The sequence below is a fragment of the Triturus cristatus genome, chromosome 1_1 (assembly GCF_964204655.1).
Source record: "Triturus cristatus chromosome 1_1, aTriCri1.1, whole genome shotgun sequence".
In the NCBI taxonomy this organism is placed as follows: domain Eukaryota; kingdom Metazoa; phylum Chordata; class Amphibia; order Caudata; family Salamandridae; genus Triturus; species Triturus cristatus.
Window position 1 is genome coordinate 104371921 of NC_140579.1, and position 144179 is coordinate 104516099.

Below are 144179 nucleotides of genomic sequence, written 5' to 3' on the forward strand. Positions count from 1 at the left end.
TTTGCATGTAATCTGTTTCTGTAAATTTTATTCGATGGAAAGATCTAGATGGATTAAGCCATTTTTAAAAAAACATGGTTCATGGAGACACTGCCGGCCCGCCTTATTGTTCTTAGTATCTTTACAGGATGAATACTGTGTGTCAATAATGCTGGGCTTTTTAAAAAGTATTTTAAGAAAAAGGAAAAGTTTAATCAATTTTTAGATAATTTATCTAGGTACTGCTTAATAATATTTTTATTGTGGTTTACTTTTGTCTATGTATGAACATGTTACTTTTATGACTTCATGAATCTTGAACTCGAATAAAGTATTATTATTATTATTATATGCCCCGGGTTTGATACAGGGGAGGTACTATTTCAAGCATACTTGCAAACAACCCAGAAACAGCAGCTGCTGATATTTCGGTCGAATTACCGCTAGAACTTTGAAGGTATTAATGTAAATATTGAACTGTGTTCTGTTTGGTCACAGCAGCGTTTGCATTGTTTGCTGTCGGTGTGATGTGTGAAGATGTCTTTGGCTGGACACATTGCTCTGGGTGCTTGGTCTGCAGTGTCAGTATCTCTCTTCAATGCTCAGGTGCAGCCAATCGTCCAGTCCCTATAATTCTCGTTCCATGAGATGAAGCAGAAGCAGCTGGGAGGTCTTTCTCAGCAGCGCTAGGTGATAACTGATGACAGTCCTTCCTCTATTCTTTTCTTTTTGTCTCGGCACCATTTCTGAGGCGTTAGCACTGGCAGGTGCCAGCAGACTCTAGCTCGGGCACCAAAGGGTAGGCTGACGTTTAACCGGGAACTGGGATGGAATATTCCTTGCAGCTGAACAGCGCGACCCCTGGGCTGCAGCACGGAAATCAAACAAGGGGCCTGGTAGAAGGACCGGTCAGTTTTAAGAACAGGAATCCATAGAACAACCTGGATCTCTGCAAGGAAAGGTAGAAGAAACACTTCCTTTGAATACACAGTTAGCTCTCTATAAATTGGGACACATGTTTCTTGAGTAACATTTACACAACTAAAGTGCACACACAGTAAGTAAAGGTCGTCTCTTTGCTCGTCACTTCATGACCTACCAAGGTGTTCATAGGAGAGACGCCCTGTTAATCGTTAATATTGCTGGAGCAGAGTTTTCAGTTTGAAAATTCTATGGCTTTTGAAGCTCTAGCATGTCTATGCGTTTTATTAATTATTAATAAATAACAATTAATTATTTGTCTTGTGCAAGTATGTTTATATTAATCAATCCGTTTGTCCTAACATAAGAGAAGAGTTACACGAGGGCCAGCATAATTGTGCTGTTTCTGTTTAAAAATAATGTGCGTGTTTTCATGTTTAAACGTTGCTGTGTGCTGTTTATTTCCTGAGCACAAAACGCTTTTCGAATTAATGCTTTTCTATGCTGCAAGAGCTAGATAAATACATACACATAAGGGTATTAGTGGGGTTAACACTGTTTAATCGCTATGCTGTGGTAACGATTGTTTTTGTTTCTTTAATTAAGATGGTCAATTATGGCCTATGGTGGCCTAAGCCGAGTTGGCTAAATTGAGCCTGCCTGTGATTTGTAATATGAAAGATGTGACGAGGGAGACCCCTGCTGGAAATGGTCCTGAAGTCAACTGACCATAGTCCTCGCCTGAGAAAACTTTCCATGAGGACAGCAGCAGTTTTGGAGGATCTCCAAAAGAAATGGAACGTCCTTGGCAGCCTTGGGAAACAAAGGAGTCTTAGAGAAAGACTATGAACTATGGCTCGGTTGCTGAGGGAAGTTGAACAAATTAGATACTTTATTGGTTTCTTGGTTCCTGTTCCGTAGTCTTCGTTTTGTGACTTTTCCTGAGCGGAGATTTTCAAATGTAGCGATGTACATCCCTTCCTTCTCGCTCTGCTCAGTGATTCAGCGGATATTGCAAACTTTAATGTGTCTTTCCATTGTACGTTTTTACTATAAAAAATGTTAGCCTAGGGAGGGCTTTTGCCACTTGCCATTTTCCTTTGCCGCGTACAGAATCTGCGTTGCTGAGGATCGATGCTGAAAAGGACTTCGTCTTGAGAGACTTTTACCGAGAGACTTGTCCTGACCCGTTCTGACATTTAGCTAGAATAGGTAACTATGAGAAAAATGATTTACTCTGATTGATTTTCTTTGACTAATTATAGATAAAGCAATATAATTTTAAACATGGTGTTGGATATTCTTTCTTGTCAATTATTGGGTTTATATTTTTGATCATTATTGTATATGTTGTATAGATTATGTTTATTGATCAAGGACAGTCACAAAACCAGATCTTATCGACCTGATATAGATGCAGGGTGTTTAGGTGTTTCTTTCCACAGGTTTATTGCCGGTAGAGTATTTGAGCGTGTTAGTGAAATGGGCCCTAGCGTATGATGAATGTATGTGCGTGTAACTGTGTGATTACTCTATCCGTGGTAGTGGGCATATTTTAGATACCCTGATCTCTATCAATTTCCTGGTAGCAGAGTAGGATGGTTTTGATGGTTGTCTTGATCTGATAAGATTGCTTGTACATTAGCTTATTGATTATTGATTTTATTTTGTCGATATTGGTATATGTACTAATACTATATTTTGGAGTCGTCATGTTGAGTTATGTGTAGTGCTTCTGGAATTTGGAAGCTGGTAGCAGTTCCGTAGTAGGGCAGAGGAAGGTATATGCTGCTCTCGGGAAAGACGGAATTGTAAGGAATAACGTGTGACAATTGAATGTTGCGCGTCACATTGTCTGGGTTCGGAATGGGTGACATTATTGTATGTTACTATTAGAATATATTTCTGGTATATAAGGAGTGTGTATCGTAGTAAAGGTTATCTGTGAAACTCTGGTCTTAAGTCCCAGGGATCCGTAAGGATTTCCGTTAAAGCTTATTGCGGGAGGAGTAATAGGTATTCTCTGAGCTTGTTTGAGGAACTGGGCAAAGTTGCTTAGTTAATGTATGTTATAATTCTGTAGTAGGACAGATTGTGTGCTGTTCTCGGGAAGCAGGATTCTGTGTGCATGTACTATATTTTTCTTGTATGATAGTGCGTGAATGTATATACATTTATTGATTGTAAGACTCTTTGGATAAGTCCTAGAGGAAACAGTTATGTGAGGTATGAAAGTTTGTTGACTCTTGAGAAATAGACTATCTTTTACTATTCTGTGGTTAGCGAAGCAGACAATGGAGATGTTTTTATGTTGTAACTAATAGATTTTGTAGAAATTTCGACGCAAAGTCTACTGAGAGATTTTGTAAAGGAGGGGTAGACGAGTGACAGAAGACAGGAGACAAGCGACTGCAGCGACTGTTGACGTCAGAAAGTCCGCGCTCTGATTGGATAGTGAATAAGAATAGGGTTCGCGCTAGGATTGGTGCGTTAGTGTGAGTCGCGCAGGGATTGGAAGAGCTGTTTAGTGACGTAGACGCTCCAGGATTGGTGCGTTAGTGTGAGTCGCGCTGCTATTGGTTGAAAAGCTCGTATTGTATATTTATAATACGGAAAGAGTAGAGAGTTTTTGGTAAGCGCTAAAATGTATTACCAAGAAGAGAAAAAGAAGAAAACATTCTTTGAGAAAATGAAACAGTGGTTTAGCAAGGATAAAGAGGTTAAGACGAGAGAGGGTGAGTTGCTACCTCCAGCGAAAACACCTGCATCCTTCATGGCTGCGAAATATGGGTATCATACCTGTATATGGTTGGAGAACTGGGTTAGGTATACTAAAGAAGATGGTGTTCTAGCATTTCCAGAACATGGTTCATTTAATCTGGCCGTGTTGAGAAATTTACGGGAAAAGATGTTATGCTTAGACCCGAAGCCAAGACCTACACAGTTTGAGGCTTTAGTGGAATGGGAAGAGGAAGTTCATGAGCGAGAAAAACAGAGATCTGGAGGTTATTACAGATACATGTTTGGGAGGAGACATGATCGTGAGACTCATCATGATCGAATGAAAAGATGGCGAGATGCTAGTATGTCAGAGGGATTATATCCAATGAGAACAGTTGAAGGGGGAGCAGAAAGGGTTCCTGAGTCAGATATGAGAAGATATGGAGAGTATGAGGATGAGGTCTTGAATGACATGATTTACAAGAGACCACCTCCATATAGACCAGAACCAGATGAGAGTACACCAGTTGTTTCTCCGATTAGAGATACAGTTTGTAGTATTGAAACAGAAAAAGTGACTCCTGAATCAAGAGGTAGTAGGGAGAGAGAGAATCGAGGTGGTGACGAAAATGCCAGACAATTAGCCAGAACCACAACAGAACTGACTGAGAAAATTAGGGAGTTAACGAAGAATCTGGAAGCTGTTACGGTGCCTGTAACTATAGGTCCGGTTATTCCTATGTTTGACAGACAGAGGACAGGTGAAAATGGACTGGTAGTTCCATATGTTGCGAATGATTTGACAAATTCAGTTGGTCCTTCAGGAGATTCAGGGAAAAGAACAGGGAGAAGTGACCTGAGACAAACCAGACATGACACATGTAGTGAAATACTGGATGCTAGTGAACCTAGTTGTTGAGGGATGCCAATTTTAGAACCGCAGAAAAGAGTGGTTCCAGTGAGAAAAACTGCTGAAATAACAGTTGATGATTTAAATGACTGGATGAAAGTTCTTCAGAAAAAAGATAAGGATTCACAAGTAATTGATGTGGCTAGGTTACGGATAGAATTAGAAGAGCTTGTTACAGGAACAGTTCCAACAGAAATTTTGAAAAGTCATCATGATGGTGAGCTGATTTTTATGTGTAAAAGTATCACCTGGAGAGCAAGAAATACACATGATAGACTAAGAGCGATAGCAAATGAGCAGGGAATTGACATTGATAAAGTGAAGGCTTTACAAAAAACCTACAGGATGGATTTCACAGAGAAGGATATAGAAAATTTGAATGCTACTGGTAGAACAGGACAGATCAAAGAAATGGTAGCATTATTGCGAAGATGGGGTGATGTAGAAAAGTGGAAGGATAGGTGGTATAAGAAAAGAGATGAATCTGAAGATAGAACAACTTATTCAGCATTTCCAGTGAGAGAAAAGGAGAAACCAGAGGATAATTATCCCATGAGAGAAATACCTGGAGGAGGATATGTACATGTTCCATGGACCAGACAGGATATTTTATCATTTACGAATGATTTCCCTCGATTGAGAGAAAAGCCCGTCGAGTGGTATAGGCAGGTAGACAGGTTTGTGAAATTGTCAAAAGTGCTGTGGGTTGACCTGAATAGTTTGTTTGACATAATTGTTCCAGCAGACTTGTGGACTGAGTGTAAAATAGTTGTGAGTTGGCCTACTGAGGAGTATCCAAGAGATCCAAGAACAGGGGCACCAGATCCGGAAGTAATGAGAAAGTATGATCAGGTGATGGTATATCTGAAGAGTAAAGTCCCACCAAAAGAGACAGACTGGGTTAAAATAGATCGAACACAACAGGAAGCAAAAGAATCAGTTCATGCTTTTTATGAGAGGCTGATACTGGCATTCAAACAATTCAGTGGAGATAAACACCTGGGTGACAAAGATTTGAGTCATTTTGTATACAGATTTGTATATGGCCTTAGACCTGAAATTGGTGAGAGAATTCGTGAGCATACAGTGGATTGGCAGAGTAAAAAGGTAGATGAGATTATGAGACATGCAAAATACTTCAGTGATGAAATCAAAGCAAAACAAAGAAAGCTGAAAGAGAAAGCAATGTGGGCACAAGTGAAAGTTGCAGAAAGACAGGAAGCACAGTTGGTAGAACAGGCAAATAATCCAGGAAATAATGCGGGGAATAGACCTAGGTATGCAGGAAAAGGAAAGGGAAGTCTTGAGGAAGCAAAGTTAAAGTTCCCGTGTCACAACTGTGGCCAACTGGGACATTGGAGATCTGAATGTCCTAATCCACCATTAGTGAATAATGAGGGTAAATCCTTAAATCAACAGGTGCAGAACGAAGGAAATAACCAACAGCAACAACAACAGAAAGTTGTGAGACAGCAGAGTCAAGAGCCAAAACCGCCCTTGCCGCAGAATAGAGGGTTACAAAAGTATAATCAGGATTCAGGATTCTACAATGATGAACAGGTAAACAAACCAAGACGTTCTAACAAGGTACAACAGTACTTGTTAAAGAGTGAAGGGAGTGAGTCTGAGGGTGATTATTGACGGTGCTGAAGAGAGGAGGAAGAGTGCATACTTGGTGCAACTCTAGAAATAGACCAGGCAGGACCATTTGTGGATGGGAAAATAAATGAGGAGAGTGTTACTTTTTTGGTAGACACAGGTGCGACAAGATCAACTGTCAGGTCAACAGATGTTAGAAATCTTCCTCTCTCGGATGAAGCAATCCAAGTAGTTGGTGTAGCCAATACACAAATCAGAACACGTCTTACTGAACCAGTAAGAGTACAGATAGGGAAATTTTCAGATATGCACAGATTTATTGTCTGTGACACGAGTCCAGTGAACCTGTTAGGTAGGGACCTATTGTGCAAGATGAATTGTACAATTTTTTGTACACCGGATGGAATAGCTTTTGAAACACCAGATGACGATGTTTTGTACCAAATGACTCTAGAGAATAGAGAAAGTGAGTTAATTGGTGCATTTGCTGTGTTTAATCCGGAGGATTTGCCTCGAGAGCTGAGAGACACAGTGAAAAGGGCAGTTTGGGATTTTACTGGAGAGGATGTGGGATTGATGAATAATGTAGATCCAGTGAAAATTGCAGTAAAAGAGGGAATTACATATCCTAACATTCCTCAGTACAAAATGACACCAGAAATAATTGAAGGGATAACTCCTATAATTGAGAAAATGATTCAGCAAGGAGTCCTGAGAGAACTATTGAGTAGTCCGTGTAATTCACCGATAATGGGACTGAAAAAGCCTAATGGGAAATTTAGGATCGTGCAGGATCTGAGAAAAGTTTGTGGTGGCATGTTGTCCTATTGTGCCAAATCCATCAGTGATCCTGTATCAAATTCCACATGATGCTGAGTGGTATACAGTGATTGATTTGTGTCATGCGTTCTTTTCAATTCCATTGCATCATGACAGCCAGCCGATTTTTACATTTAGGTTTGGCCAGCGTATTTTAGCATGGTGTCGTATCCCACAGGGGTATACGGAGAGTCCTTCGATATTCAATCAGTTATTGAAAAGATCATTGGAAAGTCTGATCATGCCCGAGAGTTCAGTGCTAGTGCAGTATATTGATGACCTACTTGTGGCATCAAAGACATGTGAAGCTTGCGAAGTAGATACTATAGCTTTACTGAATCATCTGGCAGATGGAGGGTTAAAGGTATCTCCAGCCAAATTGCAATTTTGCAAGAAAGAGGTGCATTATCTTGGACACAATATTGAAAAAGGTCTGAGAAAAGTGACTAATGACAGGATCAGAATAATCAGAGAAATGAAAGCTCCAAAAACCCAGAGAGAAGTGAGAATGTTCCTGGGTATGGTGGGATATTGTCGTCAGTGGATAATTAATTTTTCGCTGATAGCAAAGCCACTGATTAAATTGACAAAAAGTGAAATGACAGGTCCATTGGAACTGGATGCAGAACAATTGGCAGCATTTGAAGAGCTCAAAAGTAAAATGTGTGAAGCTCCAGCTTTGGGTATGCCCGACTATGAGAAAGAATTTGAGCTGTACTGCAGTGAGAGAAATGGATGTGCACTTTCAGTGTTAATCCAGAAACATGGACAATTGAGAAGGCCTATTGCGTACTTCTCATCGACACTTGACCCTGTAGCTGTGGGTTTACCAGGTTGTCTAAAATCTGTGGCTGCAACATGCAGAAGTCTGGAACAGAGTGAGGGAATCATAATGGGGTATCCTGTAAGGGTATTCGTACCTCACAATGTGGCAATTCTTTTGACAAGAAGCAGAACTCAGTACATGTCACATAGTCGGTTGACTAAGTATGAAAAGGTGATTCTGGGAGCATCAAATGTGACTCTTGAGAGATGTGTGAATGTGAATCCAGCGACACTCTTGCCGGATATTGAAAATGTGGGTGTGAAGATGGAAAATGATCATGATTGTTTGGACGTGCTTGAGTACTGTACAAAACCGAGACCAGACATAAGGGATCTTCCCTTACCTGAGAATGACCATGTGTTGTTTGTGGATGGATCATGCCTGAGAAATGATGATGGTGTGCTATGTGCAGCATATGCGGTGTGCAAAGTTTCAGAGGTCATGGAAGCATCACTATTGAAAGGAGTAAAATCTGCGCAAGTTGCTGAATTGGTGGCATTGACAAAAGCTTGTGAAATTGGGAAAGATTTGAGGACATCTGTGATGACTGATAGTCAGTATGGATTTGGAGTTGTGCATGATTTTGGCCAACTTTGGCTACAAAGAGGTTTCTTGACGTCGGTTGGAACTCCAATAAAGAATGCTGAAATGATTGGTAAATTGCTTGAGGCGATACAGCTGCCTAAGGAGTTAGCAGTTGTAAAATGTGCTGCCCATGGACAGGGGGAGGATTTCATAACGGTCGGAAACCGTTACGCGAATGATGTTGCGCAATACTGCGCCAAAACAAATCAGTCCATTAATCGGGACCGAGAGGGGGAAATGTCTTTTCTCTCTGTGATGTTTACTAATGTCTTAGAAACATGGGATGAAGTGAAGCAGTTACAGGATGAGGCAGGAGAAGAAGAGAAAAAAGATTGGATTAAGGCAGGATGTGCTCCAAGAGAAACAGACCATGTTTGGGTCTACAGAGATGGCAGACCAGTAATGCCCAACTCAATCTTGTCGTCAATGGCAAGGATGTATCATGGCCAGGGACATTTGGGGAGGGACGCAATGGTCCGGTCGTTCAAACAAACCTGGTACAATGCAAAGTTCAGGACAATTGCAGAAAGCATCTGTCAAAGGTGTTTAGTTTGTCAGCAATTTAACATTGGGAAAAAGACAGTGGTGAGTTTGGGAACAATTGGCAGAGAAGGAGGTCCTTTTACAAGAATGCAGATCGATTTCATTGAAATGCCCCAAGTGAACAGACTGAGGTATGTTCTAGTGGTAGTCTGTTTGTTTTCAAGGTGGGTGGAAGCTTACCCGACTAGAAGAAATGATGGATTAACAGTGGCAAAGTTACTGTTGAGGGAGTTGATTCCTAGGTACGGGTTTCCAGTTACAGTTGAGTCTGATAGAGGTAGACACTTTCAAAATGAACTCATAAATTTGATTTGTGAAGCATTGAAAATACAGCAGAAGCTACATTGTGCATACCGACCAGAGGCTTCTGGTGTGGTTGAACAGATTAATGGCACAATCAAAAATAGGATTGGGAAAATGTGCTTAGCCACTGGCATGAAATGGCCAGATGTGTTACCTCTAGTTCTGATGACTATGAGATCTACTCCAGATAGAACTACAGGTTTGAGCCCGCATGAGATAATTATGGGACGTGCAATGCGCCATGCATTCGTGCCTGTAAATAAGTTGGTGACAATAACTGATGACATGATTTTGGATTACTGTAAAGGCCTGGCTGACGCAGTTCATTCTGTGTTTCACCAGGTTGGAGAAGAAGCTACCACACTTGAGAAGAAGCAAGCCCATGATCCGAGTCCAGGGGACTGGGTGAGGATTAAGGTGCACAGAAGAAGAAATTGCTTGATTCCAAGGTGGGGAAGGCCGAGACAAGTTATTCTGACTACAACGACTGCAGTGAAGTGTGCTGGAGTGAAACACTGGGTACATGCAAGTCATACTCTGAGAGTTCCAAACCCAAAAGAGGGGACTGGTAAAGAGTATTTTGAAGAGTCAGATTCCAGTGATGATGAAGATACAGAATCAGTGAGAAAAGAGGCAGAAAAAGCTTCAAGTGAACCACTGCGAGTATCAGAGAAGAGATCAGATTCTGTGAGAGAGCCTGAAGTTTCAAAAAGTAGTGAAGGAAAAAGAAAAGAAAAGAGAAATAACACAGAGACTACTCCTGAATCAGAAGAGGAGGAGATTGAAGAACCACTTGAGATTATACTTGAAGAAGCAGGGTCAGAAGAAGATAGAGAGGGACAGATTGCGGAAGACCCCCGAGGAGGTGTAGGGAACATTCATGACGAGCTAGGTGAAGGGACAAGTAGACAGCAAGAAGATTGCGTGTCGGAGACCCGAGGAGGGACAGAAGTAGGGAAGTCTCAAATAGTGGTGAAAGAATCTGTGGAAGAGAAGAAAACTGCTAGAAAACTAAAACAGAAGGTACTTGAAACAGAATCGGATGATGAAAATGAACAAACAGAGGGTCGAGTTCTGAGAAAGAGAACTTGGATTGGAGAAAGGAGTGATAAAGAATTAAGGCCGAAAAAGGTTGTGAAAGGAGATCGTTGGCCTAACAACAGAGTTAAAAGGGTGAGATACAGAGTAATAAGAGCAAATTCATCAAAAGCTGAACAAGTAAATGAAATATCGAGTCAAAGTTCAAAGGCTGAAAGAAAAGAATCAAAAGAATCGAAAGAACCAGAAGAAGTCAAAAGAGTGAGAAAACCTAACCAAAAGTATAGGTCGCCGGAATGGATGTATGTGACACTGCCTGAAGGTGAAGAGGTGGAAAGTCAAGGAAATCCAGAGGAGACCGTACGAGGAGTGGTTGAGGAAGATACTGGTGAAATCCTGAAAGTACTCTTGACTGACATTGGAGAAGAGTCAGATACTGAGGATTTGGATTTGGATGTTGGAGATCTAATACAATTTGATGTTGAAGAAAGTGGAGTGAAAAATGACGAGTATCCAAACTGAATAAAAGGAGGATTCACTTGGATTAAGTGAACGAAAAGATCATTTGAAGAAACTGGAAAGAAAAGAATTTGAAAAGAATTGCTGAAGATTTTTAGGTTTCAAATTTCAGTAGTGGAGTAGTAGTGGTTAAGTCAAGGTAGTAAAATGGCTAACATAGAGGATAATCAAAATAGATGTGCCTTCTTTAAAAGGTGGTGTAGGATGTGCTGCTGCTGTACTGGATTATTAATGCTTCTATGGGGTATTTTAGTGTTATTAGTGACTTTTAAGGTTGAATTTGGGATGCATACAGAAAATGTGACAAATGTAGGGAAACATTCACAAAAAGTAGTTCCAATTAAAAGTAGTTACTTACACAAAGATAGGTCAATTAATAATTTTTCTAGTAATGTTTTTTCTAAACTGTTATATGAATATGTGAAAACAATGGAAGTGAGGGATTGCTACGTTTGTATGCAATTACCTGCATCCGTTTCAGAGGGTGTTACTTATCACCATTTACCAGCTACATATGGTATTTCTTGTAGTATTTTAAGTAGTGTTTTTTATTTGTTAGGAAAAATAGATTATGAGATGTCTAACAGAGATAGTATTTTTGGGCACTTGCCAATGAACAAAGAGCTGAATCCAGCTAAAAAAGCTAACACTTTTGGTGAGATTTTTATTGAAGAAAAAGGATTAACATTAGATTATATTTTTAAGAATAATTTAACTTGCAGTCTGAAAGAAGAGGAGAAAGCTTTCCTGGATATGGTAGAGGAAAGGAGAGTGAACATGCATGAGAAAGCGGGAAAATATGAAGTGAGTGAGACAATTTGGGACATTGAGATGGGAAAAGAGTTGAAGAATGGGGCTAGTCCAACTTTAGCTCTAGATGCACCACAGAAGGGTAAACTATGCATTACCAGAAGGAAATCCCAATACGATACATATTTTGTGGGGACTAGTGAGTGCCATGATACATACTTCATTGCAACAGGTTGGGGTTTCAGAGGTGGAGAAGATACAATTTTTCCAGGAGTGTACTATGTTTGTGGGAACAAGGCTTATTACAAGTTGCCTGACCATTGGTATGGCACATGTTATGTGGGCCTGGTTTTCCCTAAGATTTTTCATACAGATAAGTTAATATCTTCTACATCTCTTATTTTATTAACACGTTTTAAGAGAGAAACTTGGTCTGAAATTGTGGGTGATATTTTTGGGGTTTTGATTCCAGCAGTGGGAATTTCTTTGAATGCTTATGGAATTCGGAAACTGTCCACAGTGGTTGATCGTTTATCGACAAATACCGCAGGAGGGTTTCTTTTGGTGAATACGGAATTAAGTGCCGTACGTGCCATGTCTATGCAAAATCGACTTGCCCTTGATATTCTATTGGCCAAGGAGGGTGGAGTCTGTGGAATATTGAAAGTTCAACATTGTTGCACTTACATTCCTGACGAAAGTAAAGACCTGAAGGTCTATATCAGAAATATTACTGATTTGCATGAAGAATTAGTACCACTTGAAGCTGAAGGGTTGTGGACTAAAATAGCTAATAAGATGATAGCTGTTAAGGATTTTATTGCAAAAATAGGTAGTACTATTATAGGTAGAATATTGTTTCCCTTAACTTGTATAATTGTTGCTCTATTGATACTGAGATTAGTGTGTGTGTGTTGTAAAAACAGGAGAGGGAAAAAGAAATTGAATAAGGAAAAGAAAAACAAGAGGTCGAAAAGAGAACCACAAGAGATTGAATTAGAAGAATTGAGGGAGAGTGTTTATTTAGAGACAAAAAAGGATGATGAAAGAGTGACTGGTGTGTAATGTTGTGTAAGGGGAAAAGACATTTCTGATTTCTACTAAAATGGGATTAAATTTTCACTAATTTTTTTTTGGGTTTATTTGGTGATAAAATCACCAAAGGGGGGATTGCTGGAGCAGAGTTTTCAGTTTGAAAATTCTATGGCTTTTGAAGCTCTAGCATGTCTATGCGTTTTATTAATTATTAATAAATAACAATTAATTATTTGTCTTGTGCAAGTATGTTTATATTAATCAATCCGTTTGTCCTAACATAAGAGAAGAGTTACACGAGGGCCAGCATAATTGTGCTGTTTCTGTTTAAAAATAATGTGCGTGTTTTCATGTTTAAACGTTGCTGTGTGCTGTTTATTTCCTGAGCACAAAACGCTTTTCGAATTAATGCTTTTCTATGCTGCAAGAGCTAGATAAATACATACACATAAGGGTATTAGTTGGGTTAACACTGTTTAATCACTATGCTGTGGTAACGATTGTTTTTGTTTCTTTAATTAAGATGGTCAATTATGGCCTATGGTGGCCTAAGCCGAGTTGGCTAAATTGAGCCTGCCTGTGATTTGTAATATGAAAGATGTGACGAGGGAGACCCCTGCTGGAAATGGTCCTGAAGTCAACTGACCATAGTCCTCGCCTGAGAAAACTTTCCATGAGGACAGCAGCAGTTTTGGAGGATCTCCAAAAGAAATGGAACGTCCTTGGCAGCCTTGGGAAACAAAGGAGTCTTAGAGAAAGACTATGAACTATGGCTCGGTTGCTGAGGGAAGTTGAACAAATTAGATACTTTATTGGTTTCTTGGTTCCTGTTCCGTAGTCTTCGTTTTGTGACTTTTCCTGAGCGGAGATTTTCAAATGTAGCGATGTACATCCCTTCCTTCTCGCTCTGCTCAGTGATTCAGCGGATATTGCAAACTTTAATGTGTCTTTCCATTGTACGTTTTTACTATAAAAAATGTTAGCCTAGGGAGGGCTTTTGCTACTTGCCATTTTCCTTTGCCGCGTACAGAATCTGCGTTGCTGAGGATCGATGCTGAAAAGGACTTCGTCTTGAGAGACTTTTACCGAGAGACTTGTCCTGACCCGTTCTGACATTTAGCTAGAATAGGTAACTATGAGAAAAATGATTTACTCTGATTGATTTTCTTTGACTAATTATAGATAAAGCAATATAATTTTAAACATGGTGTTGGATATTCTTTCTTGTCAATTATTGGGTTTATATTTTTGATCATTATTGTATATGTTGTATAGATTATGTTTATTGATCAAGGACAGTCACAAAACCAGATCTTATCGACCTGATATAGATGCAGGGTGTTTAGGTGTTTCTTTCCACAGGTTTATTGCCGGTAGAGTATTTGAGCGTGTTAGTGAATTGGGCCCTAGCGTATGATGAATGTATGTGCGTGTAACTGTGTGATTACTCTATCCGTGGTAGTGGGCATATTTTAGATACCCTGATCTCTATCAATATCAACCCTGGCAAAGGCGCTCTTTGTATAAAACATTAATCGGATGAACGGGAAAAAGCCAAAATAATAATACAATTGTTTTCGATCAGTACAAACGTGTGCCTGCATTTACATGCAGCCGGTTTTTTAAATCTTTGGCATAACAGAAGTGACACCACATGCCCTTTAACCCACAGCGGCATCACGACGTTTGACTCGCCTGAAGGTGAGAAGCAGTATAAGTTTTATTAAACCGCTTTTTTCGCACACTAGAGACACTGCATGTTGAATGAAAGCAGCTGATAACACACCTGCACGTGAGCCAAAGAGGCGCTATGAATGCTGCATTGAAGATTCAACCAGGAACACACAGCACATGGTGACAAACACGCAGATTCAGATTCAACAACCGGCCGTGTGGCCGCGAAAGTGAAAGTTATCGCGGTAAAGAGCGGCGCACGTGCCCGCGCACATGCACTGTACCTCTAGGCTGGCCTGGTAGCTCTTTTTGGAGCCCTCTCAATAAGTCTTGCCAGACCAGCGCATGCGCTGGGTCAGGCGAGATCTAAAAAAGTAGCGATTCTCATTATCAAACAGGTAAAAATCGGGACTGTTACATGACTGCAGCAGCTGGAAGAAAAGGAACAAAATCGAGATGCACTGCACCCTCATCTGTCTCGTGCAAAATGTGCACTTTTCTGGAGGACCGTCTGCTACTACTGCTTAGGTAACTCGGTTTGAAGGTTACTATACTTAGAGCTCCAGTTGAACAAAGTACAGAAGATCTAGAGCTGCAGTGCAGATCTGCTCATGTCTCAGATTTTACAATACCTGCGTTAGCTATTATTTGCAGTAGGGCAGGCACATTGGACCAACTGACTTAACTGGAACATGTCCGCTAGAGAGCTGTGGATCTGTATAATACATGGGAGGTACTGTTGGCACCTTATGTGTCCAGAAACATAAGATTTCTAGCTCTGTAAAGTTTAAACTCCATCCCTTTTCTGATGCGTACTTCTATCCGCAGATGACTCGTTTTTTAAAATCCAAAGTGCTAGAAAGGATTTGGAAACTTCTGACATAGTTGATCAGTGCCAGGTGGGGTAGTTGAGGTGTAACCCCTGTTGCAGGTGCAATGGACCAATTTTCTTGATGATTGTGGTGCCTTGTTTAAAGACACGACTCTTCATGGCCCGTACCACGTATAACTGAGAACAAGGTCTAGGCTCTAGAACCAAATCGAGGTTCAGAACCCAATCTCGTTCCTCCCTGTCCCGAGTTCTTAAGAGAATAGATGTGTTAAAAGAAGGAAAAGCATTCCTCCAAGAAGGTTCAAAACGAGGGGCGAGTCTCTGCCTTGTCCTTCGCCTACGGTTGTTTCCTCGCCAGAGCTGGACTTTGTGGCATTGTCCCCATGGACGATGATGGGGGGGCACCGAGCTAGCCTCTCCCAACGCCTACTGTGATGCCAGCATGTCTGTAACTCCCCATTGCCAGTCATAGATCCAGCCTATTTCCTTTAGCGGGGGGGGGGTGCTCTAGTGGTTGAAATGAGTGAGAGTGGTCTCTAGACTTACATTAAATCGCTGTTGTGGTTTTTTTGCACAGATAGTTTTTTATGCAAAGCGGAGTTTTTAATCTCATTTATGGGATTTTACTTTCAATTTGGAGCAATAATTCAGGTTCTTCCTGGATTTTTCTTTTTATTTCGTATGAGTGGTGTTTACATGGGGAGAGCAAAGCGGGGAACTAGAATTTGTGAGGGCTCTTGACTTCATCTGGCGCTCCTTTCTGCTTCTCATCGAGCGCTCTAGCGGACGGTGGTGGGCGAGGCTAGCAGAGTATTTGTTCTTGTAATATATACCTTATCCAAAGTGAACATTTGCCTGTGGGTGCTGCTATTAGTCATCCATACGCCCGCCAGATAACGAAAATGTGAAACAAAAAAAATGGACTGCTTTCTTTTAAACATGAGTCTTTCTAAATAATATTTGCACAGCTGTGCGCATTTAAAGTATGCTGTGGTTTAAACAACAATTTCTGCTATCTCATTTTATACTAGCAGCACACACTGTAAAAGTTTTTGAGAGCTATTGCATTTCTTTATTTTGGGGGTGCACTAACTCGTTGCTACAATTCTAACAGGGAAATATATTGGCTACTGATACATTACACAGATCCTCTTATGCCCAACAGTAAAATCGCCACACAGAAACACATTGCAAATAGTATATTTTAGGATTAAAACACTGCTCCAATTTTTTTTAGCTTGCTGAATATTTCTTTTACAAGCCTATACTTCATACTAATCTTCTCCTTCTTTCTAAAACACAATATCATTAAACTTTTCCTGCCGGCATACAATATGTGAGCATTTTTTGGAGAACACATTTCACAAAATGTATTTGGGGTCCATAAATCACTAGAAATCTATATAACACATTCCCTTTCTTTATTTCATATATTTATCTAACTTTGTCACATTAATTACATTAAATCGCACATGTGCTATGCAGAGATAGCAGACATCCTTCTTTAAACACATATGTAGTGAGTAAGACGTTGGGCGAAGTTATTCTTTATTGTAGATTAAGGTGCTGCACAGCAGCCGGCAGAAGGAAACATCAGGCAGCAACTGTACCAACATATTCAAACCAAGGTTCTTAATTCTCTAGTGGAATACTCACGGCCAGAACATTATGGCGCGAGCATTCCAACAAGTAAAGTATGAGGAGCAAACCACATTATCCTGCTCCTTTTGAACAAACGGAAAGGAAGAAAGAAGAAACAAGGAAAAGGGAAGGGAAAAGGAAGGGAGAACTTAAAGAAAACAGGGAGAGACAGAGAAAAAGCAGAAAGAAAAGACTAACGGAATTTAGCAGGAACTGCTCCTGCGTAAGAAAACAGGAGTGACATTGGAAGGCAAAGCTTTATCTTCATCGGTCCGTCCGCAATGCAAATTTACACTATCACAATTCCCACGATTTTTAACAATTCTAGACACATTCCACCAATGTGTGTTATTCACCCTGACAGCATTACCACAAACTTTATCCACAACCATTGGATCTGAGAACTTTAAGTTCCCCTTCTTGCTGTGTACAGGGATCTTCACAGGTACTACATCACCAACAACGAATGAGTGGGGATGTCCTGGCATCAAAATAAGACTTTTGACGAGTTTGGGCTTGAGAAACCTTGTCCCTTACAAAGCCATCCAAATGAATCACAGAGTCTGTTTTCACCCACTTTGATATCCATCCAGGACACACCTTGGAACACGGTTTCCTGCCTCGCAAAAGTTGATAGGGAGACACTTTGGTAGACGAGTGGGGTATGGTGCGATAGAACCATAACATGGACCTGACAGCATTCTGGATATTGCACTTCCCCGCCAAAGCCCACTGCACACAGTTGTTAAGGACCCTATTCATGCGCTCCACCAGACTGTTCATTTGTGGATGATAGAGCGAACTCCTGGAATGGGGAATTCCCCCTTGCCGCAAAAAACATTGAAATTCTTGGCTGACAAATTGTACACCATTATCACTTACAATGGTGGAGGGGAAACCCTCACCCAAAAAAAGATCTTTCAGAAAATCAATCACACTTTTAGAGTTGGGTTCACCAATGAAACGTACTTCCAGCCATTTCGAATAGTAATCAATGGCAAACCTTGAAGAAGCTGGGAGCACATTGAAAGGACCAACTAGGTCTATGCCAACCTTCTCCCAAGGCCCAGCAGGTATTTCAATGGGTTGAAGAGGGGGAGTTCTAAGATTATATCTTTTCTCAGCACTAGAACACACCACACACTCACCCATGAACATGCCAACGTCCTTGTCCATCTGAGGCCACCAAAAATATTCACGCAACCTCCTTTTGGTGAGTGTTTTTCCCAAATGCCCCTCATGAGCACCCTTGACCAATGTTGCTCTCAGCACACCTGGGGGAACCAACCTATCACCACGCACCAACACACCATCCTCCACTGAAAGCTCATTTGAGACTTTTACAAAAGTCTGTAAAGAGTAAGGTGCATTTTTCTCTCTTGGCCATCCACTCTTGACACAGTCAAATACTTGACAGAGCAAAGCATCACTGGAGAGTCCATCTCTTCATTCCTTTTCACTCATGGCACACGTCATTCAAAACCAAAATCATCGTCAATATTTCCATCTTCCTCAACGGGAAACCTGGAAAAGTAATCGGCCCTTCCATTTTTGTTTCCAGGAATATACGAGACTTCTAAATCGTACTGCAACAACTTGGTGGACAGATGAGCAATTCTTGGGGTGTGTTCTTTGATCTTATCCCCTGAGAGGATAGAAACAAGGGGACTGTGATCTGTACGCAATTGAAATTGAAAAGTGCAATGAGACCAAATCCCAAAATGGTAACAAACATTAGTTTGCTTGAAAGATTTGTTATCAGAACGTGGCGTTGCAGTGTTCTTAACTTCCCTTGATTTAACAACATTCACTGTTTCATTCGTCGTGACCTTATCATCCAATCCTTGACAGAAGCTTTTGAGAGTTCAATACTTTTCGCAGTACGAATGGTTTCCTCAAGGGAAGGATTGCCCATGGACAGCAACTTTTGCTGAATGTTCTTATCAGAACATTTACAAATGAACTGGACTCTTATTAATTGCTCTGGAAATGCCTCAAATTGACAGTCTGCGCTCAACTTTCGCAAAGCAGAAATAAAGGCATCAACATCCACTCCATGTCTATGTTCACGTTTGAAAAACTTGTGTCTGGTCACAACAAGACTGGGTTGAACGTCAAAACGTAATTCTAACTTTTTGACCGCTTCCACAAATTCGTCTATGTCCTCCTCATCTTGTGCACGCACTAAAGCAGGCAAATGTTTACACACAGACCTCCCCTCGAAACCCAGAAAATGAAGAGGGTATTTTTTCTCTCAGCCCTGTAACGTGATGCACCAATGGCACCAAGATTGGTGACGAAAGCATCATACCAATTCTGCCATGAAATGGGCGGATTACCTAGTAATTCGATAAAAGGTGGAGGTGGAGACACAGACTGCATTGTTAAGTAACAACAATAAAATACAACCGCTCTAATTGGAGAGAGAAAAAATAGTAATAATAAAAAATTATGTAAAAAGAAATCCAATGCAATAATACAAACTGTATGCAACCTAAAATGCACATCCAAGAACCTAATTTTTGCAGTGTGTTAACATGTTAAGGATAGAAAAACAAGTTGTCCTTTAGTTAATGACGATGCTTCAATATGTGAAGCATGATTGCTGTACACACACACAGTGTGTGCATCACCGTAGAGCTGAAGAGTGTAGAGACTCCTCGACACGCTTGGTGTGCATGTCAACGCGGTTCAAAATGCGTGTTTTAAAACTGAGAGAAACCATGAAAGTGGCATGTCACTGTGTATCCTTTAAGGCAGATAAAATGTGTTGCACTTACATGCCTGGTGTGCGTGCCACCGTATTAATGTATCATGCGCAAATTGAGAATCGTTTTTTTCCGTGTTTGACACGCCAGGTGTGCGTGTCACCGATGAAGGAGAGTGTAAGTGCTGGTAACTTTGACACGCAAGGTGTGCGTGTCACCGCTTGATTAAAATACGTGATGAAGGAATGAACTCTAATATTGATTCCTCTTAGTGACCATAAGATGCGGACATACTTTTTAAAAGCGACTTTGTGACGTGCAATTTTTTTTGCGTTGAACAAGCAAGTTTGTTGATTATAAAAAAAAACATCTTGCGCCACTCTCAAGCAGGTACGTGAAGCGTTGTGCTTGTTTGTTCCAGTGAAACAAACAGGTTTGACGTAAAAGAAATATTCCGCCTCTCTAAAAATGGCCGCAAAGCTGTGTAAGACACTGTTCGGTTCACCAAAACCAAAATGGCCACTACTGAGTGAAGACGTAACCATACATAAAATACTTCCAAAATGGCGCTTAGAATTTGCGTGCATGAAACGACTGGTGCGCAGATTATATGAAAGGTTTCACACCCTGACGTCACAAGTGTGTCGCTTAAACATTCGCAATGCCGGTGCCGCTATTTTAAATAAACATTTAACAGTACCTCATAGTCCCCAACAAGAGAGTATGGGGTCCTCACAAATCTTCTTTCAACTGTCGTCGTTCTTAAGACATATGTGACAGCGTCGCTGGACCGTACAGCAGGACAGAGGCTCAGACAGAGACTGTGGTTTCAGCAGTCACCTGAAGATCGTAGCCATCAATTTTGTAATGAGTAAGACGTTGGCGGAGCACAATTGTTGAAATTATTCTTTAATGTAGATTCAGGTGCTGTGCAGAGGCCGGCAAAGTTCTCAATTCTCTAGTGGAATACTCACGGCCAGAACATTATGGCGCGAGCATTTCAACAAGTAAAGTATGAGGAGCAAACCACTACAACATTCTTCCGTGTTTTCCTACTCTCCGACAATAATTTATTGTTGGTGCCATTTTACCATAAGTGAATTTACAGTACTTCACACTCTTAATAATGAAACTTTTACATTCCATGGTGCTTTTATTATTCTCTTTTCCCTCGCTTCTTCTCTGGTCCTAAATCTAACTTCTGGGCAATCACTTGAATTCATTCCCTGAAGTCCATCTTCACTCCTCATTACACCCTCTTCTACTCCACCAAACACAACAAAAATGAAAATATTATTAATCATATAGGTGAAACCAAGTGCATTTCCAATGCTTGCTTTATATGCAAGCACACCGGTTTCACCTGCATTTTTAAATTTCCACTATCATAACTACTGAAAATCCGAGCTCCACCCATTCATTCCAATATTTTATCCAATTCAAAACAATATATCACGCACCACAAACTCGGTCACATTCCAAAAGGTCAGTAAGACCTGCTCAGTATTGACCTCCATGGCTCAAATTGAGTGATACATATGTAACATTTTATGTTTTTTACAGTTGTTGTAGTATTATGATTCTACAAATATTTGTTTTTTTCTTCTTGTCTGCTAATTTGGTCTTATATAATCTAGTAATTATCCTCTGGCTTTTGAATGTCCCACATAATTGTAATTTTATTATCTGTAATTCGCTGATGTCTTTGCAAGCATGATAACCAACTACAGCTCTCCACACATTCACTGCACTTGAACGGCGTTTCCTGTGTGTGCTCGCTGATGATTCTGTAAAGCAGAAGCTTCACTAAAACTACTTCCAAATTCACTGCAATGCTCTGGCTTTTCCCTCGTGTGTCTTCACTGATGTCTTTGGAGACCTGATAATAGACTTTAGCTCCTCACACATTCATTGCAACGGCATGGTTTTTCCAGAGTGTGTTTGCTGTCTTTGGAGGTGTGACAATCACCTTCAGCTCTTTACACATTCATTGCAATGGTATGATTTTTCCCCGTGTGTGTGTGTGTGTATGGTGATGTAGTTTAAAGTGTGATAACCAACTAAAGCTCTTCACACATTCATTGCAATGGAATGGCTTTACCCGTGTGCGTTCACTGATGTCTTTGGAGGAATGATAACCAACTAAAGTGCTATAAACATTTAACACAATTGTATGGTTTTCCCACATGTGTGTTTGGAATGTCTCTCAAGGTGTGTTAACTGACTAAAGCTCTTCTTACATTCACTACAGTGATATGTTTTTCCTGGGTGTTCGCTGATGACTATATAGGTTTGCTAATTGACTATAGCTCTTTACACATTCAATGCACTTGAATGGCTTTTCACGTGTGTCCGCCGATGTTTCCTTAGAGTTGATGATTGACTAAAACTACTTACACATTCACTCCAATTATATGGTTTTTCCCCTGTGTGCGTTCGCTGATGTGTTTGCAGGTTTGATAAACATAAAAACCTACTACCACATTCACTGCACTTGAATGGCTTTTCCCCTGTGTGTATTCGCTGACGTCCTTGGAGGTGCGAAAACAGACTAAAGCTCTTCACACATTCACTGCAATGGTATGTTTTTCCCCCGTTTGTGTTCGCTGATGTCTTTGGAGGTTTGATAAGCAAATAAAGCTCTATACAAATTCATTGCAATGGTATGTTTTTTCCCCGTGTGTATTCGCTGATGTCCTTGGAGATGTGAAGACCTACTAAAGCTCTTCACACATTCACTGCAATGGTATGGTTTTTCCCTTGTGTGGTTGATGTCTTTCTAGGGGTGATAATAGACTAAAGCTATTAACACATTCACTGCACTTGAATGTTTGTTCTCCTTTGTGTGTTCGCTGAGGATTCCTTAATGTTGAAGACTGCCTAGAACTACTTCCACATTAACTACAATGATTTTATTTATCCCCTGTTTGTGTTTGCTGATGTCTTTCAAGGTGTGATAACCGACTAAACCTCTTCACACATTTACTGCAATGGTACGGTTTTTCCCCAGTGTGTGTTCGCTGATGTCATTGAAGGCGTGATAAACAACTAAAGCTCTTCACACATTCACTGCAATGGTATGGTTTTTCCCAAGTGTGTTTTTGCTGGCTGATGTCTTCGATGGTGTGATAACCGACTAAAGCTCTTCATACATTCACTGCAATGGTATGATTGTTCCTCAATGTGTGTTTTCTGATGTCTTTGGAGATGTGATAACTAACTAAAGCTCTTCACACATTCATTGCAATGGTATGGTTTTTCCCCCAGTATGTGTTTGATGATGTCTTTGGAGGTCTGATAATTGACTAAAGCTCTTCGCACATACACTGTATTTCAATGGCTTTTCCCCTGCATGTGTTCGCTGATGCTCTTTTAGGAGTGCTAATTGACTAAAGCGTTGCACACATTCAGTGCAAAAGAACAGGTTTACTCCTGTGTGCGTCTGCTGATGGTGCTTTAGTAGTGATGACAAGCTAAAACTCTTGCTGCGTGTGTAGGATTCTTCTTTGTTGATTAGTGGCTCTGGTTTGGGGATGTATTTATCCACTTCCCATGACTGTGTTTACTGAAGGGTAAACATGATTGATAAAGTACTTGTGTTATTCTCATATTACCTGTATGCGTTGGTATTTAGGACAACTGATTTCCCTTTTTTTTTTTTTTTTGTGCAGCGACAAATAAATACATAGCAGAAATATACATTATACATAATACAAATAAAGAAGATTTCATAGTTAGATCTTAAAAAGATATAAAAGAAATGAAATAGAAATAGACATAGCAGCTGAGATAATAGCAGCGGTTTACATTCAAAATGGAGAGTAAATATTAATCCAAAATTTCATTATATATATAATATTATAATACACATTGTCTAAATATATACCATCTTACGAGCCGCTTTTCACTCCATTCATCCAATTTTCAATGGGTTGCCAGATTTTTTGACCACGCAATCTATAATGTCTACCTCTTGTTATATATATATATATATAGCCATCTCTAGATTAAATATAGCCAAAAGTCTGGCAAGCCACATTTGAAAGGATGGTGGTATCTGATCCTTCCAGCTAGCTGCTAATAAAATCCTGAATACCGCCGATCCAATAAACAAGCACGGTTCTTCAAATTTATTCAGCCCTAATGAGCTATCACATCCTAAAATAAACAAAGCAGATGAGCTAGCAAAAGGATGACCAAACACCTCTTCCCAATATTTACCTATTCCATATTTTAGCTCTGTTAATTTATCGCAGTTATAGAGCATGTGGGTTAGATTCGCGGGTCCAAGTCCACATCTAGGACAGTGATCATCAAGTCTTTTTCCCCATGAAAACAGCTTAGCGGGGGTAAAATATAAGTTAAAAATGGTTTTATACGATTGAGCTTTAAGGCTCGATGAAATTAATATTTTAGCTACTAGATATAGGCTCTTATCGATGTCCATGTTAGGGTTAATGAGTCTGTGAGCCCAGGAAGATTCAGTATGCTCTAAATCATCAGATAGGTTACTTAAAAGCAGGTCATAGATTTTTCCGATTTTAACAGATTTCATACAGAGAGTATCAAAGAGTGGAATTTTTTCTAATAATATCTTAGAATTTTTTGATTTCAGAGCTATTTTAACCTGCATAAACTTAAAAATGTGTGTTTCAGGAATTCCAAATTTATTCTGAATCCTTGAAAAATTACAATCTAGTTCTTTCCCACAGAAATCCCCGATTGTTTTTATACCTGCCCTTTCCCATTTTTTGCCATATCATCATTTGCTAACAAGGGCAGTAGCGGGGAGCCCCATAAGGAGGTATATCTGTTATATTTTGGGATTTTAAAAAACTTTAAGATCTTACACCAAACACACCGCTTATTTTTGATTACCTTAAATTTGATTTTTTTTAAATAGCTGGGCTCTAGTTGGATTAAGAGGCAATCTTGATATCTTTTCCCCAACAATAGTTCATAAATGGAAGGAATTTCTGGTGGTATGTTCTCTGTAATTGGTGTTAAAATACTAAATAAGGGAATCATTTGTTGCAGAAAGGCCGCCCAGTGATAGAATACCATATTAGGGAGTGCTAAGCCTCCTCTATGTTGAGGTAGCATTAAAAATTTAAGTGACCTTCTAATTTTCCCATATTGCCACATATAAGAGGATAGTAGCGAATCTATAGTTTTTAGAGTAGTATCTTCAATTGCTAGAGGTATAGTACGAAATAGGTAAAGTAGCTTTGGTAATATATTAATTTTTAAGAAGTTTCCCTTTCCAATAATAGATAAATGTAGGCTATTGACTCTCTTAAGATCTTTCTCGATATTCTTAATTAGCGGGTCGTAATTCAATCTATTAATTAATTCCACCTTTGATGTTAAGCATATCCCTAAGTATGTAGATTGTTCTACTCTCCGAGGATCACCATATACTGTATTATCAGTGCATATGATAATTGTTTTTTCCTTGTTAAGTGAATATCCAGAAAATAGGCCAAATTGGTGGGTAATTATATCAATTTCTGTAATTGCCTCAGCGGGATTTGGTGTTAATATAGCCACATCATCGGCATATGCTAGGACCTGTGTATCGTAATTACCAATACTAATGGGTTTGATTTTTTTTCTTGTAGTAGTCTTAACAATTAACGGATTAATATAAAGGGCAAAGAGAATCGGGGAACAAGGGCAGCCTTGTCTAGTTCCCCTAGATATATTGATGACCTTCGATTCTTTGCCCATTATCTGCAATTTCGCCTTTGGGTAATGATACATGGCTTTGATAGAATTTACAAAGTTAGACCCAAAATTATTTAGGGAGAGGACCCTCCATAAGAATTCCCAAGATACTCGATCAAACGCCTTTTCGGCATCAAGAAGAATCATCGACATATGGCCCCCCACACTGGACGTATAATCAAAAAGTGCAATGGCTCTACGGATATGATCCGCTGTGCCCTTTCCCGGAATAAACCCGTGTTGCCAGGGGGAGACCAAATGTTCGACGACCCTTCCGAGCCGATTGGTTAAAATCTTCGCATAAAGTTTAGAGCCTGAGTTAATTAAGGAGATAGGACGATACGATGCTGGATTCTCAGGGGGTTTATTCTTTTTTGGGAAAATAATTAAATCTGTTTCCTTCCAGGAATCTGGAGACTTACCGGTTCTTTGTATACCTGTGAATAAATCATACAGAAGAGGAATAATCAGTGGGCCTAGAACTTTATACATTTCTAGAGGAATTTTATCCGGGCCCGCTGCCTTCCCTGGCGCCAACCCAGCAAGAGCTTGTTGTATCTCAGCAATACTAATCTCCTTCTCCAGATCCTCCTTAGTTATTTCATCTAATATTCCGACTTGTGTGGTATTTTCGATAAAGTCGGTCAGAGCACTCATAGCTTCAGTGGCACTCTGAGAAATATCATCCATATACAGTCCCTGGTAGTACTGGCGAAACCCTTCGATTATTTCATCGGGATCGGTATAATTGCTGCCATTTATATCAATAGATGTTATTGAATTATACGAGGTCTTCTGGCGAGTGCGTAGCGCTAGCTGTTTGCCAACTCTCTCACCATTTTCATATACACTACTGCGATGTGTTTTAAATATCTCTGCCGAACGTTTAGTTAGCCAGCTATTTAACTCAGTTTTTATAACCAATATTCGATGAAGAATATGGGTTCCGTCCTCACCGTTAGTAGCTGCTAGAACATGCTCTTCTTCGGCTTTGACTAAATCTTTTATTAATAGCAGATTCTTGGCCTCGCGTTGTTTCTTTACCTTAGCCACATAGCTGATCGTTTCCCCTCTAAGAGTTGCCTTAAAACAATCCCATACTGTCCCCCTAGAGGCACTGTACCGGTTCATATCAAAAAATTCCTCTGTTCGTTTTTTAATAAACATTGTATATTCTTCGTCAACAAGAAGCTTTCTATCAAATGTCCATTTAGAATATGGCCTGGTAAAATTAGTTACATCAATTATCAGAAGAAGAGGATTATGATCTGAAATGATCTTGGGGAGTTTCTTTATTTCTGCTTTAGTAGATAGGTCGCGTGATGTAAAAAAATAATCTATTCTTACATATCTATTATGCGGATATGAATAATAGGTAAAACCGGGATCATGGCGTTTCTTTAAATTCCAAATATCTACTAAATCATGGCTGGATCGAAGATGGCTAATAGCATTAAACACTTTAGGCTTTCGGCCTGAAACGTTATCTAGTAAATGTTTACCAAATAAAGGGCCTAGAGAGATATTTAAGTCTCCACAAAAGATTATTGATTTTGGCCACAAAGCAAGTTCAATCTCAAGGTTTTCAAACAATTGTGGCTCGTCTTTATTTGACCCATAAACTGAGCAGATGGTAATGCCAGATGTCAGTGTTACAATGGCCCACCTCCCCTGGGAATCAGTTAATTTACGATTAGGTCTACCCAACGCAAATTTAGCCATAATAGCTACGCCCCGGGTGTTCGAGGTTTGGGTTGTGGAAGCGAGCAAATTATAGCCAGCAATTTTTTAAAGTTCTTTTTTCTCCCAGGGAATGTGGGTCTCTTGCAGGCAAACGATGTCAAAAGAGCCTTGTCTAATTAATTCACAAAAGCGAGCCCTCTTATTTTTATCATTTAGACCAGCCACGTTCCAAGAACAACATGTTAATCTCCCCATAAGCATTTAGAATAAGATCCCTCAAATCCCACAAAACCAGCTGCCATTTTAGAATAAATTGAATCAAGCTCTCTACGTATGCATTTTGCTATCATTATTCCTATATATTGTACTGCTATAGTATTAAATTTGAAACTGCTTATTTTTTCTTTAGTCTTTACCCCCAACCCCCACCCACCCTCCTCCTGCCCAGCTGCTCCCCCCCACCCACAACCCCCCCACATCCCCACCCAATAGTGAGACAAACAGACTCTGTAAGAGTCTAAGATGAAGGACGTGCAAACATGTGACTGGAGCTCCCTATGTGATTTTTTTTTTCTCCTTCCTTCCCCCCCCATCCTCCTCCTCGCTTCCTCTTCACTTCTCCTCCCTTCCCTCCCTCGTTTAGCTTGCTCATTCCATCTTGCCCTTTTTTTTATTTTTATGTTGACTACTTCAATATACTTCACCTTGTTGAAGCTTAGCTCATAACAACACATAGTACCTCAAACCTAAGCGGTTATTTCATCCAGATATTCTTTGGCTTTAATTTCTGACAGAATTTTTTTTATCTGGCCTTTCCAAACCACCTTTAATCGGGCTGGGTTGTTTAAATATGCTTGTGCATTTATATCCTGAAAAGGCTTAATTAATTGTCTTAGCCTCCAGCGCCTCTCAACAGTAGTGTGACAAAAGTCCGGACGGACAAAGTACGAAATCTCGTTTCTTGTTCTCTTGGCCTTAGGCCGGGCCTTTTCAAAGACTGCCTGTCGTAATAAGAAGTTGCCAAAGTAGACCAATATGGCTCGAGGGTACGCACCAGATTTCTGCGGATGTTTCAAAGTGAGGGGTACACTATGAGCCCTTTGAACCTCAATAGCCCAATTCCATCCAGTAAGCTCAGGCAAAGAGTCTCAAAAAAGATAGACCATATAGGACCTAGCATCACCCCCCTCTACCCCTTCAGGTACTCCAAGAACTCGTAGATTTCCTCTTCGCTGGCGGTTCTCAAACTCCTCCAGCTTCCATCTAATATCTGTTAGTTGAGCTTCGTGTGTGTCAAGACGTTCTCGATCGATGGCTATATCTGCCTCATTGAGGACCACCCTAGTCTCTACTTCCGTGAGTCGATCCCCAAATAAGCTACATGTCTTGGTGAGTTTGCGTACAACCCCTTGCACCTTATGGATCGCAGCTCGGTTCTTACGAGCGTCTTGGCGGGTCTCGTCGTGATGCATAGATATAGCCTGTAGGATAGTGTCTACGGGTGAAGGGGCTGCTGCGTCAGGCTGGCTATTTTTCCGCATCTGGTCGTTAGAAAGGGTCTCCAATTGGAGTGGTAAGAGGGTTTTCTGTACCATCCCAGGCTAAATCTTTTATCTCATGACGTTTGTTTCTTTTTTTTATGATAGTTTTAGCCTTGGAGCATGAAGTGCCAAACTGATCACTGAGACTCTCGTCTGTAGTGGAGGAAACATCATCGTCGGACCATTCACACACAACCTCAGCATAATCTCCTACGCCGACGACACCCAGCTGATCCTCTCCCTGACCAACGACCCCGCCGCCGCCAGAGCCAACCTGCACGAAGGGATGAAAGAGGTAGCCGAGTGGATGACAACCAGCCGCCTGAAACTGAACTCGGACAAGACGGAGGTCCTCATCCTGGGCTCCTCACCCTCCGCCTGGGACGACTCCTGGTGGCCTCCCGCCCTGGGCTCCGCACCCAAACCGACAGACCATGCACGAAACCTGGGCTTCATCCTGGACTCCTCCCTCTCCATGACCAGGCAAGTCAACAACGTCTCCTCGGCGTGCTTCAACATCCTACGCATGCTACGGAAGATCTTCTGGTGGATCCCCACCGAGACCAGGAAGACCGTCACCCAGGCCCTCGTCACCAGCCGACTGGACTACGGCAACGCCCTCTACGCCGGTACCACCGCCAAGCTCCAGAAGAGACTCCAGCGGATCCAGAACGCCTCAGCCAGACTCATCCTCGACATCCCACGAACCAGCCACATCTCCGGACATCTGAGAGACCTTCACTGGCTCCCCGTCAACAAAAGAATCACCTTCCGCCTCCTCACCCACGCACACAAGGCCCTACACGACCAAGGCCCGAGCTACCTCAACAGCCGAGTCAACTTCTACGCTCCCAAACGCCACCTCCGATCAGCCAACCACGCCCTCGCCGCCGTCCCCCACATCCGAAGAGCGACTACAGGAGGAAGGTCCTTCTCCTACCTGGCCGCCAAGACCTGGAACTCCCTCCCGACCGACCTGCGCCTGACCCAAGACCACCTCTCCTTCAGGAAGAAGCTGAAGACCTGGCTGTTCGAGCAGTAGCGGCACCCCCCCCCCCCCCCCAGCGCCTTGAGACCCTACGGGTATGTATCGCGCTCTACAAGTATCACTGATTGATTGATTGATTCACCTCTTTCTGAGAAAGAGAAAAAGTCGCTCGGGTCTTTCTCGATTTCGCCATCAGTTAAGAGTACCTCCATGAGGGGGGTATCTTGGAGGGTAGGTTGGTAGCTCTTAAATGTGCCCCCCTCGGACTTCCCCTGCTGTTGTGTGCTCTGAAAGTCCTGCATTTCATCAAGTAAATGTGCTAGATGTTGTGCATTCTGGGCATTATCGTGGCAAACATCGTGGGTAACTGCACTTTGAGCATTATTAAACAAAGAAACATCGGAATTCACGGAATTTTCAGCACACGGGGGAGCGTACCTGCTGTTCCTTCCATTGATCCAGCCCCTACTGCATCTTCGGCAGGCACACTCTGAGGCTGTGGCTGTGGAGCTCTTGGATCCGGTTTGCCTGCTGCGGGAGGAACCGCCTTCCCTCCTCCTGCTCCTCCTCCGGTCAAGGCTCCAGTTTCAGTGGTATCGGCCTCGGCACCGGTTTCGAGCCTCACATCCCCCACTCGCTTCTGACCCGAAACCGGCTTCACGGCACAGCGGAGAAGATCGGCAACTGAGGGGGTAGTTGTGTGCATTCCAGACGCCGCTTTCTTCCTCAGAGCCCTAGAGCCCGACGGGGGTTTGAGGGCCTTTCCATCGTTAGCTACGGGCTACGGACTCTCCTGTTGTGAAGTCTTTGCAAGTTTCGCCGCTCTAGCCTTAGCGGCCGCGGACATCATCACCACCTTCGGCGCCATAGTTTCAGTCGGTCTGACTGAGCTGGAAGAATTGGAATAGCCGGAAACCAAGTGCACGCCGTGTTGGTGTTTGCACCCGCTCACCGCTGACTCAAAGCCAGCCTCGCCGATCGACTGGGCAGTTCTGGCGTTTCTGAGAAGTAGCCCCAACACGGTCAGTCCAATGAAAGTTCCTAATGAATATATATATGTATTCACAGGTTTCAGCTCCGCAAGCTCCAATTCTATTTCGTCTGGTATCATTTGTATCGAGGTTATTTCAGCATTCAGCTCTTTAACCGGGAGCTCCGTCACAACGCTGCACTGCGGTCTAGCAGGCGACCGCCATCTTGTCTCCCCTGCCTAGGACAACTGATTTCCAATTTAAAAATAAACAGCAGTGGTCACAAAATTCTTTGTGAGTGTGCCTTGAGACTGGATAGCAGCTTTTGACGTTTGCAGATAAAGATTATTCTTCCTCCTGGTGAATACAAATTGGGACTGTACTATATATTTTAGACAGCAGATCTTCTCTTTCCTTTATCCTTCTGTCGATTGTCAACACTCTGTTGTATTTTTTTTTTGATTGGTTGCTGTGGTATAGTCAGGAAGAGTTTACAATACGCCTAGGGCGCTGAATGATGATCTATTATCATTTTAGGAATCAAGAGCACTACAGTAATCACATCATATTGATCCCATGATCAAAGCTTGTATTGGACACTTGCTTACACAGTAAGTGGTACATCAATGGTGTTACCTTAATTTTCTAGAGGTCATTTCTCAGTCTTGTGCCGTGAAGGTGCAGAGCTAACTCTTGCATTCACTGAATTCCTCTTGACTATTTCTTCCATGATCTGTCAGTTTATGTTCAGGTTACAGAATACTGTTACACAATACTTCGGACAGTTGTTATGCAAATTCAAAGTATTATCTTCATTATTATAATCATTTTGTGCATTCAAGGCGTGTTTCCTATTGAATGTAAAGAGATTCATAATTACTAAATGCAAATGTAATATAATGTGAATACACTATTTATCTGGCTGTAAAAGACATCTCTTGTTTGCTATCTTTGAAACTTATCAAAGGACATTTCACCATATACAGATATTTAACTAAAAGTTCTGTTGAATAAGTCACATTGTATTTACTTCAGAAAAGGAGGTGATTTACCACTGTTCACAGAGTAACTTTGTGAAGAACTGGTGCTCACAGAGCACCCACATGCTACAGGTAGAGCTTTAGGAAGATGCACATTGTCAAAATGTAATTTAAGAAAGAATAGATTGAAGAAAAAAGGCTGAGCAGGATGTGCTGCTGATACTTACGTTTTTAGGAAGTGAATGTAAATGTAAATGTAAATGTAAATGTAAATAACAAAGGTAACTCTTCAGGAAGCATACAAGGTGTGCTTTTCTGCTCACTTTGGGTTAGCTCAAGTGCCAACTTGTGTCTTTACCTTGCTTTTTGTTAAGTAATCTTTACCACTCTCCCAGCCCCCCATGGAGTTGGTTCAAGCATTTCTGGTATCTTACAACTTAAAAGACTGATGCATTATTGTGCATTGAGGTGGATTTCGTTTTGCCATAACATTTGTTCACCTCCCTAAAACTAGTACATCTTGCAGGGACTCACTCTGGCTCGCACACATTATAAAGAAGAGATTCTTTAGTTCTCCCTAAAGTAGATAAACGTCAGACCTTGTTGCATTTCAAGCTGCAGCTCCTTCCTGGACAGGGATTTTTTGTAAAGCAGAATGAGGGGCTCATTGTAATGTCCCGCTTTTACAATATGCGCACAGATAAGGCAAACAAACTGATTCATAATTTAAATTAACAATATCAATCATTAAGGTCTTATAATAGAGAATCTATGACAACCAATTATTTACCTGACAAATCGTCACAGCCTGCATATTAATCTTCTTTGATAAAGCGCCAGAAAGCACAAAGTACCATGGATAGTAAGTATAACTGTAGAACCGCTATGGAGCGCAGGTCAGATACACTAACCAGGTTTGTCAATGATTTTACCTTCTGACTTTAGTCCTTTAAGTTCCAATTAACCACGAGTACAATTTTAAAGCACCTCCCCCCAGGATCTCAGAGGAGGCAATTGGAGACAAACTGGGTGTCAGGCAGAGTCCAGGCCTATTTGCCACTGATCAACTGGGCAGTTTCAGAAAGGTTTCTTGTTGCTTGAACAGATCAGCTTTATAACCCTTGCACTCCACATCTTTGTCCTTGGTAGAAGAGAGAGCAGGCCCAGTCCTCTAGGGATCTACTCAGGCAGGAAAAAGGTAACCTTCTAAAAGTACCTTTTCCTTAATAGTTATACAAAATGTGATTTTATCATTAAATTGGAGTTTGAATGTCTCTTAAAAAGAGTTCATGAATTGTTTTGCTATCTGCTCCCAAACAGCAATTAGCCTTATTAGATGTAATAATGTAACCCAGTGTTTTACTATGGAGCAACCAGCCGTGTTACAGTGAAAATAGGTGTTGGACCTTTTTCACTGTACTGACCTGTTGAACAGTAAACCTTTACCTGTCCTACTTTTAAATATGGTGTACAGTGCCTTAAGGATAATAAGGCCTACGTGGAGGGGTCTTATTGATGATAAGGCCTACGTGGAGGGGTCTTATTAATATTTATAAAGAAAGATTAGGTCGGTCGAAAGGAGTTATTTTGACAAGACGAATTTCCAGTTTAAAACTACGCGGCCAGACTACAATGGTAAAAGACACACAATTGTTGGACGGAATGCAGAACAAATCAAAACATTGACCCCCAGTCGAGAGATATGGGTTAAATCCATCATTTCTTTGCTCACCATGTCACCCCAGACTACAATGCTAAATCTGGAGACCTGCTTAATAGTGCAACTGTAGTGTTTGACAAAATGTATGCTGCAGTCCAATGGTAGCATTCAATTTACAGGCCGGGGGTATACTTTGTACCATTCACTAGGGACCTATAGGAAATTAAACAAACCAATCAGTTGTATACCAATTTTACAGTGTCCAAAGGAGGAGTACAATCACTTTACTACTGGCTGGCAGCGATAAAAGGCACAGAGTTCTGTAGCCGGCAAAAATAAGGTGCAGGAAAAAAGTAAATCTCCTGTCAGCCAAAAGCTATGGTAGACCAATCAATAACCTGCAAAGATGATAAAATGTGGAAACTTTTCTTATGTCTATCGTGTGGGGTATGCCTGGAGCAGGCCTACTGTCTCTGTGACAGCACAGGTAACAAATCCAGTTCAGAAGTGGTATCACCGGGTTCAGTCTTAAGGCACCAACACGAGTTTCGGTGTGAAATCCAAATGTAATCTACCACCTTCTTCACGGCGCAAAAAGGTTAAAAGTAAGGGAGGGCAGGGGGAACAACTAGAGAAAATATAAAATCTTTAACAAAGGAAGGGCTGACATGACTACAATAAACTCATATGCAATAGAGAGTGTGTCTTCGATATATGGGTAGGATAGAGGTTGAAAAACAAAAAAGGTTACTACCTACACAAATAAGTGCCCATATCCAAACTCTACATGGCCTTACAGAAAGAAATTACCCAAGTGAGGGGGAAACCAAAGATTGTCAGGTTCGAATAACAATCCAATAGTTTTCCAGTGCTCCCCTACAGTGTCTTAGAGAAATAAAGATTGTAAACGTAAGAAACTAATAAATAGACTAACACTAACACCTTTACGCTAAGACATTGAACGACCTAAAAATCCTACCCATATTTGCTGAATTAAGTTTGCAGGGGTGTAACTAGTTGGGTTGCAAAATAATGTCCCAGGTCAGGCGAAGTGGGGGGGGCTAACGGGAAGGGGTGATGGTGGGTCAACCAAACTGACCCAATACCAGCAGAGCACCCAATGGGATAGAGGAGAAAGGCCAATTAAAAATATAAAAACGTGTATAGTACTTAATTAGAGAGATTAGACAAACCAAATCTTACCTCGAAGTCTGGGCACAAGGACAAAGAAACCACTGCCAACGGTGATAAGATGACAACCACAGAGGGAAAAAATTATCCAAACTAGATCGAGATCCCTGATATTAGTGCTTCGTGTTGTGCCCACACACCCATTCTCTCAGGTATACTACAGGAGAGAGAAAGACAGATGTCCACACTATGAAACAGTGGTAAGTGGAAACTCTTCAACATGAACAGATTCCTATAGAATGAAGAGTAACTAGATATCCGTAAGAGAAACCCTTCAAGGTCCCCTTGAAATGCATAGGAAGACTCCTCCCTTATTGCGCCCATGAAATCCAGTGAATAATCCCCAGATCATGACAATGGGCAGGTGCCTACTGTTCACGGAAAGATAAAGAAGGACCCCCGACCAAGACCCTAACTAAACGGTAAAGCCTCGGTTTCAAAAACTTGCAGTGGCTTAAGAATGAAAAACAAGCATTTGCAATGCAATAGGTCTCGCAGTTAAATGAGTATAAGCTATTGGCATTGTAAATTACAATGCCTTTTATTTATGTTTTTAAAACGAAAACAAAAATAAAAGGCATAGTTATTTGCAATGTCAATAGCTCAAACTCACATAAATGCGAGACCTATTGCATTGCAAATGCTTGTTGCATTTGTCACCCCGAGTGGGGCGGGTATGCTCAGACGTGAGTCCCATGCTCTCCATGCCACTGGAATCAAGCTATCCTGGCTGAAGAGGGATGAAACCCCGAAACCCGTCCTAGGATGCTTGTTTTCAGTTCAGGGAGGACCTGGCTTGGCAGTTCGGGCTGGACTGTTCCCATGAGGCACAGGGTCAAGACTGATTTGCATATGGCTGGGTTCAAACTGAAATGGCATGGTGAGCAAAAAACACAAATGGATTTAGGCCCAGATCTCTGTACTGGGATGAATATATGACATTGCTCTGCATTCTGTCCATCAACTGTTGTTTTTGCAGTAAAAGAGGAGCAGTTATGTCACTGCCTCTGAAACACACAGAGGTCGAACATATTTAACATATTCAGTATATAACATTTGGGGAATACAGGCTCAGAATAAAGCCGGGGAATTTCGTGATCAGCGCGAGGCTGCTGCTTGCTTCACATGAGTTATGGCACTCTGGCCTCACTAAAGAATATCCCAGGTTTGTGTGGCTCACCTCTAGGCCTCGTTATGTCACGTTTCTTTCTTTAAAGTCACTGCAAGCAACTGAAAAGCGGCGCTTACACTAGTGTGCTCACAAATAGTGCCTGCTACCCACTGCTGCTTTGTAGCGCTTTGGAAAACAATTATTGCGATCACCCATGTTCATATTTTGAGCATTTTGTTGGGCGCACGTGAAATGGAAGTGCCTCATGTTATTTTAAAAGAAAACAGGCGTTATAAACTATTTCGTACTCATGTTATCTAGCTCCAGAGGGTGAAAGGCTGAGGTGTATTAAACCACTGAACTTTCTGCAGCCCATGGTTTGAGGAATCAAATGAGTACTTCGTGCTTTAAATAATTAAGGTGGGGGAAACAAGTGGAAATGGCAAATGATTTTATTAGGAAAACTGCTAACCACTGATCCAGAAGACGGCAGAATTATTAGGTATGTGTAAGTAATGTTAGAAAGCACTGTCTGCCGACCGCGCCATCTCCTTATTTTATCCTTTGTTACTCGAGAGGGACTGTAGTATCAGAGAATTGAAGTGAAATGTAATAACCAACAATGTCATGCTGTCCTTTATTTCTAGAGCCTCTTTCATCAGACATGGTCTCTTGGTGCGCTTGCACAGAAGTTTTGAACTATGAGCCCAAACGAAAGAAGGTTTAGTGTTAGAACATAACATTCGAGGGTACGGTGTCCGATCCACAAAGTGTGTTTTTTCCTCTCATATGTATAGTTGTGGGGGCTTCGTCGAACGTTTAAACTTCACGCCCCCTCCTGAAGATTCGGGGCAGAATATGTTTAACTCCGACGGGCCTCACTCACCTTAAATCTATCTGAAGTCGATCCATGAAGTATTATTGTCACCTGTAATATTAACGCATGCTGTTTGCAGTGCAATGAAAAGACAAAACTGTAGCAAGCGCTATATAAAATGGAAATGATTTTAATAAGGCAGAGTTATGTACGTAGCACAGACATAATGTTTAGTAACTATTCTGTCTGCACCGGGAATGGATGGTGGGGCAGACGAACCGTAGAGTTACTTGTGCATGTTCTTACACTGGTAGTTTCTTTTATCACCTCCTGTTTTGTCGAAAGCGACCTAAAGCTGCTGATGACTCTGCGGTGCTAGCAGAGGAAATGCAGTTGCATCACATACCGTAGAACAGTCTGTGTCCTTAAGCAGCGTTGTGGGAGTAGGTTACAGAGATGAGTGAAGGTGCCAGGCTGGGCAAAGTGGAGCGGCTTGAAGCAAAAACAATGCAAAGTACATTAAAATAATTCAAACAGCGATGGGGGCATTCGGAACGGCCAACGCTGACCTACGGACTCCAGCATGGCGACAGCAGAGAGAGCGGTGAGGGCACTGCAGGAGTGAGGAGAGGGGGCGGGGTCAAAAGGGGCTGGTTAGGCGGCCCTTAGCACGTCACTCGGTAAAGCCCAATGTGCTTGAATGTAGAGTAATTATACAGGAACAGGTTTGGCCAGAATCAACACGGTCTTGTGACGTTATTTATATCCTTGGGCATGCCCTGCAGCCACCATTAACAAGTCTTAAACAATGGTACATTTGAACGCGAAGGACACCATGATGTTGTTAATTCCGTTGTCTGGCATCAGCGCCCCAGACCGACTCATGTAACAACAACAGCTGAGACATACAACGGGGAAGGCACTTTCAGCTGGAGGAGCAATGGGAGGAGGGAAAGCTGGAAGACAAACAACTAAGCGTTAGGAGAATGGGAACAGAGACAAAACAAGGCAGTGGGGAGCAGAAAGTGGGCGAAACTAAAGCATAAAACAGAACGACAAGCAGTGACGGGGATTTGGGATGAAAGTGGCGATCTAGCGGGGGTAGTGGGGGCGGGCAAGCAGAGGGAGGGGGTTGCGGAGATGAGTGAAGGTGCTGCGCTGCGGCAGGAACAACTTGCCACACGCAAGGGAGCTCGAATCAGCGCGACAAAGAAAAAAAAACAAGGGGTGGCAAATGGTGTGCACTTTGATGTCCTCAGTGGCCGCGCGGCTCACTGAGGACATCAAAGCAAGTGATCAGACAGTGATTTTCAGGCTGCCAAATGGTGCGCGCGCCCGGCGCACATGCACTGTATTTGGAGGCCTGAAAAGCCACTGTTTGCACTTCCAAAAGTCGCTTACTATAAGTCTCGCCAGAGCAGCGCTAAAGCGCTGTCTCAGGCGAGACCTAAATACACTAAAGGCCGCCTCTCCTTCCCATCATAATGAGAAAATCCAGATCGCTCGGTAGCTGAAAGAAACGCCCCAGAGCCGTTTACACTGCCCGCTCAGACTCCGCCCTGCACATGCCTCAAGCTGAAGCTCCTGAACAGGTAACTGACACCGAGCCCGCTCTATGCTGCCGCACGCTGCGCTTCCACGTGCTGAGACAGCGGTATGACCGGGAACGTCTTACGGCGGCCCCTGCGAAGGAAAGCGCTCTCCCTGAATAAACATGCCGCGCTGTCGCTCAGACCTCCCACTCTGTTTGAGCTCCCTTTACGTATTTTGTTATCCAAAAAATGTCTTTTTGAACTTCCCGCGGCAGCATTGTAAACAACTGTTCAGGACTGTGGCTGGCCCGGAGGCGCTTTAATACCACTAGGCGCTACACACGTGACATATATGGCACTTAACTTGCGAGCATGCGTATTGATGCACGACACTTAACTTCTGGACATGCGCAGTAAGTAGATCGCCATAGGCAGCAGTAAGTGCCACAGTGCCCAGCAGGGAGAGGTTTTAATGATCTTCCAGGCTCCTCTCTCCAATCACTTACTCGCTTTTATTCAGCCGGTAATCGCAAGATCCCAGTGAAGAGCCGCCCACGAGGTACCATGGAGGTGAGATGGGCTTGATATAGTTTGTCGGTACTGAGGGCTCATCACTGTCTGTGCCCCGTTGACAGCTTACCTCTGCTCCCAGTGTCACTTCAGGTTGGGTTAACCACCCGTCAGTGTTACTTCTTCAAATAGGGTTACCCCGCCCCACCACAACCCCTTTCAGGTAGGGTTAACCCTCCCCACGTTGTTACTTCAATCAAGGTTAACCCCCCAGTGTCACTTATGGTAGGGTTAACTCCCTCCCCTCCAGTGTCATGTTCAGGTAGGGTTAACACCCCCTCTAGTGTCCCTTCATGTGGAGTTGAAACCCACACCCCTCCCTCCAGTGTCGCTTTAGGTAGGGTTAACCCCCCTCCAGTGTCACTTCAGGTAAGGTGAACCGTCCTCTAGTGTCACTATAGGTAGGGTTAACCCCCCCACCTCCTCCAGTCTCACTACATGTAGGGTTAACCCCCCCACCTCCTCCAGTGTCACTACAGGTAGGGTTAACCCCCCCTCCTCCAGTGTCACTACAGGTAGGGTTAACCCCCCCTCCAATGTCACTTCAGGTAGGGTTTACCCCCTCCCTCCTGTGTCACTTCAGGTAGGGTTAAAGGCCACCCAGTGTGACTTCAGGTATGTTATACTCCCTCCCTTTAGTGTCACTTCAGGTATGGTAACCCCCCCTACCTTCAGTGTCACTTCAGGTACGGTTGACTCCCCAGTGTCACTTTAGGTAGGGTTAACCCCCCCAGTGTCACTTCAAGTACTGTTACCCCCCCCCCCCTCCAGTGTCACTTCAGGTAGGGTTAACCCCCTCCAGTGTCTCTTCGTGTGGGGTTAAACCCCCCCACTTCATCCAGTGTCGCTTTAAGTAGGGTTAACCCCCCCTCCAGTGTCGCTTCAGGTAGGGTTAACCCCCTTCCAGTGTCACTTCAGGTAGGGTTAACCCCCCTCTCCAGTGTCACTTCAGGTATGTTAAACCCCCTCCCTCCAGTGTCACTTCAGGTAGGGTTAAACGCCCCCCAATTTCACTTCAGGTATGTTAATCCCCCTCCTCCCCCCCCCCCTTCAGTGTCACTTCAGGTATGTTAAACCTCCCCCACCCCCCCTTCAGTGTCACTTCAGGTACGGTTGACTCCTCAGTGTCACTTTAAGTAGGGTTAACCCCCCTTGTGTCACTTCAGGTACTGTTACCCCTCCCCTCCCCACTCCAGTGTCACTTCAGGTAGGGTTAAACTCCCTCTTCCCCGGAGCCACTTCAGGTAGGGTTAACCCCCCCTGCCAGTGCCGCTTCAGGTAGGGTTAACCCCCCCCTGCCAGTGCCACTTCAGGTAGGGTTAACCTCCCCCTGCCAGTGTCACCTCAGATAGGGTTACCCCCCTACAGTGTCACTTTAGGTAGGCTTAACCCCCCTGACCCTAGTGTCACTTCAGTTAGGGTTTCCCCCCACCCCCGTCCCCCCTGCAGTGTCACTTCAGGTAGGGTTAACGCAAAGTGTCACTTCAGGTAGGGTTAGCCTCACCCAGAGTCAATACAGGTAGGGTTACCCCACTTCCAGTGTCACTTCAGGTAGAGTTGACCCCCACTCCAGTGTCACTTCAGGTAGAGTTAACCCTCACTCCAGTGTCACTTCGGTAGGGTTACCTCCCCCCCCCCCCATTCCCGTGTCACTTCAGGTAGGGTTTAACTCCACCTTAAACGCTCATATTCTATATATTCCTATTCCTGAAGCTCTACACACTCCCTTACCTCTTCACCTCTTCGTGGTTCCACTGCCCACACCAGTGTTCTTAACACACACATCCTTACCTGAATGGTGTATTCTTTAACAGATTTCGCACTCATTCCTGTTACAATTCACTGATTCAGCTTTTTTAACCCCAGTAAGACACATAACTGCAGCATGTTTCTCCTCCTCCTCCTCCTTCAGAGCTTGTGCCTTGATCACCGGTGCACCTACACTGTACACTCTTTCGTACTTTGGAAAAATGTTGTTTGCAAGCAACATGAGTATGGTATCCTCCTTTAACATTCAACGACTGTCCTGAGAGTTGGCGGAGTGCACTGACCTGGCGCAGAGGAAACGCCGGGAAGACGAGTGAGGAGTACTCTCTGCCACTCGGGTCAGAGAAATCATATTGTGGTTTTTGTATACCCTGGAAGGAGGACTATAGAAGATTAGTGATTGTATAGACGTCTATCTCAAGCAGTAGATTTCTGGAATAGAGAGATATTTTACAAGCCCTGAAGAAGTCAGAGATGCGGACGCATCATATCTGACGAAACACGTGTTGGCTATTTTGCTACCTGGAGACGATTGTACGAGTAAAGAAAGGATGAATAGTGATGGAAATATCTCAGGAATAAACATCGGAGTTGAAAGAAGACGAACTGGACTTCGATTTCACAATACATACTGAATGGTGCTCAGGATAACATGCCTTTTTGTTATGTATGACTGCCATTGTCAGCCTCCATCACGAGTAGCAGAGTCTAAATCTAGTTATTCACTGTGGTAATATAAGAACAGGAGTAGGCATTCCAGGCGTCTCTATCAGCACTCTCAAATAGCCTGTCAGTGCAGTGCTGGCTTTAGTTTCCGTTTGGGAGCAGAGGCTCATGAGGAGAGGGCCGGGAGACGCATAGAAGGCGGTGGAGGTAGATGGCAAGAGGCTAGCTTTTTAAACATTTGAGGCTGGGAGTTGAGGCTGTTATGGCTGTCTCCACCATTTCCTCTAGGTTCCCCATTATCTCTAGGTCCCTTTTCCTTGACCCATTCCTTGACCTATGAGGTGGCTATCCAGTGCCAGGAGCCAGGGGCTAGAATAAAGTACCATTCCCTCAAGGCTTCCTGTTTTGTTACCTGTCCTGCAGATGTAAGGCAGGGAATTCTGAAGTCGACTTCCACCAACGTAGGTGATGTTATTCTCCCTTCTGGGCTCGGAGAACACTTCTCTCCCTATGTGGTAGCTATGCTGGTTGGGAGAGCATAAACGAATCCCCCTGGCACCCGATGGTGTCAATAGGAACATAATTTTAATAAAAGTCAGTCTGATATGGCTTGTCTTCACTCGGATATGTGAGTGTTGCTGAAAGAGCACTCTTTACGCTTATAGGAGCAGGTCTCTTCGTTCATTGCTACTTTCCCCATTATGTTAGGTAGATTTGTATGGCTCAGATAATCACTTGTAAGGGTTTCCAGGTGGTGGAGTAAGTGTGTAGGTGTGATATTACAGTGTTGGGTGTCAGTCCCTGCAGAAATTATTTGAAGAGCCATGTCTTTAGCTTCTTGTGGAATTCAAGAAGTGAGGAGGAGGCCCGGATGTGTTGAGGAGTTTGCGAGGGAGAACGTGGCTGAGTGCAGGTGTCTTGTGGGTTGGTAGAAGTGCAGGCTTTTATTCAGGTATGCAGGTCCGATATTGTGCAGCACTTTGTATGTATGCATGAGGAGTTTGAATTGGCTGCCTTTGTGGATGGGGAGCCAGCATAGCTCTTTGAGGCGTGGTAAGATGTGGGTACACCGTGAGAGGTCAAGGATTCGTCTTGCTTTGGCATTCTGGAGGCAGTGTAGGAGGTGGTTGGAGCTCCTGGCGTAGAGTGCGTTGCTGTGCTGTAATCCGCTAGTGATGAGGGCTTGCATGATAGTGTGCCTGGTGTTCAGGGGTAGCCATCTGAATATCTTGAAGTCCTGAGAAGAATGTGGAAGAAGGAGGAGCTGACCGCATTGACCTGCGATGCCATGTTGAGCTTGTCATCCAGGATGCTTCCTAGGTTTCTGACACGGTCAGTCAAGGTAGAAGTTTATCCAAACTCAGAAGACCACCACCTGAAGCCCCGTGGAGAGTTCTTGTTCCCAAAGATCAGTACTTCCGTCTTGTCAGAGTTGAGTCATCCAGTCTGCTGAGTTGATAATGCAGTTGGAGAAGTTGCTTCTGATGATGGTGGACTTGTCTGTTAGAGACAGGAGAAGTTGGGTGTCATTGGTGTGGGATATGATGGTGATGCCTTTAGAGCTATGATGTTGGTGACCAGGGTCTTGTAGGGTTGGGCTGAGTGAAGAACCCAGAGAGCCTTCACAGATCAGCTCCTTGGATTCTGATTTATACGGTGGTAGTCTGAATTTCTTTATCCATTCTGTGAGAAAGGATCCTATCCAGTTGAGGGCTGGTCCTTGAATACCTATTGTTGGAAAACCACTCCCACACTAGAAGGGGTGGTGGTGGTCTTCCGGACACACTGTGGTAGCTTGGCTCGAGTGGTCAGGAATCAGGCTCCGTGCTAAGCATACAACATACCCAAACAATAACCATGCGTGCATCCGTTCCAAAAACGACTCTACACCGTAAAAATTATGAAAATAACTTTCTTTATCTGCTTTTTCTCTTAGTTGCTGATTGGAGAAAATAAATAACAATCACAATAGACAAGCTTTTGAGAGAGTGCAGGACAAATAAATACTGGCTTAATGATTCAATAAATAGGGGTGATCATAAATACTGAAGGCATAAATAAAAGTGCAATACAGACAGGCAATTAAATATTCTGAGGCAATAAATACTGTAACCAATAACTATTGTGCATCAATAAATACTGTGGACCAATAAATACAGTGGAACAATAAATAGGTTAAATACAATAAATACAGTGCCCCTAATAAATACTTAAAAGCTGACAGTGACACTCATGGATTCAGATCACTTTTGAATTCCTAAGGGCTGATTTGGCCCAGGCACAGCTTGTGGGGATGTGGAAGGCTTGGGGGTGTCTACTCCCTGGCTTGGTCAAGGCTGAGGCCTAAACTGAGGTAGATAAAGGGGGGAAATACCAGAGACCTGGCTCTCTCTCTCCACACAACCTCTCTAGATTAGTCCCAGTTCACCCCTGGCACAGTCAGGTTGGTTCCAGCACCTCCCTAGCCCCTTAGAGCAGTCTCTCAGGTCTCCACAGGGCCTTAGGCGCCCTCTACTCCACTTACTGCCCTTTTTCTGATGCTCCGACGCCGCTGGAGTCGGGTCGATGCCGTGAGGCGGTTCCAGCTCGATGTCGGCGGCCTCGGCACAATGTCAGTTCTTTGACGACGCCGGCGGCGGCTCCGGTCTCGACGTCAGCGGCCTCGGTTCGATCTCGGCCTCCGATTCGATGGCGTCGGGCAGTCCTACTCGATGTCGACTTCGGGCGGCTCCGGTCCGATGGCGACCTCGGCTTCGATGACGTCGGCCGGCCTTGCCTCGATGTCGACTTCCGGCGGCTCCGGAGTGCGATCCTCACTCCCGACCTCCGGTGCTCCTCACAGGTTTCCGGCGACTCCGGAGTGCGACCTCCACTCCCGACCTCGGCACGATTCTCACAGGTTCCGGCGACTCCGGAGTGCGATCCTCACTCCCGACCTCCGTTACCCTTCACCTCGGTCTCCGACGACTCCGGAGGGCGGACTTCACTCCTCCGATGACGCCGCTCACTCGACCTCGGGTGACTTCCTCCTCGACCTCTGGTATTCCTCACGACCTCTGACGGCGCCCTCTCTCGACCTCTGGCGGCTCCGGGTACGACGTCTGCTTTTCCAGTCAGCGCCGCTTCTCCACCTCGGGCTCCAGGTCTTAGGCTACTCGACGTCGGACTTCAGGGAAACCAGCTTCCAGGTCAGGATCTTGCTGTTCTCTTGTTTCTAAGGCCTGTTCCTGCTGTCCAGGTCCTTAGGATGGTTTTTCTGACTTCTTCCCACACAGGGCTCTAGGCTGGGCTCCGTCAGTAGGGACTAGTATCAAGGGTGGGTTTATGGACCCCACTCCAGGCACAAGTTTCCACCCCTGCTGCTTCACTCCTTCCTCCTTCAAGTTTGTGCTGCTCACTCTTCACCAGTCAGGTGCCAACTGCCAGCTCCAACTGCCAACTCTCTGTCTTAGCTTCCCAACATTCTAAACCGCCTCCAACTGTCACAGGGTTCTGGAATGTTCTGGAAGGTGCTGGTAGGTTCCAGTGGATGCTGGTGATGTCACAGGTGGCCACCATTTTGTGCTTCAGGCCTCCAGACAGAAGTTTCAGGGGTAGCTAAAATGGCTCCCTGAATCTGCAGCAACACGAAAAAGTCTGGTGGTTCCCAAAAAGGAAAAATTCAAACAGGGTTTGAGGCAAAAGTGGGACAAAATAAATAATGATGAGGAGGGACCACCCAAAGGGCTGACAGGTCTAACACGCGTCCCCCCCAGCTGAAAGTGGGGAGAGCTACCCAACCCCTTGGGAGTTCTCATCACTAAGGCGGAAATACCTTGAGAGACCGTCTGCATTGGCGTGGTCCACTCCAGGCCGATGTTCCACCTGAAAGTCCATTCCCTGTAGGGAGATAGACCACCTCAACAACTTGGGATTCTCCCCCTTCATTTGCATCAGCCAACGAAGGGGTCTGTGGTCGGTCTGAACCAGGAAGTGCGAGCCAAACAGGTATGGCCGCAACTTCTTCAGAGCCCATACCACTGCAAAGGCTTCACGCTCTATTGCACTCCACTTCTGCTCCCTGGGAAGTAGTCTCCGGGATAGGAAGACCACGGGTTGATCCAGACCCTCTTCGTTGAGTTGCGATAACACTGCCCCAATGCCATGTTCTGATGCATCTGTCTGGACAATGAACTCCTTGGAAAAGTCTGGGGCCCTTAAGACCGGGGCCTCGCACATAGCTTTCTTCAATTTCTCAAAGGCTTGCTGACAAGCCTCCGTCCAGACTACCCGTCGAGGTTGTTTCTTGGACGTGAGCTCCGTGAGGGGGGCTACGATGGTACCGTACCCCTTCACGAAGCGGCGGTAGTATCCCGTGAGGCCCAAAAATGCTCGGACCTCAGTCTGAGTCTTGGGGGGTTCCCAGGCCATGATGGCCTCGATCTTCGCCTGGAGGGGTTGCACCGCTCCCCTACCCACCAAGTGTCCAAGGTACACTACCGACCCCTGCCCGATCTGGCACTTGCTGGCCTTGATCGTCAATCCAGCTTGTCTCAGGGTCTGGAGAACAGCTTGCAGGTGACGCAAGTGATCCTCCCAGCTGTTACTGAAGACGGCTATGTCATCCAGATAAGCAGCAGAGAAACTCTCCATTCCGGTGAGGATCTGGTTTACCAGGCGCTGAAACGTGGCAGGTGCGTTCTTGAGCCCAAAGGGCATCACACAGAACTGGTAGTGGCCATTGGGCGTGGAGAAGGCTGACCTTTCCCTTGCTCCATCAGTCAAAGAGATCTGCCAGTACCCAGAAGTAAGGTCAAAGGTACTTAGATATTGGGCAGCTCCCAGCCGGTCAATCAATTCATCCGCCCTAGGGATCGGATGAGCATCAGTTTTGGTCACTGAATTCAGTCCCCGATAGTCCACACAGAACCTCAGTTCTGGTTGGGCACCCGGTGGTGCAGCTTTTGGTACTAACACCACCGGACTGGACCAGGGGCTGCTAGAAGGTTCGATCACTCCTAGCTCCAGCATCTTAGTGACTTCACTATGAATGCTGGCCTTCACCTTGTCTGACATCCGGTAGATCTTGGACTTCACAGGTGGGCTGTCTCCTGTGTCCACGTCATGGACGCACAGGTGAGTCCTACCCGGGACAAGGGAGAACAACGAGGAGTACTGCCCCAGGACCTGGCGACAGTCCTCCTGCTGTTCAGGAGTTAGAGATGGGGAGAGAATCACTCCCTCCACCGACCCATCCTTCTCTTGAGACGCAAACAGATCAGGGAGAGGCTCGCTTTCCACGTCCTCTCCTCCGTCAGTCACCATCATCAAGATGACTTCAGGCCTCTCGTGGTGGGGTTTGAGGCGGTTGGCATGCAGCACCCGCAGGGGCTGACGAGGGGTCTTCAGGTCCACCAAGTAGGTAGCCTTACCCTTCTTCTCCAACACCTCAAAGGGTCCTGACCAGCGATCCTGGAGGGCACTAAGCTCTCCCGGTTCGATCACCCACACCTTCTGGCCAGGCTCCAACTCCACCGGGTGAGCATTGTGGTCATACCACGCCTTCATCACTGCTTGGCTGGCTTCCAAGTTGTCAGAAGCTTGCTTCCACAACTTAGCCATTTGGCTCCGGAAGGCCAGCATGTAGCTCACCACATCCTGGGGAAGCTTTCTGGGAGTTCTTTCCCATCCGTCTCTCACCAGGTTGAGAGGTCCACGTACAGGGTGCCCATACAGAAGCTCGAAGGGGCTGAAGCCCACTCCCTTCTGTGGCACTTCCCTGTAAGAAAAAAGTAAACAGGGTAGGAGGACGTCCCATTTCCTCCGCAGGCTTTCAGGCAGACTTCTGATCATGCCCTTCAAGGTTTTGTTAAACCTCTCCACCAGACCATTGGTCTGGGGGTGGTAAGGAGTGGTGAACCGGTATGTCACTCCACACTCCTTCCACATGGCCCGCATGTACGCTGACATGAAGTTGGTCCCCCTGTCGGACACAACTTCCTTGGGAAAACCCACTCGGGTAAAGATTCCCATCAGGGCCCTAGCCACAACAGGTGCTGTTATGGTCCTCAGAGGTATTGCCTCTGGGTACCGTGTGGCATGATCCACCAGAACCAGGATAAACCTGTGACCAGCTGTAGTCGGCGGATCTAACGGACCCACAATGTCGATGCCCACCCTTTCAAAGGGGGTGCTAACGACAGGAAGTGGTTCCAGGGGAGCTTTCAGCTTCACCCCTGTTTTCCCACTGGCTTGGCAAGACACACATGTCCGGCAGTAGGTATCGGACGACACTTTCATCTGAGGCCAATAAAAGTGTGGGACAAGACGGGCGAAGGTCTTGTCTTGCCCCAGGTGTCCTGCCAATGGTATCTCGTGAGCCAACTCCAGAAGGAAGGCTCGATAACGTTGAGGAACTACCAAGGCTCGTGACGATCCGTGTAGGGGTGCCTTGGGTTCACTGTAGAGGAGGCCATCCTCCCAGTAAACACTGTAGTTCCCTTCAACGTTCCCTGCTGCCTGGGCTTCGGCCTGTCGCCTCAGCCCCTCAAGGGTAGGGCACTCCCTCTGGCCCTGGCAGAATTCCTCCCTGGACGGGCCTCCCTCCACGTGCCACTCGGCCGGGATGGGTAGGTCCTCCAGGTTGGTAACGTCCCCCACCGCAGACTCCTGGTCCACCACCTCCGGTGGCCTATCCGTCCTACGGGGTGGGGACGCCGAGGCAGGCTCCTCCTGTCCTCGGTTCTTCCCTTGACTGGCAGCTGGCTGGGCCTTTGTTCCAGGCTCCAGCCGAAACGAACTCCCTCTTCGGGTAGTCGCGGACCTTGTGCTAACACAGGCCCAGTCAGGTGTACCCAGCATCTCGGTGTGAGTCCGGTATTCCACCTCCTTCCAAGCGTTGTGCTCCATGTCATTCCCCAGCAGACAATCGACTGGCACGGCAGGGCTTACGGCAACTCGAAGTGAACCTGCAACCCCCCCCCATTCAAAGGGAACCTCGGCCACTGGATAGTGGCCTGTTCTGCCGTCAGCCATCGCGGCTGGGTGGAGTACATCGGGAATTACCTGCTCTGGAGACACCAGTTGGCTACGCACCATAGTCATACTGGCTCCTGTGTCTCTCAGAGCCTCCCCTCTTTGGCCGTTGATGGTGACCCATTGCCCATACTTTGCGGTATTTGCGGGCACCTGGATCTTAGGAACCATCTCCCGTTCTCCCAGGGACACTAAAGTGACACCCGCCCACTCCCTTCCCTTAGTTAAGGGCATCTCCTCCCCGAGCACTACACTAGCTACTCCGGGGGTCTTTCCTCCAATGGGAGGGGGTGGTCGCTTCAGACACTTCGGATCTCCATTATAGTGTCCAACGCCACCGCACTCGTAGCAATGGACAACCCTTGGCTGCTGACTCTGGCCAGGATTAGGGTTTCTGGGTGGGTTAGCCTTAGGGGTGAATCCTGTTCCCTTCCCTTGGAAGTTATTTTGGGGGCCTTTGGAGAACTCCTTTTTCTTTTCCCCTCCCTCTTTCTTCTGGGGGGCGCCCTGTCCGGCCTTTTGTGTATCCCCTCCAGTCCCCCTTGTGGACACCCGGGTACTAGCCCAAATGTCCGCCTCCTCAGCAAGCTTCCGGGGACTGGTCAGCTTGCTATCCACCAGGTGTTACCGCAGTTCAGGGAAACATTTCTCGAGCAGGTGTTCCTTCAGTACTAGGTCAAACAACCCCTCGTAGTTCCTCACTTCACTGCCCTGAACCCAACCTTCCAGTGCCTTCTTTGCATAGTCCAGGAAGTCCACCCAATTCTGTGTGCCCAGTTTGTGACTACCCCTGAACTTCTGTCTGTACTTTTCGGGTGTTAGTCCAAACTTTCTGATGAGCGCCAGTTTCATGGTGGGGTAGTGGGTCTGCTCATCCTCCTCGAGGGCCAATAAAGCATCCCTACCAGCTGGAGGCATGTACTTGTACAATCCCCCTCCCCAGTACTTCTCTGGAACCCCATGGGCCCTCAACGAGACCTCATAGGCCGCTAGCCACTTGGCGATATCGTCGCCCACTCCATAACTAGCTACTATGTCCTTTGGCAGGTATGGTTTAGGTTCCCTGGTGATCTCTTGGGTTTGGCTGCCACCATTAGGAACAGGTTGTGCCCCGATTCTCAAGATCTGAAGATCTATTTCTTTCAGTCGTAATTCATGGGCCATCCTCTGCTCCTCCTTCTCCTTTTCCAGCCTTGCTAAGTCCCATGTGAGCTGTCTTTTCTCCCTCCGGTCTGTTAGCTCCACTTCAGACAAGCCACCGCTAGAGGCACTGCTGCCCTTCCTAGAAATGGTTCTGGGCCCTGCTGACAGGTTCCCCACCTCAGGTTGGTACATCTCAGCCCCCTCGGGGTCAGGCTCTCCATCCCTGTCTTCCTCCTCAGCCTTGCTTTCTCGGCGTGCCTCCCCCCAAGCCCTTAAGCTGGTTTGGAGTGCACCCTTCTTTGCTCCTGGGGGACAGTACACCCCCTCCCGCTGGCAAAACTCCCTGAGTTGGGCCACAGTGTACGTTTCTAGATTTTCTAGTACAAACTCCATCTTGCCCACTCAGGTTAGAGGACAGGTTTTGGTGCAGTAACTATGCAGGGGGGGTACCTTTAATAATACCTCCTCCCACCACCAGAGTAAATTTGAAAAAAAACAAAAACCCACAATTAGGAAGGCCGCTCTTGAGAAAACTCCCGGTGTAGGCCTATGGACTACCCACAGTTATTGTTGAGTATGCGTAGGCACAGCTCTATCCCACCACTGAACACCAATTTATGTTGGAAAACCACTCCCACACTAGAAGGGGTGGTGGTGGTCTTCCGGACACACTGTGGTAGCTTGGCTCGAGTGGTCAGGAATCAGGCTCCGTGCTAAGCATACAACATACCCAAACAATAACCATGCGTGCATCCGTTCCAAAAACGACTCTACACCGTAAAAATTATGAAAATAACTTTCTTTATCTGCTTTTTCTCTTAGTTGCTGATTGGAGAAAATAAATAACAATCACAATATACAAGCTTTTGAGAGAGTGCAGGACAAATAAATACTGGCTTAATGATTCAATAAATAGGGGTGATCATAAATACTGAAGGCATAAATAAAAGTGCAATACAGACAGGCAATTAAATATTCTGAGGCAATAAATACTGTAACCAATAACTATTGTGCATCAATAAATACTGTGGACCAATAAATACAGTGGAACAATAAATAGGTTAAATACAATAAATACAGTGCCCCTAATAAATACTTAAAAGCTGACAGTGACACTCATGGATTCAGATCACTTTTGAATTCCTAAGGGCTGATTTGGCCCAGGCACAGCTTGTGGGGATGTGGAAGGCTTGGGGGTGTCTACTCCCTGGCTTGGTCAAGGCTGAGGCCTAAACTGAGGTAGATAAAGGGGGGAAATACCAGAGACCTGGCTCTCTCTCTCCACACAACCTCTCTAGATTAGTCCCAGTTCACCCCTGGCACAGTCAGGTTGGTTCCAGCACCTCCCTAGCCCCTTAGAGCAGTCTCTCAGGTCTCCACAGGGCCTTAGGCGCCCTCTACTCCACTTACTGCCCTTTTTCTGATGCTCCGACGCCGCTGGAGTCGGGTCGATGCCGTGAGGCGGTTCCAGCTCGATGTCGGCGGCCTCGGCACAATGTCAGTTCTTTGACGACGCCGGCGGCGGCTCCGGTCTCGACGTCAGCGGCCTCGGTTCGATCTCGGCCTCCGATTCGATGGCGTCGGGCAGTCCTACTCGATGTCGACTTCGGGCGGCTCCGGTCCGATGGCGACCTCGGCTTCGATGACGTCGGCCGGCCTTGCCTCGATGTCGACTTCCGGCGGCTCCGGAGTGCGATCCTCACTCCCGACCTCCGGTGCTCCTCACAGGTTTCCGGCGACTCCGGAGTGCGACCTCCACTCCCGACCTCCGGCACGATTCTCACAGGTTCCGGCGACTCCGGAGTGCGATCCTCACTCCCGACCTCCGTTACCCTTCACCTCGGTCTCCGACGACTCCGGAGGGCGGACTTCACTCCTCCGATGACGCCGCTCACTCGACCTCGGGTGACTTCCTCCTCGACCTCTGGTATTCCTCACGACCTCTGACGGCGCCCTCTCTCGACCTCTGGCGGCTCCGGGTACGACGTCTGCTTTTCCAGTCAGCGCCGCTTCTCCACCTCGGGCTCCAGGTCTTAGGCTACTCGACGTCGGACTTCAGGGAAACCAGCTTCCAGGTCAGGATCTTGCTGTTCTCTTGTTTCTAAGGCCTGTTCCTGCTGTCCAGGTCCTTAGGATGGTTTTTCTGACTTCTTCCCACACAGGGCTCTAGGCTGGGCTCCGTCAGTAGGGACTAGTATCAAGGGTGGGTTTATGGACCCCACTCCAGGCACAAGTTTCCACCCCTGCTGCTTCACTCCTTCCTCCTTCAAGTTTGTGCTGCTCACTCTTCACCAGTCAGGTGCCAACTGCCAGCTCCAACTGCCAACTCTCTGTCTTAGCTTCCCAACATTCTAAACCGCCTCCAACTGTCACAGGGTTCTGGAATGTTCTGGAAGGTGCTGGTAGGTTCCAGTGGATGCTGGTGATGTCACAGGTGGCCACCATTTTGTGCTTCAGGCCTCCAGACAGAAGTTTCAGGGGTAGCTAAAATGGCTCCCTGAATCTGCAGCAACACGAAAAAGTCTGGTGGTTCCCAAAAAGGAAAAATTCAAACAGGGTTTGAAGCAAAAGTGGGACAAAATAAATAATGATGAGGAGGGACCACCCAAAGGGCTGACAGGTCTAACACCTATCTTGTAGAGTCTTCTGTCGAGTGTGTGGTTTGAGACTATATCGAAGACTGCGGAGAGGTTGAGTAGGATAAGGGCTGTGGCTTCTCCTAGGTCCAGCATAATGCAGATGTTGTATATGGCAACGATGAGTGCTGTTTCTGTGCTGTGGTTGTCCTAAATCCTGATTGGGTGTGCTTCAGTAGGTTGTAGTGTTCGAGGTGGCTGGTGAGTTGTCTGTTGATGGCCTTCTCCATCACTTTGGCCTGGTAATAAAGCAGAGAGAAGGAATGGACGTTGTTCAGCTCACTGAGGATGGCTGATTAAAAAAAATGTTTTTAAGGTGGGCATTGACTGATGCATGTTTCCAGACTTCTGGGAAGATGGCAGATATGATGGAGATGTTGATGATGTGAGTGACAGCACTGCTGATTGGTGAACCTCCCACAATGTACATGTGGTGGAGAGATGGGTCCGTAGGTGCCCCGGAGCGTACTGTTTCCATGATTGCTGCAGTATCTTCTTTGGTGAGAGTTTTCCGTTCATTCAGTCATTCGTCTCTTTTTGTGGTGGTTAGGTGGATGATCAGATATTTGGGGTCTGATTTTTGTTCGGAGTTGCTGTAGAACTTTTCTATTTTGCTGTGGAAGAAGTTTGATAACTTGTCGTCGAATTCCAGTGAAAGAGTGATGGTGCTGGCTTTGACCTCGGGGTGGTAAACTTTTGATGATTGTGAAAATCTCCTTGCAGCTGTTGGAGCTTGCCTCTAATCGTTGGGTTAGTGGCCTTCTTTTGGAGACTCTCAGAAGTTGGTGTTAGCGTCTCAGTGTATGGCCTTGTAGGTGGATCTGCATTGTCGTTGGTCCTCCATCTTCTTTCTAGCTGCTTGAGTAGCGTTTAGATTCTTGGACGTCCTCTGTTTACCAGCTGGCTTGTTTGTTGGTTCTTCTTTGTTTGTTGCTTTTGATGGGCTCAAGAGAGTCTGAAAAATTCTTGATCCATTTGATGAAATTGGTGATGTCCTTGTCGAGGTTATTGTTGGTGTTGAGTTAGTCTGTTTGGAGGGCGATGAGCCAGTCTGCCTCTGTTACTTTGTTCCAGCTATGGCTGGGTAGGTTGATGCTTGTGGGTGCGTTGTCTTGCGCTGTAGTGATTACAAAGTTTATGATGAAGTGGTCAGTCCCTGTACGCAGTGAGGTGGTGTTTTAGGTGATCCTATCACTGATAGTGAAAATTGGATCCAGGGTATTTCCTGCAATGTGAGTAGGGCCATGATACTTGAGTGTCTGCGCAACACAAAGATATCTCATCACACAGCCTCAACACTCCTTCACTCACCAAGCACACTACTGAGATCTGAGACCTACTACATGAACATTTGCAGAGCATTCGTATTTTTTTCAAGGCAACATGAATGAACGTTCGCATCAGACATTGCCACAGCAATCTCAGATGACTACAAGATTGTTAGGCAGGACCTCCAGAGCAAGCCCAGAGGCAGAGGCGCCATCATACTCAAGAACAGAATCCTCTGCTTCACCACCACGGACTCCACCGCCAACTATATGGAACACTTCACTTTCAAGCTTCACACCATAGCCAACCTCAGCCTATTAGGAACCCTTATATGCAGACCTCTGAGACCCGCTCCAACTACATGTGCAATTTCACAAACTTCATTGTGCCCCTCATCATCGATGCCAGCACATTCATCCGCCTCACAGATCTCAACTTTCACCTAGAAGACCCCACGGACCCATACTCCACATCTCTCTTACAGACCCTCAGAAAACTAGGGCTCCCCAAGCATATTACCAGACTGATCTATGCCGCTGGTCCTCTCCTGGACCCAATTTACACTTCCCTCAGCTACATCACAGTCAACAATACAGTACCATTGACCTGGACAGACCACGGGCTCATCAGCTTCAGCGTTCACATCCTATAACACCCAAAACCTCACTTCATTGGAACTGCCTGCCGGATCTAGAACAAAGTCACAGAACCCGACTGGACCACCATACTCAGCACGCTCAACCTGAACACGCCAGCAGCCTACCTACTGCAAACTCTGAATACTCCAGCAACAACATTGCCACCATCTATGGAAACTTTGGCCGGCAACCAGACCCCATCACTCAGGTCGGCCAACTCCTCACTGAGACTGGGGAGCAAATACTGACTGCCTGGATCACCATCACCCAGACTCAATAACTACTACCATATGACAGACCACTCGGGCTCCTGCCGACTCCTGCCCAGACCACATCTTCACCAAATGACTCCTTCCTAACAGCGAAGTTCTAACTACCAACCTCAGTGCCTCCACTGACTTAGCCGATATCCCAGACACCTGCAAACCGTCACTCCCCTGCTCAAGAAGCCACTCTCCAACTACAGGCCCATCTCCCTCCTACCATACCCAGCCAAGGTCTCAGAGAAGGTAATCAATCTATTCCTCATTGACCACCTCAACAACCATCAACCCTTTGACATCACTCAATAATGTTTTAGGCTCAACCAAAGCATGGAACTGGCACTCATTGCCCCCACAGACAACATCCGCATGATGCTAGACAGGGGAATCTGTGTCCCTCATCCTCCTGTATCTTTTGACAGCTCTCAGCACCATCTCACACCCTATCCTCATCATGCATCTGCATGACTTCAGTGTCCAAAGACCACCCTCCACTGAATCTGCTCCTTCTTAACTGAGAAAACACAAGCTGGCAGCCTGGCACTGTATTCCTCAGTAGCCTGCAAACTAATCTGTGGAGTAGCACAAGGCTGTTCCCTCAGCCCCACGCTTTTCAACGCATACATGATTCCGCTGGATAAAGTCATGCAAACCCACAACATCAACATTCTCTCCTACGCCAATGAAATGTAACTGATAATCTCCCTCTCAGACAGGACCCCTAAAACAAGAAGCAAGATCACCACCTGCATGACGAATGGAAGCAGTCCAACTATCTGAAGCTGAACACCGACAGTTCAGATGTAGTAATCTTCGGCCGCAGCACCTTAACTTGGAATTCCAACTTGTGGCCGTTGAACTGGGACCTACATCCTCACCCAACAACTACACCAGGGAACTCTGGATCATCAAAGACAACTAACTGAGCATAGAGAGTCAAGTCAATGACGTCACAGCAACGTGCTCCCACACCCTGAAAATGGTAATGAAGATTTACAAGTGCTCCCCTACCACACCAGAAAGACTGTCAGCTTCGCCTTCGTCACCATCAAACTATACTGCGAAAACACCCTCACTGCCGGAATCTCCAAACAACCAACCAGAAGGCTTTATTCCATCCGGAACTAAGCAGCAAGATTGATACTCAAACTCCCACACTGGACCCACACACACACCACACCTCAGGGAGCTCCACTGGGTCCCTGTACACATATGCCCTCACTTCAGACTCCTTACACATACATTCAAGACACTACAAATCTTTATTCCCCCCTTACCTGAATCACCTTCTGCTAACCACACAGACTCCTCCGTTCTGTCCAACTCCTACTTGTACATATCCCATGCATACACAGAAACAAAGCCAAGGGCCGGGCGTTCGTGCACGTTGCCACTAAAGCCCAGAATGACTTACCTCCTCACATCTGAGCCTCCTTCTCGCTTCTTGAGTTCCGTAGTAGGCTGAAGACTTGTCTTTTGAAGTAACCCCTCTAGAGACAGTTTAGACTCCAGTACTCGCATAGCGTTAGGATACCCTCAAGGTTGATAGCGCGCTCTACGAATACTTGTAACCTAGCATAACCGTATCAAGCTCATCCAGATGGAATTACATTGGCTCCACTTGCCAGGCTTCAACATCTTCAAACCAGATGCATCATTCACAAAGCCATAATGAATAACACCCCTGCTTACTTTACAGACAAGCTCACCAACTCTGGTGTCACTCGGCACACCCACAGCCTGGACACCATCAGGCTGGAGACTAAGAACACTACATCACAGTATAGAAGCAAGACACAAACTATCTCAGCTTTTATCACTCGTTGACCTTATTCTTGCCTTTGACCCTGTACACAACTCTTCTGACTTTTGGTGCTGTACAAGTACCATATAAATACAAAGCTACGCACATACACACATGCATTAACATGCCCGGATGAATAGCAATTCATGTTCCCTATTAATTTCCTGCAAATTGAATCTGCAAAATTTAATGGAGCAAAACCTTATCGCCCACTGTAATTACTGCATGCAATAAACACCTTATTGTTTATAGATGTGTGTGAGGGGATTGTCCTTTAATGACCCACTTGTAATCAGGCACTGAGTGTTAAAATTATTTAATTTATTGTTTCATATTTAAAGTGGTCTTCAGCCCCTCCCAGTCAGTTTATTCATTCCGCCTTTTTAATGTCAGAAACAGTCTTAAGTGTATCCATCTCTGCTTTCATTAAAAAGAAGAGGAAGAATGTGGTGGAAAGTTAACATTGAGGTCAATCTATTTAAGATGAACACAGGGACACAGAGTGTATCAGCCAAGATAGAAACATAACAGTTTTTGTTCCAGACACAGGTCCCCTTTGGCAATGCTTCTTGCTGTTTCTCAGCGGACGATTGGAATCTATTACAAGAATGGCAGAAGGAGCTTTATGGGAACGTGATGAAAGAAATTCACCGAGCACTGATATCACTGGGTAAAGTTGCAGTATTGATCATTAATATGAAACGTTGCTGTCATCCGGATACTGCATGTATGTATTCTTGCTCTGAAGTTCTGTCTTTGTTCTATCACTTTTATTCTTCCAGCAGTAAGGTTGTGGGTGTGTCGAGGTGGAGTGGGTACTCCTGAAAAACAGGCAGCAGTGGTTATGATGCATGCTTAAAGATTGCTAGTGGTAACAAGCATTTGCAATGCAATAGGTCACGCATTTACAAGAGTTTGAGCTATTGGCATTGTACAGGACCAGTAACACGTTTTTTAATCATCATGCAGCACTCTCGAGGCTATTGTTTACCCAAAGTCACTAGTTAATTATGCCACAAAAAGTCACAAAAAAATACATTGTTTACTAGACACACAACCAAGCACCAACCAATCACTTCACAAATTTAGAGAATCGCAAATCTTAAAGCAAGGGTGTACTTTGCCGCACGCTGAGGTCAAGGACAACCTTTGGGAAACCTGTACCTGGGGCCGGTGGGCGCTGAGTGAGGGCTGCAGTACGCGCGCAGAGGGTGGACGCTCCCTACCACGTTGCTGGTTCTGGCGACGGTCGCAGGAGGGCTAGAACTACCAAGCCCAGCATTCCCGCCAGTAGCTCCGCCCCCACCCATGACCACTTCCGCGCCTGGAGGCGCTAAATTGGAACGTTTCCCTCGGCAGAGCGGGTGTACTTTGCCGCACGCTGAGGTCAAGGACAACCTTTGGGAAACCTGTACCTGGGGCCGGTGGGCGCTGAGTGAGGGCCGCAGTACGCGCACGGAGGGTGGACGCTCCCTACCGCGTTGCTGGTTCTGGCGACGGTCGCAGGAGGGCTAGAACTACCAAGCCCAGCATTCCCGCCAGTAGCTCCGCCCCCACACACGACGACTTCCGCGCCTGGAGGCGCTAAATTGGAACGTTTCCCTCGGCAGAGCGGGTTTACTTTGCCGCACGCTGAGGTCAAGGACAACGTTTGGGAAACCTGTACCTGGGGCCGGTGGGCGCTGAGTGAGGGCTGCAGTACGCGCGCGGAGGGTGGACGTTCCCTACCGCGTTGCTGGTTCTGGCGACGGTCGCAGGAGGGCTAGAACTACCAAGCTCAGCATTCCCGCCAGTAGCTCCGCCCCCACCCACGACGACTTCCGCGCCTGGAGGCGCTAAATTGGAACGTTCCCCCCCCCGCATCGCGGGACGCGTGCGGGCGGCGCCGGGCTGAGCCCGGGCAGAGGGCGGGCCGTCTGTGGCCGTCCGGGGCTGGACGTGGCTGGGCTGGGACACCCCTCTTGGACTCCACATCAGGTGATTTGACAGTGAGGTACGCTTGTTGTAACCCAGGGACTGTAAGAGCAAACACAGAGCCCTGTTATTCGAGACTCTGCCATTTGATGCTACATTCCGGCTGATTTTTATTGTGTGAAAGCCGAGATAGGGGTGGAGGGGATAAAACTGCTTTTATTCCTTGTTGGGTATAGTGAAGGCCAGGTTTTGTGTGGGGTGGTTAAGCCCCTCCACGATACCTTTTAGGGTTGGGACAAATTTTCATTGGGGAGCATGACAGGCAAAACGGTCACACGCTCGTTAAGAGCAAAGCTTAACACTCCATCTGTTCTTCAGGCGCATAAAGCTGCTATCAGTTCACCATTCCCTGGTATAATGCAGCCTACAGCCATTGATCGTATGCTCAAAAGAGCGCTAGGGGCGGTGTCTAGCGAAATCGAGCGTACAGAGAGGCGCCTCTCTCTAACCCCAGAGTTTGACCCACCTGTAGCTACCCAAGTTCATGATCAGGAGGTCGTGTTAATCACATCGCCAAGCCCTCCAGAACCTAGCGAGCAGGACATCCCGTGTGCCCAATTGACCACCATTAGGAATAGGGAGAACTTAGGCCCTGCCAATAGTGCCACTATACAAAGGAAGAAGAAAGGTTGCCCAAAGAAGCGAAAGACTAAAAATAGTACAGAGAGTTCCTCTCACCTTGTGAGTAGAAATAACATTGGGGTAGAGCGCGCAACACAGACAACCTTTCATGCAGACCCACCGACATGGCTGACTCAAATCACGTCAGATTTACAAGCTCACTTAGAAACATTCATTTTAAATCAGATGAAGCCGTTGACAAGCAGGCTGGATAAGATCATGAGTGAACTAAGAAATAGGGAGAAAAAAGGCAGTGTAGCAAGTAATTCCATGAGCACCCTAGACACCAACTTAATGCCTCAAAGGGAGAGGAACATCAGTAACACAAGGGACGCACACATAATAACTACACAGACCCACAAAGCCCCGGCTCCTCAACCACAAGGGGATAAGATTACTAACCCAAGTGATAGAGGAACGCACACTACTAACGGTCCAGGTGTGGAACAATCGGACAAGCGATCCCAACTCCCTGCTGAAACCAAAGCAAGAATAGCAAACAATGTAGAGAGGACTACTACATCAAATTCCATCAAGGCACTTTCCACTATAAATTTACCACCTGAGTCATGCCCGTTTGTGGTAGTTTTTGCTGGGGTCCCGGAATTAAAACACGAACAGAGTGAAACACACCAAGAGTTAAAAAAACAAACTCATTCATTGGTTGACCCAAAATAGACATTTAGCAGATAACCAAGATGGGGAAATCCTCTTGGTTAGAAGAGTGAACTGGCTAGGAATCAGACCCAAAAATATAATTTCAGGGACAGGGGGGTGGTTGACCATATACTTAGACAGTGGCCCCCTGGGCGTGTGAGTGGCATAATGCCTCTGTCACTCAGCTATTTTTATCTAAGGCTGCAGGAAACCTATGAGGGACAGTATAACACATGGAGAAGCTGGGAGGGATCAAACTCGATTTCTAATAGGGCCCCACATGGCTTACGAGGAAGGGCAGGGATTCGGGAAGATGGACACCCATGTTGGGTAAACGGGTTCAGCCCATTAAGGTCTCTGGAGGAGAATGATTGACTAATCACCCCAATCATCCTGGTAAAGCAGGCCGACATGGAATATAAGAATCCCAATTCGGACGCATTGACTGGGGGTGGTTCGGAAAACAGAGGGGGGACACCCCGTACACTTTTTCTGGTCAACGAGGATAGACAGCCAGCACCAGGGGTGGTCACGTGTAGGAGCCTAGCAAAGTCCCCGGAAGCCTCTAATCTTATTGCTAAGGGATGCCCGCTTGTATCATTAGGGACAGGAGCTACAGCCCCAGTCCCAACAAAGCAGGGCAAGGATTTGCAGAGGCTACCTTATTGGAACCAAGATGGGTTGGACAACATCTCTCAAGGTAGGACTGGGCCAGTGACTGACAATATCGTGGAAGAGGGACTGAGAATTATTTCTTGGAATATAGCAGGACTCGCAGGTAAATTCGATAACGAGGACTGGCGACAATACATGGCCCAGTTCCACATAATTTGCCTGCAAGAAGCCTGGGTACTGGATAACTCCCACTTTCACATGGATGGATACAAATGTTTTTCTATCCCAGCACAGAAAACCACCTCAGGTCGAGCCAAGGGAGGATTGTCCATGTATGTAGACTTAAAAATACAAGGTAAATGGTCCAGTGTGGACTGGTTCGCATGAAACATCCAGGCCCTGAGGTTTAGGAACAAAGGATTAAGGCTCGTGCTGTTTAATGTGTATAACACTGGCCTTCCAGGAGATGACATTCCCATTCTGGCAGAACTAGATTCCAGATTGAGCCAAGAGCTGGCGACCGTTAACGGCGTACCGGCCCCATCGACACTAGTTGTGGGCGATTTGAATTGCCACTTATGCCCCTTACTGTTTCCCATTAATGTGTGTTGGTCACAATGCCCAGTGGAAAGAGGTCCCCATTTTAGCCACTCAGCGAGTGGCAGGGAACTAGGTAAGCTCTTTCAATCTTATGATTTGGAACACACGGTTGACATGATACCACTGGGGGCAGATGGCTCACTCCCCCCCACCTTTAAAGGGAGAGGGTGCTCCTCCTATATAGATTACATCCTTGCTTCTAGAAGTTTTAAGAATCGGATCACTGAAGTTGGAATTGAGTGGAGCCCCTTTAGTGACCACAACCCCTTGACCGTGGAGTTTCTGTACCTGTCAAAACAAAAGTCCAGCCCAGTTGGGGGTATCTCATAGAGAGTGACGGACCAGGGTAGAAGACTTAGGTGGGCGAAATTAGACGGGGAAAGATTCTACCGGGCCTTAATGGAAAAAGGTAAATCACTGATTGACGAGTGTTTAGATCTCTCAGTCGCTGGGGCCCGTTTAACATATGTTTTTGGCCAAATAACTAGCCTGGTGGAAGGGCTATTGTGGACCAAGGCAGCAAAAAAAAACAACTCGAATTCTCCGAGATGGTTCGATGGGGATTGCACACGAGCCTTGAGGGAGTTAAAAAAAGCCCTTAGTAGCAAACCTAGGGACTCAATAAAAGTCAACATGTGTAGATTAAATTATAGGAAGGAGCTAAAAAGAAGGAAAGCAGCACTGCAGGGGGAAGCGTGGGCGGCCTTGAGGGAGGCCTCCGAAAAAAGAGATATTACGGAATTTTGGAGACTAATAAACACCCCTTGTTTTCAAGATAAAAACGCACCTGAGGTTGCCACAAACATCTTGCCGGAACAGTGGATAGCCCACTTTGAGGGCCTGTATAACCATGGGGAGGTAGACAGGACAGAAGAGATGAGGGTGGTTACGCAGGGACAGGTACTGGAGTTTACCCTAGAAGAAATTGTCCTGGGCATCGAGGGACTAACTAAAAATAAAGCCCCGGGCCCAGATGGGAGCCCTCCGGACCTGTTTGAGTAATGTGGAGTTATGGGCCCCTATTTTAACTAGAGTAATAAATGCGGCCATTATGGTTGGTTTGCCCCGGTCCTGGTCGCTGGCTATCATAGTACCTATCTTTAAAAAGGGCAACCGAGATAACCCCCAATGTTATCGCCCAATCTCCCTGATAGACGTCACAGCCAAAATCTTAGGAAGAGTTATCCTGAATCGCCTGACCGAATGGGCTGAGGATAATAACATCATCTCGGACGTTCAGTATGGATTTCGGACCGGCAGGTCTACCAGTGACCAATGCCTGAACTTCTATATGTTGGTCGCAAAGTATACTAAAACCAGCAACGAAGCCATTTACATGGGGTTTATGGACTTGGCTGCTGCATTTGACCATTGTTAACAGGAACAAACTTTGGGCGATGATGGACCATCTGGGAATTGACCCAGGTATAATTTGTACTCTGAGGGAACTGCACAGAGAGACCTCTGCCAGAGTACGTTATAACATGGAAGGGGGGTTGACTGATTCTTTTAGTTGCACTAGTGGTGTGAGGCAGGGCTGCATATTATCCCCTTTTTTATTCTCGTTATATATCAACAAGTTAGAACAGTCCCTGACAAATTTAAAAACAGACTGCCCAAGGGTGGGAACACGTACCATCCCGGTGCTGCTGTACGCAGACGATGCGTTCCTCTTGGCGCGAACCCCCAAAAGCTTACAGACTCTAATTGACGGGTTTGTGAAATTCATGCACGGGCTAGATCTGTCTGTTAATTTAAAAAAATCTTATATAATGACAGCAAGTCACAAACCACGGACTAGCTTCCTATACAGAATTGGAAACCATACACTAGAAAGGGCGCAATCCTTCTCGTACTTAGGCGTGCTCTTTGACGAATCACTGAAATTTGCCCCTCTGGTACAGGAAAGGTGTGGCAAACTGGTGGCATCAACTGGGGCCATAGCAGGTTACGGGAGGAGAGTTGGTCGATGGTGCCCGGAACAAACAATGAACCTCTATGGTTCAATGTGCTGTCCTAAAGCTATGTACGGCTCAGAATTGTGGGGTTTTATTAATCTTGACTCACTGCAAAGGGAGGAAAATAAATTTTTTCGCTCAATATTGAAAGTCCCTAATTGCACACCAGCGGTCATAGCTCATAGTGAATTAGGAAGACCCTACCTAGAGGATTTGATTAAATTTAGACCAATCCTGGCTTGGCTTAAAATCTGGATAAATCCTGAAGCGGTGCTGAGCAGGCAGATCCTAAAAGATTGCCTTGGTAGAGATAAAAGTCTGAATATCCCTTGGCTCAATTATGTTAAAATTAGCTTGGAAAATTTGGGCTGTCAGGAGTTGTACTCAAACCCTTCAGCGATTACCTCACAGGATAAGTTTAATCTCAAGAGAATTTTCTTGGACCAAAGAACGTTGGCTAGAATTACAGTGGAAGGGGTCAAACCTTCAGTGAGCGCGTATAGCAGGCTTGAAACCACTGAAGGGATGGAACCGTATCTTTGTGTCATGTATAATGCTCAAGAAAGGTTTTTAATGTCACGTTTTAGGCTCAATTTTTTATCATATCTGTTAGCCGAACCAGCTGGTTTTAGTCATTCAATTGAGCAGAAGGGTGCCTGCGGCTGCGACAATAGGTCTCCGCAGGACACCCTTCATTTTGTACTTCTATGTCCTTTATATGTAATACCAAGACGTAGATTTTTAAAGGAAATTTAAAAAAGGCCAGGTTTACTCGAGCCAAAGAGGCACTGACCTTTCTACAAAGGGCTAGTGACCCGTTAACACTGTGTTCTGTTATAAGTTTCTTGAAATTCGCACTAAGATTAAGGGTAACCAGAGGTCAGAACAACTCGTGAATTCTGTACGATTCCCCTCCCGTTATCCCGATTAAGCTACCCAGGAGGTTGCATCGTGAAGAATGAATTATTTTTATGTATTTAGATTCAGTCAATGTTATTGCATAATGATTTAATACCATTTTAATTGTATATATGTGTACTCTTTTATGATGGTTTTTAACCACCGAATAAAGAATTACTGAACTGAACTAAAGCAGTCAGATTTATTGCTTACCTGGCTGGAAAGCAGACTTCAAACTGTCTGTAGCGCCCTGGAATGGTTCGACCCCTCCTCGGGACCCGACTTTGTCCATTACTCTGAGGCCTGGTCTGTACTACCTGTCACGGTGCAGCGCTGCACCCAGGGTCTCCATGCGCCTCCCGGGACAGCTTCTCTGCCGCATCGGGGTTTCTAGTGTTAGACGCTTGGCCATAGCTAACCCCTGGCAACGGCTGGGATCAGCACTGGCCCCCCATCATTGAGCGAGGAGGGCGATGGCTTTCGTGAAGGACTGCTACTCCGGGAAGCATATGAAATAGGCCTCCTCTCCCAGGCGTTGTGACTGCGAACCCGGGCAGCGGGCTTAGGTGCACGGTGCACCTCAGACAGCTTTCCAGGCTGACTGGGCAGGAAGGGGAGTCTAGCAGTGCAATGGGGTTGAATGAGGAGCGGACAGCTTTATTTCCGGTTTCTACCAAGATAGGAACCCATAATGTAACAGCACAGCACCAGCAGGAGCGTCTGCCTGCGCTAGTTGAAACTTTGAGTTGTGCACTGCTCGCGCGCTGCAGCCTGCAGGTCAAAGATTTTATCCCTCCTCGGGGCAGAACTAATTGCGCAAAATCAGACTGACTCTCATGAGGTCCGTGCTGAATGCCGTGGTGTAACATTGTAGACCAACCTCGCTCAGCTGAGTCAGACCCCCAGCTCCAAGCAGCAGATCGCACGCTTGCACTAGCTTGCTAATTCGGTAACACAGTGGTGCTAAATGCTAATTAAAGCTCTCCGCTTGACAGTTGAGGAGGCGCTCTGAATGGGTGACATCGCATTTCAGTGCCGTGATGCGGACCACCTCACTGAAATGCGACGTGTGCCTTGCTTGCCGACTGCTCCTCCTCCTGCATTGCTGCTCCTGGCTTCTGCTGCTGCGCAGTGGGGGCGGGTAGAGGGAGGGGTGTCATGTGAGTCCAGGACGGTGCAATGCTGGTAGGCATAGAGGGCTGCTTTGTGAAAGTGCGGTATGGCGCACTGTTCTAAAATAGGAAATGGATGGTTTTGACTGCCTTTTTACATAATCAGTGCGGTCTGCGCGCTACAATGAAAGTGAAAGGGCGCATGGCGCGCTGATTGTTGCAGGAAAGCATGTCGGGCCTGCAGTACGAGAAATTAATTAAAGAAAAGAGTGCTTACAGACTAAAATAAACGTACTGTGTAACAGCCGAAGTAAAACAGCAAGTCCTCATGGAAGGTTACAAATGAAGACAGGACGGTACCCAGGAGGGGCTAACAAGCCTATTAACCATTCAGAAGCCAGTATTTACGAAGGACAATGACACAAGCCACAGAAAAATATGGGTGGAGATTGGGCGTGGCTTCAAGTCCATACCTTAATACAGCATGGCTCGCAGAGCAGCACACGCGCTGCCTAGGCTCGACCTAAAAAGGGAACGGCGGCCACTGGACTGGGACAGTAGTAAATTAGGGCATACTTTGGACACGAAGGGCATGCTTGGCTGGTGGGGGTAGAGGCTGCCCGAGAAGAGGTAGTACTGACCAACCGTGTCCTGCGAACAGCCAAAGGCCACAGTGCGGCCGGGCATTGGCTGCTTTTGAAGGGTTGGGCGCAGAACCTTCCTGTCCATACATTAAGCTAATAATATTAGCCAGTTAGATGTGGTTTCTATGATATCAAGGCCTGAGTAAGTTGCCACTCTGCTATTGCCCACTCTATTAATTCTGCTTACCAGGCTTTTCCTTCGGGCCTTAGACCTCACCCACTGTATTGCAATCCGCCTCCTCGTCAACATCATACTGAGCGCCAAAATTCAGGTTTTCATTATGGAGCATTTTCTTTTGGCATCGCACCCAACAGGCACATTTTGATAGAGAAGGATGCTTGCATCTGCTGCAAACTGCGGGCCTGGTGGGGTATTTCTTAGTCAATTTATTTGGCCTCAGGTAGGTTCAATGTAAATGCAGAAAACACACTCGCTAAAATGTTGCCTTCACTCGTTCACATGATGTGAGGAACCATGTGTTTTTGCAGTGCCCCCCTATTTTTTTTCCCCAATTGTTACCTCCTAGATGCTTATTCTGACTGTGAGTTTGCCCTGGGCTATGCTAACCAGAACCAGGGCCAGTACTCTGATTAAAAAGGTATATAGTAATTAGGTATAATTACAGTTGGCAATGACAGACTCCTCTAAATCCCTAGTATATAATAGGGCAAGAGGGATTCAAACTACCTATAAGTCCCTAGTATATAATAGGGCCGGGAGGTTTAGAGGCCCAGTTTACTTCCTGCACTGGAGTGTGCACTGTTCCTCTTGTGAATGGGAGCATTTATGCCCCGAACACGAACCAGATGCATGTTTTCGAGTCTCTGGCCCTGCAGTTGTCACGAGACATGCCAATTGCAATGGTGCTTGGAGGAGATTATAATTGTGTGGAAATGTGACCCTGGCTAGGTCAGTTCCCCCTCTTATTGGCTAACCAGTAGTAAAATTAACTCTAGACTATCGAGGATGGGCGATAAACTGAGATTTGGCTGACGTCTGGAGACTAAGGTATATTCCTCTTATAAACCAGTTTATGATCTACATGTCCAACTGGATAGACTGATGTGCTTCCCGGAATTAGTGAGATCATATACATACAGTATTCTACCAGCACATTAATGGACCGCGGGCCCTTCATTTTCAGAGTTGTGTGGAGATGACAGCTAGCACCAATTCCTTCATGGAGGCTCTCGCCCTTACATTTACACAAACATGTGTTTAGAGATCCCTTGGGCAATGCAGGTGGGAAATATTTTTGAATCAATCATGGCACAACACACCGCATTAACTTAGAGTGGGATGTCTTTAAGGTTGTGGTACGGGGCTTTTGCATCAGTCAAACAATAGGAGTACAAAAGTCCTTAAAAAACAAATTGATCAAACTGGAAGGCAGCATCCATGCGCTGGAAATGGCTTTCCAGTAGACCCCTTGATCAAACCCATATTAGGAAAATGAGAAACATGCAACTGTGGTGGCACAGTTAAGAGCCCTGAATGATCAAGAACACTTGGACTCCACACATGCAGAGAGTGGCAGAGCAGAAACTGCTGGCCTGGTTGTTATAGCCTGAAGGGAGGAGCTAGCTGCTCAGTGACTGAGATTAATAGATCACTAGGTGACGTCGTGTTCTGTCAGTGTGACATGCACATGGTCTTTATTCAACATTATTGAGAACTGTGTGACAAACAACCCCCGGTTCCTGAGGAGGAAATGGAGACATTTCTGGATAGGGTAACATTTTCACAGTTAGCGGTTGAAGAGTGTGAGACATTAGGTGGGCCAATAATGGAGTCTGAAATTAGAGAAGCCATCAAGGAACTTGCGAGGGGTATAATGCTGAGGATGTATGGGCTACTGGTGGAATTCTATCAGACATATGTGGTCTCCTCGGCATCCTGTTTGGCCGCCATTTATTCTGGGTCATAGAAATGGGGTTCCTAGCTAGACACTACTAGAGAGGCTCTGATTGTCTCCATCTCCAAGCCCAGAGTAATGTATTTGCAGTAGCCTTATCCCCTCTTCATGAGGAACTTGTATTACAAAATCATCAGCAAATATTTGCTGTCACCCACCTCAGGCTTGTATTGGAGACAGGCTGTTGGTGCAAATGTCTAAGAGCAGAAGAATGCCTTCTTTTTTAAAAGTTACAAACACAAAGTACCTCGTCTGAAATTATTTACACACAAATTGGTTTGATGTGATCAAGAAAAGTAATTAGCATGACCACTTCTTCATTGCGTTATATTCATTTTACAATTTATAGGTTCATTTTACAAGACAAATAATAACCATTGGATGACATAACCATTAGTTAAATATATAAACTTCAGTGGCCCACATCTCATTCATGAGTGCCTAAAACCAACAGAAAACAATGTGAAACATTACCTAGTTTGAAAATCAGTTTAAAATGTACTAGTTCACAACTCTGTTACAGAAGGAGTTGCATTTATTTCCCTCAATTACCAATACTCCTGAACTAAATATAAAACATCAGGGGTTAGTACACCTTATTATTTTGGCCAATATGAGGCCCCAAATCAGTCACACAGGTTGCCTCTCCAAGGTAAGCACTTCCATATCATCCAAATGCTTTGCAGTCGACGCAATTCAACCTCTGTTGTTTTAGGATCTCCTCAGGCTAGAGAACTAGGTACAACTTACTAAAAGTGTAGTGATAAATTTGATTTTACCAGTAGAGAGGATTTTTACCATTCCAGAGTTAATAAACATGACAGATCTACTCCCACTCAATCTAGAAATTAAGTGAACTAAGGCATCCCCAATATTTTCCTATGAGAGGAATGGGCCTCACTGTACTGAAAAACAAATTTAAGTGTGTTTCACTACCAGGACACACAAAACTTAAACGTACATGTCCTGCCTTTTGGTTACACAGCACCCTTCCTTATGGGCTACCTGGGTCCAACCAGAGAAATGTCTTAAATGTAATAAAAGGGGAGTGCAACTCTTAGCAAGGGGTTTTAAAGGCCAAGTTGACATGGCAGTGTAAACTGCACACACAGGCCTGAGACATGTTTAAAGGACTACTTAAATGGGAGGCACAATCAATGCTGTAGGCGGTCCACTAGTAGCATTTAATTTACAGGCCCTGGGCACAGGTAGTTCACTCTACTAGACCATGTTTATGGGAGTGAGCACAAGCACTTTAGCACTGGTATAACCGCGATCTGGTACAGGTAGGATCTTTATTCCATGGTACAGTCATATTCTTGTACTGGTAGGTTTTTTATTCCATGTTATAATCTCGATCTGGTACAGGTAAGATCTTTATTCTATGGTACAGTCATATTCTGGTACTTGTAGGTTCTTTATTCCATGTTACAATCACACTCCAGTACAGGTGGGTTCTTTATTCCAAGTTACAATCACAGGTTGGTAGAGGTCATTTCTTTATTCCACGCTACAATCACAATCATGTACAGGTAGGTTCTTTACTCCATTTTACAATGACAATCTGGTATAGGTGGTAGGTTCTTTACTCCATGTTACAATCACACTCTGGTACATTTCGGTTGTTAATTCCTTGTTACTATCACAATATGGTATTGTAGTTTCTTTATTCCATGATACAGTTGCAATCGGTTACAGGTAGGTTCTTTGTTCCATGTTACAATCACTATCTGGTCCAGGTAGGTTCTGAATTCCATGTTGCAATAACAATCTGGTACAGGTGGTAGATGTAATATTCCATGATATAATCACACTCTGGTAGAGGTAGGTTCTTTATCCCATGTTACAATCACAATCTGGTACTGGTGGTAGGTTTTTTTATTCCATGTTACAATCACACTCTGGTACATTTTGGTTCTTTATTCCATGTTACAATCACAACCTGGTACAGGTAGGTTCTTTATCCTATGTTACAATCACAATCTGGTACTGGTGGTAGGTTCTTTATCCCATGTTACAATCACAATCTGGTACTGGTGGTAGGTTTTTTATTCCATGTTAAAATCACACTCTGGTACATTTTGGTTTTTTATTCCATGTTAAAATCACAACCTTGTACAGGTCGGCTCTTTATTCCATGATATAATCTGGTACTGTAAGGGTCTTTATTCCATATTACAATCACAGTCTGGTACAGATCTGTTCTTTATTCCATGGTACAATCAAAATCTGATACAGGTAGGTCCCATGTTACAATCGCAATCTGGTACATGTGAGTTCTTTATCCCATGTTACAATCAGACTCTGGTACAGGTAGGTTCTTTATTCTATGTTAAAATCACACTCCGGTACCGGTGTCGGTTCTTTATTCCATGTCACAATCACAGTCTTGTACATATGGGTTCTTAATTCCATGTTACAATCACAGTCTGTTACATGTGGGTTCTTTATTCCATGGTACAATCGCAATCTGATACAGGCAGGCTCCTTATTCCATGTTACAATCACAGTCTTGTACAAGTGGTGTTTTTATTCCATGTTACCATCACACTCTGGCACAGGTAGGTTCTTTGTTCCATGTTAAAATCACAATCTGGTACAAGTCAGTTATTCATTCCATGGTACAATCACAATCTGATACAGGCAGGCTCCTTATTCCATGTTACAATCACAGTCTTGTACAACTGTTGTTTTTATTCCATGTTACCATCACACTCTGGCACAGGTAGGTTCTTTGTTCCATGTTAAAATCACAATCTGGTACAAGTCAGTTATTCATTCCATGGTACAATCATAATCTGGTACAGGTGGGTTCCTTATTCCATGTTACAATCACAATCTGGTACATGTGGGTTCTTTATCCCATGTTACAATCAGACTCTGGTATAGGTAGGTTCTTTATTCTATGTTAAAATCACACTCCGGTCGCTTCAGAGTAACTTGCTGCAGGTGCAACAGACCATACAATAATACCTTATGGGTGCAGCAAAGGAGATCTGGGAAGCATCGCAACACAGAATATATCAGTAGGGGGACAAGTCAAGTAAAATGCTGCATAGACTCTACCTGGTAGATAGAGCCCCCGCTGCAGTCCTGACCTTACGGGACGCTGAGGGTAGCCTTTGCTCATCTCCGGGGAGGGTCGCTCAAGAATTCGCACGGCACTTTACCTCACTATACGAATGTCGCAAGCAACTTTCAGAAGCCCAAATAGCGGAGTTTCTCAGAGATATCCCACCCCGCAGACTCGCTGACCAGGTACGGGTGCAACTAGAAGCCCCCATCACACTTGATGAGTTGAGCGGGGCCTTGCATAACATGCGCCTGGGGTGGGCCCCTTGACCCAACGGATTCCCCATAGAATTCCTGCCACCGCACATGCCAGGCCCACATCTACTGGCAGCAATACAGGATGCCCATGAACAGAATATATTACCCCGGGCGTGGCGTCACGCGGAGATTGTTTTATTCCTCAAACCGGGTCGCCCGACGGAGAAGCCCTCTTCATACCGCCCAATTTCCCTCATTAAGTTCGAACCAAAACTCCTAGGGAAGGTTCTGGCGGATCGCCTGTGGACCTGTGAGGCGGACTTAATCCATCCAGACCAATCAGGCTTTATGCCATGCCGAGCCACCTGTCAGAACATCTGCAGAGTACATAACGCCGTGGCATTAGCCCCAGAATTAGGACGCCCAGCGGCTATATTATTGGCCGACATATACAAAGCATTTGATTCTCTTAGCTGGGTCTATCTCTTCCAATTACTCGAAGTGGCTAATTTTGGCCCTCTATTTACAACGTATGTCCATTTGCTATACACTGACTTGACGGCCTCAGTGCGTATAGCAGGTCATCGCTCACACCCCTTCCCTATATGCAGGGGCACGAGGCAGGGATGCCCCGCTATTTTTTGCTTGGGCTGTGGAGCCCCTGGCTGTGTGGGTTTGGAGTGACCCAGTTTTCCGTGGATTTGAGTCGTCTCAGGTGAGATCGGATCGTATTGCGCTGTATGCGGATTATGTCCTCTTCTTTTTAACGGACCCGTGGTTCTCAGGCCCACACCTCTCGCAAATCCTCAGAGGGTTCGGGTAAACTACGGGCCTCCACACCAACCCTGCTTAATCCGTGCTTTTTCCAGTATGTGGCAACCAGGGGCGGGGCACCTGGGCGACGTAGCTATCACACGCGGCTGGGGGTTTTAAATATTTAGGCATTTTTATGTCGCCCTGTCCAAAGATTTCCTGGGAACATAATATTAACCCGGTACTTACAAGTCTGAACAATGAAACAGCAATTTGGTCCTCCCTCCCCTTATCGTTATACGGGTGGTCTGCCAAGGATTCTGTACCAACTTCAAAATTTCCCTTACAATATACTGAGGTCCTGGTTTGTGCAAGTCAATGCCGTACACATTAAATTCCTGTGGAATGGGGGAGAGATCCGTGTATGCATACTACAGCTCATCTCACCTCCTAATAATTAATGAATGGTGGTATAACTCCCCAACGGACTCTGCTTTTGCGCTAGAGCATGCGGCAATGGAGGAGGTACCCCTTCTTCAGTTCCTGTATAGCTCTAGGAATCTCAGTGTACTACCCCCTGCGAGTAGAACTGTGATTCGGCTCTGGCGGTACAAGGTGACGCAAAATGGGGTGGCGCGGGACCCTGACCCAAACAATCCCCTTGTGGCAGAGCACGTACTTGCACCCAGTGACGGCCTTGCAGGGGTTTTGACAATGAGACTTGGTGGGAATATCTGCGCTAGGAGATGTGATGCAGGGCACTACATTGAAATTCTTTCAACAGTTGCAAGAGGAATCGCACTTGCACAAGACACAATTCTATAAATATCTTCAATATCTTCAACTACGTCATGCACTAGACCCCCTGATACGTGCTCTAGAAACCCTACCGGAATGCCATCCACTTGAGGGCCGTCTACTGATGGGAGACCTGGGGCTCCATAAAATCAGGCAAATATATCAAACACTGACTACACACACACACGAACAACACTTGATAAAACTAGGAGAGCATGGCAAGACGATATCTCGGATTTGACAGATGATGACTGGGCCGAAGCCATAGCCAACCCCAGGAGTGCTGCGGTGTCTACACGCTACCGCCTCATTGAATTCAAGTACATACACCGGGCCTATTACACCCGATTCTGACTTTGGAAAACGGGGGTAATTCAGCCACCTACCTGTTTGAGATGAGACAGGGAAGAGAGTAAATTTTTACACACGGTCTGGCGTGTCTCTCTTTAGCAGCCGTTCTGGAGGAGGGTGGCTTCTTGCCCTGGTGACATACTTTCCTGGGAACTCCCGCTAGATCCGAGACTTTTCCTTTTACACCGCACGGGATCGGGGGTAACAAATAAAACCAACATTTCCTTTTTTGGCTCTTACCATTGCCAAACGCGACATAGCCCAGCTGTGGAAGGGGGTCTCCCCTGCGACTATGGGTAAATGGAAGGCTAAGCTAGATAGATGTATGGGTGCGGAGATCGCAGTGTTTCTGGCCAGTGATGCCCCCAGAAGCATAGAAAGATATGGACTCTTTGGGTGACATACCGAGGGATAGACCTTGCCCCCTCCCATCTTTAGACCCCTGATAGAACTTATCACTCACACCAATGTTTGATACACGTTATATTTTGCATCATGTGACTGTCTGCCTTAGCTCATATGTAACTTTTACGCAAGCACGGGGATCTAGGAATGTCTGCACTGTGTTTGTATTGTTTTGCCTGCAGTTCCTGCAGGAGTTACAATTTTTTAAATACTATGGTACTCCTGATTCATCTTGTTTCCTACAGGTACTGGTTGGGCTATGAGCCATATTGCATCAGGAAAACCAAACAAAATTTGTTATAAAAAATAAATCACACTCCGATACAGGCCGATTCTTTATTCCATGTTACAATCACAGTCTTGTACATGTGGGTTCTTTATTCCATGTTGCAATCAGTCTCTGGTACAGGTAGGTTTTTTAGGTCTCGCTGAGCCCAGCGCATGCGCTGGCTCGGAGAGACATTTTGTATGTGCGCTTTTTTAAGTGCTGCTTGCTGGCCTAGCGCTTGCTTGCATGTGAGTGTGCACGCGCGCAGCCACCATGCGCTAGGCCAGCCAGCAGCACTCAGGAGAGCGTCATCGCGATCACTTTCGCTTTCACAGCGATCGTGATCGCGATGACGTTATAATCACTGCACCCGCGCTTTAGTTTTAACATTAAAAGTAAAGCGTGGGTACTGGTTGGGCTATGAGCCATATTGCATCAGGAAAACCAAACAAAATTTGTTATAAAAAATAAATCACACTCCGATACAGGCCGATTCTTTATTCCATGTTACAATCACAGTCTTGTACATGTGGGTTCTTTATTCCATGTTGCAATCAGTCTCTGGTACAGGTAGGTTTTTTAGGTCTCGCTGAGCCCAGCGCATGCGCTGGCTCGGAGAGACATTTTGTATGTGCGCTTTTTTAAGTGCTGCTTGCTGGCCTAGCGCTTGCTTGCATGTGAGTGTGCACGCGCGCAGCCACCATGCGCTAGGCCAGCCAGCAGCACTCAGGAGAGCGTCATCGCGATCACTTTCGCTTTCACAGCGATCGTGATCGCGATGACGTTATAATCACTGCACCCGCGCTTTAGTTTTAACATTAAAAGTAAAGCGTGGGTACCGCGGCTGCCTGGTTGTTTAATTGTATCTGCTCCCCCACCCCGTAGATGCCAGCTGCCATTGTCTGAGAGGGAACTCATGTCACAAAACACTTTTTAAAAAGATGCCTCCCAGGTTCTTAATGGAACAGTCTTCTTGTTACTCTGTTTACAATGTAAGCAGATCAGGCTGCAGTTTTACCTCCTTGCTCTCCGCCGAAAAGGGATGTCTCTGCATTTGGATGCTGCAATGGAGTTGTATGACATTAACCTGGAAGATTATATTTATTGAACATTCAGGGGATACAAATGAGACCTCTGTTAGGCTTCCTTTCTGCAGAGCTGAGTACGAACTTGCAATTAAATACACGCTATGATGCTGTTTGCATGGAAGAAAACTTTGCAAAAAGGAGGTATGTGCCGAAAACGAAGCGGGGAATTATTATTATTATGCAGAACCAGGACTACAGATATGTAACCTTTTCTTCACATGCTCTGCATACCCCTGCATTTAGCGTTGGGTACGGATGTTTGCAACTTCTTTGAGAAGGTCGAGTCACAAGAGCAGCAGGGACAATACCCATGGTCCACAATGCACCGGCACAGAAGCTCCTCCTCAGATTGTTTTCAGCTCAGCAGGCAAGGGAATCATGCACAGGCCCCCTCCCCCTGCGGCTTTTTACTTTCAGCGCAAGGGTTCTTCTGGAAAGGTAGTGTTATGCCTTTTAAATGCGTGTTTTTTTTTAATTTGCCAAAACTATGAAAACAGGCTTTGTATGTAGTTAAACATCACTTTGATCTGCGCCTCTTCTCCTCACTTCCTCTGCCACGCTGCAGTTTCAATCACGCTGCGCTTTTATCTGCGCCTCGCTGTGACAATAGCTTCTTTCTTTGCCTTTACCTTCTCTGCTACGCACGCAGCGCAGCGCGGCTGCAATTACCATTCAATTCCATGTGTGCCTCAGAGACAGTTGCTCCGGTCTCTTAGCTAGAGAGCGCCCACTCGTAAAACAAGAGCACTCACAAGCAGAAAACCGTATCCTGCTTTAGCTAACGCTCTATGTGACAGCATGCACTTGCCTCTCTTCACGCCTCTACTTTCACTTTGATCTGCGCCTCACAGTGGTAGCTGCTTCAGATTTTGCCTTCTCTTTCTCCCCCTGTGAATATGGTCTACAATATGCGCTCTTCCGTCTCCGTCCACAGCAACGCTGCCTCACTGTAATGCGCTGACACTTTCTCCACGGTGCATATCACGTTTGGGTTCCTTCCGCGTTCAGCCACGCTGCCCTTCCGAAATTTCCTTTAATTTACTGCTTGTTGCAGTTGCCAGGGGCACTTTTTCATAATTAGGATTACCTAATAAATCAGTCGCGTCAGAGAGTGAATCAAGTGGAGGTTAAAGCGTGCTCGCAGCCGCAGAGCTCCTGGTTACAGCCAGGGGTAGCGTGAGGGGGGCTCCTGCGGGGAGGCGTCCTGTTGAGCTGGCCCCCTGCTCCTCAGCGCATTTCACCCCCCATTTACCCCAACTCACTCATCTCCACTAGTTTGCTGATCTGGCAAACTGCAGCTTGCTTTCCTCACCGTCAGGCATCTCAAAATCCACCAAATGTGTACTTTGAGAGCTGAAGCAGGGGGTTAATATATTCCTGAATTTCTGGTGATTTGAGAAGCATTTCACACGTTCTGCTGTTCAATCACCCATCGCTTGCATTTACCCAGACCTTAATTTTGTGAAAGTTTCACGAACTAGAGCAAAGGTGACCGCTCAGCAAACAGCATTTACTGCCCAACCCTTCTGTCTTTTACGTAAAGTAAATTTTAAACAAGCATTGGCATAGCCAATAGGTCTCGCTTTTGGAACCTTATAAGTATTTAGTTATGCAGCACAATATCCTTGGTGCAACAACATCAACTGTTGCATGGCTAAACACTTATAAGGTTCTAAAAGCGAGACCTATTGGCTATGCCAATGCTTTTCCAATGCATTTCCAGTAGCTGGGGCCCTGACTCTTTCCTAAACCTGCACCATGACACACATGCTCAAACTTCCTTTCGGCGTTCCACGTCCCCTGGATTCCTATGAGAAGCGGAAATGGGAGGCGAGTGGGAAGTCCGCTGAAAGTTTACTTCTCAGACCATTAACAATAAAAGATCCTGTTGGCCTCATTGAAATAGTCACGTGCTGGTGGCGGTAACAAAGCCACCTGTCCGTAAATACTGAAAGCACCTGGTTTTAAACCCAACCCATATTTAACCTCCCAGACACCTACAGCCAGTAAACATGCAATATTTACAGCAGAGGCGCAACTAGAGCCAAATTTCGGGGGGGGGGGGGTGCTAAGCAAAAATTTCGGGGAGGCTGAATCTTTAAACAGTAGGCAGTGGCGCTGATTTCGGGGGTGGGGGGGCTGAATCTAGGCAGAGTGGAGCTGCAGGGGCTCTTAGAAGGGGTGAAACAACAGCGAGGCCTCATTAACACGCAAATGGTCTTTTTAAAGACCTGTGAAGTGCTCGGGCGCGGCTTTGTGTCTGCCCGGGAAGTTGTCTCATCCCGGGCTGCCACACACGACGGGGGGGGGCTGAAGCCCTTTGAGTTCAATGGGTGTTGCGCGCCTGATTTACAGCAGCCTATTTATTTTCCAGGATCTCGATAAAAGGGTTTGCTACAGAACGGTAAAATTGTTTGTTTGTTTTCACTCTTGGGTTTCACCAGGTTGAGCAGTGCACTAAGATGGGACAAACGAGAAATACAAACGTTTGACCCAAGGGGCCATTAGGAACAGCTGGCTGCGCTCTGCAAAAAAAAAAAAAAAAAAACAGGAAACTTGTCATTTTCACAGCCCCGAGAGCAGGATAGAGCTAGCCGCTCGCTGATCTTGGGGTAAAAACCAACGGAGCTGACAAGACCAGGCAGTGCTCAGCACTGCGAGCTGAGCTAGCCGCACACTGCTTTTGGGGTGAAAGCGATGACAAGAGCAGGTACCTATAAAACAAAGACATTTATCAAGCACAGACTGCGCTAACGAAAATGTTACTTACTCGTGCCAGCCTGGCAGACGGAAGGCTCTGAAGCAGGGAAGGGGCGGGGATTCTCCAGGGGCCCAGGATTCTCTCAGCTCACCCCCACCATGCCGCGTGCAATGTCTGGCAACCTAACTCCCCGGTTAAGTCGGTCCGTGTAAGCAACCGAGAGGAGGGGGGAGAGTCGTGGCTGCCTGCAGCCAGCGTTGCTCCGCCGTTACTGCCGGAGCACAGGTTTCCCGCAGCCTGCCTGCTGAAGGAGCTCTCGCAGGACACGACCTGCAAAAACTTGTTTAGAGCGGCGCTGAGGAGGGGGCGCGTATGACTGGAAGCGCATTTTACTGAGCTTTTTACTCTGTCTTCCTTCCCCCTCCAAGATGCGGATGAAGACCTGGGCAGAGCTGGACAAAGATCAAGGGTTTTTACAAGGCGATAAATCAAGTAACCTGCTGAGTGGTGTTTTGGGCTACACGAGGACTGTGTTTAGGAGGAGATGCATCCTTCCTCTTTGTTTTCAAACTATGGTGTGTGGCCAAGTTTCGGTAAACGTAGATGTTTAAAATCCGGTGATTCCTACAATGATTGTAGGAGAGTTGAAGCTGGACTACAAAATCGGATTTATAACAATAGAGCTACACACATAATATTCACCAACATAAGGCTGTGTTAATACGCAGTTTCAGAGACATTACTACACTAACTTCATTTTTAAAACTAATGCCTAACAAAACAAGCATTGGCCGCACGCGCGCCTCGCGCTTCAAGTTAAAAAAAAAAAAAAAGCCCGGCGGAGCGTGGCGCGCGCGCGCTTGGGGGCGGGGGAGCGCATTCCAGGCGGGGGTGCAAACCCTTTGAAGTGCTCCCAAAAAGTGGAGTGCATGGCGGCACCAAGCGCGTGGTTGTGCGCGTGCTAGCAATGCAATCCGCTTTTTGGGAGCACTTTGAAATGCCCTTTAACAATAGTCTCGCTTTGCGATCGCTTACGCGATAGCAAGGCGAGACCTAAAAAACGACCACAAAGCACTGATCTTTAGTTGCGGTTAGACCCTTGTACAGCTCCCGGACAATGAGCCTGTCTTGCTTGTCTCATACTAGTTGAGTAAGGAGGTATGGACTGGTGGGTACTGTACATAGCACACTTTAGGCTCAGTAAGCCCCGTTTAAAATCCCCCAACTATCATTAACCAACCTGTGTGATCCTCGTCAAGTTATTATGTTTGCCCACCGGCACCTACGTTCTAATAGTTGTGAAAAACCGGCAGTGCCTCTAGTCAAGGCGGGTCAGTCATTCACGCGTTCCAGTTGTTCGAATGTATTACATCTCCATGTCCCAAGTTTGGCCCTGCAAAGGCAACAGAACGGCCTTTCCTGTGAGGCACTAATCCCTCTAAATCAGTAATGTGCTGGCCTGTTATTCCACCACAGAAGGCAGTTTACATAATTCAGTCATTTCCAGCCCTGCATGCAGCCTGCACTTAGCAAGTTCACCCTCAATGCTGAACCACCTGCATATGCCAAATTAGTTGCTTTGTAATATTAGCAATATTTTCTCCTAAACTGCATTCTTGTGCGCGTGGTTTTGCGCGTGGATTGCTTCTGATTTAAACCTTGAATGCTGCTCTGGTATATTTCTCTCCAACTCCCCCTTCCTCTCTCAAAGTTTACCAGTGCCTGCTGCTCTTAACCTCGGAGAGCTGGGGAAAAGTGGCAGATACAATGAGTGGCATTGAGCTCTCAAAAGTGGGCTCCAAGGGCACAAGCAGTGCAGGTAAATGCTCGGGGAATAAAAGGCCTGGCAAGCCTCATTTACCATCTTCACCCATCGCCAACATATCTCTCAATAAAGCAGCAGTATTCCTGTTCACTTCGTTATTTTTAAAAACCTTGCCGACAATTAACTTCACGAAGTTGGATACTTCAGAATAACAGGAACAAGAAGAGAAAAAAAAAAATCAATGTCTGGTGTTGGCTGCCAGCCTCGTCTTTGTCAATGCGTTTTTTGTAATGGATTTAGCAAACATTTTCTAGGCACTGCTGGGCCCTTATTAACATATTTTTAAAAATGGCTGAAGGCAAAATGGAGTCTTAAAAAGCCCACATTGCTTTAGTGGTCCACAGCACCGAAGTGCAGATCTGCTTCTAGTGGAAGAGCAGAACTACATCACCCAGGAGAAGTTAGTCACTGGGTCAAGTGGGATGACCCACTGTCCCATGCTGCAGTTTGCGGAAGGTAAGATATGAATGACAAACCAATGGATGAAGAGGATTGGCTGAAAGTCCCAGTAAGTACAACCATTGAATATATCATTTTAGTAAACTAAAAATGCCTTGGAAAAGATGCCGTCCCAAGAAAGTGATCCAGGTAAGCATCAAAAATGAAGAGTTTTTTTCAGGGTACATCTCTCCTTTTGGTCATATTGTGTGAAGTCCACAAACATAGTAACTTTAAGGGCATAAGATGTAAATTTGTGAACTCTGCACAACTTACCTAGGAGAAAATCTAGATCACACAGACTAATGGCAAAAAACTGTTATAATAGACAAACCAAAGCGCATGTCATCAACACACCCTACATTAATGGGATTCAATGCAGTCAAAATATAAGCTACGAAGTTCGTAGATATGAACCACCAAATTATCTGTGACCCCAACCTTGATGCTTTCACCTTTAATTAGGGAGCCCTAAAAGCTTGGATGAGCAGGTCTCAACCGGCTTAGCACTTACCATTCTAGCAAGTAATCAACTGATTAACAATTTATCCCCGGCAAAAGCATTGGCATAGCCAATAGGTCTCGTCTTTGGGACCTTATAAGTGTTTAGCCATGTAACACTTGATGTTGTTGCACCAAGGATATTGTGCTGGATAACTAAACACTTATAAGGTCCCAAAGGCGAGACCTATTGGCTATGCCAATGCTTGTTATTCCATGTTACAATCACACTCTGATACAGGTCAGTTATTTATTCCATGTTACAATTGCAATCTGGTACAGCTGTGTTCTTTATTTCATAATGAAATCCCAATCTGGTACAGGTATGTTCTTTATTCCATGATACAATCACAGTCTGGTAGATGTTTTATTTTTTATTCCATGTTACAAACAGACTCTGGTACAGGTAGGTTCTTTATTCCATGTTAGTCACTCTCTGGTACAGGTCGGTTATTTATTCCATGTTACAATTACAATCTGGTACAGCTGGGTTCTTTATTCCATGGTGAAATCACAATCTGGTACAGGTATGTTCTTTATTCCATGTTACAATCACAATCTAGTATAGGTATGTTCTTTATTCCATGTTACAATCACAATCTGGTACAGGTAGGTTCCTTGTTCCATGTTACAATCACAATCTGGTACAGGTAGGTTCCTTGTTCCATGTTACAATCACAATCTGGTACAGGTAGGTTCCTTGTTCCATGTTACAATCACAATCTGGTACATGTGGGTTCTTTATTCTAAGGTTTACAATCCGACTCTGCTACAGGTAGGTTCTTTATTCCATATTACAATCCCAATCTGGTACAGGTAGGTTCTTTACTCCATATGATGTAGGTTCTTTATTCCATGTTACAGTCACACACTAGAAGTGAACTCTCTCTTTTAGATGCTTTCCGGGGGTACTTTTATTGTATTTAAAATGATTTTTTGCACTAATTGTTTGATGATGTTAGATGCAGTGCAAACACAAGGAGATAATGGTCGGAGCGCTGAAGCTTTTCAGACACTCTCCCCCAGTCACAGATCTGGGTTGAATCCATCATCGTTCTTTAGCTCACTTCGCCACCTCAGTTAAGACCCAGCTATATACAAATCAGTCTTGACCCTGAGCCTCATGGGAACAGTCCAGCCCCGACTGCCAAGCCAGGTCTTCCCTGAACTGGAAACAAGCATCCTGGGGCCTGCTTCGGGGTAACACCCCTCATCAGCCAGACTGGCTTGAATCCGGTGGCAAAGTGAACAAGGGACCCACGTCTGGGCATACCCTGCCAACATAGGGCGAAACAAAGCAAATGCAAGGAGATGATGGACGGAGCACATAAACTTTTCTGACACTCACCCCCAGTCGGAGCGCTGAAGCTTTTCAGACACTCTCCCCCAGTCACAGAGCTGGGTTGAATCCATCATCGTTCTTTAGCTCACTTCGCCACCTCAGTTTAGACCCAGCTATATACAAATCAGTCTTGACTGTGTGCCTCATGGGAACAGTCCAGCCCGAACTGCCAAGCCAGGTCTTCCGTGAACCGGAAACGAGCATCCTGGGACCGGTTTCAGGGTAGCACCCCATATCAGCCAGGCTAGCTTGAATCCAGTGGCAAAATGAGCATGGGGTCCAAGTCTGGGCATTCCCTGCCAACTTAGGGCGAACAACGCAAACACAAGGAGATGATGGACCGAGCGCTGAAACGTTTCAGACCCGTGCTCTCCATGCTGCTGGAGTAAAGCTAGTACAGGTAGGTTTTTTACTCCATGTGACGTAGGTTCTTTATTCCATGTTAGTCACACACTAGAAGTGAACTCTCACTCTTTTAGATGCTTTCCGGGGTACTTTTATTGTATTTTAAATGATTTTTTGCACTAATTGTTTGATGTAGATGCAGTGCAAACACAAGGAGATAATGGTCGGAGCGCTGAAACTTTTCAGACACTCTCCCCCAGTCACAGATCTGGGTTGAATCCATCATCGTTCTTTAGCTCACTTCGCCACCTCAGTTTAGACCCAGCTATATACAAATCAGTCTTGACCGTGTGCCTCATGGGAACGGTCCAGCCCGTACTGCCAAGCCAGGTCTTCCGTGAACTGGAAACAAGCATCCTGGGACCGGATTCAGGGTAGCACCTCTCATCAGCCAGGCTAGCTTGAATCCAGTGGCAAAATGAGCATGGGGTCCACATCTGGGCATACCCTGCCAACTTAGGGCGAACAACGCAAACACAAGGTGATGATGGACGGAGCGCTGAAACTTTTCAGACCCATGCTCTCCATGCTACTGGAGTAAAGCTAGCCTGGCTGATGAGGTGCGAAGCCCCGAAACCAGTCCCAAGATTCTTGTTTCCTTTCCAGGGAGGACCTGCTCTGGCAGTTCGGGCTAGACTGTTCCCATGGGGAACAGGGTCAAGACTGATTTGCATATGGCTGGCTTAAAACTGGAATGGCATGGGAGACAAAAAATAAATGGATTTGGGCCCGGATCTCTGTACTGGGGTGAATGTTTGACATTGATCAGCATTCTGTCCAGACTTACCTGGGCATTGTTGCTTCGATTTAGTGCTCTAGGGTGTGCTGGAGATTGGGACACCCTGGCCGTGTGCAGTGTCAGTTCGCCTCAATAGCACTTGAGTGGACGCAATCTTTATTGGCAGTCTAGCTTTTTTTTGTCACTTAGAACTCGGTCTCTATTTAATGAAGAACGATGTGCAGCGGACACGCTCCTAAGGCAAGCCCACCTGCGCCTGGCAGGGGAAAGGGGCTAGAAACCCTCATCCTTCGCAGGTGAATTGGACACATTATACTTCAAAGGAATGGAAGGTCCTTATGTTGATATCCAAGGAAGTGTGCTCTCATTCCCTGAACCCAAAGTCACTGCCAAGTAAGTGCTCATATTGTAATTTTTCATTTAAATGTACCCCGCCATGATACTCCAGGAAGCTCATGGCGGAAGGAATTTACCAAACTTTGCAGCTTCCATTCAGTCCACACAGGAATGGTGAATGTTTCTAGTAAACAGTCGGTCTCTCCCTAAAAATAAGTTTGAAATATCACTCTACTGGGAGAACAAAGTCCAGGCGCCCTCTTCTTAACGGAAACGTGGCTACGGCAGGACAGCTAGTCAGATATTGCATTAGCTCTTCCACCTGGCTACGCAATCACAAAAATGACCGATCTGGGAAGAAATGGGGTAGGCAAAGCTATTATTTTCAAAGAGCACTTTCAGTGTAAATCATATCCCATCACCATTACAGGCTGACAGTCTTTTGTGTTTTCATGAAAACTTTCCCCCACGTTCACCTTCTCAGGTATGCCTCGATACCACCCTCCAGGGCCTGCAGCCCAATTTGTACAGGAATGGCCTGGAACTGTAGCAGCTTATATTCTTGCTTCATCCACCTTCACAGTACTAGGGGACGTAAATATTCACCTGAAGGATAATCTGTGCACGTCGGCTAACAATCTTATACAAGATCTTTTAGCACTACAATTCAAACAGTTGGTGATCCATCCTACGCACTCCAAGGGCCATCTCCTGAATCCTATATTTTCAAATCTTAAATCTATGCAGACATCCACTCTCTGTCCAATATTATGGTCGGATTATCTGTTGATACAATTCACCATCCTAAAAATGAAATCACCTAATGTTGATAAAGCGTTTGGAAGACCTTCAAGGCAGTGGTCCAAATTGGACATTTTAATCTGGCAGGCCCACTCATAGGTCCGATGAGGAAGATGGTGCATCCTATCTTATTTTAAGGGATTGGATAGACTCTACGGTGGAAAGCCTGGACCCGATAAGTGCCGTTAGATCTTCTTGCACCAAAACAAGGGCCAGTTGGTTCTCGCCCGGGTTAAGGGATCTTCAGAAGGAATGTAAAAAACAAGAAAGGAAATGGAGGCACCGTTATGATGATGAAAATAAAAAAATTGTATAAGATATCAATAAAGAAGTATGGAAAATGAAGTGCCAAATTACGCGAGTTTGCTGACTAGATTAGCCAGGCAAAATACCCTGCCAAAGAAATGTATATGTATGTCAACACATTTTTTAACCCAGAGTTTGCAGGAATAGGTGCCCCTCCTTCCAAGGAGTGCTGCAAACATCTGGTGAATTATTTTCTGGGTAAAATCAAGTTTATGATTCTTTGGGAGAGACATCGGACTCCCCAAATATATCAAATGCTGGCGATCTGCTACTGGTAGTTTCTTTATTCCATATTACAGTCATGATCTGGTACATATAGGTTGTTTATTTCATGTTACAATCGCATTCTGGTACATATAGGTTTATTGTTCCATGTTACAATCACAATTCGGTACAGGTAGGTTCTTTATTCCATGTTACAACCACACTCTGGTAACTTCTCTCGAGGCTCCATCCTCCCATCAACTGTCCAAAACCTGCCTATCTAGAATCTGCTTACACAGGCTGACATTCCATGACATCATCACATTCTCTAGGCCACACTAACCCATCGTGCATCAGTTTACCTACCCCAAGAATGGAAGCATGCAAGACACAATGCATCTCTCACAGTGTATCCTGAGGGAGGCATCTCTCACATTCTCTCTGCTCAGGGTTTAAGCCGTATCATTGATTCTTATGTTGGGGAGGATGTGTCTCACATTGTCTCTCTTGAAGGGCGATGACATCTCCCACGCGGTCTCTCTTGAAGCACATGCCTATCTCTCACTCTTTCCCTCCTGAAGAGAAGTCCATCTTCCATCTTCCACATTGTGTTTTGTGAGGGGAATGAGTCCTTCTCTCACATTGTCTCTACTGGATGGGTGTGCACATCTTTCACTTTGTTTGTCTTTGAATTTATGGCCTAAGCCTGACGTGCTGTCCTCAATATCCGCTCCACCAATGAACGTCTGTGGTGTGACTCAAACAGCAGATACTGCTCAATATTGTATATTGCCCTTTGCAGACTTCATTATTTGGGATTTCTTTCTTTAACAGGCCCTCTCATTGCCAGTACTGTCTTTTCATTGACAACGAAAGAAACACAACTGCTCCATCCTATGGACAACAATGAGTCCGAGAGAAGAGACAGTGTCATTAGCTCCCCAAGTAAGCAAGCGGTGCTTTAGCCAGGATATGAGAGAGCTGGCCTTGTCCATATGGGACATGTGTGCTCTCTAGACAAGGCACTGCTTACCGATCACAGCAGAGACCACACACTCATGGAGGAACACATAAGGTGTATCCTCACTAGACAAGGCACTGCTTACCGATCACAGCAGTGACCACACACTCATGGAGGCGCACAGAAGGTGTATTCTCACTAGACAAGGCACTGCTTACCGATCACAGCAGTGACCACACACTCACGAAGGCACAAACGTGTTGTACGTCCTCACTAGACAAGGCACTTCTTACCATTCATAGCAGTGACCACACACTCATGGAGGAACACATAAGGTGTATCCTCACTAGACAAGGCACTGCTTACCGATCACAGCAGTGACCACACACTCATGGAGGCACACATAAGGTGTATCCTCACTAGACAAGGCACTGCTTACCGATCACAGCAGGGACCACACTCATGGAGGAACACATAAGGTGTATCCTCACTAGACAAGGCACTGCTTACCGATCACAGCAGTGACCACACACTCATGGAGGCACACACAAGGTGTATCCTCACTAGACAAGGCACTGCTTACCGATCACAGCAGGGACCACACTCATGGAGGAACACATAAGGTGTATCCTCACTAGACAAGGCACTGCTTACCGATCACAGCAGTGACCACCACACACTCATGGAGGCACACAAGGTGTATCCTCACTAGACAAGGCACTGCTTACCGATCACAGCAGGGACCACACTCATGGAGGAACACATAAGGTGTATCCTCACTAGACAAGGCACTGCTTACCGATCACAGCAGTGACCACACACTCATGGAGGCACACATAAGGTGTATCCTCACTAGACAAGGCACTGCTTACCGATCACAGCAGGGACCACACTCATGGAGGAACACATAAGGTGTATCCTCACTAGACAAGGCACTGCTTACCGATCACAGCAGTGACCACCACACACTCATGGAGGCACACAAGGTGTATCCTCACTAGACAAGGCACTGCTTACCGATCACAGCAGTGACCACACACTCATGGAGGCACACATAAGGTGCTTGTCCTCCTTAGACAAGGCACTGCTTACCGATCATAGCAGTGACCACACACTCACTAAGGCACAAACGTGTTGTACGTCCTCACTAGACAAGGCACTGCTTACCGTTCATAGCAGTGACCACTTACTCATGGAGGCACACATAAGGTGTATGTCTTCATTAGACAAGGCACTGCTTACCTTTCTCAGCAGTGACCACACACTCACGGAGGCACACATAAGGTATATGTCCTCACTAGACAAGGCACTGCTTACCGTTCATAGCAGGGACCGCACACTCACGTAGGCGCACATAAGGTGCCTGTCCTCATTAGACAAGGCAATGCTTACCTTACTCAACAGTGACCACACACTCACGTAGGCACACATAAGGTGTATGTCTTAATTAGACAAGGCACTGCTTACCTTTCTCAGCAGTGAACACACACTCATGGAGGCACACATAAGCTGCATGTCCTTACTAGACAAGGCACTGCTTACCTTTCTCAGCAGTGACTGCACACTCACGGAGGCACACATATGGTATATGTCCACACTAGACAAGGCTATGATTACCAATCACAGCATTGAGCACACACTGAGAGGCACATACATAGAGGAGGAAATGTCCAACTGAGCAGCCCATAGGAAACAGACGAAAGAAAAGATTGTCTTAGCAGAATTAAGAATATTGGAAATATTAAAATATCTCTTCCCTTCTGAACCCTTGTAATGGGAAATTACCCATTGTAGCCCGCTCTAATTGCAAGATTAGCAAAGAATGTAGAATAGTGTACATCACTGTGATGTTATACTGCCACAAACCTCTGACTTTCAGGAAGCCTTTGTCCTATTCACCTGTGCAGAAATTGTTGTGCCTCTGCAGGAAACTGGATTGTTAGACTATCGGGCCTCCATTCTTGACATAAGGTGTGGCTGAACACGAGCATGGGGAAAACAATCTTTTGCATAAACATAAAACAAGGTTTCTGTGAAGAATTCTATGATTTCTTTTTGTAGTCTAAGAAAAGCAATTGCATTCCTCTAACAAAAGTTCATTTGGCATATGTAGTGTTGCACCAAAACAACATTAAAGTGAGTATATAAGCCCAAACCCATATCAAATTTAGTTCAGCAGAAAACAATTTAACAACTGAAATGTCAGGCGTAAATCTTTTGTAGAGATAGGCGAGATTGAAAAAAAGACTAGGGTGTTTTGTATTGCGTCTTAGTGGGTGTTAGTTTAAACACAACAATCAGCTTTGGTTTGCAAAACTGCCTCTAGGAGACATGGCATTCAATCAAAGTAATGCACCTCAGAGAATAGGTGTTTAGAGAAGATCTATTTTCTGAACATCATGTCCTTACTTTTAGTAGTTTCACCTACTTGCAGAAAAGTCCATGTTTACATAGTTAATACAAAATGCAAATGGCAAGATCTTCTGAACTTGTAAAAGGTAATGGCCCTAACCTTTTAGAAAGAATATTATTGGTCTAAAATTGTATGTTTGTAATAGATGAAACTCGGTTTGTATAAACCTCTAACTGTCAATAACTTGTTCTACCTAATTTTCTTTTCGTCATTCTGCTATTTTTTTGAGGAAAAAAGAAGAGCCAGCTTCAACTTTTATTGATCATCTTGGTCAGGAAATTGAAGAAATCAGAGCAGACCCAGGGGCGTGTAAGTCCTAAATTGTTGCACTTCTTGTGTTGGACAATATGTGGTCACTCCCAGTATTTCATTTGTTTCGGACTCGCCTCATGCTAACCTTGAACTCTAACTCTGGGACACTACTACCTGTTGTCCAGTGTACGCACCCGAGGCCCTAAAAGATGTAAAAAGTGTCTGAAAACTTGATTGGCACTTTTAACTGTCCTATAAGATCCCAGTATATGGTGCAGAAATGCACATTAATAGCATGGAAAGTTACATGTCATCTCTGAACTACGGCACTTGTTGTGCCATCCGCTACAGTGGAAGTGAAAAGTAGCTTTAGGCCTGCCCTGTGTAGCTTGACTGCAGCTCACAGTGTAGGGCGAATAATATGTAAGAGTTGAACATGTATGACATTAGAAATGCCATGTTCACCCAGTGACTTGGCCCAAACAACATTGTCACTGATAAGACTATAACTAGTAAATAGGAAAAGTCAAGGTATAACAAACGTACATACTTTATATAACTTTTGCCCTGTACCAGCCACAGACACATTTCAAGCACCTATTTTTTATTTATTAACAAAATCTAATGACTAAGTCAGAATGTTTATTAAATACATTGTAAATGTAATTTTAGGAAGCTGCCACTGCTGAGCTGGGTACTTCCAATAAAAGGCTTCTTGAATTCTGTCGAGTCTCTGAAGTCACACAGGAGGTCCGCTAAATGGCCCTTGAAAGAGTGCAACTCTTTGTCCATGATAGAAGAGAAAGGAGATGCACTTCTTCTGTGCTCCTCTCAGGTCACAGATGGCAGGTCCAGTCCTCTTCTCCATAGCTCCAGGGCACCACCGGGACCAACCTGCTTCAAGTATATGACCTTCGGTTTCACACCACGGCTACAATTTCAGCAGCAGCAGCCCACTCGAAAAGGATTTTTCTTCCCAAAAGTGGCAGTCCCTTTTGAACTTTTTGACCTCCAGACTTTTGTCAGGATCAGCCTACTTGTTGTATCAGACCAGTGCTCCATTTGGGTTGGACAGTGTGTAGCTGCACCTCAGGCTCTGAGTGTTCAGGTCTACCCTTGGGTTGGGCAGTGTGTCATTGCACCTCAGAGAAGGGTCAGGTCTACCCTTGTGTTTGACAGTGTGTCACTGCACCTCGGGCTCAGAGAGAGTTTGAGTCTAGCCTTGTCTTAGACAGTGTGTCGCTGCACCTCAGGCTCAGAGAGGGTTCAAATATACCATAACTAAAGCAAACAAAAATCCTACTGAATTCAAAGTTGGAGGTAACGGTTTTACCACTGTGGTTATCGTACAAGCAGATCATCTTTTAACCCTCTAATTTCTTTAGCCATTTTAAAAGAAGTTTCCCAGATGTTGTGCTTTACTCGTACAAGAATAAAATGCGAAGGTAAAAGCCACAACTTTTACCACATGAGTAGTCATCTTAAAAATGAGAGCATTCCTAGCTAGCATCAGTAACACGGTGTTCAGAAGTTCAAGTTCTTCTAACGTTTGCCGCACAATTTAAGTTCTTCTTTTCTCCCCCTGGCCTACATGTCACATAACCAATGACCTGCTTCTGAAAAAGGGTTTCATAGATTACCAAAGAATAAAGTAATTTTCCTTCATTTACCAAAAAGTAAGTTTATTTTACTAGTTTGTATTAATTGCCTTTGCCCATTTTTTGTATGATTCTAAGAAACTGATGGTGTTTCCACCATGGCCGCCAGCGACGTATATGCAGTTTGTGCAGTTTAGCTTAGAGAGTTTGGGATTTTTTGTACTGTATACACCATGGCGTCACTCACCTGTGTGTCTGTTCTACAGCTCATCTTTTAAGGCCTCTTTTCAGATAGTTGCTTTTTGGTTATGCTTCATGGATTTCTCAACTCATTGTATTTATTCAGTCATTCTATCATGCAATTATATATGGTATGTCTCCTCTTTTCAGGGGTTCCACTTATAACAGCAGTGTTTTCACTGAGCACAAGACCAGAGGAAGAATCATGTGTTCAGGAGACAACAAAACCTGAAATAAGGAGTTCAGGTGAGCATGAGAAGATGTGGTTAGTTACAAGTTAGTAGAGAATGTAACAAGCTTTGTGTGTCTGAGAATTAATGCATCCTTGTACAGATCCATGGAAACTTAAGGGGTGGATTTAAGGGAGGCTTGTTACAGCAATTATCATAGCAGATTTTACGGACATTTGACATGAGTTTCAATGGATGAAAACAAAAATATACAAATATGTAGATATAGATGTGTAGAGATATGTAAGATATTATAATCTGCCTGCGGGATCTGATACCTGCCAACGTTTCTCCTGGACGTGCCCTTTGCTGCTGCTCGGTGTATGACCGTTCAAACCACCCTATGAACTCCATCTCCCAGGTTGCAACGCGGCCTCGCACAGCTGCTCTGGGACCCGCTGATGAGGGGGAGGCACCGCTCCACCGCAGCGCATAAAGCGCAGCCTCTACCCCCGCAGCGTGGGTCCCTGTAACCCTTTTCTGCCCTCCTACCGGTGTTTGAGTGGAATCTGGCTGCGGGTTCTGATACCTGCCAACGTTTCTCCTGGACGTGCCCTTTGCTGCTGCTCGCTGTATGACCATTCAAACCACCCTATGAACTCCATCTCACAGGGTGCAACGCGGCCTCGCACAGCTGCTCTGGGACCAGCTGACGAGGGGTAGGCGCCGCTCCACATCAGCGCATAAAGCGCAGCCTCCTCACCCGCAGCGCGGGACGTGCCGGGCCAAGCCCGGCCCAAGGGCGGGCCGTCAGAGCCCGTCCGAGACTGATCGAGGCTGGGCTGGGCCATTCCCCTGATAAGTTGGGTTACGTGAGTTTGTGAGTTTACATGATAATAGTATGGGCATCGGGTTATTGTTGTTGAACTTTGGAGTTTTGCCGAGGGGTTTTGGAAAGAGTGAAGGTCTGGGTTTTTAGTACTCATAACTGTAGGGAGTGTGTTATTTTGACTCACTTGAATAATCATTCTTGTACTACTCCCATATAAAGGAGGCATAGCTATAATTTAGTATGGGGACAGTACGTCTCCACCTACAAGGCCTAACACTCGCCAGAAAGCCACTGTGCGCACGCCCATTGTGAAACCGACTGCCATTGATAAAATGTTACGGCAGGCAATTGGGGCGGTCTCTTATGAGATAGAACGCACTGAAATACGACTGTCTCTAACGCCTAGGATTCCAAACTCCCTAATAACCTTGGAAATCGAAGATCTTGATTCCTCTCAAATAGCAAATCCTTCGACCACTCCTGATTTAAGGCCCTCACCTGAAAAAGTAATTTCTGGAAATTCAAATAAACATGACATGGGGGGGGGGAAATCAGGATAGGTGGCCAGAAGAAACAAGAAGCTCATAAAGGGGGAAAGCAAGAGAATAGCCCTTCGAGAATAACATCGAAGACCCAGACAGAGGGCCACATTACTGGTGGAAATGGCTTCACTGCTGTGGATCCTCCAATGTGGGCTTCAAATTTGGCCAAATAACTTAAAACTCATTTTGAAATTCTTGTACGATCTGAGTTAGAGGTGGTTAAGAGCCAAATTGAGAAGATTACATCGCTGGTTGCTATATGGGGGAGCAAAATAGCTAGTATTTCTAACATCTTGGATAACTTTAAAATTTCTGACCAGGCTCCCACATACCAAGCAATCACGCGATTGTACCTGCCTCCACTGCCCTTCCAGCCTCTAAAATCTTAATGGAACCTAGCCCCCCTACTCAACAAACTGTAGATCCAGTTGTGTTACATCATGGGGCATCTAAGGAGGGAGACATTGCCCGTGGCCCTATGACCTTGCCAACAATCTTAGGACCGCCAGTGGAACAAAATCTTTCCAGTAATTGTAGAAGTGATCCTGGGAATAATCGCCAATCCAATAGAAATTTAATAAAACCTAGCCTGACGTGCATCAATCTACCCCTGGCCTCGACCCCCTACATTGTTATTTTATCTGGAGTACCAGAGTTAGAAAAAGGTAGAGGGGAGACTCATTCAGAATTAAAAAATAAAGTTACTTTTTGGCTAAATAAACATAGACCGCTCCCACCCCTAATACAGTGTGAAATTCTATTTGTTAGGCGGGTTAGTTGACTGGGACAGAGGCGGAAAGATATTCCAGGGGATTGTGTCCTGATTAATTTTAGGGACACTAGGGTGGTCCAATATATTTTGAATTGGGGTCAATCCGGGGAGATTAGCGGCATTCAGACGCTCTCTCTGGGTTATTTTTCTCCCCCTAGTCCCCTGACTGAAAGAATGGGGGGAGTCTATAAAAAGTGGGAAATGAGAGCCCAGACTGGTAACCTGCCAAATATGGGCAGAGACTCTGAAACAACCCCATCCTTTAATATTCCAGTCAGTAATAGATACAGCAGTTTAGATCTAGTCGACTGACTGGATCTTTCAGCTGTATTAATTGAAGACATAGACACCCAGCCAGTGGTGCCCTAAAATTGTTATAGTCTTGAGGCTGGGGACTACCCTCTTAGGAATAGTCTTGAGCTTGCAGTGGCCCCTGGAAGCTCAGGTGCTCCGCTAAAAACATCTGGGGAGGCTGTGGGAAAAGAACAGGAATGGTAGAGGACTCCGTGCCAGGTGCTACAGCAGGAGCTGGAATCCCCGCACATACAGATTGATAAAATAAAAGATTCGCAGAATACAAGGGTTCTATCTTGGAATATAGCAGGTCTTACATCCAAGCTGGAACTCCCTGATTGGGGGAAACACATTGACACCCATGAGCTTTGTCTCTTTCAAGAGACGTGGTCCATTGAACCACTGTATAGAATAGGTTATGCTGCATATTGTATTCCAGCCTTGCAGGGGCCTAGAGGGACACCCTCGGGGGGCCTCTGCATCTGGGTGGCTACTCATTTGGGTTGTACAATTAAAGTTCTAGATACGGAATCTCTGGATATCCAGTGCATTCTCCTTTTCTTTGATATGTTCAAGTTGGCTGTTATCAATGTATATTCTCGACCTGTGAGGATGGGGCAAACTTCACAGACCATAGATTCATTGGCCTCTTTTCTTCTCACTATACGAGAATCTGTCCATACAATAGTTGGGGGGGGGGGTTTGGGGGGGGATTTCAATTGCCACTTCGAACCTCTTAATGGCTTAAATGTCAACGTTACAAGTGAAGAAGACTCTGTGTGGTCAATTCCGGACTGTAATATCTACCCAACAAGAGGGTGGACCCCGCTTGTTCTTCAAGTGACTTCACTTACCCTTACTTATTTGCTAAGGGCTTGTAATGGTAGATTTTCTTCAGACAGTCCGGGAAGCCCAACTTTTAATAAATTGGGGCAGGATTCTACAATTGATTATATTCTGGTAGATGTTGAGAATTGGTCTGGAATCAAGGATTTTATGGCCCATCCTCTGTGAAAGTGATCACAATCCATTGGTACTTGTGATAGCCTACCCCGAACTCTTGAGAGATCAGGGTTTGCTAATTCAACCTCCCCCAAACCTAATTGCAATAGAAGGGGGTAGAAAAGTACGCTGGGGGAGTTTTGCTACATCTAATGAAAAAATGGCTTCTTTGTACACACAATCTATTCCTTATTTAGAAACTGATTTTTGTGTGTCCGAAAATCATCAAGGCCAGGAATCCTTGTTGATGATCAATATGAATCAGCGGGACATGATTTCAAAGTTGGCAGAGTTCTTTTATAAACATGGAAATAATAACAATTACGATCCCAAACCTAAACACCCTTGGTTTAATAAAGCGTGTAGGGAAGCAAAACGTACACTAGTACTTGGGGTTAAGAATAAGGACCCTATACGTACCAGAATTGACAGGTCACACTATAAAAATACCATTGCTGAAGCAAAAGCAGCTTGGGAGAAAGAAAAATGGGAAGCAATTAAGATAGCTTTGGACTCTAGAGATATGAGAGGCTTTTGGAATTTGGTTAAAACTGGCCACTCCGAAGGCAACTCAGCTATTGAACCAAATCTGGGGGAAGAAGCGTGGAGATCACATTTTAAAGTTTTATATTCTATGCCTCTGGATGAAGCTGTAGTACATGGGTCAGTAGACATAGATCAAATTCCCCTAAATAGCGACCCACCACTTTGTACAATTTTGAACGTTAACATGGCGCTGGGCAAACTACTTCCTAATAAGGCACCGGGTTTAGACAGAATTCCTGGTGACCCGTTTAGAAACGAACAGGTGGTGTGGGCTCCTTATCTACAGATACTATTCAATGCTATCATTCAGGGTATGGCACTCCCTTTGACTTGGGCTGGTACGGAAAGTATCCCAATTTTAAAAAAAGGCTCCACCTAAACCCAGCAAATTAACGGCCAATAAGCCTTATTGATGTTTCACAAAAGATATTTGCTTGTGTTCTCCTGGGGCGATTGCAATCTTGGATGGACGAGATGAATGTCTTAACCCCGCTACAAGCGGGATTTAGGCCTAAAACCTCGACCATCGACCAGATTTTTAGATTGCAATTAATCCACTGGAAAAGAGTAAAATATGATGGGGGTAGCCTTTATTTAACTTTCGTGGACCTTAAGTCCGCCTTTGATATGGTTCAGCGTGACCAGTTATGGGGTCTTCTCCCCGATATGGGAGCACCGGTCTATCTTTGCCAATTATTGAAGCGCCTACATGAAGGCACCTATGTGAGGGTAAGATACGGTAAGAAGGGAGAATTGACTGCTCCTTTTCCTGTGGCGAAGGGGGTACGGCAGGGATGCGTGTTAGCGCCAACCCTTTTTTCCCTCTTTTTAAATGGCTTAATTGAGACCCTCTTGGCAGTAAAGGACATAGACTCACCAAGGCTAGCTAATCGTAAAATACCGACTTTAATGTTTGCTGACGACACGCTGCTCCTGTCTAAATCATCAATGGGTATGCAGCGTGTATTGGATGAGTTTAGCGCATTCTGCAGGAATAGAAATTTGGAGATAAATGTTCAGAAAACTAAATATATGGTTTTCCACGCCAAAACCATTAATTGTCCGCATCCCCAAATGGAGGGTAGGTCCCTAGAGAGAGTATCCATATTTGATTACCTGGGTATTACACTTAATGACCAGATGGATTGGGGGACTCAAATTAAGAAGGCCAATCTGAAATTAACACAGTCAATGGGTGGTATATTGAAAGTTCACAAAAACTGCACCCAGAAAGTGGTTGGTCCCCTAGCAGAAATCTACAAAATCCAAGCAAGGGGAGCCTCTTTATACGGAGCTGAACTCTGGGGACATAGCCCATTTTATACTCTGTCGGCTACAGAGAATATTTTTATTAGGCAGTTGTTGGGATTACCAAGAAGTACGCCCCTATTCCCATTGAGGATGGCTCTATAGCTGATTTAATTGCCCTGCGTCCTCTCCTCTTTTGGCGTCGCATATGGAGTACGCCGGAGTTGGTCAGCTATAGGGAGGAATTGAGGGATGTTATGTCCATACTGGGAGCAGCCAACTTACCATGGCTATCTTATGTTAGGAATCTATGCCACTTTATGGGGTGGGCAAATATGTGGCTTACATGCCCCAGTATCCCGAAAAAGTCCCTAGTCCTTGCTTTTAAAGAACACAAAGTACGAATTCAGGCTGCCTGACATCAAGGTTTTTGGATCTTAAGCAGCAGTACAAACTAGAATTGGCCCTGGATAGCATCCAACCATTCATGGCTAAAAAATTGTATTTACAATTTAGGCACAATACGTTACCGCAACGTGCATTTACGAATAGATGGAAGGGTGCAACCAAGGCTGAATGCCCTGGCTGCTCTGACTCCGAAGAAACTGAACTCGACGTGACGCTCGTTTGTCCTGCTTACATTAGGCCCAGATCCAAGTGGATCCCCCAACTTTGTAGGAGCCTTTGGCTTAGAAACTATGTCGAGGTCTTTAGGCTACTTGAATATGAAACACTTCCTTTATTTGTTGTCGCTACCTCGAAATTTCTATTTGCGGTGGTGCATACGTGGAGGTATCTTAAAGGGGAAAGAGCTGGGGCGTAACTAGATGCTGCTTATTCGCTAATAAAGTAACTGTCCTATGTTTCTATATAGCTTCATCCAGAGAATTGTTATAACATTTTTGTTTAGGTAAAACAATTGTAATGTTTTTCTTTTAACTTATTTTTTTTTTAAAACAGGTTTTAATACTTTTATAATTCCCACTAAGGTGACCTGAAATATTCTGATAATTATGTATGCCAATCTTGGGGGGTCGGATAGATTATGTGGCGAGAGCCAATATTATAATAAGAATGCATTATACTAATCTTTATGAACTCATTGATGTTTTGAATCTTTCTGTTTGACTCCATCACTTCTGTAAGAATAATCAATTATATTTTATGGATTGTAATATGTATTGTGCTTTTATGGCTGTATAGCCGAAATAAAGTTTTTTTGACTTGACTTGATATTATATTTATATTTCTTTCAATGAAAAACAAAGGTTAAAGGGAAGTTAGAGTTAGTTGATAATGTCAGTTAAGACATAACCGTTTTAAAGAAACAAAACCACTGAAATATACAAGTAACTCTAACTCGTACCCTAAAGTAACTATAACTTGCGTCCTGCCATGCACAGTTTTGTCATCAATGATGTCATAGGACGTCATGCGTGACGTAATACGGGAAGTAATTAGCAATGGATGGCGAGTGAACGAGTTAAAGTTTTGTTGGGGCACGAGGTAGGATAATTGCCTAGCTCAAATATACAGAGAGGAGAGGAGTAGGATGATTGTTTCTGCTGGTGCTAGATGCAACAACACCTCCGCCGATTGACTCAACACCGGACAACATTAGTAACTCATACCCTGGTTGAAAGCTCTGTAAAAAGATTTGAGCTTCCTATGGCAGTCAGACAAAATGACTGTCTATATGGCTGTGACAGCATGCAAAGAGACCAGTAAGCTGAGGCAGACCTCAGCTACAGTTGCAGTAGTGGTTCCTAAACTGGACAAGAAATATAAGGTGCCAGATGAGTCACTAGCTTGTCTTCTGGGTCACCCACAACGGGACCAAATACAATTCTGTGTTTTTTTTTTAATCATATACTCCCGGCTTCCTTAATGGACACAGCTTTTGGTTGTGTGCAGTTGTGGGTTGGCGGCAGGGCCTGGCCTCTGGCCAGGCCCAGCAACCAACTCCCCCCATGGGCTCCTAACCCCTAGTGGACGACCACCCCTCACTTTACAGATTTATATTAAAAAATTGTTGCCCATGCACAGCGGGGGTTGGCTGCTGCAGCCGACCCTGTGCGTGCCAAGACCCATGCTGTGCAAATCCTTTTGCTGTGTGTCGGTGTGGTGTTGCCTGCAGGCCCTGCACACTATCCCCTGCGGGTTACCAAACGCCTCATGAACCCATGTCAAAATCACTGTTTTGACCTGTAGTAAATATTACATAACTCCCCTCTAAGTGTTGCTACTCAGAAGGTTGGGTGCATAATATGTAAGTGTTGAATGTATTCCCCAGCTGAAAGCGAATAGAACTATCCAATCTCCCAGGAGTTCTCATCAATGAGGTAGAAATACCTAAAGATACCATCACATTTACGTGGTCTCACCCGGGACGGTGTTCCATCGTAACTTCTATTCCCTGTAGGAAGATGGACGGCCTCAACAATTTCATCATCTGCATCAACCATCTGAGGAGCCTCTGATCTGTCTGAACCCGGAAGTGAGTGGCAAACAGGTATGGTCTCAGCTTCTTCAGCACCCAGATCACAGCAAAGGTTTCTCTCTCAATGGCAATCCCATCTTTGTTCCTGGGGAAGTATCCCCCTACTGATGAAGTCTACAAGTTAGTCTAGGGCTGCCTCATTTAACTGGGACAATACTGCCCCAATGTCATACTGTGAGGCATCAGTTTGCACAATAAATTCTTTGGGAAAGTCCGGGGCCTTGATTACAGGGGATGTGCACATGGCCTGTTTGAGGAAGTCAAAGGCTTTCTGGCATTCCTCTGTCCAGATCACCTTTCTTGGCTCCTTCTTCAAAGTCAACTCACTCAAAGGTGCAACAGTGGTACCATACCCCTTGACAAACCTCCTGCAGTAACCAGTGAGGCCCAGGAATGCCTTCACTTTTGTCTGCCTTTTGGGGGGCTTCCAGGCCATAATGGTTTCTATCATGGCCTGGAGGGACTGCTCCTTACCCCTGCCCATCAGGCATTCCAAGTACACTATAGACCCCTGCCTTATCTGAAACTTACTGGCCTTGATATTAAGGCCTGCGTGTTGCAGAACCTGAAGCACTTCCTGGAGCTGAAACGGGTGTCTTACCAACTGCTACTGCTGTGGCATCCAGGTAAGGAGCTCTGAAGACCTCCACTTAAAGCCACATCCTGGTTCACCAGCCTCTTGAAGGTGGCAGGGGCATTGTTCTGGTCAAAGGGCATTACCTTGAATTCGAAGTGGCCTCTGGTGTGGAAACGCTATACTCAATTTAGCCACCTCAGTTAGGGCAATCTGCCAGGAGCCTCAAGTCAGTACAAAAGTTCTCAGGAACTTGGCAGTTCCCAACCGATCAATGAGCTCATCATCTGAAGGGATGGGTCACTTAATTGAGCCCCTTGTATTCCAGACAGAACTGGAGTTATGGTCTGGTGCCCGGTGGGGCAGCCTTTGGAACCAGCATCACTGGGCTGGACCAGGGACTACTGCAGTGGTCCCAACTCCAGCATCTTGGAGACCCACTCCTTGGTGCTGTCCCTCACCTTGCCTGACCCTCTGTAGGTTTGTTTTTGACAGAGGAGCTGTCACCAGTGTCCGTATCGTGGGTACACAAGTTAGTAAGCCCAGGGCTGAGGGAGATCTGAGATTGACACGGTCCCAATAGCTGGCGACAGTCCCTCTGCTGCTCTGGGGTCAGAGTAGGGGAGATGTTGACACCATCCACTGACCCATCTCTCTCCTTGAATGACACAAGATCAGGGAGAGGTTCCCTCTACTCCATCATCCGTCACTAAAAACGTGGTGACTTTTGCCCTGTACCAGCTACAGACACATTTCAAGCACCTATTTTATATTTATTAACAATGAAATCTAATGACTATGTCAGAATATTTATTGAATATATTGAAAATGTAATTTTAGTAAGCTGCCACTGCTGAGCTGGGTACTTCCAAGAAAAGGCCTCTTGAATTCTGTCGAGTCTCTGAAGCCACACAGGAGGTCCGCTAAATGGCCCATAAGAGTGCAACTCTTTGTCCATGATAGAAGAGAAAGGAGATGCACTTCTTCAGGGCTCCTCTCAGGTCACAGATGGCAGGTCCAGGCCTCTTCTGCAAAGCTCCGTGGCCCCACTGGGACAAACCCGCTTCAAATATCCAACCATTGGTTTCAGACCATGGCTACAATTTCAGCAGCAGCAGCAGCCCACTCGAGATGCCCCATGGTGGGGCTACAGGCAATTGAGGAGGAGGACCCATAGGGGGTGTCTGAGTGTCTTGAGATCCACCAGGTATGAAGCCTACTCCTTCCTTTCAATCACCTCATAGGGCGCTGTCCAATGATCTTGGAGGGCCCTGTGCTCCACTGGCGCCATCACTCTCACCTTCTGGTCTGGCTAAAACTCAACCAGAGTGACCTTCTGGTCATATTGTTGCTTTGTCAACTTCTGGCTAGCTTCTAAGTTATCAGAAGCCTTTTTCCAGAACGTCTGCATTTGGTTGCGGCAGGTTAGCAGGTAGCTAACCACATCCTGAGAGGGCTTCTCTGGAGCTTGTTCCCACCCCCTCTCCACTAAACTGAGAGGCGCCATTACTGGGTGACAATGGAGGAGTTCAAGAAGGCTCAGTCCTACTCCTTTCTACACTATTCTATGTATGCAAAGAGTAGGCACGGCAAGAGGACGTTCCACTTCCACCACATGGCCTCCGGTAGGTCCATACTCATGTCCTTGAGGGTCTTGTTGAATCTCTCATCAATCCCATTAGTCTAGGGGTGATAAGTTGTGAAGAACATCTAGGTTACCCCACATTCCTTCCAAGTGAACTTCATATACATGGGCATGAAGTTGATGCCACTGTCTGACACCACTTGCTTGGGGAAACTCATCAAGGCCCTAGCCACTGCAGGTGTAGTTATGATTTTCAGAGGGATGATCTTTGGAAAGCATATGGCATGGTCCACCAACTCCTGGGTAAACCTGTTGCCCACGGCAATTTTGGGGTCCAGAGACCAACAATGTTGATGCCCACCCTCTCAAAGGAAATGCCAACAGGCATGGGAGTCAGGGAAACCTTGAGCTTCTTCCCTGTCTTCCCACTGGCTTGGTAAGTGAGACGAGTCTTACAGAAAGCATCTGAGACTGTCCTCATCGAGGGCCAATAAAAGTGGGTGACAAACCTGTCAAAGCTCCTTGTCCTGTCCCAGATGTCCTGCCGGGGAATCCCATGAGCCAAACCCAGTAGCAAGGCCCTGTAACATTGGTGAACCACCAGCACATGTTGCCCCGTGCACAGGCTCTTTAGGCTCACTGTAGAGGAGGCTCCCAGTAAATAAGGTGATCTCCAGAGGTGCCATCAGTTGCCTGGGTTTCGGCTTGCCACCTCAGCCTCTCTGGGGTTAGGCAATCGATAGGTCCACCCTCAACTTGCCATCCAGCAGGCTCAGGCAGGTCTCCCACAAAGGCAGCGTCCTGGTTAGGTCCACGGCCGCCTCCTCCTGCACCTCATCTACCAGTACCGCAGGAGGTTCCAAGGCTGGTTTCCCACGCCATCTGCTGTTCCCTTTCTTTGCAGCTGCCTGGACCCTTCTTCCATGCTCCAGGCTCTCTTGACTCTCCTCCCAGGCAGCCTTGCAACACTTCTTGTTGGCCATCTAGGAGTTTGGCCATCCCGTTCACCACTTAATATAAATCTCACTGTAACGCCTTAAGGTTAGAAGTACGCTGCACTCTAACACATACATTGAAGAAAACCCCACTTACTCTGACACTCTCCTGCAGCGTCTGACTTGTGTAGTTGCAGACTAGTGATTTGGGGATGCTGCTTCCTTATCTGGGAGAGAGACTATTTTGCCAATCACCACCAAAACATAAAAAATGCCCTACGTATGAATGACCTTTTCCACAAGCTATGGCTGAAGGTGACTGTGGTTGGTGCAAGCAACCAAAGTTGAAGTGGCTGAAACAAAGTTGTCTTTTTTTTTTAATTGATAATCTATTATCAGGCTGAGGACTAAAGCTGTCCGGGGAGACACTTAAAATATACAGGCGATCCTGTTTTAAAACATTCAAAAGACTCCTGACTAACAGAACATATTAACTACACAATGGTTTTCCCAAATTAACAACCAAGATGTAATCTACTCTGAAGAATCTGATTGATCGAAGTTCTCAGTTGTTGTGTAATCGATTTGGCGGTTTTTCAGCTCTAGCCTGCTTAACATCATGCCCATTTTGCACCATTGAGCATACATCAGTCATTGTTCGGACGGGTACATGTTTGTCACTCAAGGTATCCAACACTTGCTTTCATTGGATTTATGGAGTTTTGTCAGTAATAGGGCAGAATAACATTTGTCATTCAGTGCACATGCTTATCTGAGAACAATGTGACATCTTTCTGCTTCTTGACTATCATTGATTGTTTGTCTGTGTTATGACTGTCCCTCTTTCACAGGGGACAACAGATGTTTTTTGTTTAATTAAGAAAATATTCTTCCTAATTTATTTTTTCATTCTATGTCAGGTATGTCAAGTATGCTTGTGAAGGAGTCCACTACATGCTATGAAAACAAGACCTCTATTCCAAAGTCAGTCCTTAACCAATATCGAATACTCCAAAGTGAGGACAAGCACACCTTCTCCACTGATGGTAAAAATGCATTTAAAAGAATTGGAAATCATCTACACTATCAGAAATACCATGGACTAAAGAAGCGCTTTCCCTGTACCTATTGTGGAAAGGGTTTTGCTCACAAGTCCTATCTTCTTCGTCACCAGAGAATCCATACTGGTGAGAAGCCCTTTTCCTGTACTGAATGTCCGAAGAGTTTTACTCAGTTATCAATTCTTCGGCGTCACCAGAGAATTCACACGGGTGAGAAACCCTTTCTCTGCACTGAATGTGGGATAGGTTTTACTCAGCAGGGAGGGCTTATACGTCACCAGAAAATACACAAGGGTGAGTTTAAAAAACCATTTCCTTGCTCTGAATGTGGAGAGTGCTTTGTGTACAAGTCAGATTTTCAGCGTCACCAGAGAAGCCATATTAAGAAGAGCTTTGAGTTTAAATTAGACTTTCAACAAGACCAGAGAATTCAAAATGATGAAAAGCCATTTGCCTGCACTGAATGTGGGAAGAGCTTTACTCTCAAATCAACACTTAAACGCCACCTGAAAATCCACAATGGTGAAATTGAGAAACACTTTTCCTGCAGTGAGTGTGGGAAGAGCTTTACTTACCAACCAGGACTTAAACGCCACCTGAAAATCCACAGGGGTGCAATTGAGAAACCCTTTATCTGCAGCGAGTGTGAGAAGAGATTTCTCTACAAGTCAGATTTAGACCGTCACCGAAGAATCCACACTGGTGAGAAGCCCTTTGTGTGCACTGTGTGTGGAAAAAGCTTTATTCAAAGGTCAAATCTTCGACATCACCTGCTAACCCACGAAGAAGCCACTTTCATGCAATCATTATGAAAAGATGTTTAATCAGTGCACATGTTTTAAACATAGCCAGATAATCCACATAGGTGAGAAACAATTTTCATGCATTGAATGTGTGAAAAGTTTTATATATGAAACAGACCTTTAGTATCATCGTAGAGTTTACATGGATGAGAAGCTATTTTCTTGCACTCAGTACAAGAAGAGCTTGGTGAATAAATGATCTTCACTGTCACCAGACGTTCCATGGGTGATAAGCCATTTGCATTCACAGAATGCAATAAGAAGTTTGTTAAAAAGGACATTCTATGACCCTAGATTGTCTACACAGGTTGAAACCCTAGAAGTTGAAAGATCGTTTCACAAAAAATATCTTCAACATCACAAGAGAATTTTCACGAGGCCTGAACTTTTAAAACGTATTATGAACTTCAAATGAGTATTCATATCAATTGACAGTTTAATCCCAACACCAGTGATGGGAAAATAAGTTGTAGATCTGCGTTGTGTTATTTACTGCTTCTTCAGTTGACGTTTATTTGCCTGATCGTTTATAAATTCTCACCTACTGCCACCTGTCTGAGAAAGCTAGTGTGGAAGGGAATAACTGCATCTGGGATTTCCTGTAGTTGGAACTGTTCAATAGGGATCGGCTGCACTTTGCTTATTGAGGAAAGTCCACTCTTTGCAGAACGTGGATTGGGCAAAACTCCGCCGGTGTAGTGGAATTTTTCGCCCACCCCTATTTGCTAACATATCTTGGGATATGATACTTAATTTTTTTGTTTGAATTTCCTATGAATTTGTATGGATTTTTCTAATATATATTATTGTATGCTTTTATGGTTATACTATTTAATGTATACAGAATAAAGATTATCTGATCTGATGGGAAAATACTTTTATAAAAAATGTATTTACAGAATCGCTAGAGCATTCCCCAAGGATGTTGCAGCTCTCTCAGGGCATGGCTGTAAAAAGAGTTTTCTATAGTACGAGAAATGCTGCACTCAAAATTGCTGCACTCAAGTATGTTCTTTCTGTGCAACAAGTGTGAAAAAAGCTTTATTCAAAGCACCTGTGCTCTAACACAGAGGAATTCAGACAGGGATGATGCTCTTCTCCTGCGCTGTTAGTGTGTGATCTACACAGGTCGCTCCCTATACATAGATTTGCAATATGTGACAACCCGCTTGCCCCTACCATATCACTGCCCCTTGTGCTGTGCAGCCCACCTGATTCTGCCATGTTACTGCCACCTTGTGCTGCACAGCCCACCTTTCCCTGCTATGTAACTGCCCCCTTGTGCTGCACAGATACCCTGCCACAGCCATGTTACTGCCCCTTGCGCTGCGCAGCCCACCTGCCCCTTAACAGCCATCAGCATTGAAGCTAGGCTTCATTTGAACGTGTGGAACCAAGCACAGCACCTGCCACATGAAACCAGCACTGCAGTGTTTGAATGATCAAGAAACGTGAGGTTTCAGCAACATTTCTAGGGCTGCAAAAGCATTTCACCTTCTTTTAGTACATAATTTTTTTATCATTCTGGCTCCTTCGTCCCTACTTCTCCAATGTGAAGTGTTTTTTAACTAAACACATACATTTAGTGCCCTGGACCTTACTGAGAGCTCTTGGCATGAGGAGAGGATCCCGGACATTTAGTGACAATTTTGAGAGGGTAGCTTTGTAAAGAGGCTTGTCTTTCAGACCCCGGACTTAGCCTGCACAGTTGTGATATCTGGCTCAGCCGTGTAAATTCTTATCAAGCGCCTAGAATCTCAGTCACCCAGAGATCCCCATGGGCCGCAACAGGCCAGAGACAGGTCATCCCAAGAGAGCCCTCTTGGCCAGTCCCAGGGTGGAACAGTACAATGCGGGCCGCAGAGTAGAGGAGTCCTCGTGAAACCCCCTTTGTACAGGAGAATGAATCTGGCTGATAGGAGGGGGCAGACCTGGAGGAGGAGGCACAGTTCACACCAGTGGAAAAAGATGATGTGTGGCCATAACACAAAACTGACTTGCACTACTCGTGATAAAGTGTTGCATCTTAGTCACTGCAGAAGTTTGTACATAAGAGCGGAGGAGTGTTACACCACTCCCATGCACTGCTGCAGAAAGCATGTAAAGTAAAATGGTAATAAAATCAGTTTATCACTATTTTAATTTTTACTCTTTCGAACGGAGACTCTTCCCAGCACCACAAGGTAATTACCCTTCTAACCGGCTTGGTTAAAGAGCTTGACAACGTATTCAGGACAGAATCCTTAACTTAGTTCACTCTTCACCCCTTTTTTAGCTGTATTAAAATAAGCTGTGTCCTGGATTGTTTAAATCAATCACGTGACCCGCGCTATATGCGCGGTTACTACGAACTGGATCTCAATAGCGCCATCTCTTCGTCAACCACAAACTGAATCCCAAACAGAGTTGGATATTGTCATCAACCCGGGTAAGTCGCCATACCCTTCCTTTAGAATTAAGGACCCTTTGCTATACATTTTTGGGAACCAATGTCATTATTTAATTTTCAGGGAACGGTGTGCCATTCATTGGACCCCTTGAGCACCACATGATTCTTGTTGAGGTGGGTCCTTTTCCCTTGATGTGCAGACATTAAGTAATGGTAACCGTCATAGGTACCCGTTTTAAGTTCCCTTGTTTTCACTCTATAGGGTCTATTCTCCCTTCCTTCCCCTGTCCTGAGGAAGATCCGCATGGTTGAGGCACCAAATTCCCTGGGTTGCCGTTAAGTCAGATCGAACCGTCGACGCTATCCCTTCTCGCACCGGGACCATCCTCCCCAATTCCCCTGTTCCAGCTTAAAAATTCGAATGATTTTTAAATATGGCCAGGTTGCATTGAACTGTTTATTCATTATCAGTTATTGTACATTTGTGTAAATATATGCCCCTTATCTTCTGTTTTGAAAACTGTGAGTCCTCTTGACTCCTAATTTTTTTAGCACCCTCTTCTACACGTTCCCTGGAACAATTTTCTCCTCTCCTTTCCATGACCCTCTAAGTTTTGTTTAAAATGTTTTTGTCTTTTACTCATCAAATAAATATTTTGTAATATAACATAATTTTGTTTGGTAAAATTGATGATTTATACGTTTTGTGAGCTGACTATTGCGAGCTCTTAATAGTTTGCAACTGTTCTTATGTATGTACCTGAGGTCACAGTGCCTGATGAGGTTAGAATCATGTTAAAGTCCGGGTTACTTGTGAAGTAACAGCCATGAGGCTGCTGCCACAAATTAGGTCAAATGCACTAGTGATGTCAGTCACTGGTGAAGTCACAGTTGTTCTTGAGGTCACAGCAATTGCTGAGATCACGGTCACTAGTGACATCACAGTGATTAGGGAATTCAGTGGTAAAGACGATTTCACTGTAATTAATTAGGTAAATAACTAGTGAGGTCATGGTCAGTGGTGAATTGTTAGTTACTAATGATGTCACAAGTCATTGGAAGGTCTTTGCCACTGGTGGGTTTACTGTTTACAGTGGATTCATTTTGGGCAGCTGAGTTCCAGACTGCACAGACCATATCCAGTTTTACTTTTAGACACTTCCAAATGAAATGGATGCAATAAATCACAGAAACACCACATTTTCAAAGAGAAGTACACAGCGATTGGGGACGGTTTAGCAAGCAAGTCGCCTCTATCACGGTACATGTTTGCGGTGAGCTCCTGGAAGTCGCCACCAGTGTGCCTTGATTGTCTGTGATCATGACGAGGCGCTTCTTGTACGAAGTAAAATATTCCAGGAAGCTCTTCTTTTTAAGCCACCAGTAGCTTGGCCATCATCACATATGGGCAAGGGTTTTGGGGAGCGTGAGCAGCCGGTGCTGTGGTGGGAGGCTTTCATGCGGGGCAAGGATATATAACACCACCAATCCCTCAAACCTTTATCTCAGCCCCACACTGAGAGGCGCCCCTCGCAAATCTCTGAGTGGGGGCCGCGGTAGGAGTGACTGCCTCTCCCCCAATCCATTAAATGAATCTGTAAGATGGCCACAAAGCTGCAGCTCTGTGACTATCATGAATGATCCCTCACCCTCCTGAAGAGAGGTCCTGTGTTCAGACGGGGAGTCACAAAGCTGCAGCTCTGTGACTTTCATCAATGATGCCTCACCCTCCTGAAGAGAGGTCCTGTGCTCAGACTGGCTGTCACAAAGCTGCAGCTCTGTGACTTTCATTAATGATCCCTCACCCTCCTGAAGAGAGGTCCTGTGCTCAGACTGGCTGTCACAAAGCTGCAGCTCTGTGACTTTCATTAATGATCCCTCACCCTCCTAAAGAGAGGTCCTGTGCTCAGACTGGCTGTCACAAAGCTGCAGCTCTGTGACTTTCATTAATGATCCCTCACCCTCGTGAAGAGAGGTCCTGTGCTCAGACTGGCTGTCACAAAGCTGCAGCTCTGTGACTTTCATTAATGATCCCTCACCCTCCTGAAGAGAGGTCCTGTGCTCAGACTGGCTGCCACAAAGCTGCAGCTCTGTGACTTTCATTAATGATCCCTCACCCTCCTGAAGAGAGGTCCTGTGCTCAGACTGGCTGCCACAAAGCTGCAGCTCTGTGACTTTCATTAATGATCCCTCACCCTCCTGAAGAGAGGTCCTGTGCTCAGACTGGCTGCCACAAAGCTGCAGCTCTGTGACTTTCATTAATGATCCCTCACCCTCCTGAAGAGAGGTCCTGTGCTCAGACTGGCTGCCACAAAGCTGCAGCTCTGTGACTTTCATTAATGATCCCTCACCCTCCTGAAGAGAGGTCCTGTGCTCAGACTGGCTGCCACAAAGCTGCAGCTCTGTGACTTTCATTAATGATCCCTCACCCTCCTGAAGAGAGGTCCTGTGCTCAGACTGGCTGTCACAAAGCTGCAGCTCTGTGACTTTCATTAATGATCCCTCATTCTTCTGAAGAGAGGTCCTGTGCTCAGACTGGCTGCCACAAAGCTGCAGCTCTGTGACTTTCATTAATGATCCCTCACCCTCCTGAAGAGAGGTCCTGTGTTCACACTGGCTGTCACAAAGCTGCAGCTCTGTGACTTTCACTAATGATCCCTCATTCTTCTGAAGAGAGGTCCTGTGCTCAGACTGGCTGTGACAAAGCTGCAGCTCTGTGACTATCATTAATGATCCCTCATTCTTCTGAAGAGAGGTCCTGTGCTCAGACTGGCTGCCACAAAGCTGCAGCTCTGTGACTATCATGAATGATCCCTCACCCTCCTGAAGAGAGGTCCTGTGCTCAGACTGGCTGCCACAAAGCTGCAGCTCTGTGACTTTCATTAATGATCCCTCACCCTCCTGAAGAGAGGTCCTGTGCTCAGACTGGCTGTGACAAAGCTGCAGCTCTGTGACTTTCATTATTGATCCCTCACCCTCCTGAAGAGAGGTCCTGTGCTCAGACTGGCTGTCACAAAGCTGCAGCTCCGTGACTTTCATTAATGATCCCTCATTCTTCTGAAGTGAGGTCCTGTGCTCAGACTGGCTGCCACAAAGCTGCAGCTCTGTGACTTTCATTAATGATCCCTCACCCTCCTGAAGAGAGGTCCGGTGTTCAGACGGGCAGTCACAAAGCTGCAGCTCTGTGACTATCATGAATGATCCCTCACCCACCTGAAGAGAGGTCCTGTGCTCAGACTGGCTGTCACAAAGCTGCAGCTCTGTGACTTTCATTAATGATCCCTCACCCTCCTGAAGAGAGGTCCTGTGCTCAGACTGGCTGCCACAAAGCTGCAGCTCTGTGACTTTCATTAATGATCCCTCACCCTCCTGAAGAGAGGTCCTGTGCTCAGACTGGCTGTCACAAAGCTGCAGCTCTGTGACTTTCATTAATGATCCCTCACCCTCCTGAAGAGAGGTCCTGTGCTCAGACTGGCTGCCACAAAGCTGCAGCTCTGTGACTTTCATGAATGATCCCTCACCCTCCTGAAGAGAGGTCCTGTGCTCAGACTGGCTGTCACAAAGCTGCAGCTCTGTGACTTTCATTAATGATCCATCACCCTCCTGAAGAGAGGTCCTGTGCTCAGACTGGCTGTCACAAAGCTGCAGCTCTGTGACTTTCATAAATGATCCCTCGCCCTCCTGAAGAGAGGTCCTATGTTCAGACTGGCTGCCACAAAGCTGCAGCCTTCGTGACTTTCATTAATGATCCCTCACCCTCCTGAAGAGAGGCCCTGTGTTCAGACTGGCTGTCACAAAGCTGCAGCTCTGTGACTTTCATGAATGATCCCTCACCCTCCTGAAGAGAGGTCCTGTGCTCAGACTGGCTGTCACAAAGCTGCAGCTCTGTGACTTTCATTAATGATCCCTCATTCTTCTGAAGGGAGGTCCTGTGCTCAGACTGGCTGCCACAAAGCTGCAGCTCTGTGACTTTCATTAATGATCCCTCACCCTCCTGAAGAGAGGTCCTGTGTTCACACTGGCTGTCACAAAGCTGCAACTCTGTGACTTTCACTAATGATCCCTCATTCTTCTGAAGAGAGGTCCTGTGCTCAGACTTGCTGCCACAAAGCTGCAGCTCTGTGACTTTCATTAATGATCCCTCACCCTCCTGAAGAGAGGTCCTGTGCTCAGACTGGCTGTGACAAAGCTGCAGCTCTGTGACTATCATTAATGATCCCTCATTCTTCTGAAGAGAGGTCCTGTGTTCAGACTGGCTGTCACAAAGCTGCAGCTCTGTGACTTTCATTAATGATCCCTCACCCTCCTGAAGAGAGGTCCTGTGCTCAGACTGGCTGCCACAAAGCTGCAGCTCTGTGACTTTCATTAATGATCCCTCACCCTCCTGAAGAGAGGTCCTGTGCTCAGACTGGCTGTGACAAAGCTGCAGCTCTGTGACTTTCATTAATGATCCCTCACCCTCCGGAAGAGAGGTCCTGTGCTCAGACTGGCTGTCACAAAGCTGCAGCTCTGTGACTTTCATTAATGATCCCTCAATCTTCTGAAGTGAGGTCCTGTGCTCAGACTGGCTGCCACAAAGCTGCAGCTCTGTGACTTTCATTAATGATCCCTCACCCTCCTGAAGAGAGGTCCGGTGTTCAGACGGGCAGTCACAAAGCTGCAGCTCTGTGACTATCATGAATGATCCCTCACCCTCCTGAAGAGAGGTCCTGTGTTCAGACTGGCTGTGACAAAGCTGCAGCTCTGTGACTTTCATTAATGATCCCTCACCCTCCTGAAGAGAGGTCCTGTGCTCAGACTGGCTGTCACAAAGCTGCAGCTCTGTGACTTTCATGAATGATCCCTCACCCTCCTGAAGAGAGGTCCTGTGCTCAGACTGGCTGTCACAAAGCTGCAGCTCTGTGACTTTCATTAATGATCCATCATCCTCCTGAAGAGAGGTCCTGTGCTCAGACTGGCTGTGACAAAGCTGCAGCTCTGTGACTTTCATTAATGATCCCTCACCCTCCTGAGGAGAGGTCCTGTGCTCAGACTGGCTGTGACAAAGCTGCAGCTCTGTGACTTTCATTAATGATCCCTCACCCTCCTGAAGAGAGGTCCTGTGCTCAGACTGGCTGTCACAAAGCTGCAGCTCTGTGACTTTCATTAATGATCCCTCACCCTCCTGAAGAGAGGTCCTGTGCTCAGACTGGCTGTCACAAAGCTGCAGCTCTGTGACTTTCATTAATGATCCATCACCCTCCTGAAGAGAGGTCCTGTGTTCAGACTGGCTGTCACAAAGCTGCAGCTCTGTGACTTTCATTAATGATCCCTCACCCTCCTGAAGAGAGGTCCTGTGCTCAGACTGGCTGTGACAAAGCTGCAGCTCTGTGACTTTCATTAATGATCCCTCACCCTCCTGAAGAGAGGTCCTGTGCTCAGACTGGCTGTCACAAAGCTGCAGCTCTGTGACTTTCATTAATGATCCCTCACCCTCCTGAAGAGAGGTCCTGTGCTCAGACAGGCTGCCACAAAGCTGCAGCTCTGTGACTATCATTAATGATCCCTCACCCTCCTGAAGAGAGGTCCTGTGTTCAGACTGGCTGTCACAAAGCTGCAGCTCTGTGACTTTCACTAATGATCCCTCACCCTCCTGAAGAGAGGTCCTGTGCTCAGACTAGCTGCCACAAAGCTGCAGCTCTGTGACTTTCATCAATGATGCCTCATTCTTCTGAAGCGAGGTCCTGTGCTCAGACTGGCTGCCACAAAGCTGCAGCTCTGTGACTTTCACTAATGATCCCTCATTCTTCTGAAGAGAGGTCCTGTGTTCACACTGGCTGTCACAAAGCTGCAGCCCTCGTGACTTTCACTAATGATCCCTCATTCTTCTGAAGAGAGGTCCTGTGCTCAGACTGGCCGCCACAAAGCTGCAGCTCTGTGACTTTCATTAATGATCCCTCACCCTCCTGAAGAGAGGTCCTGTGTTCACACTGGCTGTCACAAAGCTGCAGCTCTGTGACTTTCACTAATGATCCCTCATTCTTCTGAAGAGAGGTCCTGTGCTCAGACTGGCTGTGACACAGCTGCAGCTCTGTGACTATCATTAATGATCCCTGATTCTTCTGAAGAGAGGTCCTGTTAGACCTGTCAGCCCTTTGGGTGGTCCCTCCTCATCATTATTTATTTTGTCCCACTTTTGCCTCAAACCCTGTTTGAATTTTTCCTTTTTGGGAACCACCAGACCTTTTCGTGTTGCTACAGATTCAGGGAGCCATTTTAGCTACCCCTGAAACTTCTGTCTGAGGGCCTGGAGCACAAAATGGTGGCCACCTGTGACATCACCAGCATCCACTGGAACCTACCAGCACCTTCCAGAACATTCCAGAACTCTGTGACAGTTGGAGGCGGTTTAGAATGTTGGGAAGCTAAGATAGAGTGTTGGCAGTTGGAGCTGGCAGTTGGCACCTGACTGGTGAAGAGAGAGGAGCACAACAGTGAAGGAGGAAGGAGTGAAGCAGCAGGGGTGGAAACTTGTGCCTGGAGTGGGGTCCATAAACCCACCCTTGATACTAGTCCCTACTGATGGATCCCAGCCTGTAGCCCTGTGTGGGAAGAAGACAGAAAAACTCATCCTAAGGACCTGGACAGCAGGAACAGGCCTTAGAAGCAGAAAGCAGCAAGATCCTGACCTGGAAACTGATTTCCCTGGAATCCGGCGTCGAGTAGCCTAAGACCTGGGGCCCGAGGTGGAGAAGCGGCGCTGACTGAAGAAGCAGACGTCGTACCCGGAGCCGCCTGAGGTCGTGAGAGGGCGCCGACGGAGGTCGTGAGGAATACCAGAGGTCGAGGAGGAAGTGAACCGAGGTCGAGCGAGCGGCGTCATCGGAGGAGTGAAGTCCGCCCTCCGGAGTCGTCGGAGACCGAGGTAGAGGTGAACCGGAGGTCGGGAGTGAGGATCGCACTCCGGAGTCGCCTGGAACCTGAGAGGAGGAGCACCGGAGGTCGGGGGTGAGGATCGCACCCCGGAGTCGCCGGAAGTCGACATCGAGGCCAGGCCGGACGACGTCATCGGAGCCGAGAGCGCCATCGGACCGGAGCCGCCCGAAGTCGACACCGAGTAGAGACTGCCCGACGCCGTCGAATCGGAGGTCGAGATTGAACCGAGGCCGCCGACATCGGACCGGAACCGCCTACCGGCGTCGTCAAAGAACTGACATTGTGCCGAGGCCGCCGAGACCGAACCGGAACCGCCTCACGGCGTCGACACGACTCCAGCGGCGTCGGAACATCAGAAAAAGGGCAGTAAGTGGAGTAGAGGGCGCCTAAGGCCCTGTGGAGACCTGAGAGACTGCTCTAAGGGGCTAGGGAGGTGCTGAAACCAACCTGACTGTGCCTGGGGTGAACTGGGACTAACCTAGAGAGGTGGTGTGGAGAGAGAAAGCCAGGGCACTGGTATTCCCCCCTTTGATCTACCTCAGTTTAGGCCTCAGCCTTGTCTCAGCCAGGGAGTAGCCCCCCTCAAGCCTTCCACAACCCTACAAGCTGTGCCTGGGCCAAATCAGCCCTTAGGAATTGAAATGTCAACTGATTACATGAGTGTTGCTGTATACTTTTAATTATTTATTGGGGGTACTGTATTTATTGAGTTTTTACCTATTTATTGCTTCACTATATTTATAGGTCCACAGGACTTGATGGTGTACAATATTTATTGGTTCAGTATTTAATGCCTCAGAATATTTAATTGCCTGTATTACCTGCACTTATATTTATGTCCCTTGTATTTATGATCATCCCTATTTATTGAATCTCCAGACAGTATTTATTTGACCAGCACTATTTAAATTTGTATATTGTGATTGACTTATTTATTTTCCCAATCAGCAACTAAGAGAAAAAGATAAAGAAAGATATTTTCATAATTTTTACGGTGTAGAGTCGTTTTTGGAACGGATGCACGCATGGTTATTGTATGGGTATATTGTATGCTTAGCACGGTGCCTGTTTCCTGACCACTCGAGCCAAGCTACCACAGTGTGTCCGGAAGACCACCACCACCCCTTCTAGTGTGGGAGTGGTTTTCCAACATAAATTGGTGTTCAGTGGTGGGATTGAGCTGTGCCTACGTATACTCAACAATAACTGTGGGTAGTCCATAGGCCTACACCGGGAGTTTTCTCAAAAGCGGCCTTCCTAATTGTGGGTTTTTGTTTTTTCCAAATTTACTCTGGTGGTGGGAGGAGGTATTATTAAAGGTACCCCCCTGCATTGTTACTGCACAAAACCTGTCCTCTAACCTGAGTGGGCAAGATGGAGTTTGTACTAGAAAATCTAGAAACCTACACTGTGGCCCAACTCAGGGAGTTTTGCCAGCGGGAGGGGGTGTACTGTCCCCCAGGAGCAAAGAAGGGTGCACTCCAAACCAGCTTAAGGGCTTGGGGGGAGGCACGCCGAGAAAGCAAGGCTGAGGAGGAAGACAGGGATGGAGAGCCTGACCCTGAGGGGGCTGAGATGTACCAACCTGAGGTGGGGAACCTGTCAGCAGGGCCCAGAACCATTTCTAGGAAGGGCAGCAGTGCCTCTAGCGGTGGCTTGTCTGAAGTGGAGCTAACGGACCGGAGGGAGAAAAGACAGCTCACATGGGACTTAGCAAGGCTGGAAAAGGAAAAGGAGGAGCAGAGGATGGCCCACGAATTGCGACTGAAAGAAATAGATCTTCAGATCTTGAGAATCGGGGCACAACCTGTTCCTAATGGTGGCAGCCAAACCCAAGAGATCACCAGGGAATCCAAACCATACCTGCCAAAGGACATAGTGGCTAGCTATGGAGTGGGCGACGATATCGCCAAGTGGCTAGCGGCCTATGAGGTCTCACTGAGGGCCCATGGGGTTCCGGAGAAGTACTGGGGAGGGGGATTGTACAAGTACATGCCTCCAGCTGGTAGGGATGCTTTATTGGCCCTCGAAGAGGATGAGCAGACCCACTACCCCACCATGAAACTGGCGCTCATCAGAAAGTTTGGACTAACACCTGAAAAGTACCGACAGAAGTTCAGGGGTAGTCACAAACTGGGCACGCAGAATTGGGTGGACTTCCTGGACTATGCGAAGAAGGCAATGGAAGGTTGGATTCAGGGCAGTGAAGTGAGGAACTACGAGGAGTTGTTTGACCTAGTACTGAAGGAACACCTGCTCGAGAAATGTTTCCCTGAACTGCGGCAACACCTGGTGGATAGCAAGCTGACCAGTCCCCGGAAGCTTGCTGAGGAGGCGGACATTTGGGCTAGTACCCGGGTGTCCACAAGGGGGACTGGAGGGGATACTCAAAAGGCCGGACAGGGCGCCCCCCAGAAGAAAGAGGGAGGGGAAAAGAAAAAGGAGTTCTCCAAAGGCCCCCAAAATAACTTCCAAGGGAAGGGAACAGGATTCACCTCTAAGGCTAACCCGCCCAGAAACCCTAATCCTGGCCAGAGTCAGCAGCCAAGGGTTGTCCATTGCTACGAGTGCGGTGGCGTTGGACACTATAAAGGAGATCCGAAGTGTCAGAAACGATCACCCCCTCCCACTGGAGGAAAGACCCCCGGAGTAGCTAGTGTAGTGCTCGGGGAGGAGATGCCCTTAACCAAGGGAAGGGAGTGGGCGGGTGTCACTTTAGTGTCCCTGGGAGAACGGGAGATGGTTCCTAAGATCCAGGTGCCCGCAAATACCGCAAAGTATGGGCAGTGGGTCACCATCAACGGCCAAAGAGGGGAGGCTCTGAGAGACACAGGAGCCAGTATGACTATGGTGCGTAGCCAACTGGTGTCTCCAGAGCAGGTAATTCCCGATGTACTCCACCCAGCCGCGATGGCTGACGGCAGAACAGGCCACTATCCAGTGGCCGAGGTTCCCTTTGAATGGGGGGGGGTTGCAGGTTCACTTCGAGTTGCCGTAAGCCCTGCCGTGCCAGTCGATTGTCTGCTGGGGAATGATATGGAGCACAACGCTTGGAAGGAGGTGGAATACCGGACTCACACCGAGATGCTGGGTACACCTGACTGGGCCTGTGTTAGCACAAGGTCCGCGACTACCCGAAGAGGGAGTTCATTCCGGCTGGAGCCTGGAACAAAGGCCCAGCCAGCTGCCAGTCAAGGGAAGAACCGAGGACAGGAGGAGCCTGCCTCGGCGTCCCCACCCCGTAGGACGGATAGGCCACCGGAGGTGGTGGACCAGGAGTCTACGGTGGGGGACGTTACCAACCTGGAGGACCTACCCATCCCGGCCGAGTGGCACGTGGAGGGAGGCCCGTCCAGGGAGGAATTCTGCCAGGGCCAAAGGGAGTGCCCTACCCTTGAGGGGCTGAGGCGACAGGCCGAAGCCCAGGCAGCAGGGAACGTTGAAGGGAACTACAGTGTTTACTGGGAGGATGGCCTCCTCTACAGTGAACCCAAGGCACCCCTACATGGATCGTCACGAGCCTTGGTAGTTCCTCAACGTTATCGAGCCTTCCTTCTGGAGTTGGCTCACGAGATACCATTGGCAGGACACCTGGGGCAAGACAAGACCTTCGCCCGTCTTGTCCCACACTTTTATTGGCCTCAGATGAAAGTGTCGTCCGATACCTACTGCCGGACATGTGTGTCTTGCCAAGCCAGTGGGAAAACAGGGGTGAAGCTGAAAGCTCCCCTGGAACCACTTCCTGTCGTTAGCACCCCCTTTGAAAGGGTGGGCATCGACATTGTGGGACCGTTAGATCCGCCAACATCAGCTGGTCACAGGTTTATCCTGGTCCTGGTGGATCATGCCACACGGTACCCAGAGGCAATACCTCTGAGGACCATAACAGCACCTGTTGTGGCTAGGGCCCTGATGGGAATCTTTACCCGAGTGGGTTTTCCCAAGGAAGTTGTGTCCGACAGGGGGACCAACTTCATGTCAGCGTATATGCGGGCGATGTGGAAGGAGTGTGGAGTGACCTACCGGTTCACAACTCCTTACCACCCCCAGACCAATGGTCTGGTGGAGAGGTTTAACAAAACCTTGAAAGGCATGATCAGAAGTCTGCCTGAAAGCCTGCGGAGGAAATGGGACGTCCTCCTACCCTGTTTACTTTTTTCTTACAGGGAAGTGCCACAGAAGGGAGTGGGCTTCAGCCCCTTCGAGCTTCTGTATGGGCACCCTGTACGTGGACCTCTTAACCTGGTGAGAGACGGATGGGAAAGAACTCCCAGAAAGCTCCCCCAGGATGTGGTGAGCTACATGCTGGCCTTCCGGAGCCAAATGGCTAAGTTGTGGAAGCAAGCTTCTGACAACTTGGAAGCCAGCCAAGCAGTAATGAAGGCGTGGTATGACCACAATGCTCACCCGGTGGAGTTGGAGCCTGGCCAGAAGGTGTAGGTGATCGAACCCGGAGAGCTTAGCGCCCTCCAGGATCGCTGGTCAGGACCCTTTGAGGTGTTGGAGAAGAAGGGTAAGGCTACCTACTTGGTGGACCTGAAGACCCCTCGTCAGCCCCTGCGGGTGCTGCATGCCAACCGCCTCAAACCCCACCACGAGAGGCCCGAAGTCATCTTGATGATGGTGACTGACGGAGGAGAGGACGTGGAAAGCGAGCCTCTCCCTGATCTGTTTGCGTCTCAAGAAAAGGATGGGTCGGTGGAGGGAGTGATTCTCTCCCCATCTCTAACTCCTGAACAGCAGGAGGACTGTCGCCAGGTCCTGGGGCAGTACTCTTCGTTGTTCTCCCTTGTCCCGGGTAGGACTCACCTGTGCGTCCATGACGTGGACACAGGAGACAGCCCACCTGTGAAGTCCAAGATCTACCGGATGTCAGACAAGGTGAAGGCCAGCATTCATAGTGAAGTCACTAAGATGCTGGAGCTAGGAGTGGTTGAACCTTCTAGCAGCCCCTGGTCTAGTCCGGTGGTGTTAGTACCGAAAGCTGCACCACCGGGTGCCCAACCAGAACTGAGGTTCTGTGTGGACTACCGGGGACTGAATTCAGTGACAAAAACTGATGCTCATCCGATCCCTAGGGCGGATGAATTGATTGACCGGCTGGGAGCTGCCCAATATCTAAGTACCTTTGACCTTACTTCAGGGTACTGGCAGATCTCGTTGACTGATGGAGCAAGGGAAAGGTCAGCCTTCTCCACGCCCAATGGCCACTACCAGTTCTGTGTGATGCCCTTTGGGCTCAAGAACGCACCTGCCACGTTTCAGCGCCTGGTAAACCAGATCCTCACCGGAATGGAGAGTTTCTCTGCTGCCTATCTGGATGACATAGCTGTCTTCAGTAACAGCTGGGAGGATCACTTGCGTCACCTGCAAGCTGTTCTCCAGGCCCTGAGACAAGCTGGATTGACGATCAAGGCCAGCAAGTGCCAGATCGGGCAGGGGTCGGTAGTGTACCTTGGACACTTGGTGGGTAGGGGAGCGGTGCAACCCCTCCAGGCGAAGATCGAGGCCATCATGGCCTGGGAACCCCCCAAGACACAGACTGAGGTCCGAGCATTTTTGGGCCTCACGGGATATTACCGCCGCTTCGTGAAGGGGTACGGTACCATCGTAGCCCCCCTCACGGAGCTCACGTCCAAGAAACAACCTCGACGGGTAGTCTGGACGGAGGCCTGTCAGCAGGCCTTTGTGAGATTGAAGAAAGCCATGTGCGAGGCCCCGGTCTTAAGGGCCCCAGACTTTTCCAAGGAGTTCATTGTCCAGACAGATGCATCAGAACATGGCATTGGGGCAGTGTTATCGCAACTCAACGAAGAGGGTCTGGATCAACCCGTGGTCTTCCTATCCCGGAGACTACTTCCCAGGGAACAGAAGTGGAGTGCAATAGAGCGTGAAGCCTTTGCAGTGGTATGGGCTCTGAAGAAGTTGCGGCCATACCTGTTTGGCTCGCACTTCCTAGTTCAGACCGACCACAGACCCCTTCGTTGGCTGATGCAAATGAAGGGGGAGAATCCCAAGTTGTTGAGGTGGTCTATTTCCCTACAGGGGATGGACTTTCAGGTGGAACATCGGCCTGGAGTGGACCACGCCAATGCAGACGGTCTCTCAAGGTATTTCCGCCTTAGTGATGAGAACTCCCAAGGGGTTGGGTAGCTCTCCCCACTTTCAGCTGGGGGGGACGCGTGTTAGACCTGTCAGCCCTTTGGGTGGTCCCTCCTCATCATTATTTATTTTGTCCCACTTTTGCCTCAAACCCTGTTTGAATTTTTCCTTTTTGGGAACCACCAGACTTTTTCGTGTTGCTACAGATTCAGGGAGCCATTTTAGCTACCCCTGAAACTTCTGTCTGAGGGCCTGGAGCACAAAATGGTGGCCACCTGTGACATCACCAGCATCCACTGGAACCTACCAGCACCTTCCAGAACATTCCAGAACTCTGTGACAGTTGGAGGCGGTTTAGAATGTTGGGAAGCTAAGATAGAGTGTTGGCAGTTGGAGCTGGCAGTTGGCACCTGACTGGTGAAGAGAGAGGAGCACAACAGTGAAGGAGGAAGGAGTGAAGCAGCAGGGGTGGAAACTTGTGCCTGGAGTGGGGTCCATAAACCCACCCTTGATACTAGTCCCTACTGATGGATCCCAGCCTGTAGCCCTGTGTGGGAAGAAGACAGAAAAACTCATCCTAAGGACCTGGACAGCAGGAACAGGCCTTAGAAGCAGAAAGCAGCAAGATCCTGACCTGGAAACTGATTTCCCTGGAATCCGGCGTCGAGTAGCCTAAGACCTGGGGCCCGAGGTGGAGAAGCGGCGCTGACTGAAGAAGCAGACGTCGTACCCGGAGCCGCCTGAGGTCGTGAGAGGGCGCCGACGGAGGTCGTGAGGAATACCAGAGGTCGAGGAGGAAGTGAACCGAGGTCGAGCGAGCGGCGTCATCGGAGGAGTGAAGTCCGCCCTCCGGAGTCGTCGGAGACCGAGGTAGAGGTGAACCGGAGGTCGGGAGTGAGGATCGCACTCCGGAGTCGCCTGGAACCTGAGAGGAGGAGCACCGGAGGTCGGGGGTGAGGATCGCACCCCGGAGTCGCCGGAAGTCGACATCGAGGCCAGGCCGGACGACGTCATCGGAGCCGAGAGCGCCATCGGACCGGAGCCGCCCGAAGTCGACACCGAGTAGAGACTGCCCGACGCCGTCGAATCGGAGGTCGAGATTGAACCGAGGCCGCCGACATCGGACCGGAACCGCCTACCGGCGTCGTCAAAGAACTGACATTGTGCCGAGGCCGCCGAGACCGAACCGGAACCGCCTCACGGCGTCGACACGACTCCAGCGGCGTCGGAACATCAGAAAAAGGGCAGTAAGTGGAGTAGAGGGCGCCTAAGGCCCTGTGGAGACCTGAGAGACTGCTCTAAGGGGCTAGGGAGGTGCTGAAACCAACCTGACTGTGCCTGGGGTGAACTGGGACTAACCTAGAGAGGTGGTGTGGAGAGAGAAAGCCAGGGCACTGGTATTCCCCCCTTTGATCTACCTCAGTTTAGGCCTCAGCCTTGTCTCAGCCAGGGAGTAGCCCCCCTCAAGCCTTCCACAACCCTACAAGCTGTGCCTGGGCCAAATCAGCCCTTAGGAATTGAAATGTCAACTGATTACATGAGTGTTGCTGTATACTTTTAATTATTTATTGGGGGTACTGTATTTATTGAGTTTTTACCTATTTATTGCTTCACTATATTTATAGGTCCACAGGACTTGATGGTGTACAATATTTATTGGTTCAGTATTTAATGCCTCAGAATATTTAATTGCCTGTATTACCTGCACTTATATTTATGTCCCTTGTATTTATGATCATCCCTATTTATTGAATCTCCAGACAGTATTTATTTGACCAGCACTATTTAAATTTGTATATTGTGATTGACTTATTTATTTTCCCAATCAGCAACTAAGAGAAAAAGATAAAGAAAGATATTTTCATAATTTTTACGGTGTAGAGTCGTTTTTGGAACGGATGCACGCATGGTTATTGTATGGGTATATTGTATGCTTAGCACGGTGCCTGTTTCCTGACCACTCGAGCCAAGCTACCACAGTGTGTCCGGAAGACCACCACCACCCCTTCTAGTGTGGGAGTGGTTTTCCAACAGGTCCTGTGCTCAGACTGGCTGTCACAAAGCTGCAGCTCTGTGACTTTCATTAATGATCCCTCACCCTCCTGAAGAGAGGTCCTGTGCTCAGACTGGCTGTCACAATGCTGCAGCTCTGTGACTTTCATTAATTATCCCTCACCCTCCTGAAGAGAGGTCCTGTGCTCAGACTGGCTGCCACAAAGCTGCAGCTCTGTGACTTTCATTAATGATCCCTCACCCTCCTGAAGAGAGGTCCTGTGCTCAGACTGGCTGCCACAAAGCTGCAGCTCTGTGACTTTCATTAATGATCCCTCATTCTTCTGAAGAGAGGTCCTGTGCTCAGGCTGGCTGCCACAAAGCTGCAGCTCTGTGACTTTCATTAATGATCCCTCACCCTCCTGAAGAGAGGTCCTGTGCTCAGACTGGCTGTCACAAAGCTGCAGCTCTGTGACTTTCATTAATGATCCCTCACCCTCCCGAAGAGAGGTCCTGTGCTCAGACTGGCTGCCACAAAGCTGCAGCTCTGTGACTTTCATTAATGAGCCCTCACCCTCCTGAAGAGAGGTCCTGTGTTCACACTGGCTGTCACAAAGCTGCAGCTCTGTGACTTTCATTAATGATCCCTCACCCTCCTGAAGAGAGGTCCTGTGCTCAGACTGGCTGCCACAAAGCTGCAGCTCTGTGAATTTCATTAATGATCCCTCACCCTCCTGAAGAGAGGTCCTGTGCTCAGACTGGCTGTGACAAAGCTGCAGCTCTGTGACTTTCATTAATGATCCCTCATTCTTCTGAAGAGAGGTCCTGTGCTCAGGCTGGCTGCCACAAAGCTGCAGCTCTGTGACTTTCATTAATGATCCCTCATTCTTCTGAAGAGAGGTCCTGTGCTCAGACTGGCTGCCACAAAGCTGCAGCTCTGTGACTTTCATTAATGATCCCTCACCCTCCTGAAGAGAGGTCCTCTGTTCAGACTGGCTGTGACAAAGCTGCAGCTCTGTGACTATCATTAATGATCCCTCATTCTTCTGAAGAGAGGTCCTGTGTTCAGACTGGCTGTCACAAAGCTGCAGCTCTGTGACTTTCATTAATGATCCCTCATTCTTCTGAAGAGAGGTCCTGTGTTCAGACTGGCTGCCACAAAGCTGCAGCTCTGTGACTTTCATTAATGATCCCTCACCCTCCTGAAGAGAGGTCCTGTGTTCACACTGGCTGTCACAAAGCTGCAGCTCTGTGACTTTCATTAATGATCCCTCATTCTTCTGAAGAGAGGTCCTGTGCTCAGGCTGGCTGCCACAAAGCTGCAGCTCTGTGACTTTCATTAATGATCCCTCATTCTTCTGAAGAGAGGTCCTGTGCTCAGACTGGCTGCCACAAAGCTGCAGCTCTGTGACTTTCATTAATGATCCCTCACCCTCCTGAAGAGAGGTCCTCTGTTCAGACTGGCTGTGACAAAGCTGCAGCTCTGTGACTATCATTAATGATCCCTCATTCTTCTGAAGAGAGGTCCTGTGTTCAGACTGGCTGTCACAAAGCTGCAGCTCTGTGACTTTCATTAATGATCCCTCATTCTTCTGAAGAGAGGTCCTGTGTTCAGACTGGCTGCCACAAAGCTGCAGCTCCATGACTTTCATCAATGATGCCTCACCCTCCTGAAGAGAGGTCCTGTGCTCAGACTGGCTGCCACAAAGCTGCAGCTCTGTGACTTTCATTAATGATCCCTCACCCTCCTGAAGAGAGGTCCTGTGCTCAGACTGGCTGTGACAAAGCTGCAGCTCTGTGACTATCATTAATGATCCCTCATTCTTCTGAAGAGAGGTCCTGTGTTCAGACTGGCTGTCACAAAGCTGCAGCTCTGTGACTTTCATTAATGATCCCTCACCCTCCTGAAGAGAGGTCCTGTGCTCAGACTGGCTGCCACAAAGCTGCAGCTCTGTGACTTTCATTAATGATCCCTCATTCTTCTGAAGAGAGGTCCTGTGCTCAGACTGGCTGTCACAAAGCTGCAGCTCTGTGACTTTCATTAATGATCCCTCACCCTCCTGAAGAGAGGTCCTGTGCTCAGACTGGCTGCCACAAAGCTGCAGCTCTGTGACTTTCATTAATGATCCCTCACCCTCCTGAAGAGAGGTCCGGTGTTCAGACGGGCAGTCACAAAGCTGCAGCTCTGTGACTATCATGAATGATCCCTCACCCTCCTGAAGAGAGGTCCTGTGTTCAGACTGGCTGTCACAAAGCTGCAGCTCTGTGACTTTCATTAATGATCCCTCACCCTCCTGAAGAGAGGTCCTGTGCTCAGACTGGCTGTCACAAAGCTGCAGCTCTGTGACTTTCATGAATGATCCCTCACCCTCCTGAAGAGAGGTCCTGTGCTCAGACTGGCTGTCACAAAGCTGCAGCTCTGTGACTTTCATTAATGATCCCTCATTCTTCTGAAGGGAGGTCCTGTGCTCAGACTGGCTGCCACAAAGCTGCAGCTCTGTGACTTTCATTAATGATCCCTCACCCTCCTGAAGAGAGGTCCTGTGTTCACACTGGCTGTCACAAAGCTGCAGCTCTGTGACTTTCACTAATGATCCCTCATTCTTCTGAAGAGAGGTCCTGTGCTCAGACTTGCTGCCACAAAGCTGCAGCTCTGTGACTTTCATTAATGATCCCTCACCCTCCTGAAGAGAGGTCCTGTGCTCAGACTGGCTGTGACAAAGCTGCAGCTCTGTGACTATCATTAATGATCCCTCATTCTTCTGAAGAGAGGTCCTGTGTTCAGACTGGCTGTCACAAAGCTGCAGCTCTGTGACTTTCATTAATGATCCCTCACCCTCCTGAAGAGAGGTCCTGTGCTCAGACTGGCTGCCACAAAGCTGCAGCTCTGTGACTTTCATTAATGATCCCTCACCCTCCTGAAGAGAGGTCCTGTGCTCAGTCTGGCTGTGACAAAGCTGCAGCTCTGTGACTTTCATTAATGATCCCTCACCCTCCTGAAGAGAGGTCCTGTGCTCAGACTGGCTGTCACAAACCTGCAGCTCTGTGACTTTCATTAATGATCCCTCACCCTCCTGAAGAGAGGTCCTGTGCTCAGACTGGCTGTCACAAAGCTGCAGCTCTGTGACTTTCATTAATGATCCCTCACCCTCCTGAAGAGAGGTCCTGTGCTCAGACTGGCTGTCACAAAGCTGCAGCTCTGTGACTTTCATTAATGATCCCTCATTCTTCTGAAGAGAGGTCCTGTGCTCAGACTGGCTGTCACAAAGCTGCAGCTCTGTGACTTTCATTAACGATCCCTCATTCTTCTGAAGAGAAGTCCTGTGCTCAGACTGGCTGTCACAAAGCTGCAGCTCTGTGACTTTCATGAATGATCCCTCACCCTCCTGAAGAGAGGTCCTGTGCTCAGACTGGCTGTCACAAAGCTGCAGCTCTGTGACTTTCATTAATGATCCCTCACCCTCCTGAAGAGAGGTCCTGTGCTCAGACAGGCTGCCACAAAGCTGCAGCTCTGTGACTATCATTAATGATCCGTCACCCTCCTGAAGAGAGGTCCTGTGTTCAGACTGGCTGCCACAAAGCTGCAGCTCTGTGACTTTCATTAATTATCCCTCACCCTCCTGAAGAGAGGTCCTGTGTTCACACTGGCTGTCACAAAGCTGCAGCTCTGTGACTTTCACTAATGATCCCTCACCCTCCTGAAGAGAGGTCCTGTGCTCAGACTAGCTGTCACAAAGCTGCAGCTCTGTGACTTTCATCAATGATGCCTCATTCTTCTGAAGAGAGGTCCTGTGCTCAGACTGGCTGCCACAAAGCTGCAGCTCTGTGACTTTCACTAATGATCCCTCATTCTTCTGAAGAGAGGTCCTGTGTTCACACTGGCTGTCACAAAGCTGCAGCCCTCGTGACTTTCACTAATGATCCCTCATTCTTCTGAAGAGAGGTCCTGTGCTCAGACTGGCTGCCACAAAGCTGCAGCTCTGTGACTTTCATTAATGATCCCTCACCCTCCTGAAGAGAGGTCCTGTGTTCACACTGGCTGTCACAAAGCTGCAGCTCTGTGACTTTCACTAATGATCCCTCATTCTTCTGAAGAGAGGTCCTGTGCTCAGACTGGCTGTGACACAGCTGCAGCTCTGTGACTATCATTAATGATCCCTGATTCTTCTGAAGAGAGGTCCTGTGCTCAGACTGGCTGTCACAAAGCTGCAGCTCTGTGACTTTCATTAATGATCCCTCACCCTCCTGAAGAGAGGTCCTGTGCTCAGACTGGCTGTGACAAAGCTGCAGCTCTGTGACTTTCATTAATGATCCCTCATTCTTCTGAAGTGAGGTCCTGTGCTCAGACTGGCTGCCACAAAGCTGCAGCTCTGTGACTTTCATTAATGATCCCTCACCCTCCTGAAGAGAGGTCCGGTGTTCAGACTGGCTGCCACAAAGCTGCAGCTCTGTGACTTTCATTAATGATCCCTCACCCTCCCGAAGAGAGGTCCTGTGCTCAGACTGGCTGCCACAAAGCTGCAGCTCTGTGACTTTCATTAATGATCCCTCACCCTCCTGAAGAGAGGTCCTGTGCTCAGACTGGCTGTCACAAAGCTGCAGCTCTGTGACTTTCATTAATGATCCCTCACCCTCCCGAAGAGAGGTCCTGTGCTCAGACTGGCTGCCACAAAGCTGCAGCTCTGTGACTTTCATTAATGATCCCTCACCCTCCTGAAGAGAGGTCCTGTGCTCAGACTGGCTGCCACAAAGCTGCAGCTCTGTGACTTTCATTAATGATCCCTCACCCTCCTGAAGAGAGGTCCTGTGCTCAGACTGGCTGCCACAAAGCTGCAGCTCTGTGAATTTCATTAATGATCCCTCACCCTCCTGAAGAGAGGTCCTGTGCTCAGACTGGCTGTCACAAAGCTGCAGCTCTGTGACTATCATTAATGATCCCTCATTTTTCTGAAGAGAGGTCCTGTGTTCAGACTGGCTGTCACAAAGCTGCAGCTCTGTGACTTTCATCAATGATCCCTCACCCTCCTGAAGAGAGGTCCTGTGCTCAGACTGGCTGCCACAAAGCTGCAGCTCTGTGACTTTCATTAATGATCCCTCACCCTCCTGAAGAGAGGTCCTGTGCTCAGACTGGCTGTGACAAAGCTGCAGCTCTGTGACTTTCATTAATGATCCCTCACCCTCCGGAAGAGAGGTCCTGTGCTCAGACTGGCTGTCACAAAGCTGCAGCTCTGTGACTTTCATTAATGATCCCTCATTCTTCTGAAGTGAGGTCCTGTGCTCAGACTGGCTGCCACAAAGCTGCAGCTCTGTGACTTTCATTAATGATCCCTCACCCTCCTGAAGAGAGGTCCGGTGTTCAGACGGGCAGTCACAAAGCTGCAGCTCTGTGACTATCATGAATGATCCCTCACCCTCCTGAAGAGAGGTCCTGTGTTCAGACTGGCTGTCACAAAGCTGCAGCTCTGTGACTTTCATTAATGATCCCTCACCCTCCTGAAGAGAGGTCCTGTGCTCAGACTGGCTGTCACAAACCTGCAGCTCTGTGACTTTCATTAATGATCCCTCACCCTCCTGAAGAGAGGTCCTGTGCTCAGACTGGCTGCCACAAAGCTGCAGCTCTGTGACTTTCATTAATGATCCCTCACCCTCCTGAAGAGAGGTCCTGTGCTCAGACTGGCTGTCACAAAGCTGCAGCTCTGTGACTTTCATTAATGATCCCTCATTCTTCTGAAGAGAGGTCCTGTGCTCAGGCTGGCTGCCACAAAGCTGCAGCTCTGTGACTTTCATTAATGATCCCTCACCCTCCTGAAGAGAGGCCCTGTGTTCAGACTGGCTGTCACAAAGCTGCAGCTCTGTGACTTTCATTAATGATCCCTCACCCTCCCGAAGAGAGGTCCTGTGCTCAGACTGGCTGCCACAAAGCTGCAGCTCTGTGACTTTCATTAATGAGCCCTCACCCTCCTGAAGAGAGGTCCTGTGTTCACACTGGCTGTCACAAAGCTGCAGCTCTGTGACTTTCATTAATGATCCCTCACCCTCCTGAAGAGAGGTCCTGTGCTCAGACTGGCTGCCACAAAGCTGCAGCTCTGTGAATTTCATTAATGATCCCTCACCCTCCTGAAGAGAGGTCCTGTGCTCAGACTGGCTGTCACAAAGCTGCAGCTCTGTGACTATCATTAATGATCCCTCATTCTTCTGAAGAGAGGTCCTGTGTTCAGACTGGCTGTCACAAAGCTGCAGCTCTGTGACTTTCATCAATGATCCCTCACCCTCCTGAAGAGAGGTCCTGTGCTCAGACTGGCTGCCACAAAGCTGCAGCTCTGTGACTTTCATTAATGATCCCTCACCCTCCTGAAGAGAGGTCCTGTGCTCAGACTGGCTGTCACAAAGCTGCAGCTCTGTGACTATCATTAATGATCCCTCATTCTTCTGAAGAGAGGTCCTGTGTTCAGACTGGCTGTCACAAAGCTGCAGCTCTGTGACTTTCATTAATGATCCCTCACCCTCCGGAAGAGAGGTCCTGTGCTCAGACTGGCTGCCACAAAGCTGCAGCTCTGTGACTTTCATTAATGATCCCTCACCCTCCTGAAGAGAGGTCCTGTGCTCAGACTGGCTGCCACAAAGCTGCAGCTCTGTGACTTTCATTAATGATCCCTCACCCTCCGGAAGAGAGGTCCTGTGCTCAGACTGGCTGTCACAAAGCTGCAGCTCTGTGACTTTCATTAATGATCCCTCATTCTTCTGAAGTGAGGTCCTGTGCTCAGACTGGCTGCCACAAAGCTGCAGCTCTGTGACTTTCATTAATGATCCCTCACCCTCCTGAAGAGAGGTCCGGTGTTCAGACGGGCAGTCACAAAGCTGCAGCTCTGTGACTATCATGAATGATCCCTCACCCTCCTGAAGAGAGGTCCTGTGTTCAGACTGGCTGTCACAAAGCTGCAGCTCTGTGACTTTCATTAATGATCCCTCACCCTCCTGAAGAGAGGTCCTGTGCTCAGACTGGCTGTCACAAAGCTGCAGCTCTGTGACTATCATGAATGATCCCTCACCCTCCTGAAGAGAGGTCCTGTGTTCAGACTGGCTGTCACAAAGCTGCAGCTCTGTGACTTTCATTAATGATCCCTCACCCTCCCGAAGAGAGGTCCTGTGCTCAGACTGGCTGTCACAAAGCTGCAGCTCTGTGACGTTCATTAATGATCCCTCACCCTCCTGAAGAGAGGTCCTGTGTTCAGACTGGCTGCCACAAAGCTGCAGCTCTGTGACTTTCATTAATGATCCCTCATTCTTCTGAAGAGAGGTCCTGTGCTCAGACTGGCTGCCACAAAGCTGCAGCTCTGTGACTTTCATTAACGATCCCTCATTCTTCTGAAGAGAGGTCCTGTGCTCAGACTGGCTGTGACAAAGCTGCAGCTCTGTGACTTTCATTAATGATCCCTCACCCTCCTGAAGAGAGGTCCTGTGCTCAGACTGGCTGCCACAAAGCTGCAGCTCTGTGACTTTCATTAATGATCCCTCACCCTCCTGAAGAGAGGTCCTGTGCTCAGACTGGCTGCCACAAAGCTGCAGCTCTGTGACTTTCATGAATGATCCCTCACCCTCCTGAAGAGAGGTCCTGTGCTCAGACTGGCTGTCACAAAGCTGCAGCTCTGTGACTTTCATTAATGATCCCTCACCCTCCTGAAGAGAGGTCCTGTGCTCAGACTGGCTGTCACAAAGCTGCAGCTCTGTGACTTTCATTAATGATCCCTCACCCTCCTGAAGAGAGGTCCTGTGCTCAGACTGGCTGTCACAAAGCTGCAGCTCTGTGAATTTCATAAATGATCCCTCACCCTCCTGAAGAGAGGTCCTATGTTCAGACTGGCTGCCACAAAGCTGCAGCCTTCGTGACTTTCATTAATGATCCCTCACCCTCCTGAAGAGAGGCTCTGTGTTCAGACTGGCTGTCACAAAGCTGCAGCTCTGTGACTTTCATGAATGATCCCTCACCCTCCTGAAGAGAGGTCCTGTGCTCAGACTGGCTGTCACAAAGCTGCAGCTCTGTGACTTTCATTAATGATCCCTCATTCTTCTGAAGGGAGGTCCTGTGCTCAGACTGGCTGCCACAAAGCTGCAGCTCTGTGACTTTCATTAATGATCCCTCACCCTCCTGAAGAGAGGTCTTGTGTTCACACTGGCTGTCACAAAGCTGCAGCTCTGTGACTTTCACTAATGATCCCTCATTCTTCTGAAGAGAGGTCCTGTGTTCAGACTGGCTGTCACAAAGCTGCAGCTCTGTGACTTTCATTAATGATCCCTCACCCTCCTGAAGAGAGGTCCTGTGCTCAGACTGGCTGCCACAAAGCTGCAGCTCTGTGACTTTCATTAATGATCCCTCACCCTCCTGAAGAGAGGTCCTGTGCTCAGAATGGCTGTGACAAAGCTGCAGCTCTGTGACTTTCAATAGTGATCCCTCACCCTCCGGAAGAGAGGTCCTGTGCTCAGACTGGCTGTGACAAAGCTGCAGCTCTGTGACTTTCATTAATGATCCCTCATTCTTCTGAAGTGAGGTCCTGTGCTCAGACTGGCTGCCACAAAGCTGCAGCTCTGTGACTTTCATTAATGATCCCTCACCCTCCTGAAGAGAGGTCCGGTGTTCAGACGGGCAGTCACAAAGCTGCAGCTCTGTGACTATCATGAATGATCCTTCACCCTCCTGAAGAGAGGTCCTGTGTTCAGACTGGCTGTCACAAAGCTGCAGCTCTGTGACTTTCATTAATGATCCCTCACCCTCCTGAAGAGAGGTCCTGTGCTCAGACTGGCTGTCACAAACCTGCAGCTCTGTGACTTTCATTAATGATCCCTCACCCTCCTGAAGAGAGGTCCTGTGCTCAGACTGGCTGTCACAAAGCTGCAGCTCTGTGACTTTCATTAATGATCCCTCACCCTCCTGAAGAGAGGTCCTGTGCTCAGACTGGCTGCCACAAAGCTGCAGCTCTGTGACTTTCATTAATGATCCCTCATTCTTCTGAAGAGAGGTCCTGTGCTCAGACTGGTTGCCACAAAGCTGCAGCTCTGTGACTTTCATTAATGATCCCTCACCCTCCTGAAGAGAGGTCCTGTGCTCAGACTGGCTGTCACAAAGCTGCAGCCTTTGTGACTTTCATTAATGATCCCTCACCCTCCTGAAGAGAGGTCCTGTGCTCAGACTGGCTGCCACAAAGCTGCAGCTCTGTGACTTTCATTAATGATCCCTCACCCTCCTGAAGAGAGGTCCTGTGTTCAGACGGGCAGTCACAAAGCTGCAGCTCTGTGACTATCATGAATGATCCCTCACCCTCCTGAAGAGAGGTCCTGTGTTCAGACTGGCTGTCACAAAGCTGCAGCTCTGTGACTTTCATTAATGATCCCTCACCCTCCTGAAGAGAGGTCCTGTGCTCAGACTGGCTGTCACAAAGCTGCAGCTCTGTGACTTTCGCTAATGATCCCTCACCCTCCTGAAGAGAGGTCCTGTGCTCAGACTGGCTGCCACAAAGCTGCAGCTCTGCGACTTTCATTAATGATCCCTCACCCTCCCGAAGAGAGGTCCTGTGCTCAGACTGGCTGCCACAAAGCTGCAGCTCTGCGACTTTCATTAATGATCCCTCACCCTCCTGAAGAGAGGCCCTGTGTTCAGACTGGCTGTCACAAAGCTGCAGCTCTGTGACTTTCATTAATGATCCCTCATTCTCCTGAAGAGAGGTCCTGTGCTCAGACTGGCTGTCACAAAGCTGCAGCTCTGTGACTTTTATTAATGATCCCTCACATTCCTGAAGAGATGTCCTGTGCTCAGACTGGCTGTCACAAAGCTGCAGCTCTGTGACTTTCATTAATGATCCCTCACCCTCCTGAAGAGAGGTCCTGTGCTCAGACTGGCTGTCACAATGCTGCAGCTCTGTGACTTTCATTAATGATCCCTCACCCTACTGAAGAGAGGTCCTGTGCTCAGACTGGCTGTCACAAAGCTGCAGCTCTGTGACTTTCCTTAATGATCCCTCACCCTCCCGAAGAGAGGTCCTGTGCTCAGACTGGCTGTGACAAAGCTGCAGCTCTGTGACTTTCATTAATGATCCCTCACCCTCCTGAAGAGAGGTCCTGTGCTCAGACTGGCTGTCACAAAGCTGCAGCTCTGTGACTTTCATTAATGATCCATCACCCTCCTGAAGAGAGGTCCTGTGTTCAGACTGGCTGTCACAATGCTGCAGCTCTGTGACTTTCACTAATGATCCCTCACCCTCCTGAAGAGAGGTCCTGTGTTCAGACTGGCTGCCACAAAGCTGCAGCTCTGTGACGTTAATTAATGATCCCTCACCCTCCTGAAGAGAGGTCCTGTGTTCAGACTGGCTGCCAGAAAGCTGCAGCTCTGTGACGTTAATTAATGATCCGTCACCCTCCTGAAGAGACGTCCTGTGCTCAGACTGGCTGCCACAAAGCTACAGCTCTGCAACTTTCATTAATGATCTCTCACCCTCCCAAAGAGAGGTCCTGTGCTCAGACTGACTGCGACAAAGCTGCAGCTCTGTGACGTTAATTAATGATCCCTCACCCTCCTGAAGAGAGGCCCTGTGTTCAGACTGGCTGTCACAAAGCTGCAGCTCCTGTGACTTTCATTAATGATCCCTCGTTCTTCTGAAGAGAGGTCCTGTGTTCAGACTGGCTGTCACAAAGCTGCAGCTCTGTGACTTTCATTAATGATCCCTCACCCTCCTGAAGAGAGGCCCTGTGTTCAGACTGGCTGTCACAAAGCTGCAGCTCCTGTGACTTTCATTAATGATCCCTCGTTCTTCTGAAGAGAGGTCCTGTGTTCAGACGGGCAGTCACAAAGCTGCAGCTTTGTGACTATCATGAATGATCCCTCACCCTCCTGAAGAGAGGTCCTGTGTTCAGACGGGGAGTCACAAAGCTGCAGCTCCATGACTTTCATCAATGATGCCTCACCCTCCTGAAGAGAGGTCCTGTGCTCAGACTGGCTGTCACAAAGCTGCAGCTCTGTGACTTTCATTAATGATCCCTCACCCTCCTGAAGAGAGGTCCTGTGCTCAGACTGGCTGTCACAAAGCTGCAGCTCTGTGACTTTCATTAATGATCCCTCACCCTCCTGAAGAGAGGTCCTGTGTTCAGACTGGCTGTCACAAAGCTGCAGCTCTGTGACTTTCATTAATGATCCCTCACCCTCCTGAAGAGAGGTCCTGTGCTCAGACTGGCTGCCACAAAGCTGCAGCTCTGTGACTTTCATTAATGATCCCTCACCCTCCTGAAGAGAGGTCCTGTGCTCAGACTGGCTGCCACAAAGCTGCAGCTCTGTGACTTTCATTAATGATCCCTCACCCTCCTAAAGAGAGGTCCTGTGCTCAGACTGGCTGTCACAAAGCTGCAGCTCTGTGACTTTCATTAATGATCCCTCACCCTCCTGAAGAGAGGTCCTGTGCTCAGACTGGCTGTCACAAAACTGCAGCCTTTGTGACTTTCATTAATGATCCCTCACCCTCCTGAAGAGAGGTCCTGTGTTCAGACTGGCTGTGACAAAGCTGCAGCTCTGTGACTTTCATTAATGATCCCTCACCCTCGTGAAGAGAGGTCCTGTGCTCAGACTGGCTGTGACAAAGCTGCAGCTCTGTGACTTTCATTAATGATCCCTCACCCTCGTGAAGAGAGGTCCTGTGCTCAGACTGGCTGTCACAAAGCTGCAGCTCTGTGACTTTCATTAATGATCCCTCACCCTCCTGAAGAGAGGTCCTGTGCTCAGACTGGCTGTCACAAAGCTGCAGCTCTGTGACTTTCATTAATGATCCCTCACCCTCCTGAAGAGAGGTCCTGTGCTCAGACTGGCTGCCACAAAGCTGCAGCTCTGTGACTTTCGCTAATGATCCCTCACCCTCCTGAAGAGAGGTCCTGTGCTCAGACTGGCTGTGACAAAGCTGCAGCTCTGTGACTATCATTAATGATCCCTCATTCTTCTGAAGAGAGGTCCTGTGCTCAGACTGGCTGTCACAAAGCTGCAGCTCTGTGACTTTCATGAATGATCCCTCACCCTCCTGAAGAGAGGTCCTGTGCTCAGACTGGCTGTCACAAAGCTGCAGCTCTGTGACTTTCATTAATGATCCCTCACCCTCCCGAAGAGAGGTCCTGTGCTCAGACTGGCTGTCACAAAGCTGCAGCTCTGTGACTTTCATTAATGATCCCTCACCCTCCCGAAGAGAGGTCCTGTGCTCAGACTGGCTGCCACAAAGCTGCAGCTCTGTGACTTTCATTAATGAGCCCTCACCCTCCTGAAGAGAGGTCCTGTGTTCACACTGGCTGTCACAAAGCTGCAGCTCTGTGACTTTCATTAATGATCCCTCACCCTCCTGAAGAGAGGTCCTGTGCTCAGACTGGCTGCCACAAAGCTGCAGCTCTGTGACTTTCATTAATGATCCCTCACCCTCCTGAAGAGAGGTCCTGTGCTCAGACTGGCTGTGACAAAGCTGCAGCTCTGTGACTTTCATTAATGATCCCTCACCCTCCTGAAGAGAGGTCCTGTGTTCACACTGGCTGTCCCAAAGCTGCAGCTCTGTGACTTTCACTAATGATCCCTCATTCTTCTGAAGAGAGGTCCTGTGCTCAGACTGGCTGTGACAAAGCTGCAGCTCTGTGACTATCATGAATGATCCCTCACCCTCCTGAAGAGAGGTCCTGTGCTCAGACTGGCTGTCACAAAGCTGCAGCTCTGTGACTTTCATAAATGATCCCTCACCCTCCTGAAGAGAGGTCCTGTGCTCAGACTGGCTGTCACAAAGCTGCAGCTCTGTGACTTTCATTAATGATCCCTCAATCTTCTGAAGTGAGGTCCTGTGCTCAGACTGGCTGCCACAAAGCTGCAGCTCTGTGACTTTCATTAATGATCCCTCACCCTCCTGAAGAGAGGTCCGGTGTTCAGACGGGCAGTCACAAAGCTGCAGCTCTGTGACTTTCATTAATGATCCCTCACCCTCCTGAAGAGAGGTCCTGTGCTCAGACTGGCTGCCACAAAGCTGCAGCCTTGGTGACTTTCATTAATGATCCCTCATTCTTCTGAAGTGAGGTCCTGTGCTCAGACTGGCTGTCACAAAGCTGCAGCTCTGTGACTTTCATTAATGATCCCTCACCCTCCTGAAGAGAGGTCCTGTGTTCACACTGGCTGTCCCAAAGCTGCAGCTCTGTGACTTTCACTAATGATCCCTCATTCTTCTGAAGAGAGGTCCTGTGCTCAGACTGGCTGCCACAAAGCTGCAGCTCTGTGACTTTCATTAATGATCCCTCACCCTCCTGAAGAGAGGTCCTGTGCTCAGACTGGCTGTGACAAAGCTGCAGCTCTGTGACTATCATGAATGATCCCTCACCCTCCTGAAGAGAGGTCCTGTGCTCAGACTGGCTGCCACAAAGCTGCAGCTCTGTGACTTTCATTAATGATCCCTCACCCTCCTGAAGAGAGGCCCTGTGCTCAGACTGGCTGCCACAAAGCTGCAGCTCTGTGACTTTCATGAATGATCCCTCACCCTCCTGAAGAGAGGTCCTGTGCTCAGACTGGCTGTCACAAAGCTGCAGCTCTGTGACTTTCATTAATGATCCCTCACCCTCCCGAAGAGAGGTCCTGTGCTCAGACTGGCTGCGACAAAGCTGCAGCTCTGTGACTTTCATTAATGATCCCTCACCCTCCTGAAGAGAGGTCCTGTGCTCAGACTGGCTGCCACAAAGCTGCAGCTCTGTGACTTTCATTAATGATCCCTCATTCTTCTGAAGTGAGGTCCTGTGCTCAGACTGGCTGCCACAAAGCTGCAGCTCTGTGACTTTCATTAATGATCCCTCATTCTTCTGAAGAGAGGTCCTGTGCTCAGACTGGCTGCCACAAAGCTGCAGCTCTGTGACTTTCATTAATGATCCCTCACCCTCCTGAAGAGAGGCCCTGTGTTCAGACTGGCTGTCACAAAACTGCAGCTCTGTGACTTTCATTAATGATCCCTCACCCTCCTGAAGAGAGGTCCTGTGCTCAGACTGGCTGTGACAAAGCTGCAGCTCTGTGACTTTCATGAATGATCCCTCACCCTCCTGAAGAGAGGTCCTGTGCTCAGACTGGCTGTCACAAAGCTGCAGCTCTGTGACTTTCATTAATGATCCCTCATTCTTCTGAAGTGAGGTCCTGTGCTCAGACTGGCTGCCACAAAGCTGCAGCTCCTGTGACTTTCATTAATGATCCCTCACCCTCCTGAAGAGAGGTCCTGTGCTCAGACTGGCTGTCACAAAGCTGCAGCTCCTGTGACTTTCATTAATGATCCCTCGTTCTTCTGAAGAGAGGTCCTGTGTTCAGACTGGTGTCACAAAGCTGCAGCTCTGTGACTTTCATTAATGATCCCTCACCCTCCTGAAGAGAGGTTGTGTGTTCAGACGGGCAGTCACAAAGCTGCAGCTCTGTGACTATCATGAATGATCCCTCACCCTCCTGAAGAGAGGTCCTGTGTTCAGACGGGGAGTCACAAAGCTGCAGCTCCGTGACTTTCATCAATGATGCCTCACCATCCTGAAGAGAGGTCCTGTGCTCAGACTGGCTGTCACAAAGCTGCAGCTCTGTGACTTTCATTAATGATCCCTCACCCTCCTGAAGAGAGGTCTTGTGCTCAGACTGGCTGTCACAAAGCTGCAGCTCTGTGACTTTCATGAATGATCCCTCACCCTCCTGAAGAGAGGTCCTGCGTTCAGACTGGCTGCCAGAAAGCTGCAGCTCTGTGACTTTCATTAATGACCCCTCATTCTTCTGAAGAGAGGTCCTGTGCTCAGACTGGCTGTCACAAAGCTGCAGCATTCGTGACTTTCATTAATGATCCCTCACCCTCCTGAAGAGAGGTCCTGTGCTCAGACTGGCTGTCACAAAGCTGCAGCTCTGTGACTTTCTTTAATGATGCCTCACCCTCCTGAAGAGAGGTCCTGTGTTCAGACTGGCTGTCACAAAGCTGCAGCCTTCGTGACTTTCATTAATGATCCCTCACCCTCCTGAAGAGAGTTCCTGTGTTCAGACTGGCTGTCACAAAGCTGCAGCTCTGTGACTTTCATTAATGATCCCTCACCCTACTGAAGAGAGGCCCTGTGCTCAGACTGGCTGTCACAAAGCTGCAGCTCCGTGACTTTCATCAATGATCCCTCACCCTCCTGAAGAGAGGTCCTGTGGTCAGACTGGCTGTCACAAAGCTGCAGCTCTGTGACTTTCATTAATGATCCCTCACCCTCCTGAAGAGAGGTCCTGTGTTCAGACTGGCTGTCACAAAGCTGCAGCTCTGTGACTTTCATTAATGATCCCCCACCCTCCTGAAGAGAGGTCCTGTGCTCGGCCTGACCATCGTACAGGGTGCAGCTTCATGAATTTAAGGAGTTGCTGTTCTACCAGTGTGACATCGAACTAAACATTGGTTTTGTTGGTGTGGGTCTGTGTGAAAGCAACCACACTATACATAGTAAGGTAAGACAACACACTAGGATAATGTTATTGATGATATGTAACACTATTAATTTGTAATCAAGAACTTTAGCAGCTGACCTTGCAAGCTAGAGACCTCTAACACCAGTTCTGATAATTAACCATATCAAACGATTATGGGCAAACTGATTTACCTCTCTTTGCCTCAAACTGTGAATATGCTTTATGTAAATGTGTACTCTCTAGCACTGTCCCAGCTATTGAATATGTCATTTTGATCCTCTGCCTTGGCTCGGCAGGCATCACTGGGGCTACACTGCATTGCTCCTAGATAGCCGATCTAAGGCATTTTCACTCGTGATCAGGTTGTCCGGTTTTCAGTGTTATACATATACTGATGGCACCCACAGCCTGCTCAATATGGATTTATCAGCATCTGACTAACACTTTCAACCTCTACTATTGCAACAAAACTCTTTCTTAATGTCACACGTCCATGAACGTCTGCTAGTAATAACAATATAAAGCAGAACTTCATTGAGTCTACAGACAATTCATCTTTTCACACATCTTTCATCTTAATCTGCATTACATCACATTTTAAACACGTATCGTGTTATACATTTTAATAGATAATATGTTTGCTTCTTTTATTATGTGGAAGAAACCCAATTTGCTGTATTCCCCCCTCCCCCAAAAGTGATTTGCTATTTTAGTTATTCCTGCCTTCTGCTTCTCCAAGGTAGGTTTTATGGAAATATGAACAGGCGGAACACTGGAGACAGCTTGATATGACTGACTCAGCCTTTCTTCCATCTATGTTTTTTAAAATGAGTATGAAATTTGGTGGTACGTGCACTCTTCATTAAAGAGACAATGAGTAAATGGCACGCATTAAGTGACTGTTTGTATTATTTAGTGCAGAGAACAACTATGCTCATATCTAGCTTTTATCCTAGGATATGAGCTTGTCTATTTTTGGTGTTGTGTATCAGCTAGTGTTGGCTATTCTTGTGCCTTGTCACTCCCCTCGAGTAGAGCCAGGGCCACTGGAATCATGCAGCAGAGTAGGAACAAAATATGCAGCAGGGTTGACTAAATTATGCTGCATGAAAGGCAAATTATGCGGCATAATGCGGCACATTTTATGATAGTATTACAACATTATTTTGTCAATTTTACACCTGGTAACTGTGTCTGGAAAAAAGATCACCTTAGTAGTACTAATTTAACACCCAAACACAGCAATAGGCTACTGAAAGATGACCACCAGACAACCTTTGTGCGAAGCCTTCAGGTGTGCAGGGACCTGAGTCGGCATATTTTTTTAAAATGTTTGATCCGTTTGACCTAAAAACAAAATTAATCTGCAGACTATGCAGCTGACGATGGATTATGTGGCAAATGCGGAAAAGCCATAACTATGCGAAAATCGCTGTGGCTGCAGAATCGCATACTTCCAGTGGCCTTGAGTATAGCCTCTTTACCATCCTTCTGACGGGATGACTTGCATACTTTCAATGCTAACTTTTGTAGTTACTTTTGTCTTTTAGGTTAAGCATTCCATGGGAGTGCATGTGTTTAGGGTTTATGGATGTTATCACTAATCCCTAAATCTAGCTGAAAATACCCTTGTTAGTCCAAGCATTGTTCATAGTGTTGCTTTTACCAGTAGCGTAATTAGGTTTGTTTTGATGTTGTTCTTTATAACCAACAATGTTTCTTTTCTTTTAGTCCACAATATGCGAGTCTCCCAATATGTTTTCTGGTACCTGTAGAGAAATCAAGAATCCCTGAGAGTATACACTTTTATAATTCTACAAATATCTACGGGGCAGATTACGATGGTGGTCGGTGAGTGTCTGACCGCCATGGTTTCGGGATTGGGAGCGCTAGACAAATAGGCAGTGGTCCCGTCCTCCGAATTACGTTCCGACCGCCCTGTAGGTGGTTGGAAACTTACCTTTTTGAATTGTGGCTGGTGTTGCGGCCCGGAAGAGGGCCGCAGTACAAGCCTCAATACAAAAAGGCATGTTTAGAAACATCCGTGTGCCAGGCACCATGTGTCGCCCTCCCCCTCCACGGGCCCCATAGCGAAGGAACAGGGGCCATTCTAGGGACACTCAAACTTGCTTTCTGTCTGCCTTTTCATGGCGGTCAGACCACAATAAAAAGGAAGAGGGAAAGGTACACCGTGATCATCCCGACTGCGGTGCCTGCGCAGGCACCGCAGCCATTCAGGGATTACCTGTCCGACTGCTGCCCCGATGGGATCTCTGACTCTGTCAGAGGCGGCAGTGATCCCCCGCTTGCAGTGCTCCGACTGCCAGCATCGTATTCCAGCAGTCGGCCCACGGCCCTGGATGTCAGGCAGACTGCCACCGATGGCCTGTCTATGGTGGTCCTTACAAAATCATAATTGGGCCCTACGTTTTTCTTCTTTCCTGCTAGTTGGGTCTTCTATCATCTACTTTTTATTATCTGGATTTTGAATGCGGCACATAATTATAAAGTTATCATTTTCAGAAATTCGTTCAACTCACAATAACTGCATGTGTTTGTCCCTGTGTGTGTCCACAGATGGGTTAGTATTATTGTTGATGTACTTCAGTTCTTGCCATATTTGCTGCACCTCTAGGATTATTTCGAAGTGTGTTCAATGAAGGTGTGTTTTTGCATATGGATGTGTAGAATTGATAACCGACTAAATCTCTTCACACATTCACTGCACTTGAATGGTTTTTCCCCTGTGTGAGTTTGCTGATGAGCCCTTAATTCTGAAGAGCTATAAAAATTACTCCGACATTCATTGCAATGGTAAGGTTTTTCCCCAGTGTGTGTTCGCTGATGTCTTCGGAGAGCTGATAATTGACAAAAGCTCTTTACACATTCACTGCAATGGTAAGGTTTTTCACCAGTGTGAGTTCGCTGATGACAATGGAGGTTTGATAATTGACTAAAGTTCTTCACACATTCATTACACTCAAATGGGTTTTCCCCTGTGTGAGTTCGCTGATGAATCATTAATGCTGAAGAGCCATGAAAACTATTTCCACATTCATTGCAATGGTAAGGTTTTTCCCCAGTGTGTGTTCGCTGATGTCTTTGGAGAGATGATAACCGGCCAAAGCTCTTCACACACTCACTGCAATTGTGATGTTTGCGACATTCCAGGCAGTATGCTTTGCTCTATAATAAATGCCCTCCCGGTCCTTTGCAGAAAGATCACCGCCCAACTCTAGTCCCCACCGCCGTTGGCTCGGGGTGGCCTGCGGGCCTGATACGCCCAAAGCATATCGTACATTTCCGATATTATCCCTTTATCCGTCAATTTAGTGATCAACCACTTCTCTTATTTGGTCAATTTGCTACTACCCTGTTCCCGCATCCCAGGTTGAAGGACCCAGTGTCGCACCTGCATATACCTCATTCTCTCGGTTTTGGGAATCCCATAGTCAAGCTTCAACTGGTTGAACGAAATCATCCCCAGACAAATCAAATAAGTGGCCCACCGAGCGACATGGGGTGTCGCGCCAGTCTCGGAATGATTTATCGGGCAACCCGGGTGTGGAAATGTGGATTTTCCTGATCAGCTATGTCCCCTATCTTGGACCCCAACGGTTCTATATGCATGTTACAAGTACATGTATGTTCCCTCCAGTTCCAGTTTCTAAGACGCAAACATACGTGTGTCTACCGTCGACATGTTCTCTGTCAGATCCGCCATGAATGGGCTGGATATTCGATTCCTAAGTATGAAAGGCCACCGACTTTTTATGGCTAAGTTACTCCATTTTTGCAGTTCAGGCAGAGTAGGCCCGATTCTGTCCTCAAAGCCTTTCCCTGCTCTCTGCCTCTGACAGCATCAGTTTGAGCTCGCATCTGTATCCATGAACTTTGTCCTACTCCCTGTGCAGCTAACGGTGCCTGCCTCGGCCAGTTTTCGCCTGCCTGCCAAGAAGCTGTATTTCACCTTCGAATTATCTATTTTGCTCTTCAGCCGATGCATTCCTGTCTAGTGATTTAGGTAAACATTTCCTTTAGCTCACAAGCAAAGGACTCAGCCTTTCCGTCCTCCTGCAAGTGATTCATAGCCCTGCTGCCATGGAAAGTTTTCTGCCCCTCGCATCTCATATAGACACTTAGGCGTTTGTGCACGCACACAGTCAGTATAGACTAGATTCTGTCCGAGAGTCCTTCCTTGTGGATAACATAGTTCTCTAAACATAGGATGTTAGATATGATTTGGGATTAGGTTGACTTGACCCCCCAGACTTCTCGTCTCCACATGTAGAGCTAAATGTCAAGTCCCCTTCACCCCCTAGTTGCACGTCACTCACACGTCATGCTGCTGCGCGCGCATCTATGCCAAGTATTATCTTATAGATCCACCTATGTCTGATAATCCTAACCAATCATGTTTCTTTTATTCCTTATTACGCCTAGTTTCAATTACGTACCTGTTATGTCACTTTTCTTATCAAATGTTACGCCTTCTACATTCGTTTCATTGTAATGTACTTATTATAAAAATGCATGTCTGTCAATAAAGTATTGTACTTCACTTCCTGAACCCTCGTGGTGACGGAACCTGAAGGCCGCGACTCGAGTCGGCCATTTTTTATGGAATAAAGCCCATTTAGAAAACCTCTTATACCACGGATTCTGCCTCTTGTTATTCTGAGCTATTTTTATTTTATTTTAAAGATTCCGTATGAAATTCAGTATTAGGTAAAAAAGAATATTTACCACATAATGGCGCCCGAACAGGGACACTTTCTCATCTCACGCGCCGGCGGTACGTTGCAGGCCCGGTCTCCTGCCACAGCTGGACGGACCATAAACGCGTACCAGCAGGATTTCCTGTAAGCTCCCTCCGGTCAAGCGGGGGCGACTGAGGCTGCGATCAACCCAGACGAGGCGGTGAGAAGTGCGAAGTATCCCGACCAGAGCCTAGCTGAGAGAGCAAGATCCGAGGTATACAGAGGCCCACCAGGTTTTCTCGAAATCCCGATGTCCAGAGGGTCCGCTGTCCGCAGTCATCGAGTCCTGTCCTTTCTCTGAGGCCTTCCGTTTCAAGGAGCTACTCGGTGAGTACCATCGCCGGGGAGGCGTGTTGACGCGCACATAGGTTGTGCCGGTCAAGACGGATTTGGGTACACAAATCCGGTCTGCACTGTTTAGCAGTGTATATGTACTGTTTAGCAGTATATCAAGTATTCCGAAGTATTCAGTTATTGTCAAGAATTCAGCGTGGTGATTAGTTAGGCAGACTGTCATCATTGTCGGTCATTGTTAAATGTTTAATATTTAATGTTTTCAGAAATGTCTTGCATATTGTGGTATGAATGATTGTTCATTGTACACTGTTCATTATTGGGGTTTTTTTCGTATTAAGTAAGTTCAAGAGTAAGTATCAGATCAGTTGTCAATATGCCGCTCTTCTCGAAGTTAAGACAGATTACTACCAGAAAAGGGGTGCTTGAAGAAGCAGTTCCTATTCCTCCTAGGGACACTCCAGGGCATTTTATGTACCATAAGCATGGCTTAGATGCCATATTGTTTCTTGATCTATGGGTAGATTATACCAAGGGATTGCCGGAAAATCAAAGGTGGCCCGTAGCGGGAACCTGGGATGCAGAATGCATCATGAAAGTGGAGGAAGAGTTATGGAAAAGAAAGGTCAGACAGTCACAGAAAGACGCTGTTGAGTTATGGCGTAAAGAATCTCATAGACGTACAGAAAAAGCACGTAGACAAGAAGAGAGGAGTAAAGAAAGTTCAAATAAAGTTCAAGAAAATCTATTAATTGAGGAAGGTATCCGAGTGAAATCAGAACAAGTAAATAGACAAAGGAATGCTCTTATGAATGGTATGTATCCCCTTCTAGCCGAAGGACTACCTAAGGCTGCTCCAAAGATGCCAAAAGACTTGCCACCCCCATTATTTCCAATTAAGGTACATCCAAAAGGGCATCCCAGAACCGCAGAAGATGTTTTTCTCTCCTCATACCTAGACGACGCAGCTCCCGAGTATGCTAACGCCGCACCACATAGACCGTCTGGTGTAGGGGTTCAACGTCAGGATCAGGTATCTGTCCCCGTGCAACAGCAAGTCCCGACGCAAGCGTCGGCAAGCACATCTGTTTCCGCATCTGTCTCCGCAGTCGACTCTACAGAGGTATCGACACCCATAGTTGCTGTGTCACGTTCAACGAACCCATTCACACCCGACGCCCCAGATGGGGCCACGGGAGGTGCTAGCAGTACCTTTACACCACCCAGAATAAATAAACTTGTTTTTCAAGAGTCAGCGCATTCACGTACACCTAAATTCGTAAGTGAACGTACGCTTAAAGAACTCCTTGTAAATTGTAGATATGACCCGGTGGTTGGTAAAGAGGATGAAATGGTCCTGGCATCATTACGTATCAGGCGAGCCGCAGAGTATTTAGCGAGGTTACCAGGGATGATTACGCATCTAGATAACATATATCATTTTGTTCAAACAGGACGAGATCCAGGATGTATTAACAGAGCTATGGAATTCCAGAAAGTAGAGATACAGGGGGAACTGTTACGTTTCCTCATAAACTGTGTGATCAGAAATCAAGACCGTCCGGGGGTAGACCCGAATGCAATGCTTATTCTTACAAGATGGAGTCAGAATATATCAGAAGGGAGACACGATAAGCAAAATTGTATAATAGCCATGTGCCGAAAAATCCGTAAAGAAATAGAGCGTATTCATGAAGAGAGATTGGGAACAGACGAGTTCGAGCAAGATGAAGTGTCCGAATCAGGGAATTCCGCAAGACAGTCAGAGACCATAGCCTATGTAGGCAGAGGAAGATCCTGTGAAAATACTAGATGTTTTTCTGATCCCATACACTCTGTATGTCCAAATAATAGCAGAACGTATCCGACGCCTGTAATAAATCTGAAGTCTCCTGAACATTCGTTTCAAGCCGCAGATAAAATACTACGAGAACGAAGGGGTTACCACCTCCTCGATTCCATGGATGAGCAAGAATTAGCCAGATCAGCTGTTCACTGGATTGACAGTCCTGAAAAATACGGTGATGAGACCGTAGCACACACGTTTTTTTAATCTCAGTACAGATGAACAACGTTTAGCTGGAATATATATGATTCAGCAACTCCTCATATTATATAAGAGCCAACATGCTGACCCTGGTCCTTTACCTGATATATTAACGGAACTACTCACGAACAGATGGAGAGGTTCTGGTAACAAGCTAATTAAAGAGATATTAGTGTCACGTAAGCAGTATGTCCTTTTTGTAAGTCCGGATTCTCTCTCGCTGCCCCGCAGAGAAAGAGCGCCGTACTATATGGATAGACAAAATCCCCTACGAGAAGTGCACCCAATAAAAGGCGAAGACAATGAGTTTCACCGTGTATTTGTTTACACACCCATATCAAAAATGGAATTATTAGAAATGAAAAAAGTAGTACCTAGTCATGACAAAGACCCAGCGGGTTTCCACCGAGAAATTAAAGACATGTTACTGATGGGAGAGTACACCTTTCCTGATATTATGACGATATTAAAGGTGCTTTTGCCTGCTGGCATTTATGAAAAATTGAAAGAAAAAGAGTGGGAAGTGGGAGACCAAAAGATAGACTGGACAGCATTAGCAGAGGAAGAAAGGGGCCGAACTGCAGGTTCAGGGCTCGGGGATAAAGTTAAACTGTTACCAGGTTTACTAGTACAGGTATTGCCACGTTTATTAACTACAAAAAAGGAAGATTGGGGTGCAATCACAGCCTGCAAACAAAAGCAAGATGAAGACACAAGCGATTATTATGCTCGATTTGAAAAATGTTTTGGTATAAATAGTGGTATAAAAGCAAGTAGTGACTCATATCCACATCTATTTGTGACAAAATTAGTGGAAAATGCATTGCCTCCAGTAAAGAATAGAATATTGAAATTCGAGAGTACCTGGCAAAGTAACACTCCGTCGCAAATGCTACAAATGTTACAGTATCATCACAATAGAATTAGGGATGAACAAGAACACGAGCATAGACGCATGAAGGATACAAAAATGAAAATGCTAGTTTCTCAGACAGTACCAGCAGATGGTCACAAAAAGGGTGTGACACATTCTGGTGATTCTGCAGTTCCTGTAAAAGGAACCTGCAATTACTGTAAACAACTAGGCCATTATGTACACGATTGTCCAGTCCTGAAACGTAATATAGCTACAGGCATTGCAAAGGAGAGACCACGATTAGTTAGACAAGATCAGAATGAACAAGGAGCTACACAGCATGGACAGTCCATGCCAGTTCAGCAACAGTCCATGCCAGCTTCACAGCAACCCATACAGTTTGTGCCAGCTGCACCACCGTTGCCTGCTACTGCCACACAAACCACAACACGACAAATGTATCAGACTGCACAGTATGAATATCCTGAGTATCAGCGTTACGCATGAACCAGCCTAGAGAGGGAAGTTGACTTACCGCTTATCGAGATTCCTGTAGATCAAGAAGGACCTTATGTACATAGTGAATTATTAGGTCAAGATAGAAAATTCTTACTCGATACAGGGGCAAGTCGAACAACCATAAAACGTAGTGAAGTTCCAGGGGCACCCCTCTCAGGCTCTCAAAATGTTTCCCTTGGTTTTTCAGGAAAACCTGTTGTTAATGAAGTATCACAGCCTCTACCACTTACGATAGGACCTTTGACACGAACTACAGATTTATTGCTTACTAAATCATGCCCAGAAAATCTGTTAGGAATTAAAACTCTGAAAGCACTAGGAGCCATAATATGTTGTTCTCCGGAAGGAGTAAGGTTGTTTTTACGTGATTTTAAAGGTCACTATGTGTCTAGGGACATGGATCCCCGACTACAGATTTTACCAGTACATCTATGGGCACAAGGCCCTACGGATGTTGGCTGCATGAACATTACACCCTATCGAGTCACACTGAAAGCAGGAGTGGTACTACCACGAATGCGACAATACAAGTTACCGCATGATGCTGTAGTGGCTTTGCTGAAAATCATTGATGAGCTGATTGCCCAGGGAGTAGTTGTAGAAACAGACTCCAATGTATGTAATTCACCGATAATTCCGATTCTTAAACGAACTGATCCTACTGCCCCACCAGTGTACCGATTGGTTATTGATTTGCGTGAACTAAACAAGTGTATTGTACCACAATTCCCTGTGGTCCCTGATATATCATCATTGTTGACAGCAATTGATTCCGAAGCAACATTCTTTACTGTAATTGATCTCAAGAATGCCTTCTTCAGCGTCCCAATAGATCCGGACAGCCAATATTTGTTCGGATTCAGTTTAAATGGGCGCAGTTTTAAATTCTCACGCGCTCCCCAAGGATTCACAGAAAGCCCCAGCATTTACAGCCAAGCACTGAAACGAGAACTTGACAGTATCCACATGCCAGTCAATACTGCACTGCTTCAATATGTCGATGATCTGCTGATCACAGCGAGAAGCGAGCCAGAATGTGAAAAAGCTTCTCTGACAGTTTTACATTTCCTAGCCGACAAGGGGCACAAGGTGTCTCCTTCTAAGCTGCAATTCTGTGTCCAGCGAGTTATTTATCTTGGTCACTCGCTGTCCAAGGAGGGAAGGCAGCTTACACCAGATCGCATCCAGTTAATTGCTAACATGTCAATACCCCAGACACAAAAGGAGGTGCGGGCTTTCATAGGCCTCACTTCATATTGTAGGCAGTGGATCCCTCAGTACGCATTTCTAGCAAAACCACTCATTCAGTTAACCACACAGGAGGCAGCCACATCGACTGTTCTCCCTTGGACTCAGGAACATACACAAGCTTTTGAAAGCCTAAAGGAAGCTTTATGTCAAGCACCTGTTTTAGCAACACCATGTTATAGCAAACATTTTACACTCTTTGTTACAGAACGCGAAGGTACTGCCTTGTCAGTACTCACTCAGGATCAAGCAGGATCACGCAAGCCATGTGCTTATTTTTCCAGTACATTAGATCCCGTAGCTCAGGCTTTGCCTGCATGCCTGAAATCAGTGGCAGCGACAGCTTTAGCAATCAGACAAAGCGATGCCATAGTATTAGGACACC

General features: G+C 46.3%; 1 protein-coding gene across 1 annotated transcript; it reads left to right on the forward strand.

Moving 5' to 3' along the window:
* Positions 1-38023: 38023 nt before the first annotated feature.
* LOC146869648 (uncharacterized) lies at positions 38024-101894 on the forward strand. The gene is made up of 6 exons (XM_085609310.1): positions 38024-38174; positions 55918-56044; positions 83737-83847; positions 86514-86585; positions 88517-88612; positions 100287-101894. Exons 1-6 carry the CDS (start codon positions 38169-38171, stop codon positions 101237-101239), a joined length of 1365 nt encoding a protein of 454 aa, XP_085465436.1. The 5' UTR covers positions 38024-38168; the 3' UTR covers positions 101240-101894.
* The last annotated feature ends 42285 nt before the right edge of the window (positions 101895-144179 follow it).

What these genes read in the sequence shown, in the direction of transcription:
- LOC146869648 (XM_085609310.1), top strand. An exon ending in CCGAGCACTGATATCACTGG is followed by an intron (nt 56,045 to 83,736) that starts GTAAAGTTGCAG and finishes TTTCTTTAACAG; the next exon opens with GCCCTCTCATTGCCAGTACT. An exon ending in CAGAGCAGACCCAGGGGCGT is followed by an intron (nt 86,586 to 88,516) that starts GTAAGTCCTAAA and finishes TCCTCTTTTCAG; the next exon opens with GGGTTCCACTTATAACAGCA.